Below are 144,179 nucleotides of genomic sequence, written 5' to 3'. Positions count from 1 at the left end.
TTACAGTGGGACACAAAATATTGACATGGGGTCCCCCTATAAAAGCTGTAGGCTGATATTAATAGTCTGTGAAGAGGCCATGGATATTGGCAGCCCCAGAGGCTAAAAACCATCAGCTCTCAGCCATCCCAGAAATGGCGCATCTTATACAGGTCCTTCTCAAAAAATTAGCATATAGTGTTAAATTTCATTATTTACCATAATGTAATGCTTACAATTAAACTTTCATATATTATAGATTCATTATCCACCAACTGAAATTTGTCAGGTCTTTTATTGTTTTAATACTGATGATTTTGGCATACAACTCCTGATAACCCAAAAAACCTGTCTCAATAAATTAGCATATTTCACCCATCCAATCAAATAAAAGTGTTTTTTAATAACAAACAAAAAAAACATCAAATAATAATGTTCAGTTATGCACTCAATACTTGGTCGGGAATCCTTTGGCAGAAATGACTGCTTCAATGCGGCGTGGCATGGAGGCAATCAGCCTGTGACACTGCTGAGATGTTATGGAGGCCCAGGATGCTTCAATAGCGGCCTTAAGCTCATCCAGAGTGTTGGGTCTTGCGTCTCTCAACTTTCTCTTCACAATATCCCACAGATTCTCTATGGGGTTCAGGTCAGGAGAGTTGGCAGGCCAATTGAGCACAGTAATACCATGGTCAGTAAACCATTTACCAGTGGTTTTGGCACTGTGAGCAGGTGCCAGGTCGTGCTGAAAAATGAAATCTTCATCTCCATAAAGCATTTCAGCCGATGGAAGCATGAAGTGCTCCAAAATCTCCTGATAGCTAGCTGCATTGACCCTGCCCTTGATGAAACACAGTGGACCAACACCAGCAGCTGACATGGCACCCCACACCATCACTGACTGTGGGTACTTGACACTGGACTTCAGGCATTTTGGCATTTCCTTCTCCCCAGTCTTCCTCCAGACTCTGGCACCTTGATTTCCGCATGACATGCAAAATTTGCTTTCATCAGAAAAAAGTACTTGGGACCACTTAGCAACAGTCCAGTGCTGCTTCTCTGTAGCCCAGGTCAGGCGCCTCTGCCGCTGTTTATGGTTCAAAAATGGCTTTACCTGGGGAATGCGGCACCTGTAGCCCATTTCCTGCACACGCCTGTGCACGGTGGCTCTGGATGTTTCCACACCAGACTCAGTCCACTGCTTCCTCAGGTTCCCCAAGGTCTGGAATCGGTCCTTCTCCACAATCTTCCTCAGGGTCCGGTCTCCTCTTCTCGTTGTACAGCGTTTTCTGCCACATTGTTTCCTTCCAACAGACTTACCATTGAGGTGCCTTGATACAGCACTCTGGGAACAGCCTATTTGTTGAGAAATTTCTTTCTGGGTCTTACCCTCTTGCTTGAGGGTGTCAATGATGGCCTTCTTGACATCTGTCAGGTCGCTAGTCTTAGGGTACCGTCACACAGTGCAATTTTGATCGCTACGACGGCACGATTTGTGACGTTCGAGCGATATAGGTACGATATCGCAGCGTGTGACACGCTCCTGCGATCAGGGACCCCGCTGTGAATCGTACGTCGTAGCACATCGTTTGAAACTTTCTTTCGTCGTCTAGTGTCCCGCTGTGGCGGCATGATCGCATGGTGTGACAAAGGTGTGCACGATATTGTATACGATGTAAAGGGCGGAGGAGCTGGCTACGTAGGAGCGCTGAATTCTCCACCTCCCGTGTGCTGATTGGGCGGTACAATACTGTGCGCTCATTCGACAAAGGACTATTGTTCCCAGCGGATAAAACCGGAGCTCTCGAGCGCGCTATTCATTTCTCTCTAGCACGTGCTGTAAACAGAACTAAATTCGCTGGATTCCCTGGACTTTTAACTACTAGACTTTTACCGCTAAAGGTATGTATAACGCTACAGCGTAGCATATGTTGCGCTTCAACGGGGATAAACGTTGGAGTGTGGTTGATTGTTCCTTTGAGTAGGCCTGAGAACCTCAGGTACACAGCTGTAGCGTGGCCCAATTAATTAATCCTTTTACAGATCGAGATGGTTGACTGCCCCATTTAATACCAGTAGTAACATATATAGTTATTAGATCAATGGTCAGAAAATTGTTTTGTAAGCACGTGTATTTATTGTACGTTTGTTTTCTTTTTAGGAACTATGCTCACTTCCGATGAGAGTTCTGTTGTTGCTGCTGCCCTGGTGTTTGAGGCAGCACGTCTCCAAGAGGAGAGACGTCCTAAACGAAAACGTCGCATGTGGACCCGGAGCTGGCTGCAGAAAAGATCCACATTGTCACACATGGGTCTCATAAGAGAGTTACGCAGCCAGTGTTGCCATATATGCTAACAGACCTTTTTTAAAAATTTTTTTTTTTTTTTTTTCTTCACAGAGGCAAAGACACAGCACCGCCGCCGCCACGAGGCATCCCGCCCAGCCTCTTCTGGCTCTGTGCCCTCAGGGTCCAATGTCCCGGAGCCCTCCGGGTCAACTCCTCCAGATCCTAGTAGGTTCCCACAATAATGTGATTTGGATTTTGTTTCAGGTCCCCTTCCCCCCCCGGCAGCCAGTGTTGCCATATATGCTAACAGACCTTTTTTTAAAAATTTTTTTTTTTTTTTTTTTTTTCTTCACAGAGGCAAAGACACAGCACCACCGCCGCCACGAGGCATCCCGCCCAGCCTCTCCTGGATCTGTGCCCTCCGGGTCAACTCCTCCAGATCCTAGTAGGTTCCCACAATTATGTGATTTGGATTTTGTTTCAGGTCCCCTTCCCCCCCCGGCAGCCAGTGTTGCCATATATGCTAACAGACCTTTTTTAAAATTTTTTTTTTTTTTTTTTCTTCACAGAGGCAAAGACACAGCACCGCCGCCGCCACGAGGCATCCCGCCCAGCCTCTTCTGGCTCTGTGCCCTCAGGGTCCAATGTCCCGGAGCCCTCCGGGTCAACTCCTCCAGATCCTAGTAGGTTCCCACAATAATGTGATTTGGATTTTGTTTCAGGTCCCCTTCCCCCCCCCGGCAGCCAGTGTTGCCATATATGCTAACAGAACTTTTTTAAAAAAATTTTATTTATTTTTTCTTCACAGAGTCAAAGACACAGCACCACCGACGCCACGAGGCATCCCGCCCAGCCTCTCCTGGATCTGTGCCCTCCGGGTCAACTCCTCCAGATCCTAGTAGGTTCCCACAATTATGTGATTTGGATTAAGTTGCAGGTCCCCTCTTAACACCCCCCCCCCTCCCCCGGCAGCCACTGTTGCCATATATGCTGACAGACCTTGTTTTTTTTTTTTCCTTCACAGAGGCAAAGAGACAGCGCCGCCGCCGACAGCACGAGGCATTCAACAGCGACTCAGATCCAGAAGTGCCCTCCGTGCCTCAACATCCTAGTAGGTTCCCACAATTAAGTTATTTTGATTTTGTTGCAGGCCCACTCTTTCACCCCCAACCCAAACCCCCCCCCCTTCCCCCCCCTTCCCCCCCCTTCCCCCCCAAGTCTGTTTTGCTTACTTTTTTTTTTTTTTCATTCACAGAAGCAAAGACACATCGGGAGACTACTGTGTTATTAATGTTATGTTTTTTGACCCACAGCTCTCGTCACTGTCAACAAGGAGGATATTGAAGCCGGCATAGACAAGTTACTCCACACTATGGCACATATTCAGGAGCAGCACAATGTGGCAATGGAGGAGCTGCAGAAGCTGCGGGACATGTGCCAGCAGTTGTAGGCGGGCCAATAATCCATTTTTTGTTGTTCCAATTAAAAGATTTTGTTAAACTTTCATTCGATTTTTTTTTAGTTAACTGTACATGAATTTGTTACGTTAATTTGTTCCCTCATACAGTGCTGTGATTGAGACACACCAATCAAAAAGTAGTGATAGAATTTATAATAAAAGCTTTTATTTGAAACATTATTTTAACAAGACAATAAAAAAAAAGGAATGTAAAAGTAGTTAGGAAATCACAAATTATGATACGATGATTGTTCCGGCTGAAAATTTTGGTGCCTGATGGGCGAAGCCATATGTAAAGGTATTGGCGTGTAGGAGTTATTAGGGGGTGGCTGGCCGAAGTGGGAAACGTGAGGATTGTGTCGCATCGATGTCTGACCCTGTGACCAACCATTGAAATTTGATGGCTCTGTCCGCTGTATTGGCCGGGAAGAGACCAAACAAGTGTTCTTGTCCAAATCGCCATCAGTACCCTTGTTTACTGCTTCCAGAATCAGACGCTCTGCTAGTATTCTTTGGTTGTCGTCCATTTTGGCCAGTTTGTCAACCACATAGTGTCCAAACCCCTCTAACGCAGGGCTAACATTTCTTGTCAACACCTTCTTTGCCAGGCTCAATAGTTCATTTGAGGCGTCTGAGGTGGCTTTCCGTTTTCTTGGACCTTGCCTCGATTGAGTCCTGGCAGGTGCAGCCTCCACTAAATCTGTTGTTGTGCAGTCCTGTGAACAGTCTAGTGTACTCTCCTGCGCACTGTCATCCTGGGGGGGGGGAAAAAAACAAGTTATGAACCCGGCAACAAAAAGTAGTACCACCATAACCGCATCCAAACTATATATTCGTAGTAGGTAACAAAAAGATTATAATATATTTGATGCTTAGTAATATTCTTTAACCCTCCCTTTTATTGAATACTTTGAACTACACTGTTCTGACTGCTATGGGAACCTGACCAATATTTTATAGTCTAAATATTCTCAACAAGAGTACATCGGCAGCTTGAAGCGATACTATTTTCTATATTGCTTAGATGGTATGGTTTACATATATCTCCATTTCATACATATTAAGTTCCCCATATAATACTTGACTGCGACAGGGTTACTTATGTGTACATGTTTTTGTAACAACTTCAAACTGATGTGATAATCAGAAGTATAAAACCTAAAATGCAGAGAAAAATTATGTAATTATAGGACACATTGGTGAACTTTCGTCCAAAGAGCTACTTACTTGTTGCCCTTGTGACTCCTGCTCGGCGTGGTTCTCCGAAACTATTGGTTCCACAGGTGCCAACAATCGAAGACACGTTGAAGTCCGTGGCACCTCTTGGTCCCTCAGAAAATTAAGATGCTCAAAATACCACAGTTTTGGCACATAAACTTCTTCAGTGGAAGCTCCGGACCTTGTAGTCTGAAGAACCTTGTTCAGCTCCTTCCTCCAGACCGTGCGGAGCGCCTGGATTTTCTTTTTAATAACTGCTTCGTTAGCTGCCTCATCTGGTGCCTGACGATTGTAAAGCTCAATGAGCTGTAAGTAACCCTCCCTCCTCTTTTCCCTGTTACAATACTCAGGAGATTTTATTTTCCAGAGGCAGGGAAAAGACTGATAAATCTCGATGAAATCCCTGATGAACTCCACACGATTTGACATCTAAAAAGTAATTATAAAAAAAAATTACATGGTTGACAAAGAGTCCTATTAACAATACTTTTGCCAGTGTGCCAAACGCTTAACAACAGCAGCCACACAAAGCGCTCATGCCTACCATCGCTTCTTCCATCTGCCACGCCATAGGCCACCATAACCCAAAACAGTGTACCGCCCGCTTCCCTACAGCAGCCACACAAAGCGCTCATGGTGACCATACATTGTACCATCTGCCACGCTGTAGCGCAACAGACACAACCGGTCATAAGCAGTCACAACAGCGTACCATCCGCATCGTTTCAGCGGCGGAACGAAGCGGTCATGCCGAACAAACTGAGTTCCATCTACCACGCTGTAGCCCACCAGTCACGACCAGTCACGACCAGTCACAACAGCGTACCATCCGCATCGCTTCTTCCATCTGCCGCGCCATAGGCCACCATAACCCAAAACAGTGTACCGCCCGCTTCCCTACAGCAGCCACACAAAGCGCTCATGGTGACCATACATTGTACCATCTGCCACGCTGTAGCGCAACAGACACAACCGGTCATAAGCAGTCACAACAGCGTACCATCCGCATCGTTTCAGCGGCGGAACGAAGCGGTCATGCCGAACAAACTGAGTTCCATCTACCACGCTGTAGCCCACCAGTCACGACCAGTCACAACAGCGTACCATCCGCATCGCTTCTTCCATCTGCCGCGCCATAGGCCACCATAACCCAAAACAGTGTACCGCCCGCTTCCCTACAGCAGCCACACAAAGCGCTCATGGTGACCATACATTGTGCCATCTGCCACGCTCTAGCTCAACACACACAACCGGTCATAAGCAGTCACACCAGCGTACCATCCGCATCGCTTCAGCGGTGGAACGAAGCGGTCATGCCGAACAAACTGAGTTCCATCTACCACGCTGTAGCCCACCAGTCACGACCAGTCACGACCAGTCACAACAGCGTACCATCCGCATCGCTTCTTCCATCTGCCGCGCCATAGGCCACCATAACCCAAAACAGTGTACCGCCCGCTTCCCTACAGCAGCCACACAAAGCGCTCATGGTGACCATACATTGTGCCATCTGCCACGCTCTAGCTCAACACACACAACCGGTCATAAGCAGTCACACCAGCGTACCATCCGCATCGCTTCAGCGGTGGAACGAAGCGGTCATGCCGAACAAACTGAGTTCCATCTACCACACTGTAGCCCACCAGTCACAACCAAGCACAACAGCGTACCATCTGCCACATTGTAGCCCTCCAGTCACAACAGTGTACCATCCACTTCGCTTCAGCGGTGGAACGAAGCACTCATGCCGTCCATACAGCGTTCCATCCACCACGCCCAAGCGGTTTACATACCTCGAAGCAGCGGTGCAAAGCGTGGTATATTCAGCGAGGTACAAAATTCCGATGTCCAGGTCCACCAAGTGTCCAAGTACGAAGTGAAGAAAGGAAAATTTGAAAGCAGTGAAGTGGCATTGGGAACAATAGCGCTCAGGTGACAAATTTTCCAACCAATTGTGTGCACAGAACCTTTGGCCTATCACCACACTAACTAGTGGCACAACACGCCCCTTGTGAACAACGTCACGCACAGATTATGCAAAATTTGCTCTGAATCGTCGTGTGTGACACGACCGTACGACTGTCCCATACGACTTCTACATCGCAAATACGTCATGAATTTATCGCTTCAGCGTCGTGCATCGTGTAGTGTGACCGCAGTCTACGATGTTTGAAACGATAATTAAGCGACGATGCAACGTCACAAATCGTGCCGTCGTAGCGATCTAAATTGCACTGTGTGACGGTACCATTACCCATGATGGGGGTTTTGAGTAATGAACCAGGCAGGGAGTTTATAAAAGCCTCAGGTATCTTTTGCATGTGTTTAGAGTTAATTAGTTGATTCAGAAGATTAGGGTAATAGGTCGTTTAGAGAACCTTTTCTTGATATGCTAATTTATTGAGACAGGTTTTTTGGGTTATCAGGAGTTGTATGCCAAAATCATCAGTATTAAAACAATAAAAGACGTGACAAATTTCAGTTGGTGGATAATGAATCTATAATATATGAAAGTTTAATTGTAATCATTACATTATGGTAAATAATGAAATTTAACACTATATGCTAATTTTTTGAGAAGGACCTGTAGATCTGCCAATTCTGGTACTTAGCCTCGCTCTTCCCACTTGCCCTGTAGCAGAGGGGCTCAGATTTGTGGGGTTGATGTCACCATTTTATTGTCAAGTAACATCAAGCCCACAGGTTAGTAATGGAGAGGCATCTATCAGGCACCTCTCCATTAGTAAGCTGGCCTACTGTCACCTTACAATACAAAGGTGACATTAACCCCTTATTACCCCATATGCCACCGCTACAGGGCAGTGAGAACAGAGGCTGAGTGCCAGAATTGGCGCATCTTACAGATGCACCTTTTCTGGGGTGGCAATAACCATGGTCCCTCTCTAGGCTATAATATGTCCTCAGTCACTGACTTTCCCTCTGTGGCACAGAAAATTGTGTGGGAGCCCACGCCAGTTTTTTCAGTGAAAACATTTTTATTAAATACATACAGGTCCCAAATTTTACACACACATACTACTAACCGTATTAGTCACTGACCTATATAAATCTAACAGTTCTGCAATGGTTTACTGTATGTAAACCATGTCTCCTATCCTGCAATGATTTGACAGAAGCCGACAAATTAACTATTTGTAAATATTGTAAGCTGTCAGTGTGATTTTACTGTACACTGCACCTGAATTGCAAGCCTTTAAAAGGACACCATTGCGTATTTCTTGCAAGTCACACTGATGGCCCGTGTGGTATGAGTTTTTCTTGCATAAACAGACTTTCATTGGGGATTCTCGGCTGATATACGGTGCAAATCGCAGCATAGTGCAATTTCACTTGCACATATAATACGGCCGTGAAAAAAAAAAAAAAAGTGATGGGAGCTGCCCAACAGATTAACATTGGTCCGAGTGGTATGCAATTTTTTTTTTCTCGCATAGCACTCGTCCGTATTCCTCTCTAGTGTGACTCCGGCCTTAAAGGGAAAATCATTCAAAATTTGAAAATTTCTATTTTTTAAAATTTGATATTTTTACAAAATAAAGCAAAACATATTAACCCACGTTTATCATTAGCCCAAGTTTACCATTATCAAAGTCTAATATGTCAGGAAAAAAAACAACCTCAAAATCAATGGAATATGTTGAAGCATTCCAGAGTTATCTAATATATAATTGCCTAGAATACTACTTCCTGCAATTTGTGCCAACTTCCTGTCCGGAGCTAAGTGACGTCAACAGTGTCCAGTGTCTGATTGGTCGCTCGCAGCAGGCGGCAACCAATCAGAAACGTGCCGTACTGTGACACACTCCGCCCACCATTTTGGTGTGATTTTTGAATTTTTACCTCACAGCAAGTTTCTACTGCGTGGAGGCGGGCCCAGTGACGTTGCTCTTCAAGCTCCTGCCGAATTTCGTCAAAAAAATGATAATACCATTTACCAAAACTATATATATTTAGTTGTGAAGTGGTTCAGTGACATTTTCACACCAATTTTGAACTTTTGTTTGGTGTTTTCTCCATATACTGCCTATTATTCACTGACTGTTATACTGAGAGACTGCCGTTTATTAACCTCTTCTTTGCCACATTGGGTATATTGCTCTATTATTTGCCACATAAGGACATTGTCCATTATTGCCCAGCAATTTCTTAAATTACAAGAATTGTCAAGAGCTGGTAAGTGCAGCCATTTTTTGTTCTTTCTTACTATTATTTATTAATTGTATTATTCTTACATTTGAATAAATAAAGTATATATGGATTCTAGACTCCCGATTCTTTAGAATCGGGCTGCCATCTAGTTACTACATAAAGTTACACTGGTCAGATTTTAAAAAAATTGGCCCCGTCACTGAGGGGTTAAATGCTTGTACAAGTGAACATTGTTTCAAAAGTGGTTTACCTAAGACTTGTTTCACACCAGCGTTCGGCAGCCTTCTTCCTCCGTTAAGCCCCACCCACTGCTACACCTCTTCTTTCAGCTCCGCCTACATGCATCCCCTATCTTTAACATTGGGTACACAGGCACGTGTCGTTTTGACAATGCGCTGAACTGCGTCGAACGCAACATGTTGCATTTTGTTGCGGTCGGCGCAGCGTTAAAACAACGCATGCAGCGGCATCCGCTTGGCCTGCGTACCCAATGTTAAAGATAGGGTATGCAGGACGCATGCAGACGTAGGCGGAACTGAAGGAAGAGGTGCGGCATTGGGCGGGGCTTAACGGAGGAAGAAGGCTGCCATCCGCAGCCCTGCCGAATGCTGGTGTGAAACCAGCCCAAGGCTGTTATTATAGCACCGTATGTCTTACGCTAGGTTCACATTGCGTTAGTGCAATCCGTTAAGCACATAGCGCTAGCGGATTGCGCTAACGGAATGTTTCTAGAGGGTCGGCGTTCACCCTCCCCGCTAGCGCAGATCCCCGATCTGCGGTAGCAAGGAACGGGCCTCGGACACACCTCGGACGCTGCAAGCAGCGTCCGAGGTCCGTCACAAAAGAACGGCACATCGCTAGCGCGTGCCGAAAATGGCATGCGCTAGTGATGCGCTTCAGCTAAAAGTAAAATTGCTGTCAATGGGTGCGCTAACGGACCCGTTGCACGGCGTTAATTTCGACATTTTTGCCGTGCAACGCAGTCCGTTAGCGTTAACCCATTAACGCAACGTGAACCTAGCTTTACACAGATACATCATGGGCTTGTCCTGCCCTACGCATGAAATGAAAGACAAATACAATGTGGAGAAATAATCAGAACAATGTTTTATTTACATTCAGAACTGGTTTAAGAGGTAAACAATTACCATTTCTCACAGAAATCTCAGACTTTTACTTATAGAAATACTGGATAAATATCATTTTAACATTAGATATAGAAATATTTTTAATTTTATAAAACTGCCTTTTTTGCATAGAAAAACTTTATGCCTTTGCTTGTTTCATTTTATGCATTTCTAAAGTATTGTAAAAATGTAATATGCTGTTGGTGCATGCGGGCAGGACTGTCGCTAGGGTATGCGGCTCTGAAGCCCCCCCCTCCCCCCCCTCAGGCCTGCCTCCGGTGTCTGAGGTTTCGGTGTCCCGGACCAGAGATCATAATACTGGCCTTGAATTGTGAAGGACACGGCAGCCGATCCTGAGAAACATCCAAGGTGGGAATGCCCCATCATGTCGAAGAGAGTCTGCTAGATCCAGGCCTAGCAGACCAGTGCTAGTGGGTTCATGGATGCCAGGAGGGAGCTGGCCTAAAGGAAGGTCTCGTCTTTTCCTGGTGGGTCAGAGAGTTGTCCCGTCTTTTTTTTTTTGGACAGAACATTTCCAAAACAACCAAATTTGAACAGATCTCTTGGGAGGCAGACTTTAGTCCTCTGTTGCAGAAGCGAAGTACTCTTAAACTGATAGGCGCAGAGTAGGACGCACTAGAAAGTTGGCGTGCATGATTGTTCAGGGCGCTGGCGGTGTGGACCGGCCACCAGAGAAGGCCTAGACCAAAGCCTGGATATTTTAAGAGCAAGGTCACAGGAGCCTCTGGAAAACGTGGAGGCTGCATGAATAGGAAGGTTTCCTCAGGAGACGTCCACATTGCTCAGGGGAAAACTAGGACATATTTGTTCTGTGTTTTTTTTTTTTTTTGTTTTTTTTTAAAGTAGCCCCCTTACTGCCTCATAGGATATACCAGTCCTTAAGATCACAAATCCTTTTTCGCAGAGCGATGATGAAGATGGGCATGGAATAACCTGGACGCAGAGAGGCGAGAGGGTAGGGCGATTCGTGGCATGAACGGTCCTCCGGGGAACCCCAAACACTCTTGATGTGTTAGGGCCTTGCCTCGTAGAGCACAGATGATATGGTAGTGACAATTCTAGGTGGGAGATTAGAGTGACAATTCCACTGTCGCCCTCAAAAGCCATATCTGGGAAGAAAAAAAAAAAAATGAAAAAGAAAAATCGTTAATAAAAAAAACCTCCCAAAACCTAAGGCCTAAACTGGGCTGGGCGGTCCAGACCCAGGTCTTCCTCCTACTGACATTAAGTTAAAACGGATTAGCTTCGTGCTAGTTGGTGGTGTACCCTCCTCTACAGGAAATACCTTAAAAAAAATTTTTGCATAGCATAAGCAGCATACACCCATTTTTTTTTTGTGTACCCCAATGAAGCATTAGCTTCCCCACATCAACCAGAAGGCCACACAGTATAACCTCGCTCCCCCAGTCAGAAACCTCCACCTCACATTAACCAGCGTACCCCACAGGATAAACCCACAGCCCACCAGACATTCCCTCCCACAAGCGTAAATCCCCATATGACGCCCCCAACCATAAATCCCATCAGACACCCCCCCCAATCGGATGCCACCCCAGCTTAACCCCCCAGCATAAACCCCCATCGGACGTCCACCCCTCCTCCAAGCATTACTCCCATCGTACACCACGCCCACCCAATAATAAACCCCCACCGGAGGGCCAAACCCCCACAGGACGTGGACCCCCCCATCCAGCACACACCCCCATCAGACGCGGACACCCCATCCAGCACAAACCCCCCATCGGACGTCCACCCCCGACCCAGCCTAAACTCTTATCGGACGTCCACCCCCGACCCAGCCTAAACTCTTATCGGACGTCCACCCCCGACCCAGCCTAAACTCTTATCGGACGTCCACCCCCGACCCAGCCTAAACTCTTATCGGACGTCCACCCCCGACCCAGCCTAAACTCTTATCGGACGTCCACCCCCGACCCAGCCTAAACTCTTATCGGACGTCCACCCCCGACCCAGCCTAAACTCTTATCGGACGTCCACCCCCGACCCAGCCTAAACTCTTATCGGACGTCCACCCCCGACCCAGCCTAAACTCTTATCGGACGTCCACCCCCGACCCAGCCTAAACTCTTATCGGACGTCCACCCCCGACCCAGCCTAAACTCTTATCGGACGTCCACCCCCGACCCAGCCTAAACTCTTATCGGACGTCCACCCCCGACCCAGCCTAAACTCTTATCGGACGTCCACCCCCGACCCAGCCTAAACTCTTATCGGACGTCCACCCCCGACCCAGCCTAAACTCTTATCGGACGTCCACCCCCGACCCAGCCTAAACTCTTATCGGACGTCCACCCCCGACCCAGCCTAAACTCTTATCGGACGTCCACCCCCGACCCAGCCTAAACTCTTATCGGACGTCCACCCCCGACCCAGCCTAAACTCTTATCGGACGTCCACCCCCGACCCAGCCTAAACTCTTATCGGACGTCCACCCCCGACCCAGCCTAAACTCTTATCGGACGTCCACCCCCGACCCAGCCTAAACTCTTATCGGACGTCCACCCCCGACCCAGCCTAAACTCTTATCGGACGTCCACCCCCGACCCAGCCTAAACTCTTATCGGACGTCCACCCCCGACCCAGCCTAAACTCTTATCGGACGTCCACCCCCGACCCAGCCTAAACTCTTATCGGACGTCCACCCCCGACCCAGCCTAAACTCTTATCGGACGTCCACCCCCGACCCAGCCTAAACTCTTATCGGACGTCCACCCCCGACCCAGCCTAAACTCTTATCGGACGTCCACCCCCGACCCAGCCTAAACTCTTATCGGACGTCCACCCCCGACCCAGCCTAAACTCTTATCGGACGTCCACCCCCGACCCAGCCTAAACTCTTATCGGACGTCCACCCCCGACCCAGCCTAAACTCTTATCGGACGTCCACCCCCGACCCAGCCTAAACTCTTATCGGACGTCCACCCCCGACCCAGCCTAAACTCTTATCGGACGTCCACCCCCGACCCAGCCTAAACTCTTATCGGACGTCCACCCCCGACCCAGCCTAAACTCTTATCGGACGTCCACCCCCGACCCAGCCTAAACTCTTATCGGACGTCCACCCCCGACCCAGCCTAAACTCTTATCGGACGTCCACCCCCGACCCAGCCTAAACTCTTATCGGACGTCCACCCCCGACCCAGCCTAAACTCTTATCGGACGTCCACCCCCGACCCAGCCTAAACTCTTATCGGACGTCCACCCCCGACCCAGCCTAAACTCTTATCGGACGTCCACCCCCGACCCAGCCTAAACTCTTATCGGACGTCCACCCCCGACCCAGCCTAAACTCTTATCGGACGTCCACCCCCGACCCAGCCTAAACTCTTATCGGACGTCCACCCCCGACCCAGCCTAAACTCTTATCGGACGTCCACCCCCGACCCAGCCTAAACTCTTATCGGACGTCCACCCCCGACCCAGCCTAAACTCTTATCGGACGTCCACTCCACCCAGCCTAAGCCCTCATCAGCCCCCCAAACCCAACCCATAAGCAGGTCGCCCCCCAATAAAGGGGATCCCTCCGTAAGCGGCAGGTCGCCTCCCCACGTCCCACCACAGGCAGGTCGCCTCCCCACGTCCCACCACAGGCAGGTCGCCTCCCCACGTCCCACCACAGGCAGGTCGCCTCCCCACGTCCCACCACAGGCAGGTCGCCTCCCCACGTCCCACCACAGGCAGGTCGCCTCCCCACGTCCCACCACAGGCAGGTCGCCTCCCCACGTCCCACCACAGGCAGGTCGCCTCCCCACGTCCCACCACAGGCAGGTCGCCTCCCCACGTCCCACCACAGGCAGGTCGCCTCCCCACGTCCCACCACAGGCAGGTCGCCTCCCCACGTCCCACCACAGGCAGGTCGCCTCCCCACGTCCCACCACAGGCAGGTCGCCTCCCCACGTCCCACCACAGGCAGGTCGCCTCCCCACGTCCCACCACAGGCAGGTCGCCTCCCCACGTCCCACCACAGGCAGGTCGCCTCCCCACGTCCCACCACAGGCAGGTCGCCTCCCCACGTCCCACCACAGGCAGGTCGCCTCCCCACGTCCCACCACAGGCAGGTCGCCTCCCCACGTCCCACCACAGGCAGGTCGCCTCCCCACGTCCCACCACAGGGGTCCCGCAATAGCCTGCAGCAGGTCTCCCCCCACATCCCACAAGCAGATAGCCCTCAAATCCCACAACAGGGGTCCCCCCCAATAGACAGGTCACACCCCCCCAAACCGAACCACAAGCATGTCACCCTCAAACCCCACCACCACAGGTCTCCCCCACTAAAAGGGGTCCACCCCGTAAGCAGCAGGTCACCTCCAAACCCCACCACAGGGGTCCCCCCCAACAGCCAGCAGGTGCCCCCCAAAATCCAACCACAGGGGTCCCCCACAATAGTCAGCAGCAGGTGCCCCCCAAAATCCCACCACAGGGGTCCCACCACAATAGCCAGCAGCAGCAGGTGCCCCCCACAACAGCCAGCAGCAGTAGGTGCCCCCCCCCCAAATCTCACCACAGGGGTCCCCCCACAACATCCCACCACAGGGGTCCCCCCACAATAGCCAGCAGCAGGTCCCCCCCAAAAAGCCCACCACGGGGGTCCTCCACAACAGCAGCGGTGCCACCCCCCAAAAAGCCCACCACGGGGGTCCTCCACAACAGCAGCGGTGCCACCCCCCAAAAAGCCCACCACAGGGGTTCCTTACAGCAGCAGCGGTGCCCCCCAAAAGCCCATCACAGGGGTCCCCCACAGCAGCAGCGGTGCCCCCCCAGAAAGCCCACCATGGGGGTCCCCCACAGCCCACCACGGGGGTCCCCCACAGCCCACCACGGGGGTCCCCCACAACAGCCAGCAGCAGCGGTGCCCACCCAAAAAGCCCACCACAGCGGTCCCCCACAACAGCCAGCAGCAGCGGTGTCCCCCCAAAAGCCCACCACAGGGGTCCCCCACAACAGCCAGCAGCAGCGGTCTCCCCCAAAAAGCCCACCACAGGGGTCCCCCACAACATCCAGCTGCAGCGCCCCCCCAAAAGCCCACCACGGGGGTTCCCCACAACAGCCAGCAGCAGCGGTGCCCCCCCAAAAAGCTCACCATGGGGGTCTCCCACAACAGCCAGCAGCAGCGGTGCCCCCCAAAAAACCCACCACGGGGGTCCCCCACAACAGCCAGCAGCAGCGGTGCCCCCTCAAAAAGCCCACCACGGGGGTCCCCCACAACAGCCAGCAGCAGCGGTGCCCCCCCAAAAAGCCCACCACAGGGGTCCCCCACAACAAGAGCGGTGACCCCCCCCACAAAGCCCACCACAGGGGTCCCCCACAGCAGCAGCGGTGCCCCCCCCAAAGCCCACCACGGGGGTCCCCCACAACAGCCGGCAGCAGCGGTGCCCCCCGCCACAGAGCCCACCACAGGGGTCCCCCACAGAAGCAGCGGTGCCCCCCCACAAAGCCCACCACGGGGGTCCCCCACAGCAGCAGCGGTGCCCCCCCCCCACAAAGCCCACCACGGGGGTCCCCCACAGCAGCAGCGGTGCCCCCCCACAAAGCCCACCACGGGGGTCCCCCACAGCAGCAGCGGTGCCCCCCCCCCACAAAGCCCACCACAGGTGTCCCCCACAGCAGCAGAGGTGCCCCCCCCACAAAGCCCACCACGGGGGTCCCCCACAGCAGCAGCGGTGCCCCCCACACAGACAAGCAGGTCGCCCACCACAGAGCCTCCCCCCAGAGCGCAAGTAGCATTTTTTCACCCTGACACCACTAACCTCCATGTGCCATGGCGTCCACAAGCTAGAATCATGCTGCTTTGCTTTGCCGCCTTCATGATGTGACTGAAAACACGCCCCCTCCCGATAGGACACGCCCCCGGAAATGACGTCACACCTGGAAGGAGCCCATACACTCTAGCATTTACCATACACTGAGGCCCCTGATCATGTGACCCTGACTCCTCCCCTCCTGTGACCTCATCACAGGTCCTGTGTGCACAGAGCAGCCATATATGTGGAGTGCGGCTCTGCAGGTGGAGGTCAGTGCTGGAGGCTCCATTATTCTCTATGTGGAGTGCGGCTCTGCGGGTGGAGGTCGGTGCTGGAGGCTCCATTATTCTCTATGTGGAGTGCAGCTCTGCGGGTGGAGGTAGGTGCTGGAGGCTCCATTATTCTCTATGTGGAGTGTGGCTCTGCGGGTGAAGGTCGGTGCTGGAGGCTCCATTATTCTCTATGTGGAGTGTGGCTCTGCGGGTGGAGGTCGGTGCTGGAGCCTCCATTATTCCCTATGTGGAGTGTGGCTCTGCGGGTGGAGGTTGGTGCTGGAGGCTCCATTATTCTCTATGTGGAGTGCGGCTCTGCGGGTGGAGGTCGGTGCTGGAGGCTCCATTATTCTCTATGTGGAGTGAGGCTCTGCGGGTGGAGGTCAGTGCTGGAGGCTCCATTATTCTCTATGTGGAATGCGGCTCTGCGGGTGGAGGTCGGTGCTGGAGGCCCCATTATTCTCTATGTGGAGTGTGGCTCTGCGGGTGGAGGTCGGTGCTGGAGGCTCCATTATTCTCTATGTGGAGTGTGGCTCTGCGGGTGGAGGTCGGTGCTGGAGGCTCCATTATTCTCTATGTGGAGTGTGGCTCTGCGGGTGGAGGTCGGTGCTGGAGGCTCCATTATTCTCTATGTGGAGTGCGGCTCTGCAGGTGGAGGTCAGTGCTGGAGGCTCCATTATTCTCTATGTGGAGTGCGGCTCTGCGGGTGGAGGTCGGTGCTGGAGGCTCCATTATTCTCTATGTGGAGTGTGGCTCTGCTGGTGGAGGTCGGTGCTGGAGGCTCCATTATTCTCTATGTGGAATGCGGCTCTGCGGGTGGAGGTCGGTGCTGGAGGCTCCATTATTCTCTATGTGGAATGCGGCTCTGCGGGTGGAGGTCGGTGCTGGAGGCTCCATTATTCTCTATGTGGAATGCGGCTCTGCGGGTGGAGGTCGGTGCTGGAGGCTCCATTATTCTCTATGTGGAGTGCGGCTCTGCAGGTGGAGGTCAGTGCTGGAGGCTCCATTATTCTCTATGTGGAGTGCGGCTCTGCGGGTGGAGGTCGGTGCTGGAGGCTCCATTATTCTCTATGTGGAGTGCGGCTCTGCGGGTGGAGGTAGGTGCTGGAGGCTCCATTATTCTCTATGTGGAGTGCGGCTCTGCGGGTGGAGGTCGGTGCTGGAGGCTCCATTATTCTCTATGTGGAGTGCGGCTCTGCGGGTGGAGGTAGGTGCTGGAGGCTCCATTATTCTCTATGTGGAGTGCGGCTCTGCGGGTGGAGGTCGGTGCTGGAGGATCCATTATTCTCTATGTGGAGTGCGGCTCTGCGGGTGGAGGTCGGTGCTGGAGGCTCCATTATTCTCTATGTGGAGTGCGGCTCTGCGGGTGGAGGCCGGTGCTGGAGGCTCCATTATTCTCTATGTGGAGTGCGGCTCTGCGGGTGGAGGCCGGTGCTGGAGGCTCCATTATTCTCTATGTGGAGTGCGGCTCTGCGGGTGGAGGTCGGTGCTGGAGGATCCATTATTCTCTATGTGGAGTGCGGATCTGCGGGTGGAGGTCGGTGCTGGAGGCTCCATTATTCCCTATGTGGAGTGTGGCTCTGCGGGTGGAGGTCGGTGCTGGAGGCTCCATTATTCTCTGGAGTGCGGCTCTGCGCGTGGAGGTCGGTGCTGGAGGCTCCATTATTCTCTATGTGGAGTGCGGCTCTGCGGGTGGAGGTCGGTGCTGGAGGATCCATTATTCTCTATGTGGAGTGCGGATCTGCGGGTGGAGGTCGGTGCTGGAGGCTCCATTATTCCCTATGTGGAGTGTGGCTCTGCGGGTGGAGGTCGGTGCTGGAGGCTCCATTATTCTCTGGAGTGCGGCTCTGCGCGTGGAGGTCGGTGCTGGAGGCTCCATTATTCTCTATGTGGAGTGCGGCTCTGCGGGTGGAGGTCGGTGTTGGAGGCTCCATTATTCTCTGGAGTGCGGCTCTGCGAGTGGAGGTCGGTGCTGGAGGCTCCATTATTCTCTATGTGGAGTGCGGCTCTGTGGGTGGAGGTCGGTGCTGGAGGCTCCATTATTCTCTATGTGGAGTGCGGCTCTGCGGGTGGAGGTTGGTGCTGGAGGCTCCATTATTCTCTATGTGGAGTGTGGCTCTGCGGGTGGAGGTCGGTGCCGGAGGCCCCATTATTCTCTATGTGGAGGTCGGTGCTGGAGGCTCCATTATTCTCTATGTGGAGTGCGGCTCTGCGGGTGGAGGGATGTGGAGATTCCCCATTACTGGGGTCATCTCGTGGGTTTGGATCAGGGAGAACCTTCTGAGTGGCCCCATACCCAGGTAACCCTGATTACACTATGGTGGCGCCCCCTTCTCTCGGGTGACACCGTAGACTTGTATCGGGGCGAGTGAGCCGAGTCTCGCTGATAATCCCAGATCCTCGCTGCCCCATAGAGTAACACGGGGCCGAGTTCTGTGTGAGGTTTATCCCTTACCCCTCGGCCGTGTTATACAGTAATGTGACTCCGCCTAGTAGTGGATGTAGGAGAACCTCAGCAGATGACCGCGCTGTTACTGAAAATAATCTCTATACAAAGACCTGCACTGATATTACCGCCATATAGTGACATATAGTGATAGATCTCAGCCCTGCAGAACATACAGGAGATTACAGCACAGTTACAGATGGTGACTTACAGCTGACGTCTTTTCCATCTGGCCCAGACCGACGCGACAACTTCTCCAGCCAGGACTCATCTGCAGAGATTACACCAGACACATTTCACTTCTCACATTTACAGAGAAGCAGAGCGCCAGGGAACGGGACCGAGGTGAGTATGTGGTGTGTGTTTTTTTTTTTTTTTCTCTCGTGTATGGGTTGTTTGGGTGGGCATGGGGAGGCTATGGGGGTGTGACATGGTGCTGCACACATGGGGGGAGACATGCGGCACATGGTGCTGCATATTGAGGCGACTTGCTTCTCATAGATAGATAGGTTTTTCCACCAACATAGAAGAGCATTCTTTACTGTTAGGGCAGTGAGAATCTGGAATTGCTTGCCTGAGGAGGTGGTGATGGCGAACTCAGTCGAGGGGTTCAAGAGAGGCCTGGATGTCTTCCTGGAGCAGAACAATATTGTATCATACAATTATTAGGTTCTGTAGAAGGACGTAGATCTGGGTATTTATTATGATGGAATATAGGCTGAACTGGATGGACAAATGTCTTTTTTCGGCCTTACTAACTATGTTACTATGTTACATGGGGAGGCTATGGGGGCGACATGCAGTGTATATAGGGAGGCTGTGTGGGGCTCATGCCGCATATGGGGGAGGCTGTGTTGGGCTCATGCCGCATATGGGGGAGGCTGTGTGGGGCTCATGCCGCTTATGGGGGAGGCGGTGTGGGGCTCATGTCGCATATGGGGGAGGCGTTGTGGGGCTCATGCCGTATATGGGGGAGGCGGTGTGGGGCTCATGCCGTTTATGGGGAGGCGGTGTGGGGCTCATGCCGCATATGGGGAGGCGGTGTGGGGCTCATGCCGCATATGGGGAAGGCGGTGTGGGGCTCATGCCGCATATGGGGGAGGCGGTGTGGGGCTCATGCCGCATATGGGGGAGTCTGTGAGGGCCTCATGTCGCATATGGGGGAGGCTGTTGGGGGGCTCATACGACATATAAGGGGATGTCGGCATTCTTAATTCTGCTCAATATTAAGTTATACAATGAATATAAATGAAATTAACAATAATATAATAATTATAATATATCGATATTAATATTCAGCAGAATTAATTTCTGCCTATTGGTTCGGCCCTTCACAATGGTCGCAGTCTCTTATGTGCCCCCCTAGATGGTAAAACAAACCTTAGACTATAGTAATGCCCTCTTCTCGTGTAGAAAGTAATAATGTTCTTTGTGTGCCCCTCTGTCACTCACAATAACCAGAGTGCCCCTATAACAATAAGTGCCCACTTAACATTTAATAATGTCCCGAGTCTCCCCCCTGTTGAGCTCCCCTCTCCACAGTATGATGCTCTCTTAGGCTGCTTTCACATTTGTGTCTGTGCGCGCTGCGTTTCATCCGCATAGATCTGCATGTGTCATGCGTACATATATTTAACATGGTGTACCCAAGGACATGCAGTTTCATGCTTTTGAGTACGAATGCGTAGTTTGGCGGTGTGCAGCAGGGCGCGGCGAGCGCAACATGTTGCATTTTTGGAGGCGACAAATATTGCGCAATCATCAGCATATGGACGATTGCAGATGATTGTGCAAAAAAAAAACCATTACTGTCTATGGGAACGTATTGGTACGGAAGGACATGCATACGCATGCGTTCGAAATGCAATGCATACTTCACACTAATCATGTCCAGGAAACTGTTACCACCTGCAAAATCACTGATGTATAAAAGGGGGTGTGGAGACAGGTAGTCCATTACTCTCAAGACTCTGGACAGAAGCACAAGACTAGTTGTCTCCTGATATATATCCCCTCTTGAGGAAGCGACAGTCAGGCTCGCAAAACGCGCGTCGGGGTCAGTGGTCGCCCCCTGGACTGGACTGAATCGGAGATACTATTATGGGTAATTAACTCTATATTTATTCTATGTTTTTTACATTTCTCTGAACAGCGCTGTATTGTGAGAGACGTGATGTCTTTTCAGTCTAGATGAGCCATATGACCTGACTTGAATTACGCTGTTACCTTCAGTTAAATTTAATGACTATATATACTGTCCATTTGGACATCATCTTCAGTGCTGCATCATATGTGTCCAGGTTGGCGGCAACTTAATATTGTCACCTTTAGGATCAAATTCTTATTCATATAAATGTAATATTGAAATTGTATATATATATATATATATATATATATATATATATATATATATATATATATATATATATATAATTTTTTTTTTTTTTTTTTTTATCATGTTTTTGATGCCAATAAATAATATTGTTTTTAATCTATGAAGACTCATATTCTCCTATTTTTTTTTTTCAATAGTTGTCTCCTGGTGCTGGCGTCTCTCCTGGTGCTGCCGTCTCTGCTGCTGGCATCTGTCCTGGTGCTGCCGCCTGTCCCTGTCCTGTGCTGACTGCTGTGCTGTAGGACTACTGCCTGTAATGTAAAGGTACCGTCACACATAGCGACGCTGCAGCGATACCGACAACGATCCGGATCGCTGCAGCGTCGCTGTTTGGTCGCTGGAGAGCTGTCACACAGACAGCTCTCCAGCGACCAACGATCCCGAGGTCCCCGGTAACCAGGGTAAACATCGGGTAACTAAGCGCAGGGCCACGCTTAGTAACCCGATGTTTACCCTGGTTACCATCCTAAAAAGTAAAAAAACAAACGCTACATACTTACCTTCCGCTGTCTGTCCTCGGCGCTCTGCTTCTCTGGTCTGGCTGTGAGCGCCAGGCAGCCAGAAAGCAGAGCGGTGACGTCACCGCTCTGCTTTCCGGCTGACCGACGCTCACAGCCAGAGCAGGAGGAGAGCAGAGCACAGCGCTGGAGGACAGACAGCGGTAGGTAAGTATGTAGTGTTTGTTTTTTTACTTTTAGGATGGTAACCAGGGTAAACATCGGGTTACTAAGCGCGGCCCTGCGCTTAGTTACCCGATGTTTACCCTGGTTACCAGCGAAGACATCGCTGAATCGGTGTCACACACGCCGATTCAGCGATGTCTACGGGGAGTCCAGCGACGAAACAAAGTTCTGGACTTTCTTCCCCGACCAGCGATCTCCCAGCAGGGGCCTGATCGCTGCTGCCTGTCACACTGGACGATATCGCTAGCGAGGACGCTGCAACGTCACGGATCGCTAGCGATATCGTCTAGTGTGACAGTACCTTAAGTATTGGTGTCCTTTATTTGGGGGAGGGGGGCTACATTGTGTTTGACTCTTAACAAGTTTAAATTTTGTTTGTTTTTTTCTGTAGTGTTCCACTTGACTGCTGCCTGCTCTTCAACCATGTCCTCAAGTGAAGAGGTGACGGCTTCCCAGGGTGGACATGACACCGATTATGTAATCACATTTGCTATACTGATTGGTATGTGTTGACTGGCAATACTATAGCTGTGTTACATCATGTAATCTCTTTACAGGCACCTCGGGCTCATGTGTCTCAGGAGCAAATACGTGGTGTAAGTATTCTTTTCATCAGAGTTGTCATTGATTTTTGTTTCATTTTTACTTAAAATTATTGGCTTATTGGCTTCACAACGGGAAGAAGCCAAACAGGACATTGAAAACGAGCAACTAATTCACCTTGTGGTACACCCGTGATCGTCAGCACTCCGACATTGCTGTGATTTGACGACTCTGGGAAGAAGTGGCCAGATCGCTGCTGCATGATCGGGACCGTGTCACGCCACGTATCAGAAATGATTTTGGTAAGTATTTGAATGTGGTGTGACGCGCCAGTGACACTGTAAATGTAGGTGCATTGTTTTACAATTAATTTTTTCCTTTTTTTTTTTATCCCCACCACAGTGAAGATAATAGAGTGCGTTGGCGCTCGATGAAGGATCTCTTCAACAAGGACATTGGACAGGAGAACCAGGTTAAAAGTGGTGCTGCCCAAAGGATACTCAGCAAATACAAATACAACCGGAACCTTGCTTCTCTGATGCCTGCGATTGCTACCCGAACGTGAGTATCTTTTGTTTTGTCTTAATATTATTTAACCTCTTTTTGGTGTTTTACTAATGTTTTTTTTTTTCCACCACACAACCTGGATTGTCCTCTTTTGGAGCGGACCCTCATCGAGCAGCCAATGAACAAGCACAATCCCAATCATCCACCAGCGATGTAGCAACCTGTCAGGCCTAACAGGCCGAGGAAGAGGCAGCCGCCGATCCATCAGATTTTCATCTCTCCCAGCCCTCTGCCGCTGCTTTTTTTTGGGTCTTCTCATCTGTGGAAGGGGCCTGGGAGATGTCACTCATGCCCGAGTTTATGCACTTACGCTCAGTCTTCCAGGATGGGATTAATGTGCTTGGTGATAGACTGAAGAGTGGGTTCACCCATGTGAACACTCATACAGGATGTCAACAAACGCCTTGACCGCCTGAAAGCCGACCTTGAGAGACCGTCGTGACATTTTTTTTTTTCTTCAATAGAGTGGGAAGTGTCCGAAAACCTTACGCCTCAATTCCAGATCAACGTCATGCAGGCCTGCCAGGCTGCTTACAGCCAAGCATTGCTGCAGCAGTCACAAAGCTACAATCCACAGGCCGGAAGATATTACCAGCAGCCGAACATCTACTTTCAAACTCCGAGAGTGCCGAACTATCCTCCACCACCCCTGCCTCAGTTCACAGATCCACCACGCTGCCAACTTTATCATCCCTGCGGCCAGCAGCATCTTCGACTCTCCCAAGGTCAGCACCCCTGCAGCCAGCAGCACCCACCCTGCTACCAAGTTCAGCACCCACCACGCTACTAAGTTCAGTTATTAGAAGACTGGGGGGTCTGCAATACCAAGACAGGTTATTACACTTGGGGTTATTTAGTTTGGAAAAACGAAGGCTAAGGGGTGATCTTATGTTAATGTATAAATATATGAGGGGACAGTACAGAGACCTTTCTAATGACCTTTCTAATCATAGACCTGAGACAGGGACAAGGGGGCATCCTCTATGTCTGGAGGAAAGAAGGTTTAAGCATAATGACAGATGCGGATTCTTTACTGTAAGAGCAGTGAGACTATGGAACTCTCTGCCGTATGATGTTGTATTGAGTGATTCATTACTAAAATGTAACAGGGGACTGGATGCCTTTCTTGAAAAGTATAATGTTACAGGGTATATACACTAGATTCCTTGATAGGGCGTTGATCCAGGGAACTAGTCTCAACCTTAATAACTATGTTTCTATGTTTCCTCTGCAGTCAGCAGCATCTACCACGCTGCCCAGTCCAGCACCACGCCAAAAGACTGCTACAGAGGCCACCACTCCCACTTGGCCAAGAAAGCAAAGGTCCAAAACTAATGACATTTCCACCAGGATGAAGACCCGGAGTCAAAAAACCCTGCTAAAATTGGACCCACCACCTCCACCCTCACCTACCAATGTGTCTCTGTTGTCAAATGTGTCACTACCTTCTCTTGTCTGTCCCTTCCAGTTTGTCTATCCATTCCCATGATTCCACTCTGTCTACTCCCTATGTGTCCAGTTCCATCCATAATCCAATCCTTTAATTTGTTGCCCCTTCCCCTGTAACACCTTCATCAACTACCACCCAATCCTCAGCTCCACACCCCCTAGGTCCACAACATCTCACCCTCAGATAGACCCCGATCCTAAACCCAGTTATATTTTGGTTAAATAAATGTTTCTTTGCACAATATCTGGGTTTTCTTTGTCTCTTTGAGCGCCGCTGCATGTATTATTGAGGGAAATTGTAACGGGTGTTTTACTACAGGTATTTTATTTAATTCAGCAAATATTGCACGTACATTTAGAATTTACAGGTACATTTAAGCAATACAAACGGCACCAGCACGGGAGTATAGGGTTTATTATTATAATCGGGGCCAAACATATTAATCAAGAAGGGGTTGTCCTATTGGACGCTGCCTTTGGCCCAGCCTAATAGCCCTTCGTACATTTCAGGCCCAGACACCATTATTAGGCATGTAAGTATCGTAGTACCTAGGCCATTCCATACTATCGAGTACTTTGGGTCGGAAGGGCATTCAGCCAAACTCTGTCACACATTCTTAGATGCCATGTTTTATTTTGGCAGCAGCAAGTGGTTAAACTGCCAAGGCTTCGTTGTAGCCACCTCTGTGGCATCCCTGCAGTGTAAATCTATGTTCAGGGGCCCAAAAGAGTAAAACAAATGTTTAACGTGTCAAAAAAATAAAATTTTTAGTATCTTTGTTTTGTTTCCTGTAATCTAGGAAAGCCTAAGGCCAGAAATAAATCTCATAAAACACTGTACATGGAGACTTTTTGGATCAGATAATTTCTGTCCGCTGTGTTTGTGCAAACAAAAAAGCTTTTTGTCATGATCCTTTCCAGGGTTTAATCCTGTCTGCCCTTTTTCCAGGGGGGATCATGTCAAGTTAATATTTGCTCTGCCTCATTCTGGGTTCAGGTTTGTTTGTATTCAGACTCTCTTCTGCCACCTGACTTTGTCTTATCCGCTTCTGACCATTGCTGAACCTCCTGGCTTGTTCCTGACCACGTGTATTGCTGATCCCTTTAGTACGTCTGCCTATTGTTGTTTTTTGACTCGGCTTGTTGGACCACTCTCTCGGCACTTGGTGGTGCCTATGCTGCTGCTCTGCAGTGCTTCTCTGTGTACGCAGTCTCACTTCCCTCGCAAGCTCCCTCTGGTGGAGGTTGCGTTATACTGCACTGTAGCAACATGACACTTTTCTAAAAGCCTCAAACTTCTGTGCATGACTCAGACATGAGATCTAATGTGATAGTAGATTACAGTGTGGGGAAGACAGGAAACATTCATATAGATGGCCGGTGGTAATGGAGTCAGTGACGGACTCTGGACAAATATGTTTCTAGAGCTGTAGTAGAAGATGAAGATGTCGTCCTCATCATGAAGTAGTTATTTCTCATGTCACGTAATGAATATCTCCTGCAGTATTGCTAATGCTGATTCCAGTGTCGGTAAATGAGACGAGAATTAGTGTTATGGAAGATGAGTCTATGAGAAACGTATTCAGCTGCCGACTCTGAGGAAGAAACTGCTTGTTGCCAAAAATGCACTGCTCAAAAAAAATAAAGGGAACACTTAAACAACAGAACATAGCTCCAAGTAAATCAAACTTCTGTGAAATCAAACTGTCCACTTGGGAAGCAACACTGTTTGACAACCAATTTCATATGCTGTTGTGCAAATGGAATAGACAACAGATGGACATTATTGGCTATTATCAAGACACACTCAATAAAGGAGTGGTTCTGTAGGTGGGGACCACAGACCACATCTCAGTACCAATACTTTCTGGCTGATGTTTTGGTCACTTTTGAATGTTGGTTGTGCTTTCACACTCGTTGTAGCAAGAGACGAACTCTACAACCCACACAAGTGGCTCAGGTAGTGCAGCTCATCCAGGATGGCACATCAATGTGAGGGGTGGCAAGAACGTTTGCTGTGTCCGTCAGCGTAGTGGCTGGAGGTGCTACCAGGAGACAGGCCAGTACACCAGGAGATGTGGAAGGGGCTCAGCCTTTGTGCAAGGAGGAACAGGAGGAGCACTGCCAGAGCCCTGCAAAATGACCTCCAGCAGGCCACAAATGTGCATCTGTCTGCACAAACGGTTATAAACCGACTCCATGAGCATGGTCTGAGTGCCCAATGTCCAAAGATGGGGGTTGTGCTCACAGAAAAAAATTCACTGTGTGAAAACTGTAGTTAAAAAAAATTACCTTTTAATTACGTCTTAACGCAGTAAGGTGATATTAACGACCACTACCACCATTTAAAAGCTACCAGGAGGTGCCTGTTCCCACTAAATTGAACTGTTCCTACCTACCAGCGAAGGTTGGCATCCTACAGTTGCACGATGGCGCCCCCGCTCACCATCGACTGTCCCTCCTACCTTTATCCAGCCCTGTTGGATGAGGAAAGAAATAGGAGAGATAATGAAATAAGTTTGTTTGGACAGTATACCACAATTATAGTGGGGGATTGATGTATTACTTTTTTATTATTACTGCCAAAATTTTAATGTTGGGTAGTAAACCACGTGAGTGAAAAAATATTTAGATCTTCAAGTACCCAAGATAAAGGGGGTTGTGAAAGATAATATAGACTTGGTGAGGGGCCAAAATGAATTGAAGGGGCCTTACTCTTATCTATTTCCTGCCTATCAGCGGAGGTTGGCACTCTATATGATATTTACGATTTTGTTGGTGCCCCCGCTCCAGACGGCTGTCCCTCCTTACCCTAAGACCATAAGGAAATTTCCATATGAGGGGCAGTGAAGGAGTGAAGTCTAACAATGATGGCAATGATATGTTAGGCTCAACAGTTTACTATCCAAAATTAACATACAAGTGAGCTCAAAGTAATAAATGATCAATATAGTTCCACTTCCTCTTATAGGGCAAATAGTTATACTGTCTGAGTAGGAACTAAACGGATAGTCATTGTCATATATAAATATCATAGAGCCTGTATAAATATTGCACGATCCCAGGGCATTCACCCCTTAACCCCAAGGGTGGTTTGCATGTTAATGACCGGGCCAATGTTTACAATTCTGACCACTGTCCATTTATGAGGTTATTACTCTGGAACGCTTCAACGGATCCTGGTGATTCTGACAGTGTTTTCTCGCGACATATTGTACTTCATGTTAGTCGTAAAATTTCCTCAACATTACTTGCATTGATCTGTGAAAAAACAACATTTTGAAAATTTCGCAGTTTTTCTACTTTGAATTTTCATGCCCTTAAATCACAGAGATATATCTCACACAAAATACTTAATAAGTAACATTTCCCACATGTCTACTTTACATCCGCACAATTTTGGAACCAAAATGTTTTTTTTTGTTAGGGAGTTAAGGGTTAAAAGTTGACCAGAAATTTATCATTTTTACAACACCATTTTGGTTTTTTTAGGGACCACATTACATTTGAAGTCACTTTGAGGGGTCTATATGATAGAAAATACCCAAGTGTGACACCATTCTAAAAACCTGCACCCCTCAAGATGCTCAAAACCACATTTAAGAAGTTTATTAACCCTCCAAGTGTTTCACAGGAATTTGTGGAATCTTTAAAAAAAATAAAATGATCATTTCAATTTTTTTCACAATTTTTTTTACTTCAGCTCCAATTTGTTTTATTTTACCAAGGGTAACAGCAGAAATTGGATCCCAAAAGTTCTTGTCCAATTTGTCCTGAGTACGCTGATACCCCATGTGTGGTGGTAAACTACTGTTTGGGTGCATGGCAGAGCTCGGAAGGGAAGGAGCGCCGTTTGGAACGCAGACTTTGATGGCATGGTCTGCGGGCGTCACGTTGCGTTTGCAGAGCCCCTGATGTACCTAAACAGTAGAAACCCCCCACAAGTAACCCCATGTTAGAAACTAGACCCCCCCCAAGGAACTTCTCTAGATGGGTTGTGAGAGCTTTGAACCCCCAAGTTTTTCACTACAGTTTATAATGCAGAGCTGTGAAAAATGATTTTTAGCCCCCAAATTTTTATTTTCCTAAGGGTAACCAGAGAAATTGGACCCCAATAGTTGTTCAATTTGTCCTGAGTATGCTGCTACCCCATATGTTGGAATAAACCCCTGTTTGGGCGTACAAGAGAGCTCGGAAGTGAAGGAGCATTGTTTTACTTTTTCAATGCAGAATTGGCTGGAATTGAGATCGGATGCCATGTTGCGTTTGGAGAACCCCTGATGTGTCTAAACAGAAGAAACCTCCCAATTTTAACTCCAACCCTAACCCGAACACACCCCTAACCCTAACCCTAATCCCAACCCTAACCACACCCCTACCCCCAACACACCCTTAACCCCAACACACCCCTAACCCTAATCCCAACCATAATCCTAAACACACCTAACCCTGACACACCCCTAATCCCAACCCTAACTTTAGCCCTAACCCTAATGGGAAAACAAATACATTTTTTTTAATTATTTTTCCCTAACTAAGGCGATGATAAAGGGGGTTTGACTAACTGTTTATAGCAGGTTTTTATATTTGGCAGCTGTCACACACTAAAAGACGCTTTTTATTGCAAAAAATAGTTTTTGCGTCACCACATTTTGGAAGCTATAATTTTTTCCAAATTTTGGTCCACAGGGTCACGTGAGGTCTTTTGCTGGACGAGTTGATGGTTTTATTGGTACCATTTTCAGGCATGTGACATTTTTTGATCGCTTTTTATTCCGATTTTATTTTGAGTTAGCATGAACAAAAACCAGCAATTCATGAATTTCTTTTGGGGGGTGGGAGGGGCGTTTATACCATTCTGCGTTTGGTAAAATTGATAAAGCAGTTTTATTCTTCGGGTCAGTACGATTACAGCGATGTCTCATTTATATCATTTTTTTTTAATGATTTGGCGCTTTTATACAATAAAAACTATTTTATATATAAAAAAAAAATAATTTTTGCATCGCTTTATTCTGAGGGATATAACTCTTATTTTTATCGCTAATGGCGCTGTATGGCTCTTTTGGCGGGACAAGATGACGTTTTCAGCTGTACTATGTTTATTTATATCTGTCTTTTTGATTGCGTGTTATTCCACTTTTTATTTGGCGGTATGATAAAGCATTGTGCTTTGCTTTGTGTTTTTTTTTTTTATTTTTTATGGTGTTCACAGAAGGGGTTAACTAGTGGGACAGTTTTATAGGTCGGGGTCGTTACAAAAGCGGCGATACTAGATGTGTGTACTTTTTTTTTTTTTTTATTTACATAAAGAAATGTATTTATTAGAACAAAATTTTTTTCTTTATTTAGGATTTTTTTTAAAAATGTTTTTACAGAGTGTAATTTTTTTTTTTTTTTCACCTTGCTCCAGGGGGAGACATCACTATATATTATCAGATCGCTGATTTAACACGTTGCTTGCAAGCCAACCTCCCTGCAGGACCCAGAAGGACCCCCGCGCCCATCTCGGATCCGGGGTGTTGTGAATTCTGTGGCAGAGCTCCCTCCTGTGGTCACAAGTGGTACTTCGGCTGATTCTCTCTGGGAGCTTCCGTTTGTGGAGGAAAGTGGTACTGCGGCTTCTGAGTTTCCTCCCTCAGGTGATCTGGTGAGCTCGTTAGGTGCTTCTCTACTTAACCCCACCTAATGCTTTGATTCATGCTTCCTGTCAATGTTCCAGTGTTGGACTTGTGTTTCTCTGGATCATTCCTGTGGCCTGCTGCTCTGCATAGCTAAGTGCTTCTTTGCTATTTGTTGCTATTTTTTCTGTCCAGCTTGTCTATTTGTTTTGCTGGAAGCTCTGGGACGCAAAGGGTGTACCTCCGTGCCGTTAGTTCGGTACGGAGGGTCTTTTTGCCCCTTTGCGTGGTTTTCTTTAGGGTTTTGTGTAGACCGCAAAGTTATCTTTCCTATCCTCGTTCTGTCTAGAATATCGGGCCTCACTTTGCTGAATCTATTTCATCCCTACGTTTGTCTTTTCATCTTACTCACAGTCATTATATGTGGGGGGCTGCCTTTTCCTTTGGGGTATTTCTCTGAGGCAAGGTAGGCTTATTTTTTCTATCTTCAGGCTAGTTAGTTTCTCAGGCTGTGCCGAGTTGAATAGGGAGCGTTAGGCGCAATCCACGGCTGCCTCTAGTTGTGTTTGGAGAGGATCAGGGATTGCGGTCTGCAGAGTTCCCACGTCTCAGAGCTCGTTCTATTATTTTGGTTTATTGTCAGATCACTGTATGTGCTCTGACCTCCATGTCCATTGTGATACTGAATTGCCTTTCATAACACCGGGGTCTGCAGGGAGGAGAATGAAGGAGACCCTTGGAACAACGCGATCACATCGCATTCCGAGGGTCTCAGGGAATCACGCCGGTGAGCCCCCACCCTGCGCGATGCTTCCCTATGCCACCGGAATGCTGCAATCATGTTTGATCGCAGTGTTTCAGGGGTTAAAGTGTCAGGAGTGGTCACAGTGCCGGATGTCAGCTGTGATAATCAGCTGACATTCAGCCGCGCTCCTCCCGTGAGCGCGGCTGTTCGGGTATGACGTACTATCCCGTCCAGGTCACATGGACGGGACAGGACCTCCGATGGCAGAAAGGGGTTCAGCAATAAGCCCAAAAATATTCAAAACCAGATAAGGCTCAGCTGCATGTTAAAGAACAGGTACATGTCATCAAATCAAGAACTTATAAAAAAAAAAAAAAAAACCTAAGATCTCTGAAACACACTCAACGCATTTCCCCTTTAAAGGTTCATCAGGAGTGAATACAGTATACATAGTATAAAGAGACTACTTAGCTGCTGAAGAAATTGCTATGACCGGCACAATAGCAGGGTTTAGAGTTCAAGCACATAAGGAAACGATACCCCTTCATAGTGTGCTGCATGATACGGTGCATGTTGATCCATGTTGCTATTGTGCCGGTCTTAGCAATTTCTTCAGTCACTATAATTGTGGTATACTGTCCAAACAAACTCTCATTTCAATATCTCTCCTATTCCTTTCCCCATCCCACAGGGCTGGATAGGGGTAGGAGGGACAGTCGCAGGTGTAGGGTGCCCACATGCGCTGGTCGGTAGGAACAGTTCAGTTTAGTGATAGGTACAGGCACCTCCTGCTATCTTTTAAATGGTGGTAGTGGTCCTTGTTATCACCTTACTCCTTTAAAACGTAATTAAAGGTAATTGTTTAAGTATAGTTTTTACACTGTGAATTTCTTTGTTCAATTTTTCTGTACAGGAAAAATCTTAAGGCCCCTTCACATTTAGCGACGCTGCAGCGATACCGACAACGATCCGAATTGCTGCAGCGTCACTGTTTGGTCGCTGGAGAGCTGTCACACAGACCGCTCTCCAGCGACCAACGATGCCGGTAACCAGGGTAAACATCGGGTAACTAAGCGCAGGGCCGCGCTTAGTAACCCGATGTTTACCCTGGTTACCATGCTAAAAGTAAAAAAAAACAAACACTAGATACTTACCTACAGCCGTCTGTCCTCCAGCGCTGCGCTCTGCTTCTCTGCTCTCCTCCTGTACTGTCTGGGAGCCGGAAAGCAGAGCGGTGACGTCACCGCTCTGCTTTCCGGCTCACAGCCAGTACAGGAGGAGTGCAGAGCGCAGCGCTGGAGGACAGACAGCGGTAGGTAAGTATCTAGTGTTTGTTTTTTTTTTACTTTTAGCATGGTAGCCAGGGTAAACATCGGGTTACTAAGCGCGGCCCTGCGCTTAGTTACCCGATGTTTACCCTGGTTACCAGTGAAGACATCGCTGGATCGGTGTCACACACGCCGATCCAGCGATGTCTCCAGGGAGTCCAGCGACGAAATAAAGTTCTGGACTTTATTCAGCGACCAACGATCTCCCAGCAGGGGCCTGATCGTTGGTCGCTGTCACACATAACGATTTCATTAACGATATCGTTGCTACGTCACAAATAGCAACGATATCGTTAACAATATCGTTATGTGTGAAGGTACCTTTATTCTAGCTGTGATTTCCTCATGGGTTGTGCTGACAGCCCATCACTGTGCAGGACGCTTGGCATTTGCCACAGAACAACGGGATTGGCAACTTCGCCACTGGCGCCCTGTGCTCTTCACAGATGAAAGCAGGTTCACACTGAGCACATGTGACAGACGTGACGGCTTCTGGAGACGCCGTGGAGAGCGATCTGCTGCCTGCAACATCCTTCAGCATGACCGGTTTGGCAGGGGGTCAGTAATGGTGTGGGGTGGCATTTCTTTGGAGGGCCACATAGCCCTCCATGTGCTCGCCAGAGGTAGCCTGACTGCCATTAGGTATCGAGATGAGATCCTCAGACCCCTTGTGAGACCATATGCTGATGCGTTTGGCCCTGAGTTACTCCTAATGCAGGACAATGCCAGACCTCATGTGGCTGGAGTGTGTCAGCAGTTCCTGCAAGATGAAGGCATTGAAGCTATGGACTGGCCCGCCCATTCCCCAGACCTGTATCCGATTGAACACATCTGGGACATCATGTCTCGCACGATTCACCAACGTCACGTTGCACCACAGACTGTTCAGGAGTTGGCGGATGCTTTAGTCCAGGTCTGGGAGGAGATCCCTCAGGAGACCGTCTGCTGTCTCATCAGGAGCATGCCCAGGCTTGTATGGAGGTCATACAGGCACATGGAGGCAACACACAATACTGAGCATCATTTCCTTGTCTTGAGGCATTTCCACTGAAGTTGGATCAGCCTGCCATTTGATTTTCCACTATAATTTTGAGTATCAATCCAAATCCAGACCTCCGAGGGATATTTATTCTGATTTACATTGATCATTTTTATGTTTTATTGTTTTCAACACACTCCACTATGTAATGAATAAAGATTTGCAACTGAAATATTTCATTCCGTGATATCTAGGATATGGTATTTGTGTTCCCTTTATTTTTTTTGAGCAGTGTATATAGAGTTTTATTAGTAGATGTAAAGAAGAAAACTAAATACTGTTAAATAATCTCATGTGTTTCCCTTATCTCCAGTAATTGTATTATTACAGAGGATTTTTATGATGTTACATCGGTTCATCTTCTTCTCATTCAGGTCTCTACAATATCGGATCCTCTCAGTGAAGATCTTCTATATAAGAGAATTTTCCTGATTTACCCATCAAAGATGGATATGGACAGAGACAAGATGGCGGAGAGGATATTACACCTCACCCTAGAGATCCTCTTCCGGCTTACTGGAGAGGTGAGAGATTCTGATGACGTCACATTACATCATTCTTATCTATAGGAAAAACAGATGGCCAGAACTGGAGAGGTGAGGACTCTGGAAATGTCTGTAGTGATATTTATTAATGTGTCTCTCCATAACCAGGATTACACAGTAGTGAAGAAGACCTCTAGTGAACACTGTCAGGACCCTGTGTCTGAGGGTTTGGGAAGACCCCTGAGCCCAGTCACGGGGCCTCCACCTCACCTGATACATGAGGATATCAATGACCAGAAGATCCTAGAACTCACCTACAAGATGATTGAGCTGCTGACTGGAGAGGTGACACTTCTGGGAATGCTGGGAGATTATACAGTAACACTGTGAAGGTTTCGGGGAATGACGGTATCATTGTATGTGTCAGGTTCCTATAAGGTGTCAGGATGTCGCCGTCTATTTCTCCATGGATGAGTGGGAGTATTTAGAAGGACACAAAGATCTGTACAAGGATGTCATGATGGAGGTTCCCCAGCCCCTCACATCACCAGGTAATAGACAGGACTAAACACATACGGCCTATAATTATCTGTATGTAAATAATGAATTCAGTCCCTGTATGTGTTTTCTCCAGATCTATCCAGTAAGATGACAACACCAGAGAAGTGTCCCAATCCTCTTCTTCCACAGGACTGTAAACAAGAAGATCCTAATGTTCCTCAGGATCATCAGGTAGATGGAGAGAAGGTGTCATGAGATTCCTCTATGATGAGTAGACGGCTGTGAAGGTCTTGTGCTCAGTCTTGTTTTATTCTCCAGTATTATATGTTTTATACTCGTGTAATGAGAACGGTGCAGATGGCAGGCAGGGCTGCGACCAGGAATTTCGGTGTCCTATACTGGCAAAACTTTTGGGCCCCCTTGGGACTCCGCCCAGGCTACCGCCCCAGCTTCGCCTCCAACTCTCGAACCTTCCACAGTCCCACTGCCCACTTATAGAAAACTCCACATCTGTATCTGTATAATGCAAGCCATAGTAATATATAATTGAATAATGCAGCCCCAGAGCAGTATAATGCACCCCCTTAGTAGTATAATGCACCTCTATAGTAGGATAATGCACCCCCATAGTAGTATAATGCACCCCCATAGTAGTAAAATGTACCTCCATAGTAGAATAATGCACCTCGTAGTATAATGCACCCCCATAGTAGTATAATTCAGTGTCATTCTGCAGCTTTACAAAAAAAAGGTTTATCCTTACCTGGCTGAGGTCCAGCGGAGTTTTCCACCTGATACATCTGAGGCGTGTACCATCATATGTGAGTGTCATTATACGCCGGCAATGTGCCCACTGACATCAGCTGCCAGCTTGTGATCTCCCGCAAGGCAACAGATTTTAACTTGCCGTGCGTCTGACGATGCATGATCAGTTGAGCCGCTGGGGCCCGTAGAGGAGAGGCGGCCTGCTGTGGGCCCCCTCTGCTCGCCAGGCCCCATTCGCCAGTAAGGACTGTAATGCTCTGATGGTTGAACTGATGGCAAGATTAGAGCTGATTATAGATGTGACTATCTTTTCTCTTCATCTGTCTGGAACTATTACGATGTGTTTCAGGGTGAAGATCTGACCCGTATTAATACTACAGAGACATATGTGAGGGGTGATGAGCGGTGTAAAGAGGAGATTCCTACATATGACTACCCAGGTGAGTAGTGACCACTAAATGCAGAGAAGTCACAGATTCTTCTCAGTCACCGGCTGTGGCTGCTTTATCAGTAGTATAACCCGGTCGTATCACAATCGGATGTTCACCATTTTGCCTTTAGACCTCAACATTCTCCTCCATCCAAACTTTGATACATCAGCTGTAAACTGTTATAAAATAATGTATTTGAATGTCTAATATTTCTTCTTGAAACTGATCAGACATCTACCATTGGCCCTTATAATAGTTTAGCTTGAAAGAGCCACTGAGTCCCATACTCTAATTACCCCAGAGAGGTTTATCCACTAGTTACTCATTTATTACTGATGAAGACTGTTGAGTTTGATTATTTAAGTAGATGTGTTATTGTCTTTAGTCACAGTGTTTTACTACAGTAGTTACTGCTCAAATCCTCTGATTTAACCACTTCCCGCTGTCCTTTTTGTTCCTAATCAGGACCCAATTTTTCGAACCTGATGTGTGTCACTTTGTGGTGATCACTTTGGAATTCTTCACAAAGGATAATAGGAAACAAATGGACCTTACAAATTATTTTCCAACTTCTCTTGAATCTGACAATACTCTATATACAGTTGTACACTACTGTCTGGGCACATGGCAGGGTTAAGAAGCTATTTAGCTATTTGACTGCAGATCGTGCAGAAATAGACACGATGCATTGAGGGCACTGTTCGTGGTCACCTGGCAGCTCAAAAGATGGCCACCATGAACAGACTTGGCGCTATCTACTCCATTTTACAGATCCCAGGGATTGCCTTGTTCATCATACTTTAACCTTTCTACATGGGTCTGCACATAGACACCCCTGGGCTTTGGCCATGGTGTTACCTTCTGTTATGTGATGTGAGATGTAGCAAGAATAGTCAGGTAACCGGGTCAGTACCAGGAGAGCAGAGACAATACAAAATCAGAAGACCCAAGAGTAGTCCATAAGCGAGCCGAGGTCACAGCAGACAACAAATAAACAAGCCGGAAGCTGAGCACAGAAGAATTAACCAGAGGAGAAGGCTGTATCTGACAGCTTCCAGCAATATGCTTCAAGCTTTAGTAGGGTGTGGTGCTTTCCAACTTGCTGGAGGAGGGAGCTGGAAAACACACACCCATACTGCCAAACTGGATGGTACTACAAATCCCAGGCACCCTAATCTTAGTGGCAGGACAGAGCCTGCATCTCCCAGAGCTTCTGGTTTCGATGTCTCCTCCATTACCAGTGCAACAGAACCAGACATCACAGGAGCAGATCTCAGATAGGACATACCATATGCAGAAGCCCTAATATGAGAAAATGGCAGAAAACCAGAACAGTAGAAATCCCTATAAATTGGCTTCATTTTGGAAATTATAACCCTCTGGGGATTAATGTATTGGAGTTGTGATTATGTTGACCCCAGAGCCACTTTCCAGAAATTAGCACGCAATGGATATTGGAGAGTGAAAATTGCAAATATGCCATTGTATTACCCAAAACAGTGCCCAGATTGTGCTCCAGGAGACACACATTGTAAATTTAAGTGGGTTCTTATCACTATACTAATGCCAAATACATTATTATTTATAGTTATTCATTTTTATAGCGCCATTTATTCCATGGCACTTTACACAATCTTTTATACATGAATGCTAACTGTGGTTTGGGCACACTGCAAGGCTCAGAAGCGAGGGGAAGGTTTGACTTTGGGAGAGCAGATATTGCTGGATTGGTGTATGGAAGCCATGGTGCTTTTCAAGAGCCTTTGAGCCACTAGTAATGTAGAGAACATTTTTTTTCACTGACAGATGATGGACCTGAGTGGGGACTTGTTTTTTTGTGAGATGAGTAGAAGGTTTATTGGTATATATTTCCTCAACATAACATTGTTTGGTGACTTTTTACTCTCTATTTCGGAGGCAGAATGGACAAACAGTTGAACACCACGCTCTACTGGTTCATCCTGTGAGGTTTTCTATTAGACTGTGAGCTGTCATTGTCTTAGTGAATAATTACGTATTTAACATAACTTGTCATGTTGTGGACAGTTTACGTACAAATGTTAAAATATGTAAAATTCAAGGAATTTTTTTATGAAAACTAATTGGTTTTATTTTTAACAGATGACTGCACCAGGCGTTCAAAGAGGCAGCTGACATCTTCAGTTTTTAAATCAGATAATCTTGAGATCCCACAGGATACAACTGAAGTGAATGCCATTACTCCAGATATACCATCATCCCTTCACAGCCAAGATCTATCGTCTGATCTTTTGAAACAGGTCCTGTCTTCTGATTCATTTCCGACTACTAAGGAAAATCAAAGTCACAAAATAAGCATTAAAAAACAAATTGGTCCTGAAGTAAAGAAGCCATTTTTACTTTTAGAATATGGAAATCATTTTCCTCTCAAAGAATCTTTTCTTAATCATCAAAAAATTCACACAGCAGAGAATAGATTTTCTTGTTCCAAGTGTGGGAGATGTTTTAACCGGAAGTGGAATCTTGTCATACACCAAAGAACTCACACAGGGGAGAAGCCTTTTTCATGTTCAGAATGTGGGAAATGTTTTAACCAGAAATCAGGTTTGGTTGAGCACCAGAGAACTCACACAGGTGAGAAGCCTTTTTCATGTTCAGAATGTGGGAAATGTTTTAACCAGAAATCAGCTTTGGTTACGCACCAGAAAACCCACACAGGGGAGAAGCCTTTTTCATGTTCAGAATGTGGTAAATATTTTACACGCAAATCAAATTTTGTTAAGCATCAGAGAACTCACACAGGGAAAAAGCCTTTTTCATGTTCAGAATGTGAAAAATGTTTTAACCAGAAATCAGGTTTGGTTGAGCACCAGAGAACTCACACAGGTGAGAAGCCTTTTTCATGTTCAGGATGTGGGAAATCTTTTAACAAGAAATCAGTTTTGGTTAAGCACCAGAGAACTCACACAGTTGAGAAGCCTTTTTCATGTTCAGAATGTGGTAAATATTTTTATCAGAAAGCGAATCTTGATAGCCACCAGAGAATCCACACAGGGGAGAAGCCTTTTTCATGTTCAGAATGTGGAAAATGTTTTAATCAGAAAGCGCATCTTGATAGCCACCAGAGAATCCACACAGGGGAGAAGCCTTTTTCCTGTTCAGAATGTGGGAAATGTTTTAATCAGAAAGTGCATCTTGATAGCCACCAGAGAATCCACACAGGGGAGAAGCCTTTTTCCTGTTCAGAATGTGGGAAATGTTTTAACCAGAAATCAGATTTGGTTAAGCACCAGAGATCTCACACAGGTGAGAAGCCTTTTTCATGTTCAGAATGTGGGAAATGTTTTAACCAGAAATCAGATTTGGTTAAGCACCAGAGATCTCACACAGGTGAGAAGCCTTTTTCATGTTCAGAATGTGGGAAATGTTTTAACAAGAAATCAGATTTGGTTAAGCACCAGAGAACTCACACAGGTGAGAAGCCTTTTTCATGTTCAGAATGTGGGAAATATTTTAATCAGAAAGCGAATCTTGATAGCCACCAGAGAATCCACACAGGAGAGAAGCCTTTTTCCTGTTCAGAATGTGGGAAATGTTTTAACTGGAGAGTGCATCTAGATAGCCACCAGAGAATCCACACAGGGGAGAAGCCTTTTTCCTGTTCAGAATGTGGGAAATGTTTTAATCAGAAAGCGCATCTTGATAGCCACCAGAGAATCCACACAGGAGAGAAGCCTTTTTCCTGTTCAGAATGTGGGAAATGTTTTAACCAGAAATCAGATTTGGTTAAGCACCAGAGATCTCACACAGGTGAGAAGCCTTTTTCATGTTCAGAATGTGGGAAATATTTTAATCGGAAATCAGATCTTGTTAGACACCAAAGAATTCACACAGGGGAGAAGCATTTTTCCTGTTCCTAATGTGGGAAATGTTTTACATGGAATTCAACTCTTTAATTCAACTCTTTAATAAACATCAGAGAAGTTGCACAGGGGAGAAGCCTTTTTCATGTTCAGAATGTTGGAAATATTTAACCAAAAATTGTAACTTCTTAAAACAGTTGTCTTACTACTAGGACAACATCTTGTCATCTACTATATAATTGTCTAAGGGTCACTTCCGTCTGTCTGTCTTTCTGTCTGTCTGTCACGGATATTCATTGGTCGCGGCCTCTGTCTGTCATGGAAATCCAAGTCACTGATTGGTCGTGGCAAAACAGCCATGACCAATCAGCGACGGGCACAGTCTGGAAGAAAATGGCTGTTCCTTCCTCCCCGCAGTCAGTGCCTGGCGCCCGCGTACTCCCCTTCAGTCACCTCTCACACAGGGTTAATGCCGGCGGTAACGGACCGCGTTATGCCGCAGGTAACGCACTCCGTAGCCGCTGCTATTAACCCTGTGTGTCCCCAACTTTTTACTATACTACACGGGCTGTGCAATATACTACGTGGGCTGTGCAATATACTACATGGACATGCATATTCTAGAATACCCGATGCGTTAGAATCGGGCCACCATCTAGTTCCTTATATTTGGCCTCGTTAAATCAAAAATACTCATACACAGCTCCTTTGCCAATGCCAATTCAGCGGTGTCAGGATTCATGTGAGGTTGTTACAGTACACAAGCCCTGCGCCCAATCAGTGCCGGCTTCACTGTCCCCGCCTTCGGAAGTATTGAACATAAACAGGAAACCAGAGCCGCGACTGCTCTCTACTTCCTCCTATTGTTTGATTTGAAGTTGGGGACAGTGACATCAGCGCTGATTGGCAGCAGGTCTCACATGACGTGACAAGCTCACATGAGCTTTATGAACGCAAGTGCTGGAACTGCATCGGCATGGAAGGTTTGAATAATTATTTTTATTTTAACAGGATGAAACATAAGGCTTGAGAAGGTATTGTCCAAGTAGAGAACAACCCTTTTAAACATAAAAAAATCCCACACAGCGAGAAGTCCTTATCATACCTAGAGTGTAAAGAATTAATTATTTGAAAATTGTATTTTGTTGACTGTCAAAATTGGCTCTGACCTGGGGAAAATTATATACAATGGGGAAAATAACTATTGGATACTCTACCGATTTTGCAAGTTTTTCCAGATACAAAGAATGAAGTCTGTAATTTTTTTTTTTTGTAGGTACACTTCAACTGTAAGAGACAGAATTTAAAAGCCAGGAAATAAGTGTATGATTTTTGCATAATTAATTTGCATTTTATTGCATCAAATACTGTATTTTTCGGACTTTAAGATGCACCAGACAATAAGACTTATCTACGGTAGGTTTTAAAGGAGGAAATTAGGGAAATAAAAACTGAAGCAAAAAATGTGGAAAAACTTGTACATATTCCAGATGTCCATCGGTAGACCTATCGGCCACTGAAAGCATGAGCAGCTAGGTGCAACGAGTGCAAAGTGCGGATTTCTCCTTAAGCAGATCATGTAATGGCTCCGTATTTACACTTAGCAGAATGCCCCTGATGTGGGGAACATCATGAGCATCGTGTCGTACTTATGTGAGGTTCACATAGCAAATTATGCATAAAAAATAGTTTTCATATTGTAAGAAAAGGGGAGGTTTCAGCCCTTAAAGGGAACCTGTCACCTGAATTTGGCGGGACTGGTTTTGGGTCATATGGGTGGAGTTTTCGGGTGTTTGATTCACCCTTTCCTTACCCGCTGGCTGCAATATTGGATTGAAGTTCATTCTCTGTCCTCCATAGTACACGCCTGCACAAGGCAAGATTGCTTTGCGCACGCGTGTACTATGGAGGACAGAGAATGAACTTCAATCCAATATTGCAGCCAGCATGCAGCCAGCGGGTAAGGAAAGGGTGAATCAAACACCCAAAAACTCCGCCCATATGACCCAAAACCAGTCCCGCCAAATTCAGGTGACAGTCCCTTTAAGTGATGTCACCACAAGGGGAGTGCCTGGGCTTTAGGCAGGGAATATCTGTGTAAAGTAGGATTCTTGCAATGTCTTTTGCTGGGGATTCAGCTACGACAGGCTGTGCAAACTGACCTGAGAATAAGTGGGGAAGGTCCCCTCCCCCAGCCAGCATACGGCGTATCATTGAATGATATGAACGAATCGTAAGTCAATTTTCACCGTTAATCCCTTTTGATTTGTAATTGCGATATACACATGATTCGTCTTCTTTATAATATCTTTTTAATAACATAGTAAGGCCGAAAAAAGACATTTGTCCATCCAGTTCAGCCTATATTCGATCATAATAAATCCTCAGATCTACGTCCTTCTACAGAACCTAATAATTGTATGATACAATATTGTTCTGCTCCAGGAAGACATCCAGGCCTCTCTTGAACCCCTCGACTGAGTTCGCCATCACCACCTCCTCAGGCAAGCAATTCCAGATTCTCACTGCCCTAACAGTATAGAATCCTCTTCTATGTTGGTGGAAAAACCTTCTCTCCTCCAGACGCAAAGAATGCCCCCTTGTGCCTGTCACCTTCCTTGGTATAAACAGATCCTCAGCGAGATATTTGTATTGTCCCCTTATATACTTATACATGGTTATTAGATCGCCCCTCAGTCGTCTTTTTTCTAGACTAAATAATCCTAATTTCGCTAATCTATCTGGGTATTGTAGTTCTCCCATCCCCTTTATTAATTTTGTTGCCCTCCTTTGTACTCTCTCTAGTTCCATTATATCCTTCCTGAGCACCGGTGCCCAAAACTGGACACAGTACTCCATGTGCGGTCTAACTAGGGATCATCTGCAAATATCGATATTTTACTGTGTAAACCTTCTACCAGATCATTAATGAATATGTTGAAGAGAACAGGTCCCAATACCGACCCCTGCGGTACCCCACTGGTCACAGCGACCCAGTTAGAGACTATACCATTTATAACCACCCTCTGCTTTCTATCACTAAGCCAGTTACTAACCCATTTACACACATTTTCCCCCAGACCAAGCATTCTCATTTTGTCTACCAACCTCTCGTGCGGCACGGTATCAAACGCTTTGGAAAAATCGAGATATACCACGTCCAATGACTCACCATGGTCCAGCCTATAGCTTACCTCTTCATAAAAACTGATTAGATTGGTTTGACAGGAGCGATTTCTCATAAACCCATGCTGATATGGAGTTAAACAGTTATTCTCATTGAGATAATCCAGAATAACATCCCTCAGAAACCCTTCAAATATTTTACCAACAATAGAGGTTAGACTTACTGGCCTATAATTTCCAGGTTCACTTTTAGAGCCCTTTTTGAATATTGGCACCACATTTGCTATGCGCCAGTCCTGCGGAACAGACCCCGTCGCTATAGAGTCCCTAAAAATAAGAAATAATGGTTTATCTATTACATTACTTAGTTCTCTGTTATGATAAGGCAATTCAGCACCACAATGGACATAGAAGCCAGAGCACACACAGTGACCTGACAACAACCCAAAAACATAGAACGAGCTCTGAGACGTGGAAACTCTGCTGACCGCAATCCCTAATCCTCTCCAACACACACTAGAGGCAGCCGTGGATTGCGCCTAACGCTCCCTATGCAACTCGGCACAGCCTGAGAAACTAGCTAGCCTGAAGATAGAAAATAAGCCTACCTTGCCTCAAGGAAATACCCCAAAGGAAAAGGCAGCCCCCACATATAATGACTGTGAGTTAAGATGAAAAGACAAACGTAGAGATGAAATAGATTTAGCAAAGTGAGGCCCGACTTTCTGAACAGAGCGAGGATAGGAAAGGTAACTTTGCGGTCAACACAAAACCCTACAAACAACCACGCAAAAGGGGGCAAAAAGACCCTCCGTACCGAACTAACGGCACGGAGGTACACCCTCTGCGTCCCAGAGCTTCCAGCAAGCAAGAAAAAACAAATACGCAAGCTGGACAGGAAAAAACAGCAAACAAAATAACAAAAGCGGAACTTAGCTATGCAGAGCAGCAGGCCACAGGAACGATCCAGGAGGAAGCAAGTCCTATACTAGAACATTGACTGGAGGCCAGGATCAGAGCACCAGGTGGAGTTAAATAGAGCAGCACCTAACGACTTCACCACATCACCTGAGGAAGGAAACTCAGTAGCCGCAGTCCCACTCTCCTCCACCAACGGAAGCTCACAGACAGAATCAGCCGAAGTACCACTTGTGACCACAGGAGGGAGCTCTGCCACAGAATTCACAACAGTTCTCTTAGTACTCGTGGGTGTATGCCAACCGGACCCGGAGATTTATCTATTTTAATCTTATTTAGACGGTTTCGCACCTCTTCTTGGGTTAGATTGGTGACCCTTAATATAGGGTTTTCATTGTTTCTTGGGATTTCACCTAGCATTTCATTTTCCACCGTGAATACCGTGGAGAAAAAGGTGTTTAATATGTTAGCTTTTTCCTCGTCATCTACAACCATACTTTCCTCACAATTTTTTAAGGGGCCTACATTTTCAGTTTTTATTCTTTTACTATTGATATAGTTGAAGAACAGTTTGGGATTAGTTTTACTCTCCTTAGCAATGTGCTTCTCTGTTTCCTTTTTGGCAGCTTTAATTAGTTTTTTAGATAAAGTATTTTTCTCCCTATAGTTTTTTAGAGCTTCAATGGTGCCATCCTGCTTTAGTAGTGCAAATGCTTTCTTTTTACTGTTAATTGCCTGTCTTACGTCTTTGTTTAGCCACATTGGGTTTTTCTTATTTCTAGTCCTTTTATTCCCACAAGGTATAAACCACTTAGTGCCTATTTAGGATGTTCTTAAACATTTTCCATTTATTATCTGTATTCTTATTTCTGAGGATATTGTCCCAGTCTACCAGATTAAGGGCATCTCTAAGCTGGTCAAACTTTGCCTTCCTAAAGTTCAGTGTTTTTGTGACTCCCTGACAAGTCCCCCTAGTGAAAGACAGGTGAAATTGTACAATATTGTGGCCGCCATTTCCTACATGCCCGACCACCTGCAGATTTGTTATTCTGTCAGGTCTATTAGATAGTATTAGGTCTATAAGTGCTGCTCCTCTGGTTGGATTCTGCACCAATTGTGAAAGATAATTTTTCTTGGTTATTAGCAGAAACCTGTTGCCTTTATGGGTTTCACAGGTTTCTGTATCCCAGTTAATATCCGGGTAGTTAAAGTCCCCCATAACCAGGACCTCATTATGGGTTGCAGCTTCATCTATCTGCTTTAGAAGTAGACTTTCCATGATTTCTGTTATATTTGGGGGTTTGTAACAGACCCCAATGAGAATTTTGTTACCATTTTTCCCTCCATGAATTTCGACCCATATGGACTCGACATCCTCATTCCCTTCGCTAATATCCTCCCTTAAAGTGGACTTTAGACAAGACTTTACATAGAGACAAACCCCTCATCCTCTCCGATTTTTACGATTCTTTCTAAACAGACTGTAACCCTGTAAGTTAACTGCCCAGTCATAGCTTTCATCTAACCATGTCTCGGTTATTCCCAGTATGTCAAAGTTACCTGTAGATATTTCTGCTTTTAGTTCTTCCATCTTGTTTGTCAGGCTTCTGGCGTTTGCGAGCATGCAGTTTAGAGGATTTTGTTTTCCAATCTCCTCGCTGTGGATTGTTTTAGAAATGTTCTTACCTCCCTTCTGAGTATGTTTTCCTGGGTCTTCTTTGTTCGAGTCTGTTTTTCTTCCCATCCCCTCTTCTAGTTTAACACCCTCCTGATGAGTGTAGTGAGTCTTCTGGCGAATGTGTGTTTCCCAGGTTTGTTGAGGTGTAGTCCGTCTCTGGCGAGGAGTCCATCGTACAAGTAATTCACACCGTGGTCCAGGAATCCGAATCCTTGTTGTCTGCACCATCGTCTTAGCCAGTTGTTCGCATCAAGGATCCTGTTCCATCTCCTGGTGCCATGCCCGTCTACTGGAAGGATAGAAGAAAAAACTACCTGTGCATCCAGTTCCTTTACTTTCTTCCCCAACTCTTCAAAGTTCTTGCAAATTGTTGGTAGGTCCTTCCTTGCCGTGTCATTGGTGCCAACATGTATCAGAAGAAATGGGTGGACGTCCTTGGAGCTGAAGAGCTTTGGTATCCTATCGGTCACATCCTTGATCATCGCACCTGGAAGGCAGCATACTTCTCTTGCGGTTATGTCCAGTCTGCAGATGGCTGCTTCTCTGCCTCTCAGTAGTGAGTCTCCCACCACCACCACCACTCTTCGTTGCTTCTTGGCTGTACTTTTTTCTGTCACTTGTTGCTGTGTGCCCTTTTTCTTTTTTGCTTGCTGGTATTGCTTCATCCTTAGGTGTGCCATCTTCATCCTCTACAAAGATTTGATATCGGTTCTTCAGTTGTGTGGTTGGTGATTTCTCCATGGTCTTGCTTCTTTTGGTCACATGCTTCCACTCATCTGCTTTTGGAGGTTCTCTGACACTTTTTTCACCTTCTGTGACCAATAGAGATGCTTCTGTTCTGTCTAGGAAGTCTTCATTCTCTTTGATGAGTTTCAAAGTTGCTATTCTTTCTTCCAGACCCCGCACCTTTTCTTCTAAAAGGGCCACTAGTCTACACTTCTGACAGGTGAAATTGGATTCTTCTTCTGGTCGATCTGTGAACATGTAGCACATGCAGCTCACCATGTAAGTTGTCACATCTGCCATTTTGCTCCTAGATCCTGCTGACTTGCTGTGTGTTTTCCTTCTTGTGTAATCTACTCAGCCAAGCTTTCTTGCAATAATGTCCTACAGGCAAAAATTCTCGCGCCTTACGGCGCGCGCTTTGGTGATGCTTTCCAAGCAACTGGTCCCGGCTGTACCCAACGATCTTCTTGCTGAGTGGAAAAACGAAGACTAAGGGGTGATCTTATTTTAATGTATAAATATATGAGGGGACAGTACAAAGACCTTTCTGATGATCTTTTTAATCATAGACTTGAGACAGGGACAATGGGGCCAATTTCTCCTGTTGCCCTTGGGAAAAAAACAAAACTGGGGGCTAAAAAATAATTTTTTGGGGGAAAAAAAGATTTTTTATTTTCACGGCTCTGCGTTATAAACTATTGAAGCACTTGGGGGCTCAGAGTTCTCAAAACACATCTAGATAAGTTCCTTGGGGGGTCTGTTACCCTCGGAAAAATACAAAACTGGGGGCTAAAAAATAATTTGTGTGGGAAAAAATGTGCTTTATTTTTACGGCTCTGCATTATAAACTTCTGTGAAGCCCTTGGTGGGTCAAAGCGCTCACCACACATCTAGATAAGTTCCTTAGGGGGTCTACTTTCCAAAATGGTGTCACTTGTGGGGGGTTTCAATGTTTAGGCACATCAGTTGATCTCCAAATGCAACATGGCGTCCCATCTCAATTCCTGTCAATTTTGCATTGAAAAGTCAAACGGCGCTCCTTCCCTTCCGAGCTCTCCCATGCGCCCAAACAGTGGTTTACCCTCACATATGGGGTATCAGCGTACTCAGGACAAATTGTACAACTTTTGGGGTCCATTTTCTCCTGTTACTTTTGGTAAAATAAAGCAAATTGGAGCTGAAATAAATTTTTTGTGAAAAAAAGTTAAAAGTTCATTTTTATTTAAACATTCCAAAAATTCCTGTAAAGCACCAGAAGGGTTAATAAACTTCTTGAATATGGTTTTGAGCATCTTGAGGGGTGCAGTTTTTAGAATGGTGTCACACTTGGGTATTTTCTATCATATAGACCCCTCAAAATGACTTCAAATGAGATGTGGTCCCTAAAAAAAAAATGGTGTTGTAAAAATGAGAATTTGCTGGTCAACTTTTAACCCTTATAACTCCCTAACAAAAAAAATTTTTGGTTCCAAAATTGTGCTGATGTAAAGTAGACATGTGGGAAATGTTACTTATTAAGTATTTTGTGTGACATATCTCTGTGATTTAATTGCATAAAAATTAAAAGCAGGTAATATCAAATAAATTTTACCACTATCATGAAGTACAATATGTCACGAGAAAACATTGTCAGAATCACTGGGATCCGTTGAAGTGTTCCAGAGTTATAACCTCATAAAGGGACAGTGGTCAGAATTGTAAAAATTGGCCCAGTCATTAACGTGCAAACCACCCTTGGGGGTAAAGGGGTTAATTCTCTACATGCTTTCTTTTTGTCACTTATTGTGCCCCTTACAGCTCTATTTAGCCATATTGGTTTCCTCCTACAGTTAAGTCCATATATATTTGGACAGAGACTACATTTTTCAAATTTTGGTTACAGACATTACCACAATGAATTTTAGACAAAACAATTCAGATGCAGTTGAATTTCAGAATTTCCGCTTTTATTTGAGGGTATCCACATTAAAATTGGCTAAAGGGTTTAGGAGTTTCAGCTCCTTAACATGTGCCACCCTGTCCAAATAAATATGGACTTAACTGTATTTCTAGTATGTTTATTCCCATACGGTATATACTGTGGACAGGTCCTATCCAGGATGTTAATAAACGTCTTCCATTTTCTTTGTGTATTTTTATGTCTCAGGATATCGTCCCAGTTAATTGCACCAAGATCATCTCTCATCTGTTGGAAATTTGCCCTCCTGAAGTTTAGTGTCCTTGTAACCCCTCTACTACACATCTTTCATTAAAGGATACATGAAAACTTATTATTTTGTGATCACTATTACTCAAGTGACCCCCAACCCTTATATTTGCTATGTGGTCTGGCCTGTTCGTTAATATTAGGTCTAGCTGTGCCCCCCTTCTTGTTGGGTCCTGAACCAGTTGGGAAAGGTAGTTGTCTCTCATAGTTGTCAAAGCATTAAGCTATTTACCGGTAGCGGCATTTTTTGGAGGCCTATGACAGCACCACGAGAGAGGGGATCCGCCCCTTAGGAACAGGAAACCCACAGATACAAAAGGGCGGCACCTCTCCCACGTATCAGTTGTATTACAGAGCCTGAGAGGACTACCGCAGTTAATGACAAGCAAACACATTATATACAGTTAAATACAATATCCTCAATAAAGTAACAATCCAGATATCACACGTGAGACACTCCATCTCTTTTTTTTTTTTTTTTTACATTTTAAGGAAGTGCAACCCCCACGTTAATAGGGAGGAAACTAAGGGTGCTGTCATGGGCCTCCGAAAAATGCCGCTACCGGTAAAAAGCTCAATGCTTTATTCGGACTGCCATGACAGCACCATGAGAGATTTACAGAGATGTAAGCCATTTTAGGGAGAGACCACAGCCTGCAGCACCCTTAACCCAAAGGTGAGATCTGAGGAGAACCCCAAGTCCAACCGATAGTGTTTAAAAAAGGTGGAAGGGGATGACCATGTGGCCACCTTACATATCTGGTTGATTGACACTCCAGACCTTTCCTCCCAGGTTCTCCTGGGCCAGAAAGGAGCAATCAGAATGACCTTCGCACGATCTTCCCTGATTTTCCTCACCACTAGAGGTAACAGGTTCAATGGTGGGAAGGCGTAGGCCAGAGTAAAATCCCATTTTATGAGGAATGCATCCACTGCCAGCGGATTTTCCCTGGGATTCAGAGAACAAAAGTTTTTTACTTTCTTGTTGTCTCTTGTAGCAAATAGGTCCACCACTGGCCGACACCATCTGCTGACAATCTGATTGAAGATATCTCCATTTAGAGACCATTCTCCTTGTCTTAGTATATTGCGACTGAGAAAGTCCGCTTTTATATTTTCCTTCCCTCTGATGTGGAGAGCAGTCAAAGATTGAAAATTCGTTTCTGCCATCTGGAACAGGCGATCTGTGACCTGCATCAGAGTCTCGGAATGCGATCCACCATGATGATTTATATAGGCGACTGCCACCTGGTTGTCTGAGAGGATCCTGATGTGGTGGCCCTGCAGATACATGAGTAGTTTTTTAACTGCCAACTCAATTGCCAAAAATTCTCTTTGATTGGATGAAGGCGTTGTGTATGGTTCCCATTGTCCCTGAACCACAATGTCATTCATGTGAGCCCCCCACCCTGAGGAGCTAGCATCCGTGGTTATCACCCGGGGCATATCTATTATCCAGGGAACTCCTGCCGACAAATTATCCCTATTCAGCCACCACTCTAGGGATTCCAGAGTTGTCGGTTTCAAAGTTATTTTTCCCCTAATACACCACTCAAGATTTTGTCATTAATCAAAACATCTTTCTGAAGGGGTCTAGAATGAAATTGTGCCCGTTTTACCGCTGGGATGCATGATGTGAGGGACCCCAGAAGGGACATAGCTTGTCGAAGGGTCATAGAGGGTGTATTAATCGCTTTTAATGCCTGATGCTGAATCTGATTTAATTTATTTTCTGGAAGGAGACACTGTTGTGTAGTTGAATCTAATAACAACCCTAAAACTTTTGAATTTTTGGTGGCTGCACCTGGATTTTTCATAATTAATTATCCAACCTAGGTATTCCAATTTAACTCTAGTTATCTTTAGTTGAGACAAACAGTGTTCCACTGAGTTCCCTGCTATGAGGAAATCATCAAGGTAGGAAACAATAAGAATATTGGATTCCCACAAATGTGCCATAACCTCTGCAATTATTTTTGTAAATACCCTAGGGGCAGAAGTTATACCGAAGGGAAGTGCTCTGTACTGAAAATGGTGAACTACTCCCCCCATTAATACTACTACCCTCAGGAATTGTTGGAAATCTTTATGAATGGGCACATGATAATAGGCATCTTTTAAATCGACTACTACCATAAAACAATTTTTGAACAGCATCTTTATTGTTGAGTTGATGGACTCCATCTTAAACGTATGTTTAACCAGGTAACTATTAAGATGTCTGAGATTTATAATGGTCCTATAAGTCTTATCAGGCTTCTGAATAAGAAACCGGGGAGAATAAAATCCCTTCCCTTTATCAGACTTTGGAACCTCTATAAGGACATTTTTAGAACAAAGAGACCACACCTCTTCGTCTAAAGCGGATTGTTCCAGGGGAGAACGTAAAGTTAATTTAAAATTATCCCGTGGGGTACGGATAAACTCAAGCATGAGACCCCGAGAAATAGTGTTTTGTACACAAACACTATTTGTGATCTCTGACCATTCTGAATAGAAATGCAATAGTCTACCCCCACCGGGATTTCTAGTCATTTGTCCTCCTTCTTTCTCTCCTTTGAAGAGCGACGGAACATATATCCTGTACCTCTTCTCCGTCTATCATCCCATCTAGACCGATCTCTTACAGGTGAAAAGACACGCTTTCTTCCCCGACTAAATCTCTTCTTATTGAAGGGACGACGATAGGACCCAAATAGATTAGGGAACTTATTTTTGTCGTCTCCTGCTTTCTCTAGGAGTTCATCCAAGGTGGGACCAAATAAATATTCTCCTTTGCACGGAATGACACAAAGCTTTCATCTCGTTTGTATATCACCTGGCCAGGATTTTAACCATAGGGCTCTCATAGCCACATTCAAGAGTCCTGCTGCTCTAGCAGCTAGTTTAAGAGAGTCAATGGAAGCGTCTGACAAGAAGGCAGCCGCCTCTTGAATCACCGGTAAAGCAGTAAGAATAGAGTCTCTAGAAGCTTCCTCTTTCAACTGGGTCTCTAACTGATCCAGCCAAACCATCATTGATCTGGCTGTACAGGCTGAAGCCACCGTCTTAACACTAGGACTACTGGTATAGTCATTTTGACTACTTACTTGCATTAGTTCTAGTCAGGGTTCACGAGTCCAGTAGTCCTAGTGTTAAGGAACCGGCCTCCATTTCCCAGGTACCTCTTAGAAAAGTGTCCGCCTTCCTGTCAAGGGGGTCCTTAAGGGTTCCCATATCCTCAAAGGGGCCCGTATTGCCACTTTGGCTATTGCCTCATCCAACTTAGGGGCTTTATCCCAATTGATGACTGCCAGGTCATCAAATGGATACCTGCGTTTCTTTGCTGGTGGTAAGGAACCTTTTTTCTCAGGCTTCTTCCACTCCTTATTAATAAGTTCTTGAATTTTTTCATTGAGCGGAAAAACTCTTCGTTTCTTTTGCTCCAATCCACTAAACATAATTTCCTCCTTGGAAAGTTGGGGTTTGGGTTCTGATATGCCCATTGTTCCTCTGACTGCTTTAATCAACTTATCTATCCTTTCAAGGGGTAGACAGAAGCGAGCGAGCGGTGTCTTCGTCCGAGGAAGATGCAGCTGAACCGGCGAAAATTTCATCCCTATCCTCATCCGCTGAAGAATCGGAGAACAATGGAGCTTTATATTTAGAACTTCCTGCTTGAGATAGGCCCTTTATGGATTGTTTGACTTCCATCCTGACCATCTCTTTCAGACTTGCGGCCATAGTAAGGGATTCTTCCGCCACCTGAGGGGGCAAGTAAGGCAATCTAATCTATGTAGATATAATGCTATCATCCCCTCCCCCTTCCTGAGACCTCACCGTCTGCTGGATACAAGGGGCACATAGTTTTTTAGGGAACAAATCAGGTAAGGGAACGCCGCAGATGGCGTATTCTCTGTGTTTCGCTTACTGATGCATTTCTTCCCCTATAATAAAGCATATAAGGGGGAATCACGTCACTGGGTGAACTTTCACGAAGATCACTTACCAGCGGCTGCCCAAAGAAAAGATACCGGAATATGAGGGGGATTCTTCCTGGCTGATGCTCCAGACCCGTCTGGAGGAGCTTTTGCGGCCAGATTCACTACTCCTTCTGTCGCGTTCCTTTCCTTTGGGCTTCTGAGACACCTCTTCCAGCAGCTGAGGCTGCTGTTCATGCTCGTCCTCCATGCTCACAATATGAGGCCAGAAGCAAGAAACTACGATCCGGAGTTCTTTATATAACCCCTCCTCTGGTCAGCAGATATGCCAAGCGCTCCCCTGATTTGCTGCCTGCCTCTCCCCAGGTGCAGGAGGTCATCTCTGGGGGCTGATTGCAAGCAGCATGCAACTATCGGTGGGTGCCGCCATCTTCGATGCACTGCGCATTCGCCGGACCCCGAAAACCCGGAAGTGACTGTCGGTTCCGCCCCCGACGTCACCCCAGCTCCCAGCGGTTCCTCTCGGCGCCTAGAGCAGCGTGGGACGCCGGGCTAACCCACAGCACACCGGGTGGCACCTCCAAATGCCACCGCCGCTACAGATAGAGCCCCCAGCCACACCATCCCACCGGGAGGAGACTCAAGGGACATACTCACCTAGCGCTGGCCTCATAGACAGGACACCACCGGTGACCGCTCCCTGCTGAAATATCACCGCCATGCAGCCCTGCCAGGACCACCGTGACATCTCCAGGATCTCTGCACCGTCCGAGGTAGGAAACCCCCCCCCGCTACCTGAGTCGGTCGAACGGCCTGGGATCCTTTTGCAAATTCTATAGGATTCCATCCCTTTAGGAACAGGAAACCAACTGATACGTGGGAGAGGTGCCGCCCTTTTGTATCTGTGGGTTTCCTGCTCCTAAGGGGCGGATCCCCTCTCTCGTGGTGCTGTCATGGGAGTCCGAATTAAAACCAATTACCTTTGCTGGAACTGCAGGTTTCCGTTCCCCAGTGTAATTCAGGGTAGTTGAGGTCCCCCATAATAATGACTTCTCCTTGAGTCGCAGCTTCATCTATTTGCCTTACGAAGATATTCTCAGTTGCTTCCATTATTTTGGGAGACTTATAACTAAGCCCTATCAGTAATTTATTATTTTTTCCCCCTCACCTTATCTCCACCCACAGGGACCCTACATTTTCATTAGATTCACCTATATTATCACGCAGGATGGGTTATAAGGATGATTTTACATAGACACACCCCTCCCTCTCGCTTATCTGTACGGTCATTTCTGAACAGACTATAGCCCTTCAAATTAACAGCCCAGTCATGGCTCTCATCCAGCCATGTTTCAGATATTCCCACCATGTCATAATTATGCTCCAACAACATTAAGTCTAATTCCTCCATTCTGTTGGTGAGGCTTTTGGCATTAGTATACACTTTATGCATCTCTCTGTATCTCTATTCTCTCTTAAATTATTAGCTGTTCTAACCCCCCCCCCCCCATGACACCCCCAACTTCTTTATTTGTGCCCAGGTCTCTATCTGCATCTTCCCCTCCTATAAAATGAATACCCTCCCCCCAATCCCTAGTTTAAACACTCCTCCAACCTTCTAGCCATTTCATCCCCCTACACAGCTGCACCCAATTAAGGTGCACCCCATTGAAGTGCAGCCCGTCCCTAGCATAGAACCTGTATCCAACTGAGAAGTCGGCCCATTTCTCCAGGAACCCAAACCCCTCTTCCTACACTAATTCCTGAGCCACTTATTTATCTCCCTAATCTCCCGTTGCCTCTCTGGTGTGGCACAGGCAGTATTTCAGAGAATACCACCTTGGAGGTCCTTGCTTTAAGCTTGCAGCCTAATTCCTTGAAGTCGTTTTTAAGGACCTTCCACCTACCTCTAGGTTTGTCATTTGTGCTAATGTGCACCATGACCGCTGGGTCCTCACCAGCCCCTCCCAGTAATCTGTCAATCCGATCAGTGATGTGTCGGACTTGAGCGCCAGGTAGGCAGCACACCGTTCGATGATCCCTGTCTTTGTGACAGATTGCCCTATCTGTTCCCCTACTAATTGAATTCCCCCATTAGAGCACCTGTCTGGCCTGCCCTGCTCTCCTATTTTCCCCCTTACTGGAGCAGACACTCCTCCGGCTTTCAGAGGACATGCCTTGCTGCAGCAGTGCTACCCCTGCACTGACACCCCCCTCATCTGCCAACTTAGCAAACGTATTGGGGTTTGGCGTTTTGGCATCTTGTTGACACACTTCCCCTGAAAAAGCTGCACCCGGCAGCGATACGCGTGGGGTCCTTCCTCACACCCTCGTTCCCTCGAGACCAAATGTTGATTTTGGCTCTTACATAAGCCTTCCCTCACCAGACAAGGTGGCCATTACCATTGGCATGTGATTCTATACTCCTGCACTATCTTGTCCAGCAAGCAATTTTATCCTGCTGCTGTTTTTAGCTTGTATACTCCTGTTTTTCTCTGTCCCATAGGACCTGGCATATGGCCATTGAAGCCTAGGTTAATATATATTGATCTTGTGGCCTTAGCTTAGCTACCGGGGGCAGAGGGTGCGGGCACCCTGGGCCCGGTGCTCAGAGGGGGCCCACCCGGAGCTACGCTACTGTAACTGAGCGCCGATAGTTTCCTTCTGCTGCAGAGCTGGGAGAATCGATCTCCCTGCTCTGCCGCCGGCCGCTATGGGGCCCCTGAGCAGGCGGGGCCAGCATTCGCCCTCCCGCCTGTCATCGCAAGGTCAGCTGTACCGGCATTTAGCCGTTACAGCTGTCCACAATGATGAGGGAAGGAGCTCTCCTTCCCCCATCATCCCCCTGTCAGCGTCAGACATCGGCGATGCTGACAGTGGGCACGATGACATCACTGGCCGGCACCCAGTCAGGACATCAGCGGGCGCTCAGAACAGCGGAGGAATCAAGAAGAAGAGAGGTATTTATTTTTTATGGGGGAGGCTGCCTAATACTACAGGTCTGCCTATGGGGGGTCTGCCTTATACTACAGGGTCTGCCTATGGGGGGTGTTACCTTATACGACAGAGTCTGCCAATGGGGGGTCTGCCTAATAGAAGGTCTGCCTATGGGGGTGCTGTCTTATACTACAGGATCTGCCTATGGGGGTACTGTCTTGTACTACAGGGTCTGCCTATGGGGGTGCTGTCTTATACTACAGGATCTGCCTATGGGGGTACTGTCTTGTACTAAAGGGTCTGCCTATGGGGGGTGCTGTCTTATTCTAAATGGTCTGCCTATAGGGAAGCTGCCTTATAGTACAGGGTCTGCCTATGGGGTGCTGCCTTATACTACATGGTCTGCCTATGGGGTGCTGCCTTATACTACAGGGTCTGCCTATGGGGTGCTGCCTTATACTACATAGTATGACTGTGGGTGCTGCCTTGTGCTATAGAGTCTGCCTATGGGGGGTGCATTATACAATATAGAGTAGGCCTATGGGCAGTGCATTATACTATATTGAGGACTATCTGGTGCATTATACTATATTGAGGATGATCTGGTGCATTATACCATATGGAGGCTATCTAGAGGGGCATCATACAGTGTGGGGATTACAGTGTTGGAGCCATCAAACAGTTTGGAGGCTACTAAGGGGTCAGTATACTGTGTATAAGCGAGCATCATACTGTGTAAAGGGAAGCTGGACAGGGGGGAATCTCAGGACATTATTATATTTAAAGTGGGCACTTATTGTTATACGGGAACTCAGGTTACTGTGACTATCAAAGGGGCACACAGGGCATTATTACTTTATAGAGGGCAAAATATGGGCACTGTTTTCTAGGGCATTTGCACCTGGCATTACTATGCTCTAGAGGTGAAAATTTAAATATATACTGTATACTATTGTCAGGTGTGCACACCATTATTCGTTTGGTCTTTTTGCTCCATTTCACAAATGGGAAACCTAAGCATTACTTAAAACTACACCTTTTATCCTTCAAAAACAAAAATTTTAAGTGTCTTCTTTGGATTGTTATCCAGGAGAGGTCAGGATATAATTGAATGGGAGTCCCTTGAAAGTCAATTGTGCGGAGGGTGCGGGCTTTAGACATTATGGCTAGTGATGAGCGAATATACTCGTTGCTCGGGTGGTCTCCGAGTATTTATGACTGCTCGGAGACTTAGTTTTCATCGCCGCAGCTGAATGATTTACATCTGTTAGCCAGCTTGAATACATGTGGGGATTCCCTAGCAACCAGGCAACCTCCACATGTACTCAGGCTGGCTACCAGATGTAAATCATTCAGCTGCGGAGATGAAAACGAAATCTCCGAGCAGTCATAAATACAGTTATATGAAAAAGTTTGGGCACCCCTATTAATCTTAAGCTTAAAGTTTTATAAAAATTGTTTTTTTTTGCAACAGCTATTTCAGTTTCATATATCTAATAACGGTTGGACTCAGTAATGTTTCTGCCTTGAAATGAGGTTTATTGTACTAACAGAAAATGTGCAATCTGCATTCTAACAAAATTTGACAGGTGCATAAGTATGGGCACCCTTATCATTTTCTTGTTTTAAATACTCCTACCTACTTTTTACTGACTTACTAAAGCACTTTTTTTTGTTTACTAACCTCATTGAGCTTTGAACTTCAAGTAGCTTTTCTCATGATTGCATACACCTGGCTATGAAGTGGCCACTTGCAAGTTGTTCTCCTGTTTGAATCTCCTCTGAAGAGTGGCATCATGGGCTCCTCAAAACAACTGTCTAATGATCTGAAAACAAAGATTATTCAACATAGTTGTTCAGGGGAAGGATACAAAAAGCTGTCTCAGAGATTTAACCTGTCAATTTCCACTGTAAGGAACATAGTAAGGAAATGGAAGAACACAGGTACAGTTCTTGATAAAGCCAGAAGTGGCAGGCCAAGAAAAACATCAGAAAGGCAGAGAAGAAGAATGGTGAGATCAGTCAAGGACAATCATCAGACCACCTCCAGAGAGCTGCAGCATCAACTTGCTGCAGATGGTGTCACTGTGCATCGGTCAACTATACAACGCACTTTGCACAAGGAGAAGCTGTATGGGAGAGTGATGCAAAATAAGCCGTTTCTGCAAGCACGCCACAAACCGAGTCGGCTGAGGTATGCAAAAGCACATTTGGAGAAGCCAATTTCTTTTTGGAAGAAGGTCCTGTGGACTGATGAAACCAAGATTGAGTTTGGTTATACAAAAAGGCGTTATGCATGGCGGCCAAAAAACACAGCATTCCAAGAAAAACACTTGCTACCCACAGTAAAATTTGGTGGAGGTTCCATCATGCTTTGGGGCTGTGTGGCCAATGGCGGCACCGGGAAGCTTGTTAAAGTTGAGGGACGCATGGATTCCTCTCAGTATCCGCAGATTCTTGACAATAATGTTCATGAATCAGTAACAAAGTTAAAGTTACGCAGGAGATGGATCTTTCAGCAAGACAATGATACAAAACACCGCTCCAAATCTACTCAGGCATTCATGCAGAGGAACAATTACACTGTTCTGGAATGGCCATCCCAGTCCCCAGACCTGAATATCATTGAACATCTGTGGGATCATTTGAAGAGGGCTGTCCATGCTCGGCGACCATCAAACTTAACTGAACTGGAATTTTTTTGTAAAGAGGAATGGTCAAAAATACCTTCATCCAGGACCAAGGAACTCATTAAAAGCTACAGGAAGTGACTAGAGGCTGTTATTTTTGCAAAAGGAGGATCTACTAAATATTAATGTCACTTTTCTGGTGGGTTGCCCATACTTATGCACCTGTCAAATTTTGCTTGAATGCAGATTGCACATTTTCTGTTAGTACAATAAACCTAATTTCAAGGCAGAAACATTACTTTGTCCAACAGTTATTAGATATATGAAACTTAAATAGCTGTTGCAAAAAAAAACAATTTTTATAAAACATTAAGCTTAAGATTAATAGGGGTGCCCCTTACTTTTTCATATAACTGTATTCGGAGACCACCCGAGTGTGCTCGGTAAAACCCGTGCAACGAGTATATTTGCTCATCACTAATTATTGCCTTCTTTAATTGAAAGTCATATACACAGGAGATCACATCACGCGGTTGAGCCTGAAAGCCAATAGGGTGGAGTGCTCTGTCTGCTCTGTTTAGTTTTATTTTATGTGATACAAGTTGACCCAGGATCAGTTGAAAACCAATTCACGTGTTGTATGAAGATCTTCAGGTTCTGTAGCCTCAGGAATGCCTCTCACCCTTATGTTGTTGCGCTGACTCCTATTGTCCAAGTCCTCAAGATGTTTGTTTCATCCAGAGTAGAGATGGTGAACCCGAACAGTAAAGTATGGCGTCTATACTAAACACCAACTGTTCGGGCACGGACACCGAACATGGACTTCACCAGGAAGTCTGTGTTACTGTTCGTGTTCAGCCCATTGAACACTGGGTGTTTGTTGTGCTGTCATGTGCATGACAGCGCGACAAACACTGCTTCTGATGAACAGTAAAATCATCATCGCCAGTTAGATAGCCGTGGTTCCCACGCTGTCAAATGACAGGATCAGCCCTGAGCTGTGATTAGAGGTATAAGGTTTACCTCCGGTTACTGGTGTCAGCTGATGGGACTACTGCTCCCATCAGCTGCCACTAATAACAGTCATAAATAATTAAAAAAAATGGTGTGGGGTCCCCCCCTATTTTTGACAATCAGCCAAGCTAAAAGTAGACAGCTGGGAGTTGGCATTTTCAGGCTGGTAAGGGGCGACTGATATTGCCCCCCAAACCTAAAAATAGCAGCCCGCATCTGCCCAATAAAGGGGCATCTATTAGATAAGCCAATTCTGGCACTTTGCCCGGCTCTTCCCACTTGCCCTGTAGCAGTGGCAAGTGGGGTTCATATTTGCGGGGTCTGTCAACCTTGTATTGTCAGGTGACATCAAGCCCATGGCTTAGTAATGGAGAGGCGTCTATAAGACATCTCTCCATTACTAATCCTATAGTTATATGGTAAATAAAGAAACAACCAGAATAAAGTCTTTTATTTGAAATAAAACAAAACACATTTTTCCATTTTTATTTGAAAATAAACAGTTATTCTCACCTAACGCCTAATTCCACCGAATCCCTTGTCAACCGTAATAAAACAGAAATAAAAAAAAAACAACAATATTCCTCACCTCTCCATTGTTCTGTCCAATGCCGTAACCCACTTCTGGGGATTAATAGTTTTCAACCTGGACAGTGCCAAGATGCAACCGTCCAGGCTGAGAACCACTAGTGAATGAGCTGCTGCGAGCACAATATTGGTGATGTCATAGAGGTTACTGCTGATCACTGAGGCTGAATCCCAGCTGGTCTGAACTGCGGTGACCTCTGTGAGATCTCCGCTAGCACCGTGAGAAAGTCTCAACACTGTGCAGAGGCGAGTTCACCGCAGTTCAAATTCACAGCAATGAAATTCTTCCTGTGAACTGCGGTGAATCTCGCCTTTGATTTGCCACTGAAAGTTTTATCACAAATGATTTTTTTTTTTTAACCAATCAGTATTTATTGAACATTTTTCACAATAAACAACATATCAGAATGAAAAGGGAAGGTGGGGGGGAGGGAAGGGGGGATCAGGGGAAAAATCCAATGCATACCGTATTAAGGACCACAATGTAATCAATACAAAATACATAAATACAGTGTCACATAGAGGATAAAAGAAATAAACAGAAAACCAAAAAACAAGAGCAGAATTGTAGGAGCAAACAGTTTAAATAAGGGAAAGAGCAGACTGAGATACAAATGGCGAGGACGTCCAAGGGTCCCACCACGAGAGGACCTTAGCTCTTTTCGATAGACCCCCTGCCATTATGACCTCATAACAAAAATGTAAATCAATCCTGGAGATCAGCTCTGCTCTGGAGGGGGAAACGGAGGTCTTCCAATGCTTCGCGATACATTGCCTAGCAGCCACTAGGATATTAGAAACTATGGGGCGCAGGGGGGCAGGGAGATCGATGAGGGAGATGCCCAGGACAGCGAGTTGGCCACTCAGAACAAGGGGCATACGGATCAGATCCTCAATCAAAGTCTCTACCTCACGCCAGAAGACCCGGACCTGCGGACACGACCACCAGACATGAGAGGAGGACCCAAGGGCACCACATCCCTTCCAGCATCGCGGAGAGGTAGCCGGGAAAACCCTCGCCAATCGGGCGGGGGTGAGGTACCAGTGGAGCTGAATTTTTTTCACCTGCTCCAAGTGGCCCAAACAAGACGAGAACCTAGAAGGGTGTACCATGGCAAATTGCCAATCCTCCAGGGAAGCCTCAAAGCCCAACGCTGACTCCCAGGAAGACATAAAAGGAAGTTTGTCAGTAGAACCAAATGAAATGAGGGCTTTATAAATTATGGAGATGCCATGTGGCACAATGGTGGATGGTCTGAAGAATCTATGGGCCGGGTCCTCTGTCAGAGGCGGGGGTGCACCGAATGACCGCCACGGTCTGAGGAAGCTGCGAATCTGCAGGTATTGAAAGAAGTCAGACCCAGTGAGGGAAAATCTCCCTGCAAGGTCCTCAAACGACAAGAGACCGTCCGAGCCGAAAAGGTCCGCCACCCGGTGCACCCCACGCCTCGTCCAGGAGGCAAGAGAAATGTGGACAATGGCACACTCCACAGCCTGCAAAGAGACATAGTCAAACATGAATGTTAGGAGAGAAGTGCTAAGGAGCGCCCATAGTTTAGATGCGTTCCTAATAGAACGGAGACAGGGGCCCACAGGAGGAACTTGAAGTAGTTGGAGCTCCAAAAGCAATCTAAGCGAGTTTTGGGGAGCAAAATGGGATTCAATCAGAAACCAGGGCAAACATGAGTTCCCCTCCCACCATATTTTAAGGGGCTCAAGGATCGCCGCCCTGTAATACGCCTGGACCGCAGGAGCTCCCAACCCCCCCGCAGAGTACGGAAGGGACATAATCCGACGCCTGACCCTATGGGGCTTCTTATTCCAGATAAATCGGTCTATCAAAGATTGAAAAGCCGAAATAAACTTCGAGGAGATAAAAAGGGGAAGGCACCGAAAGAGGTACATTATTTTGGGGAGGAATAGCATTTTCGCCGTTTGTATGCGGGCCATCCACGAGAGAGACGCGCTTGATATTTGCTCCATGCCCCTCCTGACCTCCGAAAGAGTTTCTTCGCAATTTACTCGGACTATGTTATCTAGCCTAGTAATCTTGATGCCCAGATATGTAAAGCCCAAGGGAGCCCAAATAAAAGCATATTGAGATTGAATTTGAATCTGAAGGGGGGGGGGGGGAGGAAGAGGGGGAAAATTGTGGATTTGGTGAGATTAAGTTTATAATATGAAACCGCCGAAAACTCAGATAGGATGGTGGTGATTGCAGTCAATGAAGTTAAGGGAGAGGTGCAGGTCAGGACCACGTCGTCGGCATAAAGACCAATTTTATGTTCAGTTCCCCCCACCGCAATTCCCCTTATGTCCGCGCACTGCCTGACCATGGCGGCCAAGGGCTCCATGATCAGAGCAAAGATGATAGGGGAGAGGGGGCAGCCTTGACGAGTACCGTTCCTAATAGGAAACGTTCGAGACCCGAATCCCGCCGATCGAACCGACGCGCATGGGTTGGAATACAATGCCATAACCGCTTTGCTAATCTGCCCGGTAAGCCCAAATTTCTCCAATGTGAGCTCGATATAGCCCCAGTGCACTCTGTCAAACGCCTTCTCGGCATCAAGCGACAGGAATACACTGGGGAGACTCCCCCTCTCCACCACATCCAAGAGATCTATCAGTCGTCTGGTACCATCCCTCGTCTGTCTGCCAGGAACAAACCCAACTTGGTCGGGGTGAATGAGATCAGGAAGGACCGAGAACAATCTATTGGCCCAGACTTTTGCGTAGATCTTAACGTCGCAGTTTAAGAGTGCTATCGGGCGGAAGTTCCCCGGAGATGTTGTGGGTTTCCCTTGTTTGGGGAGAGTCGCAATGGCAGCCTCCAACCCCTCAGCCCTAATACTACCAACCGCCAGCCAATTATTAAAAAGACGCAACAGAAAGGGGGCAAGGACAGGAAAAAACTGAGCATAGTAGGAGAAGGGAAAGCCATCAGGCCCCGGGGAAGAACCCTTATTGGCCTCTCTGATAATCTGCGAGAGTTCAGACTAGACAATGGGGGAATTTAGGAAGGAGAGCTGCTCCTGAGTGACCGAGGGGAGATTAGCCCTCTCCAAGAACGCCAAAATTGACTCCCGCGTAGGTTGAGGAATCCCCAGGTCAGACCCGAGGTCATAAAGCAAGGAATAATAAGAAGCAAACTCCTCCGCAATCTGAATCGGGTTGCGAACCTGGGACCTGTCAGACCGGAGCAAGAATGGGATCTTGGATTGGGCCTCTCCCTTCCTAACACGTCTAGCCAGAACAGCACCCGCTCGATCCCCCATTGTGTAGAATTTGGCTCTGGTTTTCCTCAGGGCCTTCTCAGCCTTATGGAGGAGGAGATTGCGAACATGTATGCGGGCTTTAGAAAGGTCAGAGAGAAGCGCTGGAGTAGGAGAAAGTTTATGAGCAGATTCCAGGCGAGATAATTCGTCTAAGGCTACCTGAAGTGCCGCATTGTATTTCCTCTTAGCCTTTGCCGCTAGCTTGATGAAGTGACCCCTAATCACCGCCTTGTGGGCGAACCAGAGGGTATCGTCACCAATGTCAGGAGTGTCATTGGAGGCAAAAAATTCTCCCAAGGCCTCCTCTATACATTGGGAATTGGATTGGTCAGCCAGGAGGTGGGCATTAAGGCGCCAACGCGCAGGGGGTCTGATGGCCAAGGGGTCCTTCAGGGTAAGGGACACCGGGGCATGATCCGACCAGGTGATACTGCCAATATCTGCTGCGATGCAGTGAGGGAGAGCCACGTCATTCACCAGCACAAAATCGATCCTGCTATAAGAACCGTGTCTGGGAGACAAAAATGTGTAGTCTCTCTCACCGCAGTGCAGGTACCGCCAGACATCATGCAAGTGGAAAGAGTCAGCTAGAGGCCCGACTTCACATCTAGACAGTGAAGAGGCAGAGCAGTCAAGGACTTTGGACATTGGGGCATTGAAGTCACCAGCTATCAGCTTGTGCCCATGTTGAATATCATTAAGAGTTTTGAATACACCCTCCAAAAACTTAAGTTGGCCTACATTAGGGGCATATATCGAGGCAATAGTATATGGGGCATTATTAATGAGACACAACACCACAATGAATCTACCCAATGGATCCGCTATAGATCGAACCAGTTGGAAGGAGTTGGACCTGCTGAAGAAAATGGCTACACCCGCCTTTTTTGACGGGCCATTGGCAAAAAACTGATGCGGGTACAGACCTGATTGCATTCTGGAGTTATCACATTCCAGCAAGTGCGTTTCCTGGAGACATAAAATATCATGACGGGATTTGCTCAACTGACGCCAAACCACAGACCTCTTACCCGGCGAGTTGAGGCCATTAACGTTAATTGAATACAGTGAGATACTCATTGAAAAGGCATAAGAACAGTTTTACAGTCCTCAAACACTGATAACCTGAGCAAAGGCAAAGAAAACATGTGGTCAATATAGCAGGACATAAGAAAGGGCAAAACAGAAACAGAAGAGAAAGAACATAGGGAAACAAACAGGACATACAACAAAAAAACCAGCGGACCAAGGTCCATTCAGGAATATCCTGAGTCCAGAAGGTGAGAATCAAAAAAACAGTTCACCTATGGGGCAAACAGATGCTGCTGGAGCTCTCAAGCGAGAAACCAACGCAGCTTAAAAAAGGAAAAAAAAGAAAAACCAAGTAAATCCGTGCGGGAAAATAGCCAGGAACCAAAGATACAGTAGACTCAGGCCTCCTCCCAGTCCGGTGTGATACGGGCCCTGGGACCTCCGTCAGACCCATGCTTAGGAATGTTCACGGCACTCGAGGAGTCCGGAGTCGGGAGTCCCCATTTAGCGAGAGCCGAAGCCGCGTGGGACGGAGTTAGGCAGGTAGTGATTGATCCATCTTTGCGAATGAGCAGCTTCGTCGGAAATCCCCAGCGATACAGGATGCCTTTCTCTCTGAGGATGGCAGTGTAGGGGGCGAAGGTCCTCCGCAGAGCCAAAGTGCCCGGAGAGAGATCCGGAAAGACTGAGATGTTTGCAAATCGTTCAGGAAGCGCTGGGGTTCTCCTTAGGGCCTGTAGAAAGTCCTCCTTTATCTCAAAAAAATGTATGCGCGCCAGCACATCTCTGGGAATGGAGGGCCCCAGGCCAGAGGGTTTAGGGATCCTATGCACGCGGTCTATTATGAAGTCCTTTGGCGCGAACTGCGGTAAGGCTGCCGCCATAAAGTCCTGCAGGAATGGCTTCAAATCCCCTGCCAGGACAGATTCCTCGATGCCTCTCAGTTTAACGTTATTTCTCCTGGACCTATCTTCCAGGTCCAGGGCTTTAGCGTGGGTTTTAGCAGCTAGGGTTTGCAGGGATTCATGTGCGTCCCAGAGCTCATTATGAGAGACCAGTTCCGCCATCTTGCGCTCCAGGTGGTCCGTGCGGTTGCCCAGCTCCGCCACCTCTCCTCTTAGCTCAGCCAGCATAGAACGCAAGTCCTCTTGGATGGAGGATCTAAGGTCCCCAAGCAGTCCCTTAAGGAGAGATGCGGTCACCGGGCTTCAGCTGCGTCAGACGCCGAGCCGCCTGAATTTAACGCTGCTCCGCCAAAATGCGACGCTGCTGCGTCCGAATGTAGCGCTGTTCCATCTGGATGCGACGCCGCAGCGCCGGACCGCGACGCCTGAGCGTTGCGTTGTGAGGAGCGGGAAGCCCTGGGGGAGGACGGCGCCATCTTGGATTCCGGCGGTGGCTGCGGGGTGGCTGCAAAGAAGTCGGGAATTCTCCTAGGGGGATCGCGGTTGGACGCTCTGGATTTCCCCATGCACTCACCGACGCTCCGGGAGCCAGCACCGATGTCGTGAAGGCAGAAGAGGACACCTGAGAGGTAGAAGTGTGCCGCTTTGAGGTTCCTGGCTGAGGAGCTCCCACTCTGTGCGACCTACTCCATCAGCAGATAGGCCACGCCCATCTATCACAAATGATTTTGAGGAGCAAACAGTACTTGTGGAGGCTGCAACACAGTTTTTGCACTACCTACTTTGATGCTGGAAGATTGATTTCACACAGGACAGGATCCTGTCTATTTAAATGACAAGTTCACTTTCAGCAGCAGCACTAGTGCAGGAGCGACCGTCTCTGCACTGTGACACTGAGACAATAGCGCCAGCAAAACAAGATGTCTGCTTTTTATATGGCCAGGGACATGTGAATTTGGCAGCCAATCACAGACCTTGTGTTATGACGTTGTGGGTGGATTCTGCGCCGATTGATGGAATCAACACAAAGTTAAAGGAAAAAAGCACAAGTCGATCCTCTAACTTCTCCACACACTCTCCCTTCATCAAACGAGTCTCCCCCGTGCAATTCACTCATCTTCCAGCAACACTATCCTAGCCAAAGTTATAACAAAAGCATTATGAGAATCTGGAATTGCTTGCCTGAGGACGTGGTGATGGCGAACTCAGTCGAGGGGTTCAAGAGAGGCCTGGATGTCTTCCTGGAGCAGAACAATATTGTATCATACAATTAGGTTCTGTAGAAAGACGTAGATCTGGGGATTTATTATGATGGAATATAGGCTGAACTGGATGGACAAATGTCTTTTTTCGGCCTTACTAACTATGTTACTATGTTATTAGTGGAAAAGCAATGATTTACCGAACTGTGCTAAGTAAAAATGCTCGAGAAAGTGAACACGAATCTGAATGTGGTACGTTTGTGCCGAATTTGCGATTGGCGAACTTTTTCTGAACAAGTTGGCTCATCTCTACACCAGACACACATGGTAAAACTGCGGTGGTCGGTTTCTTGTTTCTCGCACAGATATTGATAACATAAGATAGAGTCAGATGAACCCTCCTACAAAACATGAGAACAAAGTCATTACTACAGGACTGTATGAAAAAGGGATTAATTCTACAAGAAACGCTGGGGGTACAAATGAGAGAATCCGAGCCCCGTGGCTGGATACTCCGGGTCCCGTTTGTTAGGACCAGATGGGGTCTTTGTCCTTGGAGCTTCTCTAGTCGGTATATTGAGACTCTGATCTTGGTCATATGAAGAGGGTTGTAGTAAAATAGAAACTGCCTGAATCTGAAACCTTGTCTGATCTCTGAGTCCTGTGTAAGAACTATGGAGATCGCGCTATTCTTCTGTATAATGGGGCATGGTGCTGGGGCCTGAATATCAGACCTTGTCTGATCTCTGAGTCCTGTGTAAGAACTATGGAGATAGCGCTATTCTTCTGTATAATGGGGCATGGCGCTGGGGCCTGAATATGAGACCTTGTCTGATCTCTGTGTCCTGTGTAAGAACTATGGAGATAGCGCTATTCTTCTGTATAATGGCTCACAGTCCTGGAGCCTGAATATTCCTGTGCAGGGGTCTTTGGAGACATAATCTGACCCAAGCATTTTGGATTAGAAGGGAAAATGGTATTGGGGACATTTTATTGTATTTGCCCTTTAAAAAAAAACTGTAATAAAACATAACTGATTAATAAAAGTGTTTTGTTCCCCTATTTTGAATGTAGGAGAGGTAAAGAGCCGAGGCAGAAGATGCTTCATCTACAGAATTTTACAAAGAGGGAGGATTGACAATGCTGACTGTCTTAGTCTATTTTGGGATTGGGAGTTAGGAAAAGGGGGAGGAGACATTTTGGGTTTTGTTTTGGGGGTGGGGACAAGAGATGCAATATTTGTTCATATAATGTAAATATATGAATACAGTTAGGTCCAGGAATATTTGGTCAGTCACTGAATCTTGATTTCAGCTCTGCAGTCCACTAATTTAGATTTAACTTGAAACAACTCATATACAATTGAAGTGGAGACTTTGTTTTTTTTAACAGAATTTTTATTGAATTTTCCAAAACAATATGCAAATAGTATAAGCCAAAAAGAAGATTTTTCCTGACATATTGTACTTCATGATAGTAGTTAAAATGTTTTGATATAACTGGAGTTTAATTGTGAAAAAAAAACAGAAATATGGCGAAAATTTGCAAAATTTAGCAATTTTCAAAGTTTGAATTTTTATTTTTTTTTGTTAGGATGTTATCAGGGTTAAAAATTGACCAGCGATTTCTCCTTTTTCCAAAAAATGTACAAAACCATTATTCTAGGTGTCACCTCACATTTGAAGTGACTTTGAAGTGCCTATATGACAGAAAATATCCAAAAGTGACACCATTCTAAAAACTCCACCCCTCAAGCTGCTCAAAACCACATTCAAGAAGTTTATTAAGGTACCGTCACACTTAGCGACGCTGCAGCGATACCGACAACGATGTCGATCGCTGCAGCGTCGCTGTTTGATCGCTGGAGAGCTGTCACACAGACAGCTCTCCAGCGACCAACGATCCCGAGGTCCCCGGTAACCAGGGTAAACATCGGGTAACTAAGCGCAGGGCCGCGCTTAGTAACCCGATGTTTACCCTGGTTACCAGCGTAAAAGTAAAAAAAAAAAAACACTTCATACTTACCTACCGCTGTCTGTCCCCAGCGCTCTGCTTCTCTGCACTCCTCCTGCACTGACTGTGAGCACAGCGGCCGGAAAGCAGAGCGGTGACGTCACCGCTCTGCTTTCCGGCTGATCGGCGCTCACAGCCAGTGCAGGAAGCAGAGCGCCGGGGACAGACAGCGGAAGGTATGTATGTACTGTTTTTTTTTTTTTTACTTTTACGCTGGTAACCAGGGTAAACATCGGGTTACTAAGCGCGGCCCTGCACTTAGTTACCCGATGTTTACCCTGGTTACCAGTGAAGACATCGCTGGATCGGTGTCACACACGCCGATCCAGCGATGTCAGCGGGAGATCCAGCGACGAAATAAAGTTCTGGACTTTCTTCAGCGACCAACGATCTCCAAGCAGGGGCCTGATCGTTGGTCGCTGTCACACATAACGATTTCCTTAACGATATCGTTGCTACGTCACAAAAAGCAAGTGTGACGGTACCTTTAACCCTTCAGGTCCTTCACAGGAAATTTTGAAATTTGTAAAAAAAAAAAAAAAAACTCTTTTTCCACAAAAAAATTACTTTAGACCCCAAATTTTGTTTATTTTCACAAGGTTTACAAGAAGAAAATGGACCCCAAAATTTATTGTGCAATTTCTCATGAGCATGACATCCCATACGTGGTAGAAAACCACTATTTGGGTGCACAGTAGAGCTCGGTAGGGAAGGAGTGCCATTTGACTTTTTGAAAATTTGCTGGAAGAATTAACAGATGCAATGTCGCATTTGGAGTGCCCCTGATGTGCCTAAACAGTGAAAATTCCCCTCAAGAGACATCATTTTGGAAACTAGACCCCTCAGGGAACTGATCTAGATATGTGGTGAGCACATTGAACTCTCGAGTGCGTCACAGAAGTGTAGGACGTTGAGCCGGGAAAAAAAATAAATCAAATTTTCCCCACAGAAATATTATTTTACCCAAAATTTTGCATTTTCACAAGGGTAACAGGAAAAATTGCACCATACAATTAGTTGTGCAATTTGTCCTGAGTACATTGATATCCCACATAAGGGAGAGAACTACTATTTGGGTGCATGGTAGGGCTCAGAAGGGAAGGAGCATCATTTTAATTTTTGAATGTAGAATTTGCTGGAATCATTAGCTGATGTCATGTCCCATTTGGAGAGCCCCTGATGTGCCTGAACAGTGGAAACCCCCCACAAATGTCCCAATTTTAGAAACTAGAATGTTCAAGGAATGTATTTAGATGTGCAGTGAGCAACTCAAACCCCAGAGATTTATAACATTGAGCTGTGAAAAAAATCACATTTATTTTTATTTTCACAAGGGTAACAGGAGAAATTGCACCATACAATTTGTTTTGCAATTTCTCCTGAGTACGCCAATACCCCAAATGTGGGAGAATATTACTTTTGAGGCACAGTGCACAGCTCAGAAGGAAAGAGATGCCATATTGAAGTTCTGATTTTGCGGGAATGGTTTGAGGGTGCCATGTCACATTGGCAGAGCTGTTGAGGTGCCAGAACAGAACCCCCCCATCATATTTCAAACTACACTTCCCAATGAATTCATCTGGGGGTGCAGTGATCATATTGACACCACATGTGCCTCACAGAATTTTACACCATTGAGTGGTGAAGAAACAACTAATTACACTTTTACCACTAGAATGTTGCTTTAGCCCCAAGTTATTAATTTTTCTAAGGGCTAATAGAATTTTTTCTTTTTTTAAACAAACTGAGGTCCATATTTTCCTGAGTGCACCAATATACATGTAATTGGGAAATGTTTTCGAAGCACAGTGCAAAGCTCAGAAGTGAAGGACCACATACTACAATGCAGATTTTACTGTTATGGTTTGCGGGTGCCTTGACCCTCTGGGAGAGCCCCTGAGTTGCCAGAAAAGCAGAATAACCCATAAGTGACTCCATTTTATAAACTACACCTCTAAACAAATTCATCAAATTCATCTAGGGGTGCAGTGATCATGTTGACACCATGGGTGTGTCACAAAATTTTATATCATTGGGCAGTGAAGAAAAAACAAGTACATTTTTACCACCAAAATTTTGTTTTAGCCCCAGATTTTACATTTTCACACAAGTGGGTAAAAATGGCACCATAATTTGTGCCACAAGTTCTATTGAAATGGCAATACCCCATTATGTGGCTGTACAGTACTGAATGGCCATACGACAGACTCAGAAGGGACAGAGCGCTATTTGTCTCCTGGAGCGCAGATTTTGCTATAACAGCTTGCAGACTCCATATACAGAGCCCCTAATTGCTAGAAGAGCAGAATCCCCACGCAAGTGACCCCATTTTGAAAATATACCCCTCTGGGAATTTATCTATAGATGCAGTGATGATTTTTACCCCAAGGGTGTTTTCCAGAAACAAGCAGCAATGATTGTTGCCTAGTCAAAAATACAAACTGCCGTTGTAGTGACCAGTACGTTGTAGTGACCAGTATGTTGCTATCATCAGTACGTTGCAGTCACCAGTACGTTATGCCCACCTCATTCTTCTGGAGATACGCACCCATAACTTAGGTGGGCTCTTGTTGCTTTACAAATGCCAAATGTGGACATTATATCTGGTTTAGGTACACTGTGGGGCTCAGAAGGGAGGGGGGCATTTGGGTTTGGGAGCGCAGAATTTGCTGAATTTCTTTGGAGAAGAAAGGAGCCATTTCACTTTTCCAGAGCCTTTGTGCTACCAGTAATGTGGAAGCCCCCTATATTTCCATTAACAAATGACAGACCTGAGTGGGTACTTGCTTTCTTTGTGGAATGACTTGAAGTTTTTATTGGGAACATTTTACATAACGTTTGAGATCACATTTATCCAGCGCTCTATGCTGAGCACTTACTCTGGGGTTTCCATCTAAATATCCAAGTGACAAGATTCAGATGAAACCCCCAAGGGGTTCTGTCTGAATCACATATTTCAGAGCTTTACATTGGTGTAAGCAATCAGCGTAAAATGCAGTAAAACCAAGCCTTAGTGATATCTTTGGGAGACAGAATGAACAAAACAGCAGGTGAAGAATTGGTTTTATTTATTTTTTATGTCATTCCTCGTGCGGTATAAGTGATTAGGCACCTTTATTCTTCGGGTCAGTTCAATTTCAGTGATACCAAATTTATATTGTTTTTTGTTTGGCTGCTTTTACAAACTAAAAAAAAAAATGCTTTTTATTGCAAAAACTAGTCTTTGCATCACCATATCATGTGAGGGCATGTTTTTGGCGAGATGAGTTAACGTTTTTATTAGTACCATTATCAGACACATGACACTCTTTGATAGGTTTTTATTCTGATTTTTGGGAGGAAGAATGAACAAAAATCAGCAAATCAGAATTCTTTTTTGTTATGACGCTCCGCGTGTGGTAAAATTGATAAGGCAGTTTTATTCTTCCAGTCAGTATGATTACAGCGATACCACAGTTCTATCTTCTTTATGTTTTAGCACTTTCACACAAAACTATTTTATAGAAAAAAAATATTATTTTTGCATTGTTTAATTCTGAAAGCTATAATCTTTTTATTTTTCCACTGAAGGAGCTGTATGATGTTTTCTTTTTTTGCAGGCAAGATGACAGTTTCAACGGTACCATGTTTATGTACATTTGTCTTTTTGATCACGTTTTCTTGCACTTTTTGTTCCACGATATGATGATAAAGCATTGCTTTTTGCCTTTTTTTATGGTGTTCACTAAAGGTGTTAACTAGTGGGACAGTTTCGTAGGTATGTTCATTCTGCACGCGACAATACCAAATATGTGTACTTTTATTGCTTATATTTTTTTTTTTTTTTCAAATATTTATTTGTAGGTACAATATTTTTTTTTTAATATTTTTACATTTTTTATAAACTTTTTTTTTTACTTTGTCCCATTATGGGACTTTCATTTTTCCAGGCTGATCGCATGTATAGCATGGGGATGCAGGAGCATCCCTATGCTATGCAAACTGTCAACACTACTCTGACAAATTTGCCGATTTTTCTCTGAGCATGATCAAGCAACTTTGATAGCTCTGGTGACTGGATGTCCTCGGCACAACATTGGGTCACCATGACAACGATCGGGACCCCACAATTACGTACACGGGGTCTCTGATCCAAAGGCAAAGAGGCGGCCTTCCCTCTGCCTGCTGTGAGTTTGATCACATCACTTAGAAGGTTAAAGTAATGGGAGCAGTGCGGGACCGCTCCTGGCACCAAGTGTCGTGTGATAGCTGTCAGAATCAATCAGCTAACTCCCAGCGGTGATCGCACGTGCACAGGCCGTGCAAGCGCAATATCGCCGAGATGTAACTATGACCCAGGTTAAAGGGACGCATGGATACATCCAAGGAGGGGAATGGGTTAAAGCCAAACATGAGGAATGACAAGGAATTGCCTTAATAGTGGACAACCCATTTTAAGAAAATAAAATTGGTAAAAACCTTTTCAACATTCTAAACATGGAAAAGGCTCTCTACTGTGTGACAGCTCTGATGTTTATTAAGAGTTAATTTCTGTGTAAAACATTTTCCACATTAATCACATGAAAAAGGTTTCTCCCCTCTGTGAATTCTTTTGTGACTAACAAAATCTGATTTCTGGTTAAAACATTTTCTACATTATGAACATGAAAATGCCTTCTCCCCTGTGTGAATTCTCTGGTGCCTAAAAAAACTTGATTTCTGGGTAAAACACTTCCCACATTCTGAACAGCAAAAAGGTTTCTCCCCTGTGTGAATTCGCTGGTGCTTAACAAAAGCTGATTTCTTTGTAAAACATTTCCCACATTGTGAACAGGAAAAAGGCTTCTCCCCTGTGTGAGTTCTTTGGTGCTTAGCGAAATCTGATTTCTGGTTAAAACATTTCCCACATTCTGAACATGAAAAAGGCTTTTCCCCTGTGTGGGTTTTCTGGTGCTTAACAAAATCTGGTTTATGCTTAAAACATTTCCCACATTCTGAACAGGAAAATGGCTTCTCCCCTGTGTGAGTTCTCTGGTGCCTAACAAAACCTGATTTCTGGATAAAACATTTCTCACATTCTGAACAGGAATATGGCTTCTCCCCTGTGTGAGTTTTCTGGTGCCTAACAAAATTTGATTTCTGGATAAAACATTTCTCACATTCTGAACAGGAAAAAGGCTTCTCCCCTGTGTGAGTTCTCTGGTGTATAACAAGATGAAATTTACGGCTAAAATATTTCCCACATTCTGAACAGGAAAAATTCTTCTCCCCTGTGTGACTTCTCTGGTGACTAACCAAATCTGACTTCCGGTTACAACACTTCCCACATTCTGAACAGGAAAAGGGCTTCTCTCCTGTGTGAATTCTCTGGTGTGTAACAAGATTACATTTATGGTTAAAATATTTCCCACATTCTGAACAGGAAAAAGGTTTCTCCCCTGTGTGAGTTCTCTGGTGTACAGCAAGATTACATTTCCTTTCAAAACATTTCCCACACTTGGAACAAGAAAACCTTTTCTCCGTTGTGTGAATTTCTTTATGTTTAAGAAACAAATTTTTAAGGGGAAAACTATTTCCATATTCTGAATGTGAAAATGACTTATTTTCTTTAGCAGCAGATTGTGTTTTAATGCTTATTTTGTGACTTTCATTTTCCTTTGTCATCAGTAATAAATCAGAAGACAGGACTTGTTTCAAAGGATCAGGTGACAGATCTTTGCTGTGAAGGGTTGATGGTATATCTGAAGTAATGGCCTTCAATTCAGTTGCATCCTGTGGGATTTCGAGATCTGATTTAAAAATTGAAGATGTCAGCCGTCTCTCTGATCTCCTGGTACAGTCATCTGGTAAGAAAAAACAATTATTATTGAATAAAACATCCTTGAATTTTATATTTCTGAAAATTTCTACTTAAAGGGAATCTGTCACATTTTTGACATATACGCCCCTGATGGCGGTGGCCGCAGCTTATCTACAGCATTCTGTAATGCTGGAGATAAGCCCCCGATGTAACCTGAAAGATCAGAAAAACTAGTTATATTATACTCACCTGGGGAGGCGGTTCGGTCCGATGGGCATCACAGTCCGGGTCCGTCGCCTCCCATCTTCATGCGATGACATCCTTTTCCTTGCTTTCTGTTGCGGCTCCTGCGCAGGCGTACTTATATGCCCTGTTGCGGGCAGAGCAAAGTACTGCAGTGCGCAGGCGCCAGGAAAGATCTGAGAAGCCCAGCGCCAGCCCAGTTCTTCCTGCCTCTCAAATATGGAATAAGAAGCCACCAAAAATTTTATGCAGGTGTAAAATTAAACCAATAAAAACTTCTCATCTCACAAAAGTCCCCACTCAATTCCATCATCTGTCAGAGGAAACCAGGTGTCCATTTTATTAGTGACTCAAAGACTCTTGAAAAGCAACATGGCTGATATAAAACAGTGCAGCAATATCCACTCTCCCAAAGCCAAATCTCCCCTTCGCTTCTGAGTTTTGCAATGTGCCTAAACCACATTTACAGTGCCTACAAGTAGTATTCAACCCCCTGCAGATTTAGCAGGTTTACACATTTGGAATTAACTTGGCATTGTGACATTTGGACTGTAGATCAGCCTGGAAGTGTGAAATGCACTGCAGCAAAAAAGAATGTTATTTCTTTTTTTTTAAATTGTGAAAAGTCTTTTCAGAGGGTCATTTATTATTCAACCCCTCAACCCACCAGAATTCTGTTTGGTTCCCCTAAAGTATTAAGAAGTAGTTCAGGCACAAAGAACAATGAGCTTCACATGTTTGGATTAATTATCTCTTTTTCCAGCCTTTTCTGACTATTTAAGACCCTCCCCAAACTTGTGAACAGCACTCATACATGGTCAACATGGGAAAGACAAAGGAGCATTCCAAGGCCATCAGAGACAAGATCGTGGAGGGTCACAAGGCTGGCAAGGGGTACAAAACCCTTTCCAAGGAGTTGGGCCTACCTGTCTCCACTGTTGGGAGCATCATCCGGAAGTGGAAGGCTTATGGAACTACTGTTAGCCTTCCACGGCCTGGACAGCCTTTGAAAGTTTCCTCCCATGCCGAGGCCAGGCTTGTTCGAAGAGTCAAGGCTAACCCAAGGACAACAAGGAAGGAGCTCCGGGAAGATCTCATGGCAGTGGGGACATTGGTTTCAGTCAATACCATAAGTAACGTACTCCACCGCAATGGTCTCCGTTCCAGACGAGCCCGTAAGGTACCTTTACTTTCAAAGCGTCATGTCAAGGCTCGTCTACAGTTTGCTCATGATCACTTGGAGTACTCTGAGACTGACTGGTTCAAGGTTCTCTGGTCTGATGAGACCAAGATCGAGATCTTTGGTGCCAACCACACACGTGACGTTTGGAGACTGGATGGCACTGCATACGACCCCAAGAATACCATCCCTACAGTCAAGCATTGTGGTGGCAGCATCATGCTGTGGGGCTGTTTCTCAGCCAAGGGGCCTGGCCATCTGGTCCGCATCCATGGGAAGATGGATAGCACGGCCTACCTGGAGATTTTGGCCAAGAACCTCCGCTCCTCCATCAAGGATCTTAAGATGGGTCGTCATTTCATCTTCCAACAAGACAACGACCCAAAGCACACAGCCCAGAAAACCAAGGCCTGGTTCAAGAGGCAAAAAAATCAAGGTGTTGCAGTGGCCTAGTCAGTCTCCTGACCTTAACCCAATTGAAAACTTGTGGAAGGAGCTCAAGATTAAAGTCCACATGAGACACCCAAAGAACCTAGATAACTTGGAGAAGATCTGCATGGAGGAGTGGGCCAAGATAACTCCAGAGACCTGTGCCGGCCTGATCAGGTCTTATAAAAGACGATTATTAGCTGTAATTGCAAACAAAGGTTATTCCACAAAATATTAAACCTAGGGGTTGAATAATAATTGACCCACACTTTTATGTTTAAAATTTATAAAAATTTAACTGAGCAACAAAACTTTTTGGTTTGTAAGATTTATGCATCTGTTAATAAATCCTGCTCTTGTTTGAAGTTTGAAGGCTCTAACTTATTTGCATCTTATTAAACCTGCTAAATCTGCACGGGGTTGAATACTACTTGTAGGCACTGTAACATCCATGTATTTGCCATCACTATAAAGAGAAGAACCCCCTTAGTTAACAATGTGCGTATCTCCTGGAGCACAATCTGGGCACTATTTTCTTGGCAATAAAGTGGCAAATGTGTAATTTCACTCTCCTACATTCACTGCAAGCTAATTTCCGCAAAGTGCATTTGAAGTCAAAATAGTCACTACTCCTATAGATTAATTCACTGAAGGTTAGAATTTCCAAATTGGAGTCATTTTATGAGGATTTCTACTGATCTAGATTTCTGCCATTTTGTCATGTTAGGGCTTCCGCAAATGGTGTGTCCCATTTTCTCTGGGATCTCCTCCCGTGCTTTCTGGTTCTGTTGCCAGGCGCCATCTTATTCATTCTGCAGGCAGCAGCGGTGATGGAGGAGACGTTATAAACAGAAGCTCTGGGCAGCATAGGCACTGTTCAGCCACTAATATTAGGGTGCTTGGGACCAGTAGTACCATCCAGCCTGGCAGTATGGGTTAGTGTGCTGTCCAGTTGAAGTAATCTGCTCCCTACTTCAGCAAATTGGAAAGCACCACACCCTACTAAAGCTCGAAGCATATTACTGAAACCTGTCAGATACAGCTTTGGCTGCCTCTGGTTCAGTCCTCGGTAGGGTTGAGCGACCTTTACTTTTATAGGATCGGGTCGGGTTTCACGAAACCCGACTTTTTCAAAAGTCGGGTCGAGTGAAATTGGCCGATCCTATAAAAAAGTCGGGGTCGGGGTCGGCCGAGACTCGAAACCCAATGCAATGCATTGGGTTTCCATGGTTCCCAGGGTCTGAAGGAGCGGAAACTCTCCTTCAGGCCCTGCGATCCATATTTTAGTGTAAAATAAAGAATAAAAATAAAAAATATCGCAATACTTACCCTCTGACGCGCCCTGGTACTAACCGGGAACCTTCCTTCCTTAGAATCAGCCTTCCAGGACCTTGCGGTGACGTCGCGGCTTGTGATTGGCCGCGCGGCCGCCCATGTGACCGCTCGCGCGACCAATCACAAGCCGCGACGTCACCGAAGGTCCTGGAAGGGCTGATTCTTAGGAAGGAAGGCTGCCGGAAAGAAGCAGGGCGCGTCCGAGGGTGAGTATATTCCTATTAGGTATATACTCACCCTCGGACGCGCCCTGCTTCTTTCCGGCAGCCTTCCTTCCTAAGAATCAGCCCTTCCAGGACCTTCGGTGACGTCGCGGCTTGTGATTGGTCGCGCGAGCGGTCACATGGGCGGCCGCGCGGCCAATCACAAGCCGCGACGTCACCGCAAGGTCCTGGAAGGCTGATTCTAAGGAAGGAAGGTTCCCGGTTAGTACCAGGGCGCGTCAGAGGGTAAGTATTGCGATATTTTTTATTTTTATTCTTTATTTTACACTTAAATCTGAATTCCAATACCAATTCCCGATATAAACATATCGGGAATCGGTATCGGAATTCCGATTCTCGATTCAAAAGATCGCCGACTTCATGGCCGACCCCACACGGCGACTTTTGAAAAATTTCGACCCGTTTCACTCATCTCTAGTCCTCGGTGCTCAGCTCCCAGCTTGTGTATTTGCTTCCTGTTGTGAACCCGGCCTGTTTACTGAATACTCTTGCATCTTCTGGCTTTGTATTTTCTCTCCTCTCTTGGTTCTGACTCGACTATCTATTCTTCTTGCTATTTCACACCAAAAAAAAATCAGGCAACACCATGGCCCAAGCCTAGGAGTCTTTGTAAGTCCAGATCCATGTAGAAGGGTTAATGGGTGATAAGCAAGACAATCCCTTGGATCTGGAAAATGGAGTAGATAGAACAAAGCCTCTTCATGGTAGCCATCTTTTGAGCTGCCAGGTGACCACGAACAACGCTCCCAATAAATTTTGTCTGCAAACCAGTCCAGCAAAATTTGCCTTCAAACAGCTAAAGGGCACCCTTTTCCTTCTTAATGCCATGTGCCCAGACAGTAGTGTACAACCCTATTTAGGGTATTGTCGTATTCAACAGAAATTGGAAAATAATTTGTAAGGTCCATTTGTTTCATATTATCCTTTGTAAAGAATTTCAAAGTTATTACCACATAATGTGACACACGTCAGATTTGAAAAATGGGGTATGATTAGGAAAATAAAACTGGCTGCAGGAACTGGTTATCAGAGCATTTTGGGCACTAACTACCGTAGTCGAAAACTGAAGATTGATCATTTCATTAGACTAAACCAAACCCAACCGCTGCACGACCAGCTCTGCCCTCGCCTACTGTATCCTCACCCATCCCTTGTAGATTGTGAGCCTTCGTGGACAGGGTCCACTCTCCTCCTGTACCAGTTATTACTTGAATTGTTCAAGATTATTGTACTTGTTTTTATTATGTATACCCCTCCTCACATGTAAAACGCCATGGAATAAATGGTGCTATAATAATAAATAATAATAATAATTAGATGTATTATTGTCTAACTCAACAATCTTCATCAGTAAAAAAAAAGAGTAACTATTGGTGACACATCTCTGCGGGAATTAGAGTATAGGGCTCAGTCGCTCTTGGCAATCTAAACTATCGTAAGTGACTATTTTCTGTCAGATGAGTTTCAAGAAGAAATATTAGACAATGTTTGGGGGAAGAACTTCAACATTAAACAGGAGTTGGACTTATTTATGGTGGACCATTGGAGCTACTATGAGTCCTGACCAGAAAAGTAGAGAAAGTATTAGTGCTCTCCATTTCAGGAGAGATTGTGTAGTAATCTGCATGCCTTAGGATCAAAAGCAAGTGAAGAGAATCCATGAAATCAGGGCTCGAGCCATGTTACCATGAAGGCATGAATAAATGTACAGGTGGTAGGGGAGGGGGAAAACTTTTCAAGATGGGTGGTGACCATGGCGGCCATTTTAAAGTTGGCCATTTTGGATCCATTTATTTTTTTCAATGGCAAGAGGGTCATGTGATATCAAACTTATTGAGAATTTCACAAGAAAAACAATGGTGTGCTTGGTTTTAACATAACCTTATTCTTTCATGAGTTATTTACAAGTTTATGACCACTTATAAAATATGATCAAAGTGCTGCCCATTGTGTTGGATTGTCAATGCAACCCTCTTCTCTCACTCTTGACACACTGATAGCAGCACTGCAGAAAAAATACTAGCACAGGCTTTCAGTATCCGTTGTTTCAGATGTTTTGGGGTCATCTGAAGCCAATTTTCTATGCTGTGAAGATCCGAGATGTGCAGCATCAGAGACAACAGATACTGGAGGCTCGTGCTAGCATTTCTTCTGCAGTGCTGCTATCAGTGTGTCAAGAGTGGGAGTGAGTTTCGTAGACTGTGAAAAACTGATGCGACAGATCCGTTTTTTCGCCAGATCCGACTAGCGGATCCAGCAAAAAAAAAAAAAAAAAAAAAAGATCCGTTGCATCAGTTTTTCATCCATTTCTTCAGTTTTTTTATCCGTTTTACAAGGGATTATGATTGATCCGTTTTTTAAAAACGTCCATGGGAGGCTCCCAAGCATTATTGGCTACTGAAAACCTATATATACAGTGTTTCTACAGTCCATCTTTGACAGGTTGTACAGCAAGTGGCAAAAATGGAAGGTGTGATTGCAAACATTGTGAAGATTTAGGTGGATTTCATTTGTGAGGCGAATTGTTTGGAAGCGATCGTTCTGGAAAAGGAGCGAAAAAGACAACGCATCATCTGTCAGCGCTGGCGTTGTTTTTGGATCCACCCAATTACTGCACTGAGAATGACATGTTGGGTGTATTCTACATTATATATGGAGTTGCGAGGAAACCCCGAGAAGTTGTGGAACTAGGTTTGGATGAAAGTGGAGAACTTTGATCTTTTGGTGGAACGTATTGGAGACATCATCCGGAGAAATGACACGTACTGCCGCTTCACAGTTTCACTGGCGGAGCATCTGATGGTGACTCTTCGGTCAGCCATTTTTATTGTATCTCCTCCTTAATGCTGACTTATAACTAATGTTGCTGCTGGTAGTTTGTATTAATTAATGACTTTCCTTTTTTAACAGATTCCTTGCAACTGGCGAATCCCTTTCCTCACTCCATTTTCAATTCAGACTCGGGATTTCCACCATATCGGGGATTGTTAAATACACCTGCCGTGCATTGTGGGACTGTTTACATGAAGAATACATCCCACAATGGAGAGTTGGCTGGATATTGCAGAAAACTTCCCCAAAGTTTGTCAGTTTCCCAATTGCTTGGGTGCATAGGACGGGAAACATATTTGTATCGTCAAATCTGCTGCATCAGGTTCTGAATATTTCAACTACAAGAAATATTTCTCCATCGTGCTTATGGCCATTGCAGATGCACAATACAAGTTTATAGGTCGATATTGTGCAGACGCACAATAAAAGTTTAACGGTTGATATTGGGCCTATGGCAGCTCCAATGACTCAAGTTTTTAAAATGTCTGCAATTGTTTCATTTATATGGAAACAGCTTCCAATATCCACCACCAAGACCGCTTCCTGAAACCTCTGGGCCACCAATGCCTTTTGTATGTGTTGGAGATGAAGCGTTCCAACTCTCAAAACACCTGCTGAAGCCATACGCAAGTAGTGGATTGACGCCAACCAAAAGAGTTTTTAATTCCCGCTTAACACGAGCGCGAAAAATGGTCGAGTGTGCTTTTGGCATTCTAACATCCAAATGGCGAGTTCTGCTGACCGCTATAAACCTGAAGACTGACACTGTGGATTAGGTGGTGAAAGCTTGTGTGGTCGTGCACAATTTCATAATTTGCAAGGAACATATTTGCATGGATGACAACTTCGTTGAAACCTCATTGAATGATTATCATAATATTACTTTTCAAAGTCCTGTGTCAGTTTCAAGAATGAGGGACAAATTTGCAGAGTACTTTATTTCACCTAAAGGAAGAGGAGACTGGCAGGATGAGATAGTTTGATAGCTTTGTCTTGGACCTTGTTTTATCCAAAGTATTGGACCTTGTTTTACCCAACCCAAGAATTTTACCTTATCATTAAATAAATGAAAGACAAAGCTTTTTATCCCCAAAAAATTATTTCTTATTTACAACATTATAAATTTAGGTAGTGTGGGGTGGAGATAGTACTGGAGGGGCTGACAGATCGCACCACTTCAACAGAGGGAGTGTGGAGAGAGGATTGTGGTGGTGACGGGTCAGAAACACAAGATGAAGGAGTGGAGAAACCAAGAGGATGGGTAGACAAAAAAACGAAACTAGGGATGGGATTTGGTAAGGTTTGAGGGGTGGAGTGGAGGGATTGGGAGGCAGAAGAGGTGGTGAGTGGAGAAGATGGTTGTATTTGGGGTATGATGGGTGTGGTAGGAGACTGGTGGTAGTGGGCAGGGAGTACAGGTTGGGCATGGAGTGGAGGCAAAGATGGTGTGGTTGGGAACTGGTATGGGGCAGGAAGCTGGTACTGTATAGGAGGGGAGGAGGGATAGTGGCTGGAGGGGGGCAGGTGCGGGAGGAACTACCGAGGCGGGTGGTCAGGCTTGGGAGCTAACCTGCGCTAGAGCAAACTGGCAGGCTTGCATTACATGCATCTGCTGGTCAGGAGATAGCTTGTCTATGCGCTCGACTACTGCCTGGAAAAAGGAATGATTGGGAGATTTACTTGCATCTGAATGCATCCTATCCAGATGCTTGCTCAATTCAAGAAGACTGTTGTTCAGAAGGTTAAATCCAGCAGTGATCTGCTCAGACAACAGTTTGAGCGAGTTCTGGAAGGCTGCATTCAGATGCAAGAACTCGGGCGCATAGCTCTTTTCCTGACCCCTCTGGCGCAGCCGCCCTGAACCTAAAGGTGTTCTATAGGTGGCAGGTGTGTCAGAGGGGTGGGGTAAAGGAAAAGCTACATCCCAGCAGCTTCATGTAACGAAGTCTTACACGATGCTCCAGCGCTGGTGGATGGGACAGAGGGACCAGACGTGAGGGAAGGCAGGGAAGGTGCAGATGAGTCGGGTCTGTCAAAGTCGCCCCCAGTGGCGGACTCCTGAGGGATCGCTCCAGAAGGGTTCAACTCTGCAGACTCCAGAGTGCTGCAGACGGTGCTGTGGAACAAAGAAAAAAAAAATAATATATTGTTATTGCTTGGCCCTGGCTGAAGCCAAAAAAGGTCACACATATAAACATTTTTTACCTAGTAAATGGGATGGGTAATATTGACCTTCTGCTCACCATCGTCGACCAGAGGAACGACAGGGCTTTAGCATACTTGCTCCTGCGTCCTCCCGATCCACTCGGGGCCTGCATCTCCTTGTTGAACTCCTTCTTGAATCTTGAAGCGATCCCTGAGTGACCGCCACCGCTTGATAACTCTGTCCCTTATAAAGTGAAAGCACAAATTAGTTAGTATACCACACATTACATCCAGCAACATAAGTTACTGAACTGTGAATACTTACGCACTTGATTCTGGGACCGAACATCAAGGTCCTCCCAGTGGTCCACAAGTTCGTGTCATACTTCCTCCCAGAGCCGACGGGTCACACCAAGATCAGCGTGGCAGCGGTCCCCCATATTCCACTGCGGCTCCCGCTCTCAGACTAGATTGATGAGGAGGTTGATATCTAGGCCGGCCTCCTCGACGTCAGAGTCCGGAGCACGCTGTGAAGCCTGTTAAAGACAAAAAACAATAACATTACATTCAAATCATCAACATGAAGGTACTTATTTGATGGCGACCGCCTCGACGCTCATACCGACGACCCTGGGAGGCGCATTGAGGACCTCTACATCGAGCCCCGGAATCGGAAGACTAAACAACAAAAAAAGATTCATTATGTGCTTGGATGTAGGCTTGTGTGTTGTGTGTACTGTGATGTCTGTAATGATCTGGCTCTACATTGCATGTAACTTACAAAATGCGAGCCCGCTCCGGGTATTTCTCCATCCCATCCGTCTCCTTCTGAAAGCACCTCTGATGCTGCAGCTTCCTGTTAAACAAGAATTAATGCATATTAGTATGTGTACAAAAAATGTTAACATCACCAAAAATATATATTTACCTCACTGCGCTGACTATGTGAGGGAGGGCTCCCAGAAGAAGACATTGAGACTCGCTGGCCTGGCTGTATTGCTGGTAGGGTCGGTGTCTGGCTGATAGCCTGGTAGGCTCTGTGGCTGGCTGTTAGCCTGGTAGGCTCTGTGGCTGGCTGTTAGCCTGGTAGGCTCTGTGGCTGGCTGGCCTTGTAGGCTCTGTGGCTGGCTGGCCTGGTAAGGTCTGTGGCTTGCAGGCTCTGCAACTGGTAGGCTCTGCGACTGGCTTGCAGGTTTTTGCTATGTGGCTGGCTGGTCTCGGGCTGTCTTGCTTGCTTGCTGGTAACTGGATAAGTGAAGCCCTACCTGGCAGATTTTATATACCTTTCCTAATTGGGGGCTGGACAATTGTATCCTAATTAAATCGGAGTATGCACAGTTTAAAAAAATGGAATCTGGAACCAGATTCAGTCATTTGACGGATTTGGCACCCATAGGCTTCTATTCTAGCAAATGCCGGGCGCCACCGGATCCGTTGCTGTCCGATTTTTCGGAGGAGATGGCGAACAACGGATGAAACGTGAGGCCATCCGTCCCAATCCATCGATAATACAAGTCTATGAGAAAAAACTGATCAGGCGGCCTCAGTCGCCGGATACATTTTTTTTTTTTTAATTTGACGGATTGTGACTGATGGTAAAAAAACTGATGTGTGAACGGGACCTAAGATAGAAGCAGAAAGTTGGAGGATACCTGTACACGTGTACAGTGTTGTGATACCTGCATAAGTGGGAAAAATATTTCGAACTGTGAGGCCTCAGCGGTTGATACCTTTTAATGGCTAACTGAAAAGATGGTAACAAATTGCAAGTTTTCGAGACTACACAGGCCTCTTCATCAGGCATAGACTAATACAACATCTGAACAATCACATTTATACACAACAGGGCACAGAACTGTCATTATGGGAGAGTGATACACAGTTGAGTCCATAAATATTGCAACAGTTCCTAGATAAGGAGTGAATGTTTTATTGTCCTCTGATTGGGGTCTGGTTCTGTGTTATGATGCCCCAACATGGCCTGAGGAGTAAATTCCTTAATTAATGTAAAAAGACTTAAATTCATGCGACACATTCATTCCTGCACTGAGTGTGTCAAAGGTCATCATCAGCTTATACTCCCAAGCTCTTCTGTCTCTCTGAGATTTGAAGTCACCTTTTAATACAAGTAATTTCATGTCCATAATGCTGTGATCTGGGAGACATAAAAGTATTGCCACAGGTAGATCCATTCTTTTTACTCTTATTGTGTGGCGATGACAATTTATTCTTGTTCAAAGCTTTTGCCCTGTCCCACATACAGAAACCCAGTTGGACATTTGGTACAAATAATTAAGTACACCACATTAGATGTGATGCAGCTGAAAGTACCTGGGATCTTGTAGTCCTGATGTGAGTTGGGGATCTTTATCTTGTCCGTGGTCATTATAAATGGACAGGTTTTACATTTTTTCTGGTTGGAAGGAAAGGTTCCTAGAGCTTTTTGAGAGGACAGGGAGCTTCTGACAATGATACTTCTTAGATTTGGGGGCTGCCTAAAACACAGTAGAGGGAGGTCTGGAAAAATGGATTGTAAGCGGGCATCTTTTTGTAGTAAAGGTTGTAATTTCCGTGCAGCTACCCTTAGCACCTCCAGATTTGGATTGTAGGTAACTACTAGAGGCACCTGGTTATTTTCTTCCTTAGCTTTGTAATGTAGTAGACGATTCCTTGATATTCTGGTGGCTCTTGTAATTTGGTTTTGAATTGGTCTTGGATGGTAGCCCTGATTCAAAAAGATCTTTCTGAGGTGACCAAGGTGTTCATCCCTATCCATTGGGTTGGAACATATACAATTGTGTTATGGTCTGGTGATTAAGGAGCGACTTGTGTCTAGCTCTGAGCAGGTGGTAACTATACTGACCGCAGTCCCTAAGCTCAACACAACACTAGAAGTAGCCGTGGGATGCTCCTAACTTTCCCTAGGCACCTCGTCACAGCCTAAGAGCTAACTACCCCTAAAGATAGTTTTCCTGCTTCTATCTTGCCTCAGAGAAAATCCCCAAAGGATAGATTAGCCCCCCACAAATAATGACTGTGAGAGAAGGAAATGACATACGTAGTATGAAACAAGATTTAGCACAGGAGGCCACTTCTAGCTAGATTGAAATAGTACAGGACAGAACGCTGTGCGGTCAGTAATAAAAACTAGAAAAAGTCCACCGCAGAGAAATGCAAAAATCTCCACACCTGACTAAAGGTGTGGAGGGCAAACTCTGCTGCCCAGAGCTTCCAGCTTAGCTGAATAGATCCATACTGATAAGCTGGACAAATGAACAAAAACATAGAAGGTGCTGATCAACAAAGTCCACAACAAGAGAACCGCAAAAGGACAAGCAAGGACTTAGGATTTTCCTGACACTCTGACCAGTTCAGCAAAGCTAAGAGCAATGACTCCAGGCTGGAACAATTGACAACTGGCATTGAATGAGGGATAAGGCCAGACTAATATAGCCGAGCCAGAAAGACGATCAGTGAAAACAGCTGCTGAAGCTAAATCCAAGAAGCAGCCATACCACTCAAAACCACAGGAGGGAGCCCAAGAGCAGAACTCACAAAAATGCTACTTACAACCACCGGAGGGAGCCCAAGAACGGAATTCACAACAGTACCCCCCCCTTGAGGAGGGGTCACCGAACCCTCACCAGAGCCCCCAGGCCGATCAGGACGAGCCAAATGAAAAGCACGAACCAAATCGGCGGCATCAACATCGGAGGCAACAACCCAAGAATTATCCTCCTGGCCATAACCCTTCCACTTGACGAGATACTGAAGCTTCCGCCTCGAAAAACGAGAATCCAAAATTTTCTCAACCACATATTCCAACTCCCCCCTCAACCAACACCGGGGCAGGAGGATCAACAGATGGAACGACGGGCACCACATATCTCCGCAACAAAGATCTATGGAAAACATTGTGGATGGCAAAAGAGGCTGGACGGGCCAAACAAAAAGACAGGATTGATAATCTCAGAAATCTTATAAGGACCAATAAACCGAGGCTTGAACTTAGGGGAAGAAACCTTCATAGGAACATGACGAGAGGACAACCAGACCAAATCCCCCACACGAAGCCGAGGACCAACACACCGACGGCGGTTTGCAAAACGCTGAGCCTTTTCCTGGGACAACGTCAAATTGTCTACCACATGAGTCCAAATCTGCTGTAACCTGTCCATCACAGAATCTACACCAGGACAATCGGAAGGCTCAACCTGCCCTGAAGAAAAACGAGGATGGAAACCAAAATTACAAAAGAAAGGCTAAACCAAAGTAGCCGAACTGGCCCGATTATTAAGGGCAAACTCGGCTAACGGCAAGAAAGTCACCCAATCATCCTGATCAGCAGAGACAAAGCATCTCAAATAGGTTTCCATCTGAGGATGGAACGCCGAAGAAAAAGACAAATCAATACCCATCCTAGCACAAAAGGCCCGCCAAAACCTGGAAACAAACTGGGAACCTCTGTCAGACACAATATTCTCCGGAATGCCATGCAAACGAACCACACGTTGAAAAAACAATGGAACTAAATCAGAGGAGGAAGGCAATTTAGGCAAAGGTACCAAATGGACCATTTTAGAGAACCGGTCACAAACCACCCAAATAACAGACATCCTCTGGGACACAGGAAGATCCAAAATAAAATCCATGGAAATATGCGTCCAAGGCCTCTCCGGGACGGGCAAAGGCAAAAGCAACCCACTAGCGCGGGAACAGCAAGGCTTAGCCCGGGCACAAGTCCCACAGGACTGCACAAAAGAACGCACATCCCGCGACAAAGAAGGCCACCAAAAGGACCTAGCAACCAAATCTCTGGTACCAAAAATCCCAGGATGACCGGCCAACACAGAACAATGGACCTCAGAAATTACCTTACTTGTCCATCTATCAGGAACAAACAGCTTCCCCACAGGACAGCGGTCAGGTTTATCAGCCTGAAATTCCTGAAGCGCCTGCCGCAAATCAGGGGAGATGGCAGACAGAATCACCCCTTCCCTAAGAATGCCAACCGGCTCAAGGACTCCAGGAACATCCGGCAAAAAACTCCTAGAGAGGGCATCCGCCTTAACATTCTTAGATCCTGGAAGATATGGGACCACAAGATCAAAACGGGAGAAAAACAGGGACCACCGAGCCTGTCTAGGGTTCAGCCGCTTGGCCGACTCAAGGTAAATCAGATTCTTATGATCGGTCAAGACCACAATGCGGTGCTTGGCTCCCTCAAGAAAATGTCGCCACTCCTCAAATGCCCACTTCATAGCCAACAACTCCCGATTGCCGACATCATAATTGCGTTCCGCAGGCGAAAACTTTCGGGAAAAGAAGGCACATGGCTTCATCAAGAAACCATCAGAATTCCTCTGTGACAAAACGGCCCCTGCCCCAATCTCAGAAGCGTCAACCTCAACCTGAAAAGGAAGAGAAACATCCGGCTGACGCAAGACAGGGGCAGAAGTAAATCGGCGTTTAAGCTCCTGAAAGGCCTCAACAGCCTCAGAGGACCAATTGGTCACATCAGCGCCTTTCTTCGTCAAATCGGTCAGGGGTTTAACCACACTAGAGAAGTTGGCAATGAAACGGCGATAAAAATGAGCAAAGCCCAAAAATTTCTGAAGGCTCTTCACAGATGTGGGTTGAATCCAGTCATGAATGGCTTGGACCTTAACAGGATCCATTTCTATAGACGAAGGAGAAAAAAAAAACCCCAAAAAAGAGACCTTCTGAACTCCAAATAGGCACTTAGACCCCTTCACAAATAGAGCATTATCACGAAGGATCTGGAATACCATCCTGACCTGCTTCACATGAGACTCCCAATCATTGGAAAAAATCAAAATATCATCCAAATACACAATCAAGAATTTGTCAAGTTAATTGCGGAAAATATCATGCATAAAGGACTGAAATACAGAAGGAGCATTAGAAAGCCCGAAAGGCATCACCAGGTATTCAAAATGGCCTTCGGGCGTATTAAATGCAGTTTTCCATTCGTCACCCTGTTTAATACGAACAAGATTATATGCCCCTCGAAGGTCAATCTTGGTAAACCAACTAGCCCCCTTAATCCTAGCAAACAAATCAGAGAGCAAAGGTAAAGGGTATTGGAATTTGACCGTGATCTTAAGAAGGCGATAATCAATACAGGGTCTTAAGGAGCCATCCTTCTTGGCAACAAAAAAGAATCCCGCTCCCAATGGTGACGAAGACGGACGAATATGCCCCTTCTCTAAAGACTCCTTAACATAGCTCCGTATGGCGGCATGCTCTGGCACAGACAGGTTGAAAAGTCGGCCCTTAGGGAACTTACAGCCAGGAATCAAGTCAATAGCACAATCACAGTCCCTATGTGGAGGAAGGGAACTGGACTTGGGCTCATCGAATACATCCTGGAAATCTGACAAAAATTCAGGAACATCAGAAGAGGGGGAAGAGGAAATTGACATTAAAGGAACGTCACTATGTACCCCTTGACAACCCCAACTAGTCACAGACATTGATTTCCAATCCAGCACTGGATTGTGTACTTGTAACCATGGAAAACCCAGTACAACAACATCATGTAAATTATGCAACACCAGAAAACGGCAATCTTCCTGATGTGCAGGAGCCATGCACAGTCAGCTGAGTCCAATACTGAGGTTTATTCTTGGCCAATGGTGTAGCATCAATACCCCTCAAGGGTATGGGACTCTGCAAAGGCTGCAAAGAAAAACCACAGCGCCTAGCGAATTCTAAGTCCATTAAGTTCAGAGCAGCGCCTGAATCCACAAATGCCATGACAGAAAAAGATGACAATGAGCAAATCAGGGTCACAGACAGGAGAAACTTAGGCTGCACAGTACTAATGGTAACAGATCTAGCGACCCTCTTAATACGCTTAGGTCAATCAGAAATAGCATGAGCAGAATCCCCACAGTAAAAACACAGCCCATTCTGACGTCTGTATCCCCTCTGTTCAAAATCCTATCACATTGCACGGGCTCAGAACTCCGCTCAGAGGACACTGCCATATGGTGCACCACTTTGCGTTCGCGCAGGCGCCGATCAATCTGAATGGCCAGAGAAATAGATTCGCTTAAATCAACAGGCGTGGGAAACCCCACCATGACATCTTTAAGGGCTTCAGAAACACCCTTTCTGAAAATTGCTGCCAGAGCGTCCTCATACCATTTAGTGAGCACAGACCATTTTCTAAATTTCTGGCAGTATAATTCTGCCGCTTTCTGACCCTGACACAGGGCCAACAGTGTTTTCTCAGCATGCTCTACAGAGTTAGGTTCGTCATACAATAATCCGAGCGATTGAAAAAATGCATCTACATTAAGCAATGCCGGATTCCCTGACTCAAGAGAGAATGCCCAGTCCTGAGGGTCGCCACGCAGCAGAGAAATAACTATCTTTGCTTGCTGAATGGGGTCACCAGAGGAACGGGGTTTCAGAGCAAAAAACAATTTGCAGTTATTTTTAAAGTTCAAAAACTTAGATCTATACCCGTAAAACAAATTCGGAGTAGGAATTCTAGGCTCTAAGGCCGGAGTCTGAACAATCTTGAATACTCTGTACTCTTGCAGCAAGCTGATCCACACGAGAAAACAACCCCTGAACATCCATACCCGCATCCAAATCCCGAATCACCCAGAGATTAAGAGGAAGGAAAAAGACAAAACAAACTAAAGAAAAAAAATGGCTCAGAACTCTTTTTCTTTTCCTTCTTTTGAGATGCATTCAGCTCATTTTTGGCCAGTTGTACTGTTATGGTCTGGTGATTAACCCCTTCATGACCCAGCCTATTTTGACTTTAAAGACCTTGCCGTTTTTTGCAATTCTGACCAGTGTCCCTTTATGAGGTAATAACTCAGGAACGCTTCAACGGATACTAGCGGTTCTGAGATTGTTTTTTCGTGACATATTGGGCTTCATGTTAGTGGTAAATTTAGGTCAATAAATTCTGCGTTTATTTGTGATAAAAACGGAAATTTGGCGAAAATTTTGAAAATTTCGCAATTTTCACATTTTGAATTTTTATTCTGTTAAACCAGAGAGATATGTGACACAAAATAGTTAATAAATAACATTTCCCACGTTTACTTTACATCAGCACAATTTTGGAAACAAAATTTTTTTTTGTTAGGAAGTTATAAGGGTTAAAATTTGACCAGCGATTTGTAATTTTTACAACGAAATTTACAAAACCATTTTTTTTAGGGACCACCTCACATTTGAAGTCAGTTTGAGGGGTCTATATGGCTGAAAATACCCAAAATTGACACCATTCTAAAAACTGCACCCCTCAAGGTACTCAAAACCACATTCAAGAAGTTTATTAACCCTTCAGGTACTTCACAGCAGCAGAAGCAACATGGAAGGAAAAAATGAACATTTAACTTTTTAGTCACAAAAATTATCTTTTAGCAACAATTTTTTTATTTTCCCAATGGTAAAAGGAGAAACTGAACCACGAAAGTTGTTGTCCAATTTGTCCTGAGTACGCTGATACCTCATATGTGGGGGTAAACCACTGTTTGGGCGCACGGCAGGGCTTGGAAGGGAAGGAGCGCCATTTGACTTTTTGAATCAAAAATTGGCTCCACTCTTTAGCGGACACCATGTCACGTTTGGAGAGCCCTCGTGTGCCTAAAAATTGGAGCTCCCCCACAAGTGACCCCATTTTGGAAACAAGACGCCCCAAGGAACTTATCTAGATGCATAGTGAGCACTTTGAACCCCCAGGTGCTTCACAAATTGATCCGTAAAAATGAAAAAGTACTTTTTTTTCACAAAAAAATTCTTTTAGCCTCAATTTTTTCATTTTCACATGGGCAACAGGATAAAAATGGATCCTAAAATGTGTTGGGCAATTTCTCCTGAGTACACCAATACCTCACATGTGGGGGTAAACCACTGTTTGGGCACATGGTAAGGCTCGGAAGGGAAGGAGCGCCATTTGACTTTTTGAATGAAAAATTATTTCCATCGTTAGCGGACACCATGTCGCGTTTGGATAGCTCCTGTGTACCTAAACATTGGCTCTCCCCCACAAGTGACCCCATTTTGGAAACTAGACCCCCCAAGGAACTTATTTAGATGCCTAGTGAGCACTTTAAACCCTCAGGTGCTTCACAAATTGATCTGTAAAAATGAAAAAGTACTTTTTTTTCACAAAAAAATTATTTTCGCCTCAATTTTTTCATTTTCACATGGGCAGTAGGATAAAATGGATCATAAAATTTGTTGGGCAATTTCTCCCGAGTACACCGATACCTCATATGTGGGGGTAAACCACTGTTTGGGCACACGGCAGGGCTCGGAAGGGAAGGCGCGCCATTTGACTTTTTGAATGGAAAATTAGCTCCAATTGTTAGCGGACACCATGTCGCGTTTGGAGAGCCCCTGTGTGCCTAAACATTGGAGCTCCCCCACAAGTGACCCCATTTTGGAAACTAGACCCCCCAAGGAACTTATCTAGATGCATATTGAGCACTTTAAACCCCCAGGTGCTTCACAGAAGTTTATAACGCAGAGCCATGAAAATAAAAAATAATTTTTCTTTCCTCAAAAATGATTTTTTAGCCTGGAATTTCCTATTTTGCCAAGGATAATAGGAGAAATTGGACCCCAAATATTGTTGTCCAGTTTGTCCTGAGTACGCTGATACCCCATATGTGAGGGTAAACCACTGTTTGGGCGCACGGCAGGGTTCGGAAGGGATGGCACGCCATTTGGCTTTTTAAATGGAAAATTAGCTCCAATCATTAGCGGACACCATGTCACGTTTGGAGAGCCCCTGTGTGCCTAAACATTGGAGATCCCTCAGAAATGACCCCATTTTGGAAACTAGACCCCCAAAGGAACTAATTTAGATGTGTGGTGAGGACTTTGAACCCCCAAGTGCTTCACAGAAGTTTATAACGCAGAGCCATGAAAAAAAAAAAAATATATTTTCTCAAAAATGATCTTTTAGCCTGCAATTTTTTTATTTTCCCAAGGGTAACAGGAGAAATTTGACCCCAAAAATTGTTGTCCAGTTTCTCCTGATTACGCTGATACCCCATATGTGGGGGTAAATCACTGTTTGGGCACATGCCGGGGCTCGGAAGTGAAGTAGTGACGTTTTGAAATGCAGACTTTGATGGAATGCTCTGTGGGCGTCACGTTGCGTTTGCAGAGCCCCTGATGTGGCTTAACAGTAGAAACCCCCCACAAGTGACCCCATTTTGGAAACTAGACCCCCAAAGGAACTAATCTAGATGTGTGGTGAGGACTTTGAACCCCCAAGTGCATCACAGAAGTTTATAACGCAGAACCGTGAAAATAATAAATACGTTTTCTTTCCTCAAAAATAATTATTTAGCCCAGAATTTTTTATTTTCCCATGGGTTACAGGAGAAATTGGACCCCAAAAGTTGTTGTCCAGTTTCTCCTGAGTACGCTGATACCCCATGTGTGGGGGTAAACCACTGTTTGGGCACACGTCGGGGCTCAGAAGGGAAGTAGTGACTTTTGAAATGCAGACTTTGATGGAATGGTCTGCGGGCGTCACATTGCGTTTGCAGAGCCCCTGGTGTGCCTAAACAGTAGAAACCCCCCACAAGTGACCCCATTTTAGAAACTAGACCCCCCAAGGAACTTATCTAGATATGTGGTGAGCACTTTGAACCCCCAAGTGCTTCACAGACGTTTACAACGCAGAGCCGTGAAAATAAAAAATCATTTTTCTTTCCTCAAAAATTATGTTTTAGCAAGCATTTTTTTAGATTCACAAGGGTAACAGGAGAAATTGGACCCCAGTAATTGTTGCGCAGTTTATCCTGAGTATGCTGGTACCCCATATGTGGGGGTAAACCACTGTTTGGGCACACGTCAGGGCTCGGAAGTGAGGGAGCACCATTTGACTTTTTGAATACGAGATTGGCTGGAATCAATGGTGGTGCCATGTTGCGTTTGGAGACCCCTGATGTGCCTAAACAGTGGTAACCCCTCAATTCTACCTCCAGCACTAACCCCCCCACACCCCTAACCCCAACTGTAGCCATAACCCTAATCACAACCTCAACCACAACCCTAATTCCAACCCTAACCCTAAGGCTATGTGCCCACGTTGCGGATTCGTGTGAGATATTTCCGCACCATTTTTGAAAAATCCGCGGGTAAAATGCACTGCGTTTTACCTGCGGATTTTCCGCGGATTTCCAGTGTTTTTTGTGCGGATTTCACCTGCGGATTCCTATTGAGGAACAGGTGTAAAACGCTGTGGAATCCGCACAAAGAATTGACATGCTGCGGAAAATACAACGCAGCGTTTCCGCGCGGTATTTTCCGCACCATGGGCACAGCGGATTTGGTTTTTCATATGTTTACATGGTACTGTAAACCTGATGGAACACTGCTGCGAATCCGCAGCGGCCAATCCGCAGCCAAATCCGCACCGTGTGCACATAGCCTAATTCTAAAGGTATGTGCACACGCTGTGGAAAACGCTGCGGATCCGCAGCAGTTTCCCATGAGCTTACAGTTCAATGTAAACCTACGGGAAACAAAAATCGCTGCACACGGTTTATATTCCGCAGCATGTCACTTCTTTGTGCGGATTCCGCAGCGGTTTTACAACTGCTCCAATAGAAAATCGCAGTTGTAAAACCGCAGTGAAATGCGCAGAAAAAAACGCGGTAAATCCGCCATAAATCCGCAGCGGTTTAGCACTGCGGATTTATCAAATCCGCAGCGGAAAAATCCGCAGAGGACCAGAACACGTGTGCACATACCGAAACCCTAACCCTACCCCTAACCCTACCCCTATTCTAACATTAGTGGAAAAAAAAAATTTCTTTATTTTTTTATTGTCCCTACCTATGGGGGTGACAAAGGGGGGGGGTCATTTATTATTTTTTTTATTTTGATCACTGAGATATAATCTATCTCAGTGATCAAAATGCACTTTGGAACGAATCTGCCGGTTGGCAGATTCGGCGGGCGCACTGTGCATGCGCCCGCCATTTTGGAAGATGGCGGCGCCCAGGGAGAAGACGGACGGGACCCCGGCAGGATCGGTAAGTATGATGGGGTGGGGGGGGACCACGGGGGGGGGATCGGAGCACGGGGGGGGGAATCGGAGCACGGGGGCGTGGAACGGAGCACGGGGGGGCTGGAACGGAGCACGGGGGGGTGGAACGGAGCACGGGGGGGGTGGAACGGAGCACGGAGGGGGGTGGATCGGAGTGCAGGGGGGGTGATTGGAGCACGGGGGGGGTGATTGGAGCACGGGGGGAGCGGACAAGAGCACGGGGGGGAGCGGAGCACTGGACGGAGGGGAGCCGGAGCAGTGTACCGGCCACATCGGGGGGCTGGGGGGGCGATCGGTGGGGTGGGGTGGGGGCACACTAGTATTTCCAGCCATGGCCGATGATATTGCAGCATCGGCCATGGCTGGATTGTAATATTTCACCAGTTATAATAGGTGAAATATTACAAATCGCTGATTGGCAGTTTCACTTTCAACAGCCAATCAGAACGATCGTAGCCACGAGGGGGTGAAGCCACCCCCCCTGGGCTAAACTACCACTCCCCCTGTCACTGCAGATCGGGTGAAATGGGAGTTAACCCTTTCACCGGATCTGCAGGGACGCGATCATTCTGTGACACAGCATATGCGTCACAGGTCGGATTGGCACCGACTTTCATGACGCATACGCTGTGTCACAGGTCGGGAAGGGGTTAAGGAGCGACATGCGTCTAGCTCTGAGCAGGTGGTAACTATACTGACCGCAGTCCCTAAGCTCAACACAACACTAGAAGTAGCCGTGGGATGCTCCTAACTCTCCCTAGGCACCTCGTCACAGCCTAAGAGCTAACTACCCCTAAAGTTTTCCTGCTTCTGTCTTGCCTCAGAGAAAATCCCCAAAGGATAGATTAGCCCCCCACAAATAATGACTGTGAGAGGAGAAGGATATAACATACGTAGTATGAAACAAGATTTAGCACAGGAGGCAACTTCTAGCTAGATTGAAATAGTACAGGACAGAACGCTGTGCGGTCAGTAATAAAAACTAGAAAAAGTCCACCGCAGAGAAATGCAAAAATCTCCACACCTGACTAAAGGTGTGGAGGGCAAACTCTGCTGCCCAGAGCTTCCAGCTTAGCTGAATAGATCCATACTGATATGCTGGACAAATGAACAAAAACATAGAAGGTGCTGATCAACAAAGTCCACAACAAGAGAACCGCAAAAGGACAAGCAAGGACTTAGGATTTTCCTGACACTCTGACCAGTTCAGCAAAGCTAAGAGCAATGACTCCAGGCTGGAACAATTGACAACTGGCATTGAATGAGGGATAAGGCCAGACTAATATAGCCGAGCCAGAAAGACGATCAGTGAAAACAGCTGCTGAAGCTAAATCCAAGAAGCAGCCATACCACTCAAAACCACAGGAGGGAGCCCAAGAGCAGAACTCAAAAATGCTACCTACAACCACCGGAGGGAGCCCAAGAACGGAATTCACAACACAATTGTATCTGAAGGCTTGGCTGTAGACAGTTTTTTATGTGTTTTGGATGGAAACTGTCCCATTTAAAGTATGTTGGGTGGTCGATTGAAAAAGAGACATTCCTGTATCAGAAGCCAATGTTCTGCAGCTTAATATTGGTGTCCAAAAAGTTATTTCAGTGCTGCAGTAGTTGAGTGTTAAGTTGATGGTGGGATAAAATTGAATAAACTGTTCATGGAACGTCTTTAGCTGTGGCTCAGACTCCGTCCAGATGATTAAAATATCATCAATGTAGTGGTAGTATGCCAGAGGCCTGATGAGACATGAGGACAAAAAGTCGCTTTCAAGCTTGGCCATGAAAAGATTTGCATACTGTGGGGCCATTTTACTTCCCATTGCTGTGCCAGTCTCCTTTAGATAAATCCTGTTGTCAAATTCAAAGTAATTGTGGGTGAGGATGAATTTTATTAGTTTCACCACAGAATCAACATCAGTCCCTGTGTTTTCCAGGAAGAATTTGCAGGCATTTAATCCATCTTGGTGTGGGATATTAGTGTACAAATATTCCACATCCTTGGTGGCCAGGATGGGTCCTTCAATAGGTCATTTGTGTCCTAAATGTAGCTGGGTGTATCCTTTACCAATGGCTTAAGAATACCCTCTACCCATCCAGATACCTGCTCAGTAAGGGTGCCCACACGTGAAATCATTGGTCATCCTGGATTTCCAGATTTCTGGATTTTGGGAAGCATGTAGAATGTCCCCATCCTTGGACTTTCTGGTATCAGGTCATCGGCTCTTGTGGATTCATCAGGCAGACAAGATACCAACTTGTTTAGTTCCTTGTAATAATCCTGTGTAGGATCCAACTCCAATTTTTTGTAGTAGCGTGGGTCCATAAGTTGTCTGTTTGCTTCCTTCATATAGTCTGATGTGTTCATTATGACTATTGCACCTCCCTTGTCAGCAAGCTTAATGACGATTTCTTTGTTGGTTTTCAAAGTCTATATGGCCTTCCTCTCCTGGTCACTGTTGTAGCATGCTTGTCTCCTGTTAGTATCTGTGATGGTGGATTTTATCAAATGTCTGAAGGAGTCTATATATTTATCCAAATGAGGTTTGTGTCCAGGTGGAGGTGTTCAGTCTGACCTCTTCTTGGTTGTTAGGATCCATTTTCCTTCAGTCCAAGTGTTTTCTGAATCTTCTGTATCATTTAAATATTCCCTCAAGCGCAATCTCCTAAAAAAGTTCCATATCACTGCAGAGTTCAGTTTTATCCAGGGCCTCAGTAGGACAAAATGAGTCCTCTAGAAAGCACGGCCATCTCCCCTTTGTTGGGTTTATAGTCTGAGAGATTAATGACACAGTTAGATGCTTTTGTGTTTGGAATGGAGTGGTTGTCCAAGTTGTCAGGTTTTGGCTTTGTTTTGTATTTGTTTGTATAGAGTCCTGAACTGAGGTGCAATCTGTGTAGTTTGGACCACTCTGATTCATAACAAGGAAAACATAGTTTGTTGTAGTATTGTTACATATATGCTAGCCACCTTAGGGAGAGACCCAAGTTGGGCTAAATGTAGCGGGACGAAAGAGACCGAAAAGCCCTCTACTTAAAGGAAATACATAGTGGATGCTTTCCTGAAACGGAAAGTACTTGCAAGCAGCATAATACAAAGAATGGCAGGTTTACCCAGAATCCTTTGCAGTAGGCGGAGCTATGCAAATCATCTCCACCCCTGTCTAATCCACAGCGCTTGGAACCGCCAAGCGTGCAATGCTGCGGATTAGTTTCTAAATTTACACAGCCAACCAGGTAGGAATTGGTTGGCTGTGTAAATTTAGAAACTAATCCGCAGCATTGCACGCTTGGCGGTTCCAAGCGCTGTTGATTAGACAGGGGTGGAAAGAGATGATTTGCATAGCTCCGCCTACTGCAAAGGATTCTGGGTAAACCTGCTATTCTTTGTATTATGCTGCTTGCATAAGGAAAGCATCCACTTTGTAGTATTGTTGTAATTTTTGCTCTGTGTTTTCTGTAAGTGTTTTCAGAGGACAATAAAACATTCACACTCCTTATCTAGGAACTGTTCCAATATTTATGGACTCAACTGTTTATTACTCTCCCATAATGACAGTTCTGTGCTGATAATATTGATAATGTTGATAATATTGATAATATTTTAATCATCTGGACGGAGTCTGAGCCACAGCTAAAGACGTTACATGAACAGTTTAAATCAATTTTATCCCACTATCAACTTAACACTCAACTACTCCAGCACTGAAATTAACTTTTTGGACACCATTATTAAGCTGCAGAACATTGAAAAAGAGACATCCCTGTATCAGAAGCCAATCAACAGCCCAACATACCTTAAAAATGGGACAGTTTCCATCCAAAACACAAAAAAAATAAAAAATCTATTGTCTACAGCCAAGCCATCAGATACAATCGTATATGTTCCAACCCCATGGATAGGGATGAACACCTTGGTCGCCTCAGAAAGACCTTTTTGAATCAGGGCTACCATCCAAGAACAATTCAAAACCAAATTACAAGAGCCACCAGAATATCAAGGAATCGTCTACTACATTACAAAGCTAAGGAAGAAAATAACTGGGTACCTCTAGTAGTTACCTACAATCCAAATCTGGAGATGCTAAGGGTAGCTGCACGGAAATTACAACCTTTACTACAAAAAGATGCAGCTTACAATCCATTTTTCCAGACCCCCCACTACTGTGTTTTAGGCAGCCCCCAAATCTAAGAAGTATCATTGTCAGAAGCTCCCTGTCCTCTCAAACAGCTGCAGGAACCTTTTTTTGCAACCAGAAAAAATGTAAAACCTGTCCATTTATAAATGACTACGGACAAGCTAAAGATCCCCAACTCACATAATAATCTTTATTTTTTATAGCGCTAATATATTACAGTTTACAGTTTGCACACATTATCATCGCTGCCCTGATAGGGAATTTAGATTGTGAGCCCTATCAGTATTGTCTTTGGAATGTGGGAGGAAACCCGAGTACCCGGAGGAAACCAACGCAAACACAGGGAGAACATACAAACTCCTTGCAGATGTTGTCCAAGGTGGGATTAGAACCCAGGACTCCAGCGCTGCAAGGCTGCAGTGCTATCCACTGAGCCGATAAACAAGAAAAGGAAAGCCACTATAATGTATTAAAACCATACATCATGTATGTATGGTTTTAATTGTTTTTATATGTTACCAATAAAGCTTGTTTGCCTTATTATAACTTTTGGTGGTGTGCATACATTATAGTGGCTTTCCTTTTCTTGTTTATCTGCTCTGCGTATTAGCCATTGTTTTGCACCCCCAAAATATATTTATTTATTTGATATCATTGTGGTGCGCCAACTAATTTTTCTATGATGCGCTATCCACTGAGCCACCGTCCTGCCCCTGGTTCAGGACTACAAGATACCAGGTACTTTCAGATGCGTCACATCTAATGTGGTGTACCTAATTATTTCTACCAAATGTTCAACTGGGGGTCTGTATGTAGGGGAGACAGGGCAACATTTTAGAACAAGAATAAATTCTCATCGCCATACAATAAGAGAAAAAAGAATGGATCTGCCTGTGGCAATACATTTTTGTCTCCCAGATCACAGCATTATGGACATGAAATTACTTGTATTAAAAGGGGACTTCAAATCTCAGAGAGACAGGAGAATTTGGGAGTATAAATTTATGACAACCTTTGACACACTCAGTGCAGGAATGAATGTGTCGCATGGATTTATGCCTTTCTACATCAATTAAGGAATTTGCACTTTAAACCTTATGGGGCATTATAACAGAACAAGACCCCAATCAGAGGACAATAAAACCTTCACTCCTTATCTAGGAACTGTTCCAATATTTATGGACTCAACTGTTTATCACTCTCCCATATTGACAGTTCTGTGCCGTGTATAAATATGTGATTCTTCAGATGTTGTATTAGTCTATGCCTAAGGCCAGCGTCACACTAGAGAGTTTTACGGAGGTATGAAAGGCGCAAAAACTACACATTGCACACGGACCAATGATTTTCTATGGGGCAGCTCCTATCTGCCGTATATTTTGCAGCCGTATTTTACTGACGTAGAAAATCGCAGCATGATGCCTTTGTCAGCGTATTGCGCAAAAAATTCGCCAATGAAAGTCTGTGGGGGGCGAGAAAGATACGGATTACACACAGACCATCAGTGTAACTTGGGAGAAATACGCACCGGTGCTCTATAGAAAAGCCGGCAATTCAGTGCGGTGTACAGTAAAATCACACTGTATGTGTGCAAAATTTGGGGGCTCTAGCTGTTAAAATAAAGGGTTAAATCACGGAAAAAACTGGCGTGGGCTCTCACGCAATTTTCTCTGCCAGAGTGGGAAAGCCAGTGACTAAGGGCAGACATTAATAGCCTAGAGAGGGACCATGGATATTGCCCCCCCGGCTAAAAACATCTACCCCTAGCCACCCCAGAAATGGCGCATCTGTAAGATGCACCTATTCTGGTTCTGGCACTTAGCCACTCTCTTCCCACTCCCCTGTAGCGGTGGGATATGTGGCAATAAAGGGTTAAGGTCACCTTGCTATTGTAAGGTGACATTAAGCCTGGTTTATAATGGAGATGCCAATGAGACACCTATCCATTATTAATCCAAAAGTAATAAAAAGTTAATAATACATACACACACACACACACACACTAGGAATAAAGTATTTTATTGAAATAAATACACACATGGGGTTGTAAAATCTTTATTATACACCTAATCAACCTGAAGACCCTCGTTCTGTAAAAGAAAAAAAGCAACAATATCCCATACCATTCCGGCGCTCAGTCACGTCCCATGCTGTAAATCCATCTGAAGGGGTTAAATAATTTTACAGCCAGGAGCCTGGCTTGCGGTGCTGCGTCCCTGCTGGTATAAACTCATATGAACTCTAGCGTGGGAATTTTTCTGAATATTTTCTCACGCTAGAGTTCATATGAGTTTATGCCAGCAGGGGGCGCAGCACCGCAAGTCTACGATGCTACGTTCCCCTGCATTCCATTCATTCCCCAGATTTAACAGCCAGGGGCAACAGCTGCATTAGAAGGCTCCTGGCTGTAAAATTATTTAACCCTTTCAGATGGATTTACAGTGTGGGACGTGACTGAGTGCCTTACAATAGCAAGGTTATTACCCTATATCCCACCGCTACTCGGGAGTGGGAAGAGAGGCTATTTTTGCCTTTTCTGGGGTGGCTGGGGGCAGATGTTTTTAGCCAGGGTGGGGGGGGGGCAATATCCATGGTCCCTCTCTAGGCTATTAATATCTGCCCTCAGTCACTGGCTTTCCCACTCTGGCGGAGAAAATTGCGCGGGAGCCCACGCCAGTTTTTCCGTGATTTAACCCTTTATTTTAACAGATAGAGCCCCCAAATTTTGCACACATACACTTGTAACATTATTAGTGAGGAATATGTAAAATAAAAAAAAAATAAGGGATATGAAATGGTTTACTATATGTAAACCATGTCTCATATCCTGTCGGGTTTGATAAGGAGACAGCAAAAACTGGCAATTGAATTACCGGCTTTTATGCTATCTAGCGCTGTATGAAATATATATATATATATATATATATATATATATATATATATATATATGTTTTCACGAATATTTGAGCCCATGGATCCATTATATGTCCATTTTGCAAGGTTGCGAGAAAACACGCAGTACGGATGCCATACGGAGGATGACATGCGTAAAATACGCAGCCACACCCTGCCTACGGATGACATACGGATCACTGTTTTGGGATCAGTTCTGCGTATTACGCCTGTAAAAAACGGACCGAAGAGGCCTGAGCAATCTCAAAAGCTTTTGTGGTGCCCCAGGGTCCTGGTCGTCACAGTGGTATTGCTTTCCTCCCGGGGAGAGTGATGCTACGTTTGGAGGCAAGGAAGGATAACTGCATCCAGGTACCACAAACATGCAACACCTTCATACTCCAGGCCACCAGGGGGAGCTTTTGATCCTATTTACTAGGTGACTCCCTACATATATATAACTGTAGCCTGTAGGGAAAGTCAGTCAGGCCTTCAGGGAAGCTGTTCCTGGCAGGAGCGAATTCCTGTCAGAGGACAGTGGAGAGGGTCCACGGAGCTGTGCATGCCCTAAGAGCTGCAGCTCCCAGAAAGAGAAATTTTGAAGGCCGAATTGTATTGCAGAGAGAGTGCAGGAAAGCAAAGCAAAGGAGAGGCTACCAGAAGGGGACCAGTCCCGAACAGGCTGCCTCCTTTGGAGGCGCAGAACACCGGTAGCCGAAACACCGAGGTAGTAAGGACCTCAATGCCTTACTTCAGAGACCGGCAGGACAGCTAATTGCATGTTACCTGTCCGCACCTACACCCAGGAGGCACCCCTCAGAGGTCGGGACGTGATAGAGTCCCTATAAACAGCCTCAAGCCACCAGTCATATGGGTTTTGTCCTATCTGACTATGGGGGACAGAGAGAGAGAGAGAGACACATCTGTGAGGACCTTATTTGAAGCTTATGCAGTAAGGGACTACACCACTACAGTGCAAGGGAAGGCTATTGATTTCCACCTGGACAAGGGGACTCTGGACTTGCCTCCGAACTGGCCGGAGCCTACCTGCCCTGTGGTCTGGTGCCCTGGACTGTGGCAGCTGAAGACTTCAGTAAAAGAGGTAAACAGACTGCAAACCTGTGTCCTCGTTCTTCACTGCACCTCTCACCATTCTACTATCTACACACCGGGAGCCCTGGGGATACACTTCACCTGTGGGAAGGTATACCATCTAGCTGCCATAACATCACCCAGCAGACCCCTTAAAGCAGCGTCGGTCACCCTGACCGAATACCACAGGTGGCGTCACGAACATAAACTTTATCCCTTTAAAGACCTTTCCCTTTTTATATGGACGTCCCAGGGCCACGGACCGGGTAGAAGCCACCGTGACATCCCCCTGTGAACCGCAGGACCTGGTACCAATTACCCCACGGCCCCGACAGGGTGCTCCACAATTTGTTACCATCTTTTCAGTTAGCCATTAAAAAGGTATCAACTACTGAGGACTCTCAATTCTATATACCGTATATACTCGAGTATAAGCCGAGATTTTCAGCCCAAATTTTTGGGCTGAAAGTGCCCCCCTCGGCTTATACTCGAGTCACGGTAGCGGTGGGGTCGGCGGGTGAGGGGGTGAGGGCGCTGAGGCATACTTACCTAGTCCCAGCGATCCTCGCGCTGTCCCTGCCGTCCCACGGGCTTCGGCGCTGCAGTTTCTTCCTCTCTTCAGCGGTCACGTGGGACCGCTCATTACAGAAATGAATAAGCGGCTCCACCTCCCATAGGGGCGGAGCCGCTTATTCATTTCTCTAATCAGCGGTGCCGGTGACCGCTGATAGAGAAAGAAGCTGCGGCACCGAAGACAGGAGGGGACAGCGCGAGGATCGCCAGGACTAGGTGAGTATAGCATATTCACCTGTCCTCGTTCCAGCCGCCGGGCGCCGATCCATCTTCCCGGCCGGCGCCTCCATCTTCCCGGCGTCTGCGCTCTGATTGTTCAGGCAGAGGGCGCGATGACGCATATAGTGTGCGTGGCGCCCTCTGCCTGATCAGTCAGAGCAGAGACGCCGGGAAGATGGAGGCGCCAGAACGAGACGCCGGGAGCTGCAATCAAGGGAGGTGAGTATGTGTTTTTTTTTCTTTATTGCGGCAGCGGCGGCGGCAGAGATTAATGTGGAACATCTATGGGGCACAGTGAACGGTGCAGAGCACCGTATATGGCACAGCACAGCTATGGGGCACAGTGAACGGTGCAGAGCACCGTATATGGCACAGCACAGCTATGGGGCACAGTGAACGGTGCAGAGCACCGTATATGGCACAGCACAGCTATGGGGCACAGTGAACGGTGCAGAGCACCGTATATGGCACAGCACAGCTATGGGGCACAGTGAACGGTGCAGAGCACCGTATATGGCACAGCACAGCTATGGGGCACAGTGAACGGTGCAGAGCACCGTATATGGCACAGCACAGCTATGGGGCACAGTGAACGGTGCAGAGCACCGTATATGGCACAGCACAGCTATGGGGCACAGTGAACGGTGCAGAGCACCGTATATGGCACAGCACAGCTATGGGGCACAGTGAACGGTGCAGAGCACCGTATATGGCACAGCACAGCTATGGGGCACAGTGAACGGTGCAGAGCACCGTATATGGCACAGCACAGCTATGGGGCACAGTGAACGGTGCAGAGCACCGTATATGGCACAGCACAGCTATGTATGGGGCACAGTGAACGGTGCAGAGCACCGTATATGGCACAGCACAGCTATGGGGCACAGTGAACGGTGCAGAGCACCGTATATGGCACAGCTAGGGGGCACAGTGAACGGTGCAGAGCACCGTATATGGCACATCTATGGGGCACAATGAACGGTGCAGAGCACCGTATATGGCACAGCTAGGGGGCACAATGAACGGTGCAGAGCACTATATGGTTCACACCTATGGGGAAATATGAACGGTGCAGAGCACTATATGGCACAGCTATGGGGAAATAATGATCTATTTTTATTTTTGAAATTCACCGGTAAATGCTGCATTTCCACCCTAGGCTTATACTCGAGTCAATAAGTTTTCCCAGTTTTTTGTGGCAAAATTAGGGGGGTCGGCTTATACTCGGGTCGGCTTATACTCGAGTATATACGGTATTTTCCTATCTACTGGCTAACACGGTACCAAGATATCTTTTTCCTGCATAAGTGGGGACACACGTGCAGGGTTGTGAATTTCCCAGGGATTCTCTGTCTCGGTGCTTGCTTCTCTGATATTACTAACAGATGAGGTTTAATAGCTCCTTGGTGATGATGTGAGTATATGTAGTTAATCGTTATATGTACTTAACCTTTGTATATGTTAAAATATACAAAAAAGCGTATGCAATCATACTATTCCTTTAATTTTGTACTTAAAAAGAAAATTGCGGTATATCGCAAGTAGTAGCCTTCTTTAAAGCCGTATCCGAACCTTAGTGTTAAAAACTTGGCAATGCATAATTTGGCATAGTCGGCAGGATACGCAGAAGGCTCAGAGGTTTTTTATTAATATTAACAGGGCAGTGTGATATTGCGTAAAACATGCCTCTCTTTACGAAAAAAATGTGTCTGTGAGTGAGTCTATTGAGATTCCAGGTTTGGAACAGGCTCCTTATCATATTTTGGCAACCAAGTGGTCACACAATGCTGGTTTGGGTGTAAGCATGGGACAAATGTTTGAAGGATGCTGAACCTGCTGATGTGGTTGCATGCTTACAGAAAGTGAAAGTGGAGAAAGATAAAAGAGTTGGTTGCTATTGGTAGGCCTGGATGGATATTGTTGTCTGCATATAGAAAACAGCATGAGGAAAGAATGCATATGTTAACAAAAGAACAGGAATTGGAAAAACAATTGTGTGATTTCCAGAATGCATTTGTTATAGCACAAAGTTGCAGAAAAGGCTGCCGTACGTGTGGCCGAGTATAAGTACAGAAGGAGTACAGGGGAAGTGAACAAAAGAAAGTAGCTTTGGCCATAGCCAAAGCAGGGATAGCGTGGAACCCTGATCAGTGGGATGGTGAGGTTTGGAAATCAACTGACTCCGAAACATCACCGATCCAGAGTCTGAACATTTCCATGGGAAGACAGAAATTGATCCTCCTCTTATCCCAGTGAAAGTTCATCCTATTTATCAGAGATGGATTGTTGGGACAGCTACAGGTAAACAGAAGGAGAATGTGGTAAAAGATTACAGTCAGAAGGATCTTAATTACCTTTATGATCATTTTTCTCAAAAGACAAATGAACCCCTGGCAGCTTGGGCAGTCAGATTATGGGAGATGGGGGCTCATGTAGTACAGGTGGACTCTGAATAACCCACAATTTGTCCAACTCAGAACCTGTAGTGAAGGAGGCATTCCGTACCTTGATAATACAGCAACTACATGTGGCGTGCAGTATGCTTGACATTGTGGCTATGGCATTGCTGCATAAATACCCATCTGAGGCGGACTGACCACACAATGAGAAACCATGGTTTACTTTAAAGGATTGTGCTCAGAGGCTAAAGGAGGAGGTCATGAAAAATGCTATTTCAACAAACACCAATGATGATTATATGCAAGTTGTTGTAAGTGTATCTGTTAGAGATCGTATCATTGGAGATGCCCCTCCAGCTTATAAACATGTCATGACGCTAATGATAGATCAGAGTGGGAAAACAATTGCCAGTACATTGGAGGCAATTCAACAGCTAAGGTAGCTGGTAGATTGGGGTCCCAAACAAAAGGGTAATTTTCCCTTTGAAGAGCAGCATGATGATGTCAAAAGTCATTACAATCCTACAACCTGTATTACCCAGAAATATGTTTTGGACCTTAATAAAGGATGGCGTCCACAGGGATAAAATAGACAGGATTGGTACTGAAGAGATGTGGAAATTGTATCAAAAGAGAGGACTTAATAAAAAGTCAGGGGTTTCACATAATAAAAAGGTTACAGTAAAAGATTCTGAATCTCCACAGTGGGGGGTGAGACAGGACACGGGGAGAGAGAGGGCCCGCTCCCTTTTCATCTCCGTCAAAGCCCACAGCACTGGGGTTTGAGGATCTTTATGCTGAAGTCAAATCGTTGATACAGGAATTCAAAGCCCAACAGAAGGAGCTATCATTTTATCCTCCCAAGATGTCTTCAACATAGATTTGGTGATTAAATGGAAAAGTAAAAACGGACAGCATGATAAAACTTTGGTAGATACAAGGGTGGAGGCCTGTTTGATTTATGTAAATCCAAAACCATTCAGTGGGTGCAAGGTTATAATTATAGGATTAGGAGACCGGTGTGCTTGTGCCTACTACTGCTGAATGGCACAAACCTAGTGTGGGGAAAAGAGTTGTAGCAAGATATCTGGGCAACTGTAGAAAGAATTAAAATGACTGTGTTTAATGTTGATGCTTATTATGCTTCAGGTACACTGGAAAGACTCTTCAACTCAGTAGCAGATGAACATTCCAAAATATCAGTCGCTGAATACAGTAAAAAGACCGACACCACTGAGGGACGGCTCGGATTGACTCAGTGGGCACACCAGAAATATAGACACCTGGGAGAAAAAGCTACTTACCAATGGGCACAGATCAGAGGAGTGCCCATCAGATTAAATTGGATAAAGGATTTGGATGGTGTAAAAATCTGGGAGACAAAGGTCCTCCAGAACCTGAAGTAATTGCTCGTGGAGCTGATAACGTGCTGATAGTTATGAAACACGGGCAAGAAAAGTGGGAACTTATGTTAACAGACAGGTGTTACTGTATCTCAGATAATATATATTTTTTTTCTTCTTTTAGATCAAAATCTGGAAATGGTGCATCACTGTAGCCACCGTGTGCATGGTCCTTTTAACTTCTGTCACTACCCAAGAGATCTTCAGACCAACTATGGAAAATGGGGCTTTATGGAAAATCAAACAGAATCTATGGATTTACTTGGATCAGCTGATGAACACTAGCCATTTTTGTTTGACAAAGACTACCACTGCTACCAATATATTAGATACTTGTCCGGTGGTACTACCGACCCATTACAGTTATGGACAAAGCTGATAGGGGTATTTACTCAAGATGAAGACATACAAGATGTTACTCAAAACTTCACATACAATAGTAATTGAAGCATGCAACGCTCTGTGTTGTTGTATACAGTGTACACTTCCATTACTATCTTTACGTTAATCATCCACTAAAACCATCCCCTTAGGGAATGGTATCTTGTATAAATAATGTATGGCTCACAATAGCCAAGGGTGGATTGTAGTGTGAATATAAAAAATGTATATTTTGAGTCCACATTGAAATATACAGAATGCATTCAGACCATTACAGAGCAGCATTGATGGTCATACATTTACAGACAGACAGAAAATGCTCAGTGACACAATCTTGAGACCTGTTTACTCATTGTCTGAACGCCTTCACCTCACAAACAATTCTATGTTTCTCCATGTTTGTTTGTTTGATTTTGTAAAACATGAAGGTTTATTTAACCTCGGTCTGTGGTGGAGTTATCTATTTCTTGTGGCTTTTAAATTCAGGGTTTATGGCCCATCGTTTGATGTTCGCCTGGTATCTCTGTTTCTTCTTATCTTGAAAGTTGGCCATGGGAAGGGCAAGGTGAAACCAGAGTTACACAGTGTAAATCACTATATAAGGCCAGAGAAACATGGCTTAAGGTACCGTCTCACAGTGGCACTTTTGTCGCTACGACGATACGACCCGTGACGATCCAGCGATATCCATACGATATCGCTGTGTCTGACACGCAGCAGCGATCAGGGACCCTGCTGAGAATCGTACGTCGTAGCAGATCGTTTGGAACATTCTTTCGTCGCTGGATCTCCCGCTGTCATCGCTGGATCGGTGTGTGTGACACCGATCCAGCGATGCGTTCGCTTGTAACCAGGGTAAACATCAGGTTACTAAGCGCAGGGCCGCGCTTAGTAACCCGATGTTTATCCTGGTTACCATCGTAAATGTAAAAAAAAACAAACAGTACATACTTACATTCCGGTGTCCGTCAGGTCCCTTGCCGTCTGCTTCCTGCACTGTGACTACCGGCCGTAAAGTGAAAGCAGAGCACAGCGGTAATGTCACCGCTGTGCTGTGCTTTCACTTTACGGCCGGCAATCAGTCAGTGCGGGAAGCAGACGGCAAGGGACAGACACCGGAATGTAAGTATGTAGTGTTTGTTTTTTTTACGCTGGTAACCAGGGTAAACATTGGGTTACTAAGCGCAGCCCTGCGCTTAGTAACCCGATGTTTACCCTGGTTACAAGCGAACGCATCGCTGGATCGGTGTCACACACACCGATCCAGCGATGACAGCGGGAGATCCAGCGATGTTTACCCTGGTTACCCGGGGACCTCGGCATCGTTGGTCGCTGGAGAGCTGTCTGTGTGACAGCTCTCCAGCGACCACACAACGACTTACCAACGATCACGGCCAGGTCGTATCGCTGGTCGTGATCGTTGGTAAATCGTATAGTGTAACGGTACCCTAAGATAGAAGCAGAGAGTTAGGTACCTGTACATGTGTACAGTACTGTGATACCTGCATAAGTGGAGACGCCTATGCAGTGTTGTGAATTTCTCAGGGGTTCTCGGTCTTGGTGCTCGCATCTCTGATATTTCAGATGGAATATCAGCCCCTTGGTGATGATGTGAGTATAAGTAGTTAATCTTTACATGTACAGCACAGACCAAAAGTTTGGACACACCTCATTTAAAGATTTTTCTGTATTTTCATGACTATGAAAATTGTACATTCACACTGAAGGCATCAAAACTATGAATTAACATATGTGGAATTATATACTTAACAAAAAAGTGTGAAACTGAAAATATGTCTTATATTCTAAGTTCTTCAAAGTAGCCACCTTTTGCTTTGATGACTGCTTTGCACACTCTTGGCATTCTCTTGATGACCTTCAAGAGGTAGTCACCGGGGATGGTTTTCACTTCACAGGTGTGCCCTGTCAGGTTTAATAAGTGGGATTTATTGCCTTATAAATGGGGTTGGGACCATCAGTTGTGTTGTGCAGAAGTCTGGTGGATACACAGCTGATAGTCCTACCGAAAAGACTGTTAGAATTTGTATTATGGCAAGAAAAAAAAGCAGCTAAGTAAAGAAAAACGAGTGGCCATCATTACTTTAACAAATGAAGGTCAGTCAGTCTAAAAAAAAATGTGGAAAACTTTGAAAGTGTCCCCAAGTGCAGTTGCAAAAACCATCAAGCGCTACAAAGAAACTGGCTCACATGAAGACCGCCGCAGGAAAGGAAGACCAAGAGTCACCTCTGCTTCTGAGGATGTTTATCCGAGTCACCAGCCTCAGAAATCGCAGGTTAACAGCAGCTCAGATTAGAGACCAGGTCAATGCCACCCCGAGTTCTAGCAGCAGACACATCTCTATAACAGTAAAACAGGATGATACCGTGCTAAAGGGAAATGTCTGTGCTGAGGAATCTATATACCAATAGGTGGAGTATACAAAAGTTGCCCCTATTAATAAACTCCCCGCTGAGTCCCTGCTACATGTGATGGAAGGTCTGATGATAGACGTACCCTGATGAAGGACTGCGTTCCTTCGAAACGCGTCGGTTGTCTGCTTGGTCCTAGTGTTGCTCCACACTTTTTGTGACGTCACACAGTGAGCGCTCCTGTCGGCCATTTTTTTTTTTTCCCCCTCACTGTCTCCAGGGACGCCACCGGCCGGGACGTTCCTGGTTTCCACCCTGACTCACCGCCTTCCTGTTTGGCTGCTGCCACCTGGCGCTGGCTTCCTCGCCCAGTACTTGTTCCTCAGGATCAGCGTCTCATGTGCTGGACTCACTTTCCAGGCGCTCGGATCCTTGGTACCTCTGGCACTACGTCTATCATCAGACCTTGGTGAGTCAGACTCGTATTGGTTATTGCCAACACCTCTGGTACCACGTTGTGCTCAGCATAGTATTTATCACAGTGCACTTATCCTTCCATTTTTTCTCATCACATGTAGCAGGGACTCAGCGGGGAGTTTATTAATAGGGGCAACTTTTGTATACTCCACCTATTGGTATATAGATTCCTCAGCACAGACATTTCCCATTAGCGCGGTATCATCCTGTTTTACTAATATTGTTTACTTACATTGACAGCCCTGGCATCTGGCTGTTTTGATACCAGCAGCAAAGGGTATCTTTTCTATTGGTAGCGCTGGTGTTTTCCTTAGTTGTATACACTACATCTCTATAACAACTGTTAAGAGGAGACTTTGTGCAGCAGGCCTTCATGGTAAAATAGCTGCTAGGAAACCACTGCTAAGGACAGGCAACAAGCAGAAGAGACTTGTTTGAGCTAAAGAACACAAGGAATGGACATTAGACTAGTGGAAATCTGTGCTTTGGTCTGATGAGTCAAAATTTGAGATCTTTGGTTCCAACCACCGTGTCTTTGTGCGAGGCAGAAAAGGTGAACGGATGGACTCTACATGCCTGGTTCCCACCATGAAGCATGGAGGAGGAGGTGTGATAGTGTGGGGGTGCCTTGCTGGTGACACTTGGGGATTTATTCAAAATTGAAGGCATACTGAACCAGCATGGCTACCACAGCATCTTGCAGCGGCATGCTATTCCATCCGGTTTGCGTTTAGTTGGACCATCATTTATTTTTCAACAGGACAATGACCCCAAACACACCTCCCGGCTGTGTAAGGGCTCCTTGACCAAGAAGGAGAGTGATGGGGTGCTATGCCAGATGACCTGGCCTCCACAGTCACCAGACCTGAGCCCAAATCGAGATGGTTTGGGGTGAGCTGGACCGCAGAGTGAAGGCAGAGGGCCAACAAGTGCTAAGCATCTCTGGGAACTCCTTCAAGATTGTTGGAAGACCATTCCCGGTGACTACCTCTTGAAGCTCATCAAGAGAATGCCAAGAGTGTGCAAAGCAGTCATCAAAGCAAAAGGTGGCTACTTTGAAGAACCTAGAATATAAGAAATTTTCAGTTGCTTCACACTTTTTTGTTAAGTATATAATTCCACATGTGTTAATTCATAGTTTTGATGCCTTCAGTGTGAATTTACAATTTTCATAGTTACGAAAATACAGAAAAATCTTTAAATGAGAACGGGTGTCCAAACTTTTGGTCTGTACTGTACTTAATCATTTTACGTCTTTGATCTTTATATGTACTTAACCTTTGTATGTTAAAATATACAAAAGTGTATGCAATCATGGTATTCCTTTAATTTTGTACTTTAAATAAAATAGCATTATATTGCAAGTGGTAGCATTCTTTAAAGCCATATCCGAACCTTAGTGTTAAAAACTTAGCAATACATGCATATCTATAGTATTTATTAAAGGGGTTGTCCACTACTAGGACAAGCACTTCTTAAACTAAATGTTCGTCCCCGATAAAATAATAAAGCTTAAACTCAACTGCCATGCTGGCTTTGTTCCAGAGTAGTTGGCACTCGCTGCATCGGCGCTGTGATGTGGTAGAATGACAAGTGATGCCCAGCTCCCAATCAGCGCTGGCGTCACTGTCTCCACCTTCGGACAAACTGAGCATGAAGAAGAAGTCCGGGATGAGCTGCAGCTCTGTCTTCCCCTTCATGTTCAGTTTGTCCGAAGGCGGAGACAGTGACGCAAGGTCTGATTGAGTGCCGGTGTCACAGCACCGCATCACAGTGGATAACCCCTTTAAATGTATATTACAGCCATCAACCACACACAGCTTAGAGATATATCATGGCACAGGTATAATGAGTTTCCTGTAGTTTATCACAATCCTGTTTCAAGTTAGTCGGTTTTAAAAAGAAATTCAAAATTCAGGATAAAAGGAAACTCTGCTGTTATTGTACAGAAATTCACACTTGGCCTCACTGCACATTTAATGTTGTCAATCATAAAAGTGAAGTTTGGCCAGAAAGACTGGACCTGGTCTTGTAGGGACCATATGAGCACATTCAGCAGCACCGAAGGAAGAGAAGGAAGATTCATCCAATAAGATATCAGGTTTCTAGGAAGCCAACAGCATCATTACCCTCCGCTTTCTCTTACAGGCCCATCATAATATTTTTCAAGTGATTTTCTAACTTGTCAGTACATTCTACATACGCTGTCATTTGGCTTTGGAGTTTACAGATCTGGGCAGGTATCCGTATCTTAATCCCAGGGGGTAGGTGGATCCTCCAGGTTGTATGATCTATAAAAAAGGCCTTCAATGCCCAAAGTCATTTGAATAGTTTTGGGTGGAGGACATTGTTCTGATCTAGAGGCAAAATGGTGACCACACAATTGTGATACGAGCAGACTACACCACCAATAAAGCTGCCACAGCCGGTGACTGAGAAGAATCTGTGATTTCTCTGTATTTAGTGGTCACTACTCACCTGGGTAGTCATATGTAGAAATCTCCTCTTTACACCACTCATCACCCCTCACATATGTCTCTGTAGTATTAATATGGGTTGGATCTTTATCCTGAAAAAAATACTGTAAAAGTCACAGACAGATGGAGAAGTCACATCTATGATCAGCTCTAATCCTGCCATCTCCACTGTTCTCATTACACAAGTATAAAACATAGAATACTAGTGAATAAAACAAGACTGAGGACAAGATCTTCACAGCCGTCTACACATCATAGGGGAGATCTCATGACACCTTCTCTCCATCTACCTGATGATCCTGAGGAACATTGGGATCTTCTTGTTTACAGTCCTGTGGAAGAAGAGGATGGGGACATCTATCTGGTGTTGTCCTCTTACTGGATAGATCTGGAGGAAACACATACAGGAACTGAATTCATTCTTTACATATAGATAATTGTAGGCTGTGTGTATTTAGTCCTGTCTATTACCTGGTGATGTGAGGACCTGGGGATCCTCCATCATGACGTCCTTGTACAGATCTTTGTGTCCTTCTACATACTCCCACTCCTCCATGGAGAAATAGACGGTGACATCCTGACACCTTATAGGAACCTGACACATACAATGATACAGTCATCCCCTGATCCCTTCATAGCGTTACCGTATAATGTCCCAGCAGTGTCACCTCTCCAGACAGCAGTTCAATCATCTTGTAGGTGAGTTCTAGGATCTTCTGGTCATTGATGTCCTCATGTATCAGGTGAGGTGGAGGCCCTGTGATTGGGCTCAGAGGTCTTCCCCATCCTTCAGACACAGGGTCCTGACAGCGCTCACTAGAGGTCATTTTCACTATCATGTAATCCTGGTTATGGAGAGACACATTAATAAATCTCACTACAGACATTTCCAGAGTCCTCACCTCTCCAGTTCTGTCCATCTCGTATTCCCATAGATAAGAATGATGAAATGTGACGTCGTCAGAATCTCTTACCTCTCCAGTAAGCCGGAAGAGGATCTCTAGGGTGAGGTGTAATATCCTCTCCGCCATCTTTTCTCTGTCCATATCAATCCTTAATGGGCAATTCAGAAAAATTATCCAAATATAGAAGATCTTCACTGAGAGGATCCGATATTGTAGAGACCTGAATGAGATGATGAGCCGATGTTACATTATAAAAATCCTGTGTAATAATACAATTACTGGAGATAATAAGAGAAACATATGAGATTTATTATTTTACAGTATTTAGTTTTCTTCTTTACATCTACTAATAAAACCTATACATTTTAGGCCACAGACAAGCAGTTTTTTCCTCGGAGTCGGCAGCTGAATACGTTCCTCATAGACTCATCTTCCATAACGCTAAGTCTCGTCTCATTTACCGACACTGGAATCGGCATTAGCAATACTGCAGGAGATATTCATTACACGTGACAGGAGAAATAACTACTTCATGATGAGGACGACATCTCCATCTTCTACTGCGGCTCTAGAAACAGATTTGTCCAGAGTCCGTCACTGACTCCATCCCCACCGGCCGTCTATATGAAGGTTTCCCGTCTTCCCCGCACTGTAATCTTCTATCACGTTAGATCTCAGGTCTGATTCACACACAGAAGTTTGAGGCTTCTATGAATGCTTGTTTGTAAGAACAACAAGACAGGAGATATAGAGGCCAATGTCTCCATATACAATGTGCTTTCTTTCTTTGGGATATGATTTTTTTTTAGCATTTTGCCATAGGCTTCCATATATTATATGAAAAACACCAAAAAAAGGTGTTAAAATGTAAAAAAATAAAACTGGTGATGGCGGTACTGTGGAAACATTATATAGTATGAAGGGATATGGTGATACTGTGACAACATCATTCAGTGTGTGTGTGTGGGGGGGGGGTGATGGGGGTACTGTGAACATTATACTGTCTGTAGGGGCCAAGAAAGGGCCACCATACTGTGAGAGCTATACAGGTTTCGTTGGTTCCTGTTTTTAATAGTTGGGTCTTTGTATCTATCAGCGAAAAAGGAACAAAACCATTGTGATTCTTATATGGTGACAGCAAAAAAATCCCCCAAATATAACATTTCATACCAACCCCACAAATTTTGAATCTTCTGGGTAAATTGCTATCTCACCATTGGATTAGAGCTGATACTATGAAGCTAAAGTGACTAAACAGACTTTCTGTCACCTCCATAAAGGGGCACTTTTCCGTGTTTGTCAGAACTGCCCGAGGATTATTAGAGGTGATAGTTTCCCCCCAATTAAAAGGGACACCTGTGGATACTGGTGCCCCTGCAAGAAAAGAATGAGAAAGAGCAGAAGTTTGGCGAGACCACCATGGCCGGACATTTCTCGGACATGGTGATAAAAGTTCTGATCTCCGATGGTTGGTGTTAGAAGAGGTTACCTCAGTGGATTCACAATCACAACGCAGGAAACTTCTACAGAGTCGTGTTCTGGATTTACTCCCTGGAATCACTTTCTCCCAAAGGAAATAATGACATAAGACGTATGTGAGCTTTGATTTTTAGCTCTATTCTGCCACCGATACACGTGGATGAGATGTGTCTGATGGATGTGATCACAAATCGCTATATAAACAATGGCAGGTAGCGTTACTCGCCAACCTGTGCCACCAGTCTCTATCAGTCGCGCATGGTGATCCGGAAGGATGATGCAGTGATACATTCAACAGGTTTATTTACAGTACCTTGGTGAGAGTGAGGACTGTAGGTTAGAGCTGTTACAGAATCACCAGATAGAGAGAATATAAGCTTCAGGTTAGAGGTAACAAGAGAATCCTTCTCCAGGTCTGCAGCACATGTGTATTCCAAGATGGCACGGAGCACAAAACAAGAAGAGAAGGAAAAAGATAGGAGGAGCTAAAGACAGAAAGGTGTTGTGGGAAAAATACCATAACAAATATTACAGTGTGATATAGCAATGGCCAGTAGATGGCAGCAAAGTATAACAAATACAACAAATGATAGAACCAGGCATTTTAGCACTACATAAATGTCCATGTATGACTGAAAGTCTATCAGAATAAACTGAGCAGCACACTCCCCGTCTGAAATCCTTGGATTTCACTATACTAAACAGTCTCAAATTGGAAGTGTTTACCGGAAGTACATGGAGGAATACCTCAACCTGTAAGATAAAAACAACGCATGCAATGCAACAATAACATATTGAATAACAAGATAGACGAATGTCTAGAACGAGTTCCTGAAGTAATCCAACGGATAACCCATCTTCGGATTGGAGAAGCCGCGCTAGGCCAAACTGTCTCCAACCCATTTGTAATCCAAAGGTGAAGTTCCTTGAAAGAGTTCCTACTGATTGGATGGATAATCAATCCTCAACCGGTATGAGTAAGATAATCTCTGATATAGGCCTAATGAAAGATTTGGGGTCACCTTGCTTAGTAACTGTCACTTCTACCTTGCGTACCTTGCCATCGTCACTTGGAAAGGTTTTAGATATAAGTCCCATAGGCCATGCGCTTCTTTCCTCCTTCTGGTCTTTCATGAGGATAATATCTCCTACTTGTAAATTTGGCTTTACTTGTTGCCATTTTCTTCATTTTTGGAGAAGTGTCAGGTACTCCCTCTTCCATCTATTCCAGAAACAATTAGCCAGATGTTGCACATATTTCCACCTTCTGTGATATTTGTTACCAGACACAGAGTCTTCAGGCGGGTTAGGAACAGTTCCAAGTTTCTGGGTGAGGAGAGTTGCCGGAGTGAGAATTGTAGGAGATTCTGGATCCGTAGATATGGGTACAAGTGGTCTTGAGTTTACTATAGCAGAGACTTCTGCTAAGAAAGTGGTCAAGGTCTCGTGAGTGAGTCTTGAAAGATTTGAGTCCATCAACATAGATTCCAGTATCCGACGAGTAATGCCTATCATTCTTTCCCATGATCCGCCCATATGGGAAGCATGAGGAGGATTGAAGACCCAGGAACAGCCATTGGTTGTCAAGAAGTTCTGGACTGGTGTTGAATTCAGTTGTAGTTCTCGACAGGCACCTACAAAGTTTGTTCCACAATCAGATCTTGGTTGTTTTACTGGTCCTCTGATGGAGAAGAATCGTCTTAGGGCATTAATGAAACTGGAGGAATCCATGGACTCTATCACTTCTATGTGTATTGCTCGTACACTCATGCACGTGAACAACACTGCCCAACGTTTACTTTCCGCATGCCCGCCTCTGGTCCGACGTGCAGCGACTGCCCATGGGCCAAAAACGTCCAAGCCAACATAGGTAAATGGGGGCTCTGTGCTTGTCCTATCACCAGGCAAATCAGACATCTGTTGTTGTTGGAGTTTTCCTCTTGTCTTACGACACTGAACACAATGATGAATTAAATGGGAAACCGGTCTCTTTGCTCCCACAATCCAGAGGCCTGCAGCTCTTAAGGCACCTTCAGTGAAGTGTCTACCTTGATGTTTGATTTTTTCATGGTAATGTCGTATAAGTAGAGTGGTGATATGGTGTTGACCAGGAATAATTAGAGGATTCTTTTCTGCCTCATCCAATTTAGCTTTGTTTAAACGACCCCCAACTCTCAATAAACACCTTTCGTCTATTACTGGGTTTAAGTTGACAATGGGGCTGTTTTTAGGAACGTCTTGTTTTTTACGTATACATTCCAGTTCCTTGTGAAAAACATTCTGCTGCACATTGCGTATCACAATGAGTTCACTCAGAGCAATGTCTTCTGCAGAGAGAGGCTTATGGCAGATATGCCAACCGTGACAATCAGTGTTACTGTCCTTATTGCGATAGCATTCTACAATGTGTACTAACCTTGCAATGGCACGAACCAGCCTCGTCCATCTTGAGAAGCGATCAAAACGCTGACAGTCCAAGCCAACCTTCTCTTTGAATTTGGTGATGAAGGTGCTGACATCAGGACGGATCTCTGAGTCGACATCTGGATCCTCAAGCCTGAAGCTGTCTTCAACGGCAGTCTCTTTGCACTGTTCGTGAAGGAACTCCGGTCCGGTCAACCAAGAAGAGCTTGCAAAGGCACCAATAGACACTGGTCTAGTAGCAAGGTCCGCAGGGTTAAGATGGGATGGGACGTGCTGCCATTGCTGGGGTTTGGAGGATTTCCTGATCCTTTCCACTCGGTTACTGACATAGACGTAGAAGTGTTTCATCTGGTTGTATATGTAGCCCAGAACTACCTTACTGTCTGTGTAGAATTTTGTGTCATCCACGTGAATAGCTAGTTCGCTCTGTATGAAGTCTGCAATCTCTATGGCTAGTACAGCCCCACAGAGCTCGAGTCTGGGTATGGTGTGCTCGGGTTTAGGAGCCAGTTTAGCCTTTCCAAACAGAAATCCAACATGGGCTTCATTATTAGAGTCTACAACCTTCAAGTAAGCGACAGCGGCAATAGCTTCAGTGGAGGCATCAGCGAATACATGAATCTCCTTCCTTTGACTTGTAGTTAGGGATGCCGGAGTGTAACAACGTGGTATGTGGATCTTATCCAAGGCGCAAAGAGATTCTCTCCATGACTTCCACTTTAGTTGTTTGTCCGCAGGGAGTAGTATATCCCAGTCCTTAATGTACTCTGAGAGTTGTCTCAGCAGGAGCTTGCCTTGTATAGTCAGGGGTGCGACAAACCCAAGTGGATCATATAGACTGTTCACCACTGACAGAACCCCACGCTTAGTAAATGGTTTTTCTGCACCACTAACCTGAAAGCTGAAGGAGTCCTTTAGCAAGTTCCACCTCAGGCCTAGACTTCTCTGTACTGGTGGATTGTCTGAGCCTAGGTTCAAGTCCCTAAATTCTGCGGCATGATCATTAGGGTGAAAGGCCTTCATGACAACAGCACTATTGGAGGCAATTTTATGCAATCTTAAATGAGCTTTAGAAAGCATATCTTGTGTCCGTTTGAGCAGATCTGTGTCTTCCTCCGCCGTGGAAAGGGATTTAAGACTGTCGTCCACGTAGAAGTCCTTTTCAACGAACTGTTGGGCATCCTTCCCGAACTCTGCTGCACCATCGGAGGCGGGCCTACTTAGGCCGTATGTAGCGACTGCAGGAGAAGGACTGTTTCCGAACACGTGCACCTTCATGCGGTATTCGACCATTTCCTTGTTGGTGTCGTTGTCTCGGTGCCATAGAAAACGGAGATAATTTCTGTGATCTTGTTGCACGATGAAACAATGGAACATTTGTTCGATGTCGGCGGTAATGGCGACTGGTTCCTTTCTGAATCTCATGAGCACTCCCACCAGGTTGTTAGTCAGGTTCGGACCAGTGAGGAGAACGTCATTCAGAGATACACCGTCATGTTTGGCGCTTGAATCGAACACCACTCTGATTTGTTTCGGCTTTCTTGGATGATACACTCCAAAGGAAGGCAGATACCAGCATTCTTCATCAGCTTGCAATGGTGGAGCTAGCTCTGCATGATCATTGCGATATATCTTGTCCATAAAGGCTATGAAATGTTCCTTCATTTCAGGCTTGTTCCTTAATGTTCTCTGCAGTGAGATGAATCTAGATAAGGCCTGTTCTCTGTTGTTAGGAAGCCTGGTCCTTGAAGCCTTGAAGGGTAAGGGAGCAACCCAGCGGTCCGATTCATTTTTGAAGAATCCACTGTCCATAATTTTAAGAAACTCCTTGTCTTCTATGGATAAAGCAACTTTGTTGTCATCTTTTGTTGTGTGAAACACTGTTCTCCCTAAGTCATCACCGTAGGGAGTGGGAATGATGTCAGGCTCCTGGATGCAATCAGAGAACCTCTCTTTCACTTCGTAGTGATGAAGGCATGGCTTAAAGTGAGTTGCGCGACCATTTTGGAGCACATATGTTTTACAGGCGTTGACTTCGGATGCCTTGTGACTCCTATCCAGACATACATCGCCCACGATTACCCAGCCTAGGTCGAGTCTTTGGGCGTATGGAGCATCATCTGGGCCGTTGCATTGTTGGCGTACCTTGTGGACCTTCAGAATGTCTCTTCCAAGTAGGATTAGAATATCAGCATTCATATCCAGAGGAGGAATTTCATTAGTCAGGTGCCTCAAGTGGCGATGATGAAGTGCGGCTTCCGGAGTGGGAATCTGCTCCCTGTTATCAGGTATCTGGTCACATTCAATTAGGGTTGGCAAAGGTATATGCACGTTTCCCTTGATTGAAGAGACTATGTACCCAGAGGCTCTCCTGCCATAAGTCTCAATACGACCAGAGCAGGTGTTGAGGGTGTATGGAGTTGTTTGTCCCTTTATGTTGAAGATCTCAAAGAATTTGGGGCTTGCTAGAGATCGGTTACTTTGCTCATCTATTATGGCATACATTTTGGAGGCCTTGTCGGGTTGTCCTTCTGGATAGACCTTAATCAGACATAGCTTGGCACAGCATTTAGGATCAGTCCCTTCTCCACATACCTCAGTACATGAGGAGGAAACAGCGGTTGCAGTTGGGTCAGGGACCTGTGGCTCCCCGCCATGCTTTTGAGCAGGATTAGATGCTGCAGAAGGTTGTGAGTTGTGTGGAGCTGGCGTGGGATGCATGGCTGTGACGTGTTTATCACTGCTGCATTCAGTGCACTTAATGGCGGCCTTACAGTCCTTAGCGAGGTGGTCTGAGGAGGTGCAACACTTATAACATATCCCAAGCTCCTTGAGGGTATCTTTACGCTCCTGCAAATTCCTTGCTCTGAATCCACGGCATTCTTTAAGTGGGTGAGGCCTTTTGTGGATAGGGCACATACGGTTACTGTCCATGACTTTAGGAGCAACATTATTTGTCTTAGTGAAGGCAGGTGTAGTAAGTGGAACGTCAGTCTTTCTCACAGATACTGTGTTCCTTGAATCTCTACGTTTGGCAATGTTATCATACCTTGTAGATGATGACGATGCTGGTGGAGTAGGCTCAGTGAAGTCGAAGCTGGGATCATTCTTCTTCCGAGCTTGGTCACTGATGAACCTGGAAAAATATGAAAAGGGGGGAAAGGACACATCATGCTGCCTTTTATACCGTGAGCCGTGGTCTGCCCATTTATCCTGCATGCCGTGTGGCAACTTGGACACTATTGGATTAACGCCATGAGCAGTATCTAGGTAGCTCAGTCCTGAGAGACGTGGGTCTAATTTTGCCAATTCTATTTCCTTTAGCAGGTTGCTCAGATCTTGAAGTTTTCTATTGTCCTTGTTAGTTATCTTTTGGAAGGTTTGCAGTCTTTTAAATAAGGCACATTCTGGGCAGTTAACTTACAGGGTTACAGTCTGTTTAGAAAGGATCGTAAAAATCGGAGAGGAGGAGGGGTTTGTCTCTATGTAAAGTCTTGTCTAAAGTCCACTTTAAGGGAGGATATTAGCGAAGGGAATGAGGATGTCGAGTCCATATGGGTTGAAATTCATGGAGGGAAAAATGGTAACAAAATTCTCATTGGGGTCTGTTACAAACCCCCAAATATAACAGAAAGCATGGAAAGTCTACTTCTAAAGCAGATAGATGAAGCTGCAACCCATAATGAGGTCCTGGTTATGGGGGACTTTAACTACCCGGATATTAACTGGGAAACAGAAACCTGTGAAACCCATAAAGGCAACAGGTTTCTGCTAATAACCAAGAAAAATTATCTTTCACAATTGGTGCAGAATCCAACCAGAGGAGCAGCACTTTTAGACCTAATACTATCTAATAGACCTGACAGAATAACAAATCTGCAGGTGGTTGGGCATTTAGGAAATAGCGACCACAATATTGTGCAGTTTCACCTGTCTTTCACTAGGGGGACTTGTCAAGGAGTCACAAAAACATTGAACTTTAGGAAGGCAAAGTTTGAACAGCTTAGAGATGCCCTTAATCTGGTAGACTGGGACAATATCCTCAGAAATGAGAATACAGATAATAAATGGGAAATGTTTAAGAACATCCTAAATAGGCAGTGTAAGCGGTTTATACCTTGTGGGAATAAAAGGACTAGAAATAGGAAAAACCCAATGTGGCTAAACAAAGAAGTAAGACAGGCAATTAACAGTAAAAAGAAAGCATTTGCACTACTAAAGCAGGATGGCACCATTGAAGCTCTAAAAAAACTATAGGGAGAAAAATACTTTATCTAAAAAACTAATTAAAGCTGCCAAAAAGGAAACAGAGAAGCACATTGCTAAGGAGAGTAAAACTAATCCCAAACTGTTCTTCAACTATATCAATAGTAAAAGAATAAAAACTGAAAATGTAGGCCCCTTAAAAAATAGTGAGGAAAGAATGGTTGCAGATGACGAGGAAAAAGCTAACATATTAAACACCTTCTTCTCCACGGTATTCACGGTGGAAAATGAAATGCTAGGTGAAATCCCAAGAAACAATGAAAACCCTATATTAAGGGTCACCAATCTAACCCAAGAAGAGGTGCGAAACCGGCTAAATAAGATTAAAATAGATAAATCTCCGGGTCCGGATGGCATACACCCACGAGTACTAAGAGAACTAAGTAATGTAATAGATAAACCATTATTTCTTATTTTTAGTGACTCTATAGCGACAGGGTCTGTTCTGCAGGACTGGCGCATAGCAAATGTGGTGCCAATATTCAAAAAGGGCTCTAAAAGTGAACCTGGAAATTATAGGCCAGTAAGTCTAACCTCTATTGTTGGTAAAATATTTGAAGGGTTTCTGAGGGATGTTATTCTGGATTATCTCAATGAGAATAACTGTTTAACTCCATATCAGCATGGGTTTATGAGAAATCGCTCCTGTCAAACCAATCTAATCAGTTTTTATGAAGAGGTAAGCTATAGACTGGACCACGGTGAGTCATTGGACGTGGTATATCTCGATTTTTCCAAAGCGTTTGATATCGTGCCGCACAAGAGGTTGGTACACAAAATGAGAATGCTTGGTCTGGGGGAAAATGTGTGTAAATGGGTTAGTAACTGGCTTAGTGATAGAAAGCAGAGGGTGGTTATAAATGGTATAGTCTCTAACTGGCTCGCTGTGACCAGTGGGGTACCGCAGGGGTCAGTATTGGGACCTGTTCTCTTCAACATATTCATTAATAATCTAGTAGAAGGTTTACACAGTAAAATATCGATATTTGCAGATGATACAAAACTACGTAAAGCAGTTAATACAAGAGAAGATAGTATTCTGCTACAGATGGATCTGGATAAGTTGGAAACTTGGGCTGAAAGGTGGCAGATGAGGTTTAACAATGATAAATGTAAGGTTATACACATGGGAAGAGGGAATCAATATCACCATTACACACTGAACGGGAAACCACTGGGTAAATCTGACAGGGAGAAGGACTTGGGGATCCTAGTTAATGATAAACTTACCTGGAGCAGCCAGTGCCAGGCAGCAGCTGCCAAGGCAAACAGGATCATGGGGTGCATTAAAAGAGGTCTGGATGCACATGATGAGAGCATTATACTGCCTCTGTACAAATCCCTAGTTAGACCGCACATGGAGTACTGTGTCCAGTTTTGGGCACCGGTGCTCAGGAAGGATATAATGGAACTAGAGAGAGTACAAAGGAGGGCAACAAAATTAATAAAGGGGATGGGAGAACTACAATACCCAGATAGATTAGCGAAATTAGGATTATTTAGTCTAGAAAAAAGACGACTGAGGGGCGATCTAATAACCATGTATAAGTATATAAGGGGACAATACAAATATCTCGCTGAGGATCTGTTTATACCAAGGAAGGTGACGGGCACAAGGGGGCATTCTTTGCGTCTGGAGGAGAGAAGGTTTTTCCACCAACATAGAAGAGGATTCTTTACTGTTAGGGCAGTGAGAATCTGGAATTGCTTGCCTGAGGAGGTGGTGATGGCGAACTCAGTCGAGGGGTTCAAGAGAGGCCTGGATGTCTTCCTGGAGCAGAACAATATTGTATCATACAATTATTAGGTTCTGTAGAAGGACGTAGATCTGGGGATTTATTATGATGGAATATAGGCTGAACTGGATGGACAAATGTCTTTTTTCGGCCTTACTAACTATGTTAACTATGTTACTATAGCTTCTGAGCTGCCATAGGTTTGTTCCAGTCTCTCCCAGGCTGCAATAAGACCTGCATCTGAATAGTCCACACGAACTGCCCTTATTGTCTTTATGCGCTCTGCTTATTCAGGGCCTAACCAGTTAACAAGCAAATCCAGTTGTTCCTTGACGGTGAGATTAAGGTCTTGGATCACTGCTTGAAAGGTGGATTTCCAGGCTCGATAATTCTCAGCACGATCATCAAACTTTGAGAGACTAATGTTTATTAACTCCCGGCGAATCATGTATCTGGCAAAGTCACACATGTCCGATCTCCCGGTCATTGTTGCAGGATGAACTTATGGTATCCGTAGGGAATGTAAGTTCTCTGGCTTATATGACTGCGACAAATCAGGACGAAATGATGCGGCATAAGGGTTAAACTGCGGTTTAGTCTCTATAGGGTCCGCTGGCTGTTGCCTAAATTGTGAGTTAGTGCTGGAAGTTACCTTGTCAGCAGTAGGTGGCGACATTTCTTGACTTGCGGGCGCATCCGTGTTAGAAACTGGAGGTGGTGCTGGTGCAGATGTTAGATGTCTTAGCACGTAGTCTGAAGTGCGATCAGCTGCGTCTTCCATTTCTTCTGGAATAAGACAGTCCGGATTATCATCTTGTCCCAGTGCTTGTTCAAGGACCTTCAATTTAGCAAGGGCTGTTGCTTCTTCCCTTTCTACTTGGAGTATTTTTACTTTCCTTTGAGCTTCCATCTCATTTCTTTGAGCTTCCACTTTGTTTCTTTGAGCTTCCACTTCCACTTCAGCCTCCCTTTTAGCAAAGGAGCTTTTTACTCTAGCTTCCTCTGCAGCTGCATGGATCTCCAGTAGCTTGTCGGACAATGTTGACTTCCTGGAGTGAGATGATCTGGAAGACCGAGCTGTGATTTTGGTCGATGTTGTGCGATGTGACCTAACCTCTTGGAGGTGAGCAATGCGGAGTTCTGCTTTATCCTGGGCATCTCGTACTAATGAGGTCTTTTCTTGGAGAAGAGTTTCCCTTTCAGTTACTTCTGCTGGGGCATCTTCCATGTCACAGTTACTCAAAAATGTGATGTACTTTGCAGACAGTCTCTGGTAGCGATCATAGGCGGCAGATAAACTCTTCAATGTGGCGGTTAAACCTGCAGCGTCACTGTGATAACGTGGAAGAGCTGCTAAATAGTGATCAACTCTGCCCCAGAAATGTTCTAGGTTATCATGGAACTCGTCTCTAGTAGTCTCAAAGTTCTCTCTGGCCTTTTGTGTCGGCTTGGTTACACGTTTGGGTCGTACGTCCTGCTCTCCAGTAAGTGTGGACTCTGCTCCTGCAGCATTTATGGTGTCGGGATCCTGATGTGCTTCACTTGCAGATGGGTCCACGGTGCCCTTTGTGGACATGTTTTAGCTAAGATGGCGGACGGTTAAGACTTGCTAGCAGACAATGCATATGCACGCAGACACTGTAGACTTAGGTCTCTTGTTACTATTCTGCCACCGATATACGTGGATGAGATGTGTCTGAGGGATGTGATCACAAATCGCTATATAAACAATGGCAGGTAGCGTTACTCGCCAACCTGTGCCACCAGTCTCTATCAGTCGCGCGTGGTGATCCGGAAGGATGATGCAGTGATACATTCAACAGGTTTATTTACAGTACCTTGGTGAGAGTGAGGACTGTAGGTTAGAGCTGTTACAGAATAACCAGATAGAGAGAATATAAGCTTCAGGTTAGAGGTAACAAGAGAATCCTTCTCCAGGTCTGCAGCACATGTGTATTCCAAGATGGCACGGAGCACAAAACAGGAAGAGAAGGAAAAAGATAGGAGGAGCTAAAGACAGAAAGGTGTTGTGGGAAAAATGCCATAACAAATATTACAGTGTGATATAGCAATGGCCAGTAGATGGCAGCAAAGTATAACAAATACAACAAATGATAGAACCAGGCATTTTAGCACTACATAAATGTCCATGTATGACTGAAAGTCTATCAGAATAAACTGAGCAGCACAAGCTCCTTTCTCCTACTCCCCCTCCCCACTTTTTTTCTTACCTTATAAACTACCAAATAATCACACCACACTTATATTGGATTGATTGGCCACAGCAGCATTTTTTAACATTTATTATAAAACAGTTTAAAAGAACAACCTCCCAGAAGGGGCTGTTCTCGCAGCCCCAAAAACTATAAACATCAGGTTTAATAAGCCCACCTTATACCAGCTCAGAGGCACCTATTAACTAACCTGGCCAATGTCCGAAACCACTAACCACAGGCATCCCTTCCCCGGGATTACTTAGACACTTGTCGAGTTAAATCCACCCAGGCGGAGTCCAGAGGCTCTTGAGATCCCCCCACCGATCCTCCATTAACCAACTTTACCAATTTCGAGGAACTCCTTGCATTGCCAACAAATGTAAACTTTCAGTATTCCCATCTCTATGAAAAAAAACCTGACAAATAAAACCACATCCATGAAAACATAGTATACAAATAGGGAGGGTGGGAGCTTTCTACACTCTGGTAAGGGGTACCTAAAATGGTTGCCCCAAGGGATATGGGTGACCCTCTTATACTACTCACCCCTCCACACCTCTGACCTCATCTCTTCCTTGTTCTGACCCCAACTCCACCTCTGCTATTCCTATTAATCTCAAACTTAACAATAACTGCCCGGCTCACTTTATTCCAGCCTTATCCCCGTCATGTCGGCTTTCCTTTATAGCCAGGGGCCCAGTATGGCCTATCTGGAATGTATCAAGTCCTATAGAAACTGTGGAGAAAAAATCATTTCTAATTCTGTGTTTCCAGGATTCTTCTTGTGGGAATTGGCTTCGATATCCCCTGTGCAATATATTTCTTGTATTAATAGGTAATAATCCTGTCACTCTATGGACGTGCGGTGTTTGTTTCTTTCCTTTTTTTTAATGTTTCTTGTGTAATTTATTATCTTTATGTCACGTATGTGTATTGGTTCTGACATTCAAGATCTTGTTGTCATGTGACAATCATGATATAAGAAACATCCAAGGGATATGACATGCTAAAAAGGTGTCCGACCCTGAAGCATTGCAACATGTGTGTTCACACCACAACTCCCTTTCCCTGATGTCCCCATGAAACGCTGCTTGTACCGACAGCTGCGCTCCGCGAGACATGTGAGAGCGGAGAGGACTTCAGTAAGGCTACTTTCACACTAGCGTCGCTACGGGGCTGTTGCCATGTGTCGGCCCGACGTACCGACGCAAACTGAGAAAAAATGAACAACGGGGGCAGCGGATGCAGTTTTACAACGCATCCGCTGCCCCATTGTAAGGTCCGGGGAGGAGGGGGTGGAGTTCCGGCAGCGCATGCGCGGTCGGAAATGGCGGACTCGACGCACAAAAAAAGTTACATGTAAGTTTTTTTGTGCCGACAGTGTGCCAAAACACGACGCATCCGTCGCAAGTGTGGCGATACGTCGCAATGCGTCGCTAAAGAAAGTCTATGGAGAAAAAACGCATCCTGCGGGCAACTTTGCAGGATGCCTTTTTTTCTCCAAAACGACGCATTGCGACGTCCGTCACACGACGCTAGTGTGAAAGTAGCTTAATGTTGCTGAAATCAGCGCTCTCTCGACCAGGAGTGACCTATGTAACTTCTATCTCAGGCTCCACATGTCGTACTACAGAATCGGTGGACGCCATGGGAACACCATGAACTACGTCGGAGCTGTGGAGATAATAAATTGGTAAATGATGGACTGTCTCTTGTCTTTATTATTTTCTCTCTTTTTATGTCTTCCAGGTTGAGATTTGTGTACTACTTCAGACCAGCAGGGCCGGCGTCAGCACCCGGCACAGCGGGCAAATGCCGGGGCCTTGGGAAGAAAGGGGGGCCCACTAGCAGCTGGGAGAGCAGAGCAGGAGATAACATGCTTTCTCCCCCCACAAAGTCACTGCTGGCTGCGTTCTCTAAACCCCTATGTGCCAGCTCTGACACAAGCATCTTCTCACTCAGTCAGTGCAGCCAGGCAGGCACACATAGGGGTTAACAGAAGGCAGCCAGCGTGACTGTTTGTGGGCGGAGAGAGCAGTTCTCTGCTCTGGCCCCTGGCTGGCTGCAGACTGTGCTGCTGAGCTGAACTTATCAGGAAGATTGCGGAGGAGCTAGTCCTACCAGAGTGCAAAGGTATCCAGCAATAATTGCAGTTGGTCCTGTGGCTCAGTCTGCTGCTGTCTGTCTCTGCTGCCTAAAAATGTGGGTGATGTCTGGAGGAGCAGCTGGTGGGGTGCAGCCTGCAGCCGCCCAGCTCTCCCAGAACCCCAGAATACATGCATGCTGCACCAAACCTGCACCAGTGGGGTAGGAAGAAGCTTAACCCCTTCCCATCTGTATGAAGGTTATTGCTAAACCTTAAATATAACAATCTGACCCGCATAAATGGGGTTAACCAGATGCCAGGAGGAAGGGGAGCTGCTGCCATGTGGGCTGTACGTTGGGGCCCCGTGGCCCCAGGCTGGTGACTGGAGGGACTCTGCCCAGTGCTGGCATGTGGGTGATTTCTGCTTCGGAGTCTCAGCTTCTCTCCTCCACATCACACTGTGCAGTCACAGCAACATTGGTTGTCTCTGTCCAGGTCCCAGCAGCTGCCACTGCTCCCACCAAGGACATGGCATCACTTAACCCTTCCCCTGCAGCCACCGGCAACAAATCCACATTATTCCTTGATTAAATCAGGTTCCAACCCAATAGAGGAGCAGACATTTCCTGCCATTAGGGTCCGGGAGGGGGTGACATTGGCTGCCCTGCTACTCTGTAGTGGGGGGTGACAAGTGTAACATGGGGTAACGATGAAGGAGAAATGCACAGGATAATAGTGAGAGCGACAGAGGGCAGTGTATGGTATGGAGCAGTCACGGGTGGGCTGCAGGATCCCCCCATACTGTACATGACTGCTCGGGACAGGGAGGCGTTTAATGAGCTTCTAATGACGAGGCACTAATTGGGTCATTAGGGTTTGTGGAAAGGATTCAGCATCAGGTCCCTCATTAATGCCCGAGCGATGTTACTTTATGGCACAGATCTGTTAGGGCCACAAAACCAAACAACGTTGTTTATGTAGAAAAGTCTTTGTTTCATAGAAAAACTCAAAACAGAAAAGATTTTCTGATATAACAACGCCCTGCTCACGACACTGCACAGCACCTCTCCTGTATATATACACTGCACAGCACCTTTCCCCCTGTATATATACACTGCACAGCACCTTTCCTCCTGTATGTATACATTGCACAGCACCTCTCCTGTATATATACACTGCACAGCACCTTTCCTCCTGTATATATACACTGCACAGTACCACTCCTCCTGTCCTGTATATATACACTGCAGAATTTACAACAGCTGTCACTCATGTAAGAAGTGAAATCTGGCATTGTACTTTACATTTCTCTGCCGTATCTGTGCATCATAAATCGGGTATGTGTTAAAGGGGGGGGCCCACTGAGACTCTTTCGCCCGGGGCCCTCAAAAACCTGGAGCCGGCCCTGCAGACCAGCATGACTTTTTTAAAATTAATAAATACATGAAAAAGGGAGTGTGCTTTGTGTTTTTTTTTAGCTTTCTGGGTTAGCACTGGGGATGCCTGATAGATGTCTCTGCATTACTAACCCCTGGGATTGATGCCAGCTGACAATACACAGCTGACATAAACCCGCAAAAATATTACCCCAGGGCAAGAACCAGGCAAAGCGCCAGAGTTGGCAGATTTAATGTGATGCGTCAATTTTGGGACTGTTGCAGGCTGGTATTTATAGGCTGGGAATGGACCAATAGCCATGGACTTTCTCAGCACGATAATATCAGCTCCCAGCTGCCTGCTTTACCTTGGCCGGTTATCAAAAATAGGGGTGATCCCACGTCAGTTTTTTAAATTATTTAATAGGTTTTTTAAAAAAAATTAAATCTAATATATAAAGCTGAATGTGTGTGTGTGTGTGTGTGTGTGTATGTATGTGTGTGTGTGTGTGTATGTATGTATGTATATCTGGGATTGGCATCTGCACCGTCGCAGCTACAGCCACAAAATTTTGCACAGTCACACGTCTGGACCCTGAGAGCATCATAGGCTATGTTGTGAGGCGAAATTTTAACCCCACGCTTTCCAATTCACCAAACAATTTTTGCCCCTATCTACATAATGGGGAAAAGTGAAAGGAAAAGTGTTGGAGGCAAATTGACAGCTGCCAGATGTGAACAAGGGGGACTTAAAGAATGAGAGCGATGGCGCCAAAGAGTATATACCGTACAGTTGCTAAGGTGGAGCCCCGACATGGGATACTCACCACACACGGGGATATGAACACACCCACAAAATGCGCCACACACTACCACGTGCTTGAACACATTTTACCCTCAGCACACATTTCACCACACATACACCAACCTCGCCACATAAAAGTCGAAACACAAAAGTCGCCGCTCTAAACTCGCCACGCGCAAAACTCGCCACATGCAAAAACTAGGCTCACGCAAAACTTGCCACAAGTGCAAAACTCACCTCATGGAAAACTCGCCACACGCAAAACTTGCACACGCGGAAAAATTGCCACATGCACAAAAGTTGCAACACATGCAAAAGTTGCCTCACACAAAACTTGCACATACTCAAAAGGCACCACACATAAAACTCACCACGCGCAAAACTTGCCATGCGCAAAACTTGCTGCACACAACTTGCTACACTAACCTGTCACATGCAACTTGACTCACAAAAAGTTGCTACACGCATGTTGCCACACAAAACTCACCTCACAAAAGTCGCTACATGCATGTCGCCACACGCAACTCAACACACACAACTTGACAAACGAAACTCGCCCTAAAACACACACAAGTCTGGTATTATCCTTCAAAAATAAAAATCTGATTAATAGCAGACAAACTAAAAGAGCAACAAATGTACCATATAGGAAATACGGCAGCTGTCAGTCACATGACCTGTCTATTATGTGTATGTGTGAGCTAATATATACTGCCAGGTGGAGGGCTTCCTGTTGGCTGGGGATTTATCAGGCTGCCAATTTAGCTTACAAATACTGAGGTAAAAATACTGAGCAAATAACGTGTGAACGAGGTCTAATACAGGAGGAGATGACACACAGGTATATACTATATACAGGGGATATGACACAGATATATACTATATACAGGAGAGATGACACACAGGTATATACTATATAGAGGAGGAGATGACATACAGGTACATACTATATACAGGAGGAGATGACATACAGGTATATACTATATACAGGAGCAGATGACCTACAGGTATATACTATATTCAGGAAGAGATGACATACAGGTATATGCTATATATAGAAGATGACATACAGGTATATACTATATACAGGAGATGACACACAGGTATATACTATATACAGGAGGAGATGACATACAGGTATATACTATATATAGAAGGAGATGACATACAGGTATATACTATATATAGGAGGAGACGACATACAGGTAAATACTATATACAGGGGAGATGACACACAGCAGGTATATACTATATACAGGGGAGATGACATACAGGTATATACTATATATAAGGGAGATTACAAACATGTATATACTGAGGTGAAAATGAGAGGTGTGAGGTGAAAATGAAAAGGTGTGAGTGCAAAATGAGAGGAGTGAGGGAAAATAGTGGAGTGATCAGAAAATGACAGATGTGAGGTCGAAAAGACAAGTGTTAGGGGAGAATGAGAGGAGTGAGGGGGAAAATAAGAGGAGTGAGGGGGAAAATGAGAGGCGTGATGAGAAAATAAGAGAAGTGAGGTGCTATAACTAACCACAGATATTTACTATGCCCAGGCAACGCTGGGCTCTTCAGCTAGTACACTCTATAGTGCCACATGAAAGTGACAAAAGGGTGCAACTATATAATATTTAGGGGTGGCGAATATTAATCTAAGCTCTCCCTCGTATAACTGCTTCCTGAGGATGATGTGCAAAGCATCATGTCACCGGGTCTTCTATAAACCAGATAACGTGATGTGGTCGGCCAATCACAGTAATGCAGTAGTACATATGGTTACAACATTAGGCCGGTGTCACACTAGCGAGTTTTACGGACGTATGAGCGCAGAAAATACGCCCAAAAAATACGCATTGCACACGGCCCAATGATTCTCTATGGCCCAGCTCCTATCTGCCGTATTCTACTGATCCGTATTATACGGTCTTGTACGGCCGTAGAAAATCGCAGCAGCAAATACACACCCTTTCCACTTCATGCAACTACAGAGCTATGTGACGAGTGTTGCTTGTGGCTTCAGTGATAATGACTGGCAGGATAAGCTGATAACCAAACTTACCACATGCAAGCTGACGAAACGGCTTGTGTCAAACTACTATACATTCCTAAGAACTGAGACCAAGAGGGAAGAACATTCCACAGGAATAATGAAGTGGCAGCTCCGTGACCCGTCATTGACACCTACTCTGATTTTACAAATGTTGAGGAACACGCTTAAATTTACACCGTTTATATCTTATTGGGAAATGGCGTTGAAAATTATGCATAGATCCTATATCTCGCCAAGGCGCAACTTTCTTATGGGTAATATACCGAGTCCGATCTGTTCCAGGTGTGGAGAGGCCGAGGCAGACATGTTCCACTGTTTATGGGCTTGCTCACAAATCCAACAATTTTGGCAACGCATACTTGTATTTACTCATACGCATACACCATATAGAGTAGCTCTCACCCCAGCCTGGGCTCTTTTCGGGTACATTACTAATGAAGGGGCTGTGATCCCCACTCATGGTAGAAAATTCTTGTACATGATTTCGGCCTCGGCCCGGAAAACGATTTTACAAACCTGGCTGGCACCTAATGTGCCCACCCTGAGGATCTTCCTGGACAAACTCTCCTTCCTATTTAGGATGGATTGGGTGGAAGCATCCCTTCAGTAGGAACTAAAAACCCAAAATTTTTTTGAACTATGGCAGCCACTTATACCCATCCTTCCAACGCATATACAACAGAGGCTCAAACAATGCTTCTGTACAACTACATGGTTTCTGGAACAGGCGGTAGCGGGCCGAACACCCTTGTGAGCGGAGTTGTCTCCTAAATAACACATTGGGCGAAGTGCGGAGCCGTGTGTCCCACCCCCCCCCCCCTTCCCTCCCTTCGACTTTCCCTAGTCTGTTTGTTGACCCCTCCCCCCTCTTTTTTGTTTTTCATTTTTTCTCTAGCTATAACTTCCCCTCTCTCATCATTTGGGGTTATCTAGTTACAGAGTGGTAGTCCACTCGTATTGTATTTCCATGTTGAATTCTATGTTTTTAGCCTTATGTTTATCTTGATTGAGAGGTACTTTGCCTTAATTTGCAAATTGGAACGCTAAAATAGTTACCGTCTTTAATAATGGGCTTCTGTAATACCGGAAAGAGGGAGGTAATTCCTTGTACCTATGTTTGCATGTTAATATACTAATGTTGAAAATGTTTAATTGAAAATGTTTAATAAAAACAGTTTGGAAAAAAAAAAAAGAAAATCGCAGCATGCTGCGTTTGTCACCGTATTGCGCAAAAAAAAGCCAATGAAAGTCTATGGGGGTGAGAAAAATACGGATTACACACGGACCAGCAGTGTGACTTGTGAGAAATACGCAGCGGTGTTCTCTAGAAGAGCCGGCAATTCAGTGCGGTATACAGTGAAATCACACTGACAGAATAGAATAGGTAGAATAAATCAGCGGTAGATAGCAGAAAAGCCAGTAATTCAATTGCCAGCTTTTCCTATCTCCTTCACAAACCCGACAGGATATGAGACATGGTTTACATACAATAAACCATCTCATATCCCTTCTTTTATTACATATTCCTCTTTACTAATGTAATAAGTGTCTGTGTGTAAAATTTGGGGTCTCTAAGCTATTAAATTAAAGAGTAGATATTAATAGCCTAGAGAGGGACCATGGTTATTGGCCCCCCTGGCTAAAAACATCTGCCCCCAGCCACCCCAGAAAAGGCACATCTGTAAGATGTCAGCGCTCACACAGGGTTAATGGCAGCGTTGACCGCGGTATAAAGCACTCGGGTAACGCTGCTATTAACCCATTGTGACCAACTTTTTACTATTCATGCTGCCTATGCAGCATGAATAGTAAAAAGATCTAATGTTAAAAATAATTTAAAAAAAATAAAAATAGTTATATACTCACCCTTCGGTGGCCCCCGGATCGAAGCTGTTACTGATGCTCCTCGCGACGCCCCGGTGACCGCTCCATGCATTGCGGTCTCACAAGATGATGACGTAGGGGTCTCACAAGACCGCTACGTCATAATCTCGCGAGACTGCAATGCACTCTTCAGACCGAAGCGCACGAGGAGCGTCGGTAACCGCTTCGATCCGGGTGGGCCAACGGAGAGTGAGTATATAACTATTTTTTATTTTAATTCTTTTTTTAACAGGGATATAGTGCCTACATTGCTATAGACTGCGTGGGCTGTGCAATATACAACGTAGGCTGCGCAATATACAACGTGGGCTGGGCAATATACTACGTGGGCTGCGCAATATACTACGTGGGCTGGGCAATATACAACGTGGGCTGCGCAATATACAACGTGTACTGTGTGGGCTGCGCAATGTACTGCGTGGGCTGCGCAGTACACTACGCATACATATTCTAGAATAACCGATGCGTTAGAATCGGGTCATCATCATTATATATATAGATAGATAGATAGATAGATAGAGAGAGAGAGAGAGAGAGACTGTATATATGTTTTTAACCCTCCGTCAGGGGCAACTGATCTGACAGGCGCAGCTCACTTAGTTTCATTTCTCTATTTTCAGTGGTTTGTCTGGGAAACACCATCCTCCCAGTACCTTCATAACTTTAAGGCTATGTGCACACATTGCAGATTATTTGCGGTTTTTTAGCGTTTTTGCGCTATAAAAACGCTATAAAACCGCAAATAATCTGCATACATTAAGCATCCTATAATTTTTAATGAAATCCGCAATTTCTGTGCACATGATGTGCGTTTTTCCGCATGAAAAACGCATTGCGGAAAAATAATGAACTTGCTCATTAATTTTGCATTTTTTTTGCGGTTTTCCCACTGCATTGGGAAATGTCCGGAAAAAAACGCGCAAAAACCGCGTCAAAACTGCGCAAAAAAAAAACGCATGCTGATTTCATGCGGAAATCTGCCAGAAATGTCCAGATTTTCACAGGAATTTTCTGCATGAATTCCTGAACGTGTGCACATAGCCTAAAGGCTGTGTGAAACCTGAGAAGCCTCTTGTGCTGCAGAGCTGCAGGAGATCAGATATCAGTGTTTTGGCTTCTCAGGCTCATTGCCCCTGAATGCGTCACACCTTTGACGATTAGAATTTGCTGTGTTTATTCATCCCAATTGTTTTTTTAGCTTGTTTTATGAATAGCTAGTGCTAAATTTGTGGATTTGTCATAGAAGGTTTTGTTAGAAATAAGAGTCCTTCTCAGGCACATTGCACCCTAACACATATTCTCTCTCTTGCTTCTGCTTTTCTTATGAAATGGCGAGGAGAATATTTGACTTGTCCAATGCCCTTCATGTTGAGCAAGTGCAAAATTTACTGCTTAATGATGAGACAGACCCCTTACAGCTAGAAGATTTAAGGTACCGTCACACATAGCGACGCTGCAGCGATACCGACAACGATCCGGATCGCTGCAGCGTCGCTGTTTGGTCGCTGGAGAGCTGTCACACAGACAGCTCTCCAGCGACCAACGATCCCGAGGTCCCCGGTAACCAGGGTAAACATCGGGTAACTAAGCGCAGGGCCGCGCTTAGTAACCCGATGTTTACCCTAGTTACCATCCTAAAAAGTAAAAAAACAAACGCTACATACTTACCTACCGCTGTCTGTCCTCGGCGCTCTGCTTCTCTGCTCTGGCTGTGAGCACAGCGGCCAGAAAGCAGAGCGGTGACGTCAACGCTCTGCTTTCCGGCTGACCGACGCTCACAGCCAGTACAGGAGGAGTGCAGAGCACAGCGCTGGAGGACAGACGGCTGTAGGTAAGTATGTAGTGTTTGTTTTTTTACTTTTAGGATGGTAACCAGGGTAAACATCGGGTTACTAAGCGCGGCCCTGCGCTTAGTTACCCGATGTTTACCCTGGTTACCAGCAAAGACATCGCTGAATCGGTGTCACACACGCCAATTCAGCGATGTCTACGGGGAGTCCAGCGACCAAATAAAGTTCTGGACTTTCTTCCCCGACCAGCGATCTCCCAGCAGGGGCCTGATCGCTGCTGCCTGTCACACTGGACGATATCGCTAGCGAGGACGCTGCAACGTCACGGATCGCTAGCGATATCGTCTAGTGTGACAGTACCTTTAGGGGAAGAAAGTGACATTGATTCAGAAGATGATGTGGAAGAATGTCCAGATGTGTCTGATACAGATCAAGATGGAGAGAGTGAGGAGGATGCTCAAGACATAGAAACATATTACTTTTCTGGATATTAAACTTTTTTTTTTTACACCTGATTATGTGTATTCTCATTTATTACATTCCTATTAAGGTAACTGATCACTTTTAGAGCACTTAAATTTTAAAAAAAAGGAAAATATAGCCAATTTTCTAGCCTGTGCCGGACAGGCGCAATGCCCCTAAACTGGTTATGAAACATATTGCCCCTGACGGAGGGTTAATAATATTTGAGCCGATGGATCCATGATATGTCGATTTTGCAAGCCTGCGAGGAAAAAAAAAAAAAAACGCCGTACGGAAGCCATACGGATGACAGACGAAAAAATTTGTGCGTAAAAATCGCATCCTCGCATTGAATACGGAACAGTGTTTTGGGACAATTACTGTGCATTACGGCCGTAAAAAAATGGACCGTATTTTCATACGCTGAGTGTGACGGCAGCCGTACAGAGGCAATGGCCGCATGTTTATTAGCTGTCTAACAGCAGTAAAACATGCGGGTCGGGGACTAGAGCACCCGCGATACTCGATCGAGTAGTGGAGAGCGGCTCACTTATCACTAGTATCTACATTATTTGCTGGAGCTTGGAGAGAAATCATCGCATTGTGGGAGAACGTCTCTGGGCTTCTGCAGGTGTCTGACTGGGTCTAATGTGGAACCAGCGAAGCCGCATTCTGTCCACAGCTGTTACCTCACTGTTCACAATGATGAGAATAATGGAGCCTCCAGCACCGACCTCCACCCGCAGAGCCGCACTCCACCTATATGGCTGCTCTGTGCGTACAGGACCTGTGATGAGGTCACAGGAGGGGAGGAGTCAGGGTCACATGATCAGGGGCCTAAGTGTATGCAGTGCTGGTTGTCATGGTGCTGGATGAGGAGAAGTTTATGTGTGGGGTCAGGAGGGGTTTACAGAGTTTACGAGGTGTACAGAGCAGAGTCGCATGTGTATGAGGTGTACGGAGCAGAGCTATGTGTGTACGAGGTGTATGGAATGGAGCCATGTATGTACGAGGTGTGCTGAGCGGAGCCGTGTGTGCACAAGGTGTACTGAGTAGAGTTGCGTGTGTACAAGGTTACGGAGCGGAGCCATGTGTGTACGAGGTGTACGGAGTAGAGTTGCGTGTGTACAAGGTTACGGAGCGGAGCCATGTGTGTACGAGGTGTACGGAGTAGAGTTGCGTGTGTACGAGTTGTACGGAGAGGAGCCGGTGTGTACAAGGTTACGGAGGAGAGCCCTGTGCTTATGAGGTGTATTGAGCGGAGTCGTGTGTATACGGAGCAGAGTCAGGTGTATGGAGCAGAGCCCCTTGGGTATGGAGCGGAGCCATGTGTGTACGAGGTATATGGAACGGAGCCATGTGTGTATGGAGTGTATGAGGTGGTCATCCTGCAACAATTTTGAATGGTATATAACAACACTGCCTGCTGAATCGTTGCTATAATTCATCTGTTGCATTGTCTCCAATGCTCACTGCTGTACATTCATTGTGAGGTCACTGTAGATGTTATCTGGTGAAAGGTGTTATAACATACTAGATGGTGGCCTGGTTCTAACGCATCGAGTATTCTAGAATATTCATGTCCACGTAGTATATTGCACATCCCATGTAGTATATTGCCCAGCCACGTAGTATATTGCTGATTGGTCGTGGCTGTTTGGCTGCAACCAATCAGCGACTTGGATTTCCATGACTGACAGAGGCCGTGACCAATGAATATCCGTGACAGACAGACAGACAGATGGAAGTGACCCTTAGACAATTATATATGGATAGTTGTAGCTAGCCAGGCCTAGTGTATTTGATCTTCTATCCACCCCCTGGTGTGTTTATCCCAAACCAGCTCCCACAATCCCTCTCACTTGACCCTCTATTCATCCTTATCAATTTAGTAGCATCCTAAGGGGTGCACGTGTGTGAGGTGCATGCACGGCACCCTTCAGCAAAGTATCCCTGTAGCTAAGTATCTAGAAGAAGCAGTTAATTCAATGGCAGTTAGTCAGGGCAGGAGACGGGTAACCCACACTATTTACTCCATTTTTACCATGTGCCTTATTTCTATTTCCCTGTGTGCTCTTGCCCTCCACATCCACTGCCCCATCCCCTCTCCATCGCTATTCATACATATCAGCCTCTCTTCACTTCCCTCTCCCATGTCCAGATCCTTTGCACTTCTCACCTTCCTGAAAAATCTCAGCCCATCTTGCCCAAAGACATTGAACAAAAAACATATCTTAATTTCAAGAACTACTTGCTCTTTCTCCTGCTACTTATTTCAGGGGATATCTCCCCCAACCCCGGTCCACCCTCCACCAACCTCAACGCTTCCCCCACCTCACATCGAAACCTTACTAACCTCATTATCATCAGCTGTACTCCTTCATCTCCCTCTTTTAATTGTGCACTCTGGAATCCACGGTCTGTATGAAATTAGCTTCCTTTCCTCCAAAACTACTTTATAAGCAAATCTATTGGTTCTCACTGAAACCTGGATTCAGGATTCTGACACAGTCTCCCTGCTGCTATTTCTCATGGCAGCTTACACTTTTCCCATTCCCTGAGACCCGCAGACTTGGTGGTGGAGTCGGCATACTCCTGTCCCCACAATGCACTTTCCAGCTCATCCCCCAGTTCCATCACTCTCTTTCTCTTCTTTTGAGGTCAAAACTATCAGGCTCTTCTATCCCCTCTACCTCAGAGTATCGCCCACATACCGTCCCCCAGGCTCACCCACCCATCATTTCTCTGTCTGGGTGCCGCACTTCATGTCCTAAAAATTACCAACCCTTATCCTCGGAGACTTCACTATCCCCATTGACAGCCCCACTTTCCCATCTGCATCCCAGCTTCTAACTGTAAAATATTAATATAACAATAATAAAAAAATATATAGATTACTTAACCCCTTTACCCCCAAGGGTGGTTTGCACGTTAATGACCAGGCCAATTTTTACAATTCTGACCACTGTCCCTTTATGAGGTTATAACTCCGAAACGCTTCAACGGATCCTGGTGATTCTGACATTGTTTTCTCGTGACATATTGTACTTCATGATAGTGGTAAAATTTCTTTGATAGTACCTGCGTTTATTTGTGAAAAAAACGGAAATTTTGGCGAAAATTTTGAAAATTTCGCAATTTTCAAACTTTGAATATTTATGCAATTAAATCACAGAGATATGTCACACAAAATACTTAATAAGTAACATTTCCCACATGTCTCCTTTACATCAGCATAATTTTGGAACCAATTTTTTTTTTTGTTAGGGAGTTATAAGGGTTAAAAGTTGACCAGCAATTTCTCATTTTTACAACACCATTTTTTTTTAGGGACCACGTCTCATTTGAAGTCATTTTGAGGGGTCTATATGATAGAAAATGCCCAAGTGTGACACCATTCTAAAAACTGCACCCCTCAAGGTGCTCAAAACCACATTCAAGAAGTTTATTAACCCTTCAGGTGTTTAATAGGAATTTTTGGAATGTTTAAATAAAAAAGAACATTTAACTTTTTTACACAAAAAATTTACTTCAGCTCCAATTTGTTTTATTTTACCAAGGGTAACAGGAGAAATTGGACCCAAAAAGTTGTTGTGGAATTTGTCCTGAGTACGCTGATACCCCATATGTGGCAGTAAACCACTGTTTGGGCGCATGGGAGAGCTCGGAAGGGAAGGAGCGCTATTTGACTTTTCAATGCAAAATTGACAGGAATTGAGATGGGACGCCATGTTGCGTTTGGAGAGCCACTGATGTGCCTAAACATTGAAACCCCCCACAAGTGACACCATTTTGGAAAGTAGACCCCCTAAGGAACTTATCTGGATGTGTGGTGAGCACTTTGACCCACCAAGTGCTTCACAGAAGTTTATAATGCAGAACCGTAAAAATAAAAAATCATATTTTTTCACAAAAATTATATTTTTGCCCCCAATTTTTTATTTTTCCAAGGGTAAGAGAAGAAATTGGACCTCAAAAGTTGTTGTCCAATTTGTCCTGAGTACGCTGATACCCCATATGTGGCAGTAAACCACTGTTTGGGCGCATGGGAGAGCTCGGAAGGGAAGGAGCGCAGTTTGACTTTTCAATGCAAAATTGACAGAAATTGAGATGGGACGCCATGTTGCGTTTGGAGAGCCACTGATGTGCCTAAACATTGAAACCCCCCACAAGTGACACCATTTTGGAAAGTAGACCCCCTAAGGAACTTATCTAGAGGTGTGGTGAGCACTTTGACCCACCAAGTGCTTCACAGAAGTTTATAATGCAGAACCGTAAAAATAAAAAATCATATTTTTTCACAAAAATTATATTTTTGCCCCCAATTTTTTATTTTTCCAAGGGTAAGAGAAGAAATTGGACCTCAAAAGTTGTTGTCCAATTTGTCCCGAGTACGCTGATACCCCATATGTGGCAGTAAACCACTGTTTGGGCGCATGGGAGAGCTCGGAAGGGAAGGAGCGCCGTTTGACTTTTCAATGCAAAATTGACAGGAATTGAGATGGGACGCCATGTTGCGTTTGGAGAGCCACTGATGTGCCTAAACATTGAAACCCCCCACAAGTGACACCATTTTGGAAAGTAGACCCCCTAAGGAACTTATCTGGATGTGTGGTGAGCACTTTGACCCACCAAGGGCTTCACAGAAGTTTATAATGCAGAGCCATAAAAATAAAACAAAATTTTTTTCCCACAAAAATTATTTTTTAGCCCCCAGTTTTGTATTTTCCCTAGGGTAACAGGAGAAATTGGACCCCAAAAGTTGTTGTCCAATTTGTCCTGAGTACGCTGATACCCCATATGTGGGGGGGAACCACCGTTTGGGCGCATGGGAGGGTTCGGAAGGGAAGGAGCGCCATTTGGAATGCAGACTTAGATGGAATGGTCTGCAGGCGTCACATTGCGTTTGCAGAGCCCCTAATGTACCTAAACAGTAGAAACCCCCCACAAGTGACACCATTTTGGAAAGTAGACCCCCTAAGGAACTCATCTTGATGTGTTGTGAGAGCTTTGAACCCCCAAGTATTTCACTACAGTTTATAACGCAGAGCCATGCAAATAAAAAATATTTTTTTTTTCCACAAAAATTATATTTTAGCCCCCAGTTTTGTATTTTTCCAAGGTTAGCAGGAGAAATTGGACCCTAAATGTTGTTGTCCAATTTGTCCTGAGTACGCTGATACCCGATATGTGGGGGGGAACCACCGTTTGGGCGCATGGGAGGGCTCGGAAGGGAAGGAGCATCATTTGGAATGCAGACTTAGATGGATTGGTCTGCAGGCGTCACATTGCGTTTGCAGAGCCCCTAATGTACCTAAACAGTAGAAACCCCCCACAAGTGACCCCATATTGGAAACTAGACCCCTCAATGAACTTATCTAGATGTGTTGTGAGAACTTTGAACCCCCAAGTGTTTCACTACAGTTTATAACGCAGAGCCGTGAAAATAAAAAATCTTTTTGTTTTCACACAAAAATTATTTTTTAGCCCCCAGTTTTGTATTTTCCCAAGGGTAACAGGAGAAATTGGTCCACAAAAGTTGTTGTCCAATTTGTCCTGAGTACGCTGATACCCCATATGTTGGGGTAAACCCCTGTTTGGGCACACAGGAGAGCTCGAAAGGGAAGGAGCACTGTTTTACTTTTTCAACGCAGAATTGGCTGGAATTGAGATCGGACGCCATGTCGTGTTTGGAGAGCCCCTGATGTGCCGAAACAGTGGAAACCCCCCAATTATAACTGAAACCCTAATCTAAACACACCCCTAACCCTAATTCCAACGGTAACCCTAACCACACCTCTAACCCTGACACACCCCTAACCCTAATCCCAACCCTATTCCCAACTGTAAATGTAATCTAAACCCTAACTTTAGCCCCAACCCTAACTGTAGCCCCAACCCTAACCCTAACCCTAGCCCTAACCCTAGCCCTAACCCTAACCCTAGCCCTAACCCTAGCCCTAACCCTAGCCCTAACCCTAACCCTAGCCCTAGCCCTAACCCTAGCCCTAACCCTAGCCCTAGCCCTAGCCCTAACCCTAACCCTAGCCCTAACCCTAACCCTAGCCCTAGCCCTAACCCTAGCCCTAACCCTAGCCCTAACCCTAGCCCTAACCCTAGCCCTAACCCTAGCCCTAGCCCTAGCCCTAACCCTAACCCTAGCCCTAATGGGAAAATGGAAATAAATACATTTTTTTTTATTTTTCCCTAACTAAGGGGGTGATGAAGGGGGGTTTGATTTACTTTTATAGCGAGTTTTTTAGCGGATTTTTATGATTGGCAGCCGTCACAAACTGAAAGACCCTTTTTATTGCAAAAAATATTTTTTGCAATACCACATTTTGAGAGCTATAATTTTTCCATATTTTGGTCCACAGAGTCATGTGAGGTCTTGTTTTTTGCGGGACGAGTTGACGTTTTTATTGAAAACATTTTTGGGCACGTGACTTTTTTTATCGCTTTTTGTTCCGATTTTTGTGAGGAAGAATGACCAAAAGCCAGCTATTCATGAATTTCTATTGGGGGAGGCGTTTATACCGTTCCGCGTTTGGTAAAATTGATAAAGCAGTTTTATTCTTCGGGTCAGTACGATTACAGCGATACCTCATTTATATCATTTTTTTATGGTTTGGTGCTTTTATACGATAAAAACTATTTTACAGAAAAAATAATTATTTTTGCATCGCTTTATTCTCAGGACTATAACTTTTTTATTTTTTTGCTGATGATGCTGTATGGCGGCTCTTTTTTTGCGGGACAATATGACGCTTTCAGCGGTACCATGGTTATTTATATCTGTCCTTTTGATCGCGTGTTATTCCACTTTTTGTTCGGCGGTATGATAATAAAGCGTTGTTTTTTGCCTCGTTTTTTTTTTTTTTTTCTTACGGTGTTTACTGAAGGGGTTAACTAGTGGGACAGTTTTATATGTTGGGTCGTTACGGACGCGGTGATACTAAATATGTGTACTTTTATTGTTTTTTTTTTTTTATTTAGATGAAGAAATGTATTTATGGGAATAATATTTTTTTTTTTTTTCATTATTTTGGAATTTTTTTTTTTATTTTTTTTACACATTTGGAAATTTTTTTTTTTACTTTTTTACTTTGTCCCAGAGGGGGACATCACAGATCAGTGATCTGACAGTTTGCACAGCACTCTGTCAGATCACTGATCTGATAGGAGTGCAGGCTGCTTCACAGTGCCTGCTCTGAGCAGGCTCTGTGAAGCCACCTCCCTCCCTGCAGGACCCGGATCCGCGGCCATCTTGGATCCGGGGCTCGAGCAGGGAGGGAGGTGAGGAGACCCTCGCAGCAACGCGATCACATCGCGTTGCTGCGGGGGGCTCAGGGAAGCCCGCAGGGAGCCCCCTCCCTGCGCGGTGCTTCCCTGCACCGCCGGCACATCGCGATCATCTTTGATCGCGGTGTGCCAGGGGTTAATGTGCCGGGGGCGGTCCGTGACCGCTCCTGGCACATAGTGCCGGATGTCAGCTGCGATAAGCAGCTGACACCCGGCCGCGATCGGCCGCGCTCCCCCCGTGAGCGCGGCCGATCGGCTATGACGTACTATCCCGTCCAGGGTCAGATAAGCCCAGGGCACCTCGACAGGATAGTACGTCTAAGGTCACAGAGGGGTTAATATACTGTACATGCAGAGTCTATCTAGCAAGCAGAGACTTTGGTTAGTGTGTGACAGCTATTTTGAGAATCTTGCTAGATACATCTGTTCTCTGTTTGTCATAACTATAGAGCTCTTGTCAGAACTGTCAATATGTGGCTATTTGGAGATAGTAAATGGTTCTTTTAAAGGTCACAAGCTATATGCTTAAGCATTTCAAAATGAGGTAATGTACAAAACTAATATGCATATTCTGCAAGTTAATAGGTTTCTTCTAATATGGTAGAAGCTACAAACATAGCGGAAGATCACCATATGTGGTTATGAGATAGAAAAATAGAAACCAATGTGTCTATGGGTCAAAATAGTATATAAGCCGACCTAACTCCTACTGAGACAGATCTCTCATACCTTGAGAATCTCCAACACGGACCACATCATACCTCAAGACCATATGTAAGAACCAATGAATGCTTATTTTCTTTTACTTATTTTTTGTGTGCTATGAACTTATGAACTTACTTTTCATTTTTGTAATCACTTTTGAAATCAACATGAAACAAGATTTGTTTTATCCACATAATTCAATATTGCTTTCCTTTCTATCTTGACCGTGCTCTTACTTAAAAAAAAAAGTAAGAAACTGTTATTTTTTTCTAACATTATGGCGAGCTTCAGCCAAATCTGATTTTGTGCTACTTTTGTGAAATCCTTTCCCATGCACATGGGGGGAGGAGAGTTCTGCTAAACACCTGTTGTTCAAGGTGCAGGAATTCCACTATTTCACGTCACAAGGATCAGACAGAGCCTATAGAGGAGTGAAGATCGGTGTCTCCAACCATAAAGAGCTACATGTGTCTCTTCCAGATGGAGGTCTGAGGAATCAGTAAAGACACCGAGGACCATTCTTTGCCGGATGGATCAATCCAGGAGAGGAAAAGATATTCCATAGGTGAGAAAATGGATTTTATTCTTGATTATTCTAAGAAAAGTAATATAGATTTTAAGTTTGTTCATAGCCATACAGATCCACAATTATGGTCTAGTTTGTATAGCCAATGTAAAGCAGAGAATCTTAAAATTGATAAGAGGTTTTTATCAATAAAAAAGTTATAGAGAAAGCTT

The 144,179-nt window shown here is 45.3% G+C and overlaps 3 protein-coding genes and 3 long non-coding RNA genes across 8 annotated transcripts; 3 read left to right on the top strand and 3 right to left on the bottom strand.

Moving 5' to 3' along the window:
• The first annotated feature begins 3,290 nt into the window (after positions 1-3,290).
• LOC138663233 (uncharacterized) lies at positions 3,291-3,770 on the top strand. Its single transcript, XR_011318138.1, has 2 exons — positions 3,291-3,377; positions 3,580-3,770. It is a non-coding gene; the product is annotated as an uncharacterized lncRNA (long non-coding RNA).
• A 99-nt stretch (positions 3,771-3,869) lies between these two features.
• LOC138663229 (uncharacterized) lies at positions 3,870-6,561 on the bottom strand. The gene is made up of 2 exons (XM_069749392.1): positions 4,953-6,561; positions 3,870-4,480 (listed from the first exon to the last, which is right to left on the bottom strand). Exons 1-2 carry the CDS (start codon positions 5,370-5,372, stop codon positions 3,953-3,955), a joined length of 948 nt encoding a protein of 315 aa, XP_069605493.1. The 5' UTR covers positions 5,373-6,561; the 3' UTR covers positions 3,870-3,952.
• A 3,636-nt stretch (positions 6,562-10,197) lies between these two features.
• On the bottom strand, positions 10,198-16,170 carry LOC138663230 (uncharacterized). Its single transcript, XR_011318134.1, has 2 exons — positions 16,030-16,170; positions 10,198-11,370 (listed from the first exon to the last, which is right to left on the bottom strand). It is a non-coding gene; the product is annotated as an uncharacterized lncRNA (long non-coding RNA).
• A 5,101-nt stretch (positions 16,171-21,271) lies between these two features.
• Positions 21,272-24,613, top strand: LOC138663231 (uncharacterized). 2 transcript variants are annotated; one of them, XR_011318136.1, is made up of 6 exons: positions 21,272-21,400; positions 22,211-22,296; positions 22,377-22,415; positions 22,502-22,664; positions 22,765-23,654; positions 24,164-24,613. It is a non-coding gene; the product is annotated as an uncharacterized lncRNA (long non-coding RNA). The 2 variants fall into 2 exon arrangements; XR_011318135.1 differs by lacking the exon at positions 21,272-21,400 and having other exon boundaries at positions 21,904-22,296.
• An 8,265-nt stretch (positions 24,614-32,878) lies between these two features.
• Positions 32,879-39,258, top strand: LOC138663224 (zinc finger protein 665-like). The gene is made up of 6 exons (XM_069749387.1): positions 32,879-33,635; positions 33,765-33,941; positions 34,024-34,147; positions 34,231-34,328; positions 35,212-35,302; positions 37,415-39,258. Exons 1-6 carry the CDS (start codon positions 33,558-33,560, stop codon positions 39,190-39,192), a joined length of 2,346 nt encoding a protein of 781 aa, XP_069605488.1. The 5' UTR covers positions 32,879-33,557; the 3' UTR covers positions 39,193-39,258.
• Positions 39,259-71,117: 31,859 nt separating this feature from the next.
• On the bottom strand, positions 71,118-136,228 carry LOC138663221 (gastrula zinc finger protein XlCGF57.1-like). 2 transcript variants are annotated; one of them, XM_069749382.1, is made up of 7 exons: positions 136,124-136,228; positions 112,930-113,080; positions 112,624-112,800; positions 112,427-112,550; positions 112,246-112,343; positions 111,957-112,047; positions 71,118-73,130 (listed from the first exon to the last, which is right to left on the bottom strand). In XM_069749382.1, exons 2-7 carry the CDS (start codon positions 112,999-113,001, stop codon positions 71,944-71,946), a joined length of 1,749 nt encoding a protein of 582 aa, XP_069605483.1. In that variant the 5' UTR covers positions 113,002-113,080; positions 136,124-136,228; the 3' UTR covers positions 71,118-71,943. The 2 variants fall into 2 exon arrangements, with proteins under 2 accessions (XP_069605483.1, XP_069605484.1); XM_069749383.1 differs by lacking the exon at positions 136,124-136,228 and having other exon boundaries at positions 71,813-73,130; positions 112,624-112,787; positions 112,930-113,047.
• Between the last annotated feature and the right edge of the window lie 7,951 nt (positions 136,229-144,179).

This window comes from Ranitomeya imitator, chromosome 2 (genome assembly GCF_032444005.1).
Source record: "Ranitomeya imitator isolate aRanImi1 chromosome 2, aRanImi1.pri, whole genome shotgun sequence".
NCBI lineage: Eukaryota > Metazoa > Chordata > Amphibia > Anura > Dendrobatidae > Ranitomeya > Ranitomeya imitator.
This window is presented reverse-complemented; position numbering and strand designations above follow the sequence as displayed.

Coding starts and splice junctions, on each gene's coding strand:
- LOC138663229 (XM_069749392.1), bottom strand. CDS start 5,372: ATGTCAAATCGTGTGGAGTTCATCAGGGATTTCATCGAGATTTATCAG. Junction 4,481..4,952: donor AGGAGTCACAAGGGCAACAA/GTAAGTAGCTCT, acceptor CCCCCCCCCCAG/GATGACAGTGCGCAGGAGAG.
- LOC138663224 (XM_069749387.1), top strand. CDS start 33,558: ATGGATATGGACAGAGACAAGATGGCGGAGAGGATATTACACCTCACC. Junction 33,942..34,023: donor TTGAGCTGCTGACTGGAGAG/GTGACACTTCTG, acceptor TGTATGTGTCAG/GTTCCTATAAGGTGTCAGGA. Junction 35,303..37,414: donor TCCTACATATGACTACCCAG/GTGAGTAGTGAC, acceptor TATTTTTAACAG/ATGACTGCACCAGGCGTTCA.
- LOC138663221 (XM_069749382.1), bottom strand. CDS start 113,001: ATGGACAGAGAAAAGATGGCGGAGAGGATATTACACCTCACCCTAGAG. Junction 112,048..112,245: donor ATGTTCCTCAGGATCATCAG/GTAGATGGAGAG, acceptor TATTTTTTTCAG/GATAAAGATCCAACCCATAT. Junction 73,131..111,956: donor TTCTACATATGACTACCCAG/GTGAGTAGTGAC, acceptor TTTTCTTACCAG/ATGACTGTACCAGGAGATCA.